This window comes from Seriola dumerili, unplaced genomic scaffold (assembly GCF_002260705.1).
Source record: "Seriola dumerili isolate Sdu_G_001 unplaced genomic scaffold, Sdu_1.0 BDQW01000478.1, whole genome shotgun sequence".
NCBI classification, from domain to species: Eukaryota; Metazoa; Chordata; class Actinopteri; order Carangiformes; family Carangidae; genus Seriola; species Seriola dumerili.
In genome coordinates, this window is record NW_019174733.1 from 3,097,834 (window position 1) to 3,242,012 (window position 144,179).

Genomic DNA, 144,179 nt, shown 5'->3' on the forward strand with positions numbered 1-144,179 from the left:
GAGTGCAGTGACATTGCTAAAAAGGAGTCAGAAGTCAGATGATCAGGTTTTAAACATTGTATTTGGAAAAGAAAACAATTGCAACAGGAAACTGTAAAATTATGACCCAAATGTTTCACTCTAAGACCTAAGACCACCTTTCTCTTAGAAATTGTGCACATATATCAATAATTTCTTTTGCCAGTTACGTTTTGATAGGAACGTATTAGCTGCGTGTACTGTGCACTGGCAACGTGTAGGATATGCTACAGTTTGGTGCCCCATGCAAGTCGAAGGGAGGTTGCTCAGAGTACTTTTCTTGTGCTTTATCTTTTTCAGTATTCAACAAAGTCTATGCAACCTCCCTAACCTTAACCAAATGCTGTGAGTGCCTAAACATAGCCATAAAAAAAAAAAACATTATCATGCTTAATTGCTAATAGTGAATATTATATTGCAAGAGATTGTGCTGTAGGAAAATCAAATGAAATACCTTGTCAGTAAACATTTCACTGATAAGCTCAAGACTTTGCAGACACGTTCATTTACATCATTTTCTCATTATGTTGATAGAAAATGTAATTCAGTTGGCATCACATTTCTTACAGAACCTATTTGCTGTCGCCTAATTCGTTGTATATAAATGTAAATTCCAGGGGACAGGATTGCAACGATGGATTATTACAGTCCAGGCGTGTACACTTTTTGTTTTACCTACAGAAAATGGTTTAGATAATGGAGGTAAATTGCTGGCTTACAGCCTGTCTGATCATCTGACTGCTTGTGTTTTGTTTTGTTTTTTGTTTTCTGTTTCTTGCCCCATCTTACTTTGTTGTAGGAATCTCTCCACGTTCTCAGATGAAAGCAGTCACTTTGGTAAGTACAGTGTTATCATAAGAGACAGATGTAATGGCCAAACTATGACAATATTATGTTAAGGAATATGGATGAACAAAATCTATAATTGACACAGCACATCTGAGAAAATTCTGCAAAGTGATACATTACTCTGTGTGTGTGTGTGTGTGTGTGTGTGTGTGTGTGTGTGTGTGTGTGAAAGATGAGCTACAGCTGTGGGAGATCAAGTAAATTGTACTGATATCTTGACAGGCTGGTCCCTGTGTTCATCATGTGCAGGCAAAGGCTTGAGAACAAAGACCTCAAAGAGCTAATAGTAATACAATGAGGAGAGTTGTATTTTCAGTGACAGGGCCAGTTTATTGCAGTGGCAAACTGTCCTAAACTGCTCCTCCCACTGTGATTTTAAAATGCTTTCCTTTCATCTAGACGATGAAGGAGGTACAAAATAAGTGTTTTGCCATTTGCAATAAAAGAAAGTTTCTCTTTTTAATGGCATGGGTATAGCCAAGTGGGGAGTGCACCTTGCTGTTCATCTCCTGCATGCGAGTGTGAGCTGTCTGGGTGATGGCCATTATGGTTCCTGCTACTGCCTGTGCGTCCGCTCCGCCGGGATCACTGAAGTGTTGGAACTAACAAGCTTGGGATGCAGACAGCGGATGCACAAATGGGATTTTGTCCTGAAAGCTTTAGAGTTTGCTCCCTGTCTTCAGTAGAAACAGGAGTGAGGATGGTGCCGTATATGTGGGGACGGTCTTGAGTTATGCGCCACCAGAATAAGATGATTACATCTGATAATCTTGCTAATGATCTACACTAGGGAGGAGAGCACATAAAATTGAATGAGCTACACCGATGTACACAGTTTTTAGTCTTGTCCTCTCCGCTCGTTTTCTCTTGTTCTATTTCACTGTGGCTCCGATTTATGCAGAATCTGAGATGTCCTCCACCCAGGAAGATATGCAATATTCCTTGTCATAGTTTAAGCACAGGCGGGATGTGGGGCATAGTCACAGACACATTAAAACTCTTCCCTCAGAAATTTCTTCACATAAAAGCACAATCGCTCTCTTTATAAACACATACATGCATGTGCACAAACACACAAACACATTGAAATCCACCCGGTGCTCTCTCGGCCCAAGGTTAGTGCAGATTAAAAGATGTGTCATTGATGGAAGAGGCTCCTCCTCCCTCCACGGCCTGTCACAGCGTGTTTGGGAACAACCCACTTCATTTTAGCAGCATAATGGGTAAACAGAGTGTGATCAGTCCAATTACCCCCTCATTGCAGAGGCGTTCTGGCGGGAATGGCCTGCAGAGAGAGTGAGCTGTCTGGCGTGAGGTGGAGTTTCAACAGTAGCACCTGCTGCCCGCAGCCCTCACTTGTATGAATCTCAATTTGTTTGTACAGCCGTGCCAAAAAACGGTGACCAAGAAGTGAGGCCTCTGAGGAGGATGGTTCTGCCGGCTAGCCTTCTGATTGCTGTTTTCACTGCGCTGTCTGAGGGTGCAATGGACTTGCGTCAGTGTAGGTCTTTTCAGTGGATTGTTTTGCGCTTTGGTTCCTGCTGTGCAGCATTCAAGGACGGTGAATATTCGTATTCCCCACACTACACTATGTTTTACAGCTCAAAAGATGCGCGCTTTTGCAGCAGAGAGTTCATCCCCAGTACAGTAACAAGCGGCAGTCCTCCATAGGAATTCTGAAAATGTGCGTGATGTGGCTTAACCTGTTTTCAGATACTGTGTACACAATCAAATGAAGAGGAAGATGAAGAGGAAGACAGGTCATTTTGCAGCACAGGAGTAGTGACCTTTCACTTTTCTCTTAACTAATAGTCAGGACTACTTGACATGTTCATGCAAGTGTAGAGGTTCGCACTCAGTATCTTCAGGTCCTGGATTGGTTTAACTTTGGCAGATAGGAGTAATTGCTCTCATTTTATCTCAAAATATATCTAACATCTTCCCTCACATTACAAGAACAGATCTGGTTCTTGTTCCTGTTCTTGTGATGTAAATATGTACTTGTCGTCCTTGAGGAAGATGGAAATCCTTCTCTTTATGACTCTCCCTTGGGATATCAAAAAAATCTAATGCCTGTTTTAGCTCCTTATCACAAGGCATCATAATAAGTTTTCCCAAATCAAAAAATAAGGCTTTTTTAAAACAAGATTGGCATGCAATTTCTGCAACAACTGACAGAGAGCTCTGTCAGCAGGAAATAGGAATTGCCATTCAGGATTCATTTGGCTCCACTAATTGAAACTAATACCTCTCAAATAGCATATTGATTTGGGGAAAGCTCAATTTTTCCAAACATGCACTGTAAAAATGAAGGAATAATATGAAATGTGAAAGTACCAAGATTAAAAAAAAACAGTTGTTGGGGGTTTGTTGCCTGTGTGACACCACAAGTCATGAAGATGACAGCAAACATATGATAGTGTGACTTCAAAGCTCCTCTTGTATCCTGGGCTGTTGTGCTGTAGAAGGCCTCAGGCGCACTGTATTAGTGGCCTTATTAAATAAAAAAGACTTACAGTGTCAAATACAGGTGGAAAATACTGCAACTCTGCAGCTCTGCACATCAAAACGAAATAAATAACACGTCTGGATCTGTATCAGGAAGTCCATCTGAATTTCCCCAAATTGTACTCCCACACATGTGCACGCACGTGCACACAGCTGACAGGTGTTGATTGATGCAAGCAAGTGATTTTTTTCCTTTTCTGTCGTTTTAAAGCAAAAAAAAAAAGAGAAAAGAAATGTTGCCACAGCGTGAACACTATTCAGCAAAACCCACATTACTTTCTCTGTCAACCGCGCTGCTCAATCAAGAGCTGTTTAGGATAACTTTTATAGGTTTACATAAAAAGCCTGAGACCTTACAGAATAAAAACTCTGACGTCCCAGGCAGTAATAAGACTGAGGAATATTTTCAATATGACTCTGGGTGACTCCAATATTTTAAAGCCGTTTTTTTTTTTTTTTTTTTTTTTTTTTTGAACAGCCTCGTGAACAATGAGCTCGATCTGTTCCTGCAGTCACTCTCCGTCGGCGCGTTCGCCTGATGCGCAGCGCCTCCCCAACTGTTCCCTCACTTTGACAAATTCCTGGACGTGAGCGGGTCTGCAGAATGGCTTCTTGCTTGTAAAGATGATGCCTTGAATATTTTAGAAGTTGAATAGCTCTGCCACATCTTTTCCCTCCCCTGATAGACTATCCGTTTGGAAGAACACGATGGGACTGTGGTCATTTTGGAGTTTTTCTCTTTTGGCTTTCGTGTTGCTCTGCCTCTTTCACTCTAAGTTTTTGGCTCAAGCGGAAATAAGTTCACCCAGAGCAAACGACAGATTTTATCGCGTGGAGGTTATGCAGCTGGAAGCACGTGTAACCCGAAAATCAGAGGAGGACAAAATCTCACCCAAAGACGACAATTGCACAAAAGTTTTTAACGCTTTTGCAACGGATGCTGTCGGTGCTTTGAAAAATGGCAAGCAAGTGGGAACTGAAACACAGAGCGGACCGACTGGCATCGAAACGGCACCAAACTATAACAGTCGTCTCAAAATACCTATTAAGAAGTATGATAACATTTCCGAGGACATCCAAATGCGACCTGCAGCGACTGTTTCTCCAAGAAGAAAGGCAAAAAGGAGTGTGGGTCCAACATACAGCGAAAATGTGGATAGGAGTATAAGTGGAGAAGCGCAGTCAGGAGAGAGGTTTGTGGAGAATGTGCAAGGTGTTTCCAACTCCAGAGCCGAGTACCGGCGCACCGGGGAAGAAGCCAGAGGGTCTAACCCGAGACAAAGTGAGCCTCACCTGGACACTTCTACCTTTGCTCTGTCGGGAGACTCGGCGCACAACCAGGCGATGGTGCACTGGTCTGGACACAACAGCAGCGTGAGTTTAAGTTTCGCAAAAAAAACGTACACTTCATCATATCATAGACGTTTTAGAGAACACGAAAATGCCCCAAACATTGGCGATAATGTTTATTATTTTTTATTTCTTACTGAATTGCAAATTATGAAAATGTTTTATTACATTTACATGAATCTGTCTCATTTTTACGCACAGCTGTTTCAGCGCGCACGAGAGCAATTCGTTCCTACACATGAATTATTTCAGTCTTTCACAGACTTGAATTGAACAGCGCGTTTGCTCTTTTCACATTCATGGTTATGTTTTCTGTTGTTGCCTCCACAGAGCTTATGACTGTATGCGCATTACGCGCCTGCCTGTCCTGATGGACATGGCTGTGCACTTGCAGGATTCCCTCTTGCCTTTTCAAACTAGAGTAGGCACATTTATTACAACAAACTGTTTCCCACCTGAACTTTAAATTAACAGTTAACCTCCTCCCAGGTAAATTAAGGTGACACTGAGTTATGGGAAGGTGCAGGCATTTTGGCAGCAATCACAACACATTAATTATTTATGAAATAATCAAGTAATGTCTCTCAGGAAGGTGCAGTAGCTACAATTAAAACGGATTGTGTTCAACCTGGCCCTTAATGTGACGCTGATGAGACACAGTCTGACCTTTTGGCAAATGAGCCATGCCTTTGTCATTGACATTTGACTCACATAGTTCATAGTTATCTAATTGCCTGGATGGACACAGCATTTCAACATGTTTGTTGTTGAGATGAGATGGTGATGGTGCCATGCTTTGCACTTCGAAACAGGCTGATGGGAATGTGCACAACTTAAATGGATGACAAGACATTGCAGCAACCACCAAGACCACCCTCTCCACCCTCACACACAGGCACACACACACACACACACACACACACACACATACACACACACACACACACACACACACACACACACACATCACATCACATTACAGCTGCACGCACACTCCGTGGTTGCACACCCATTTACCATCACAAAGACAAAGCCACGGAGATTTTATCTCTTATTTTACATATACAGCATGCCAAAGTGTTTGCAAGCACCAGCACTTATCAGGCACAAATATCTTAAAACTACAAACAGCCTTGTACAAAAGAAAAGAGCTACTCTGGCTTTTTACCTCAGGATATTCAGATCACCTTATATGCTAGGCAAAAGGGTGTGTGGTAGTAACATTTTAAGATTTGTGTGTCCCAGAAACTGAGAATATTCATACATTATGAAAAAAGGCAGATATATTCCACAGGATGGATTATATGAAATATATTTTCTTATCTGGTACATTTTCTGTTTGGCAATGTGTCATAACGTTAGAGGCAACACAGACTTTGGCCACGTTGATGTATCGTCGTAGACATTCTTTACACAAATACACCAGAAATGTACCTAATAAAGTCTGATTTGTTGGATGTATCGTGAAATATGTTGTTGGTTTGAGATGTCTTCACCATCGATGGCCTTTTGTTCTGCAGGACACTGTTCACTTGATCATCACTGATGGGCTTGTCACTGCAGCCAGTCAACAGTTTTGATTTATACAGTCTGACTCCCTGTCTGTGGTCCCAAAAGTACGACTGAAACTGCAGAGTTTAAATTGATGGCATTTTATGACTAGATGTTAGAGCTCAGGCTATATTAGATGTAAATGACTGATAATAAATCCAATCTAAAAGGGACATTTGAAGGAAAATTACTTCATTCCTGTGGTATAGGGTAGTTCTATCAAATATTCACCTCAAGACTTTGCCTGTGATCTGGCCAAGATGTAAAATCCCACAGGGACTGAAAGGAGAAAGATGTAAAAGGTGATGGTGAAAGTGCCAGTAGGGGATGTTCAGAGTTCAGATTTGATAAAAGAATTTCAAACCTCAAATCTGTCCACAAATCTGTCTCCAGACTAATATTCGATTTCTGTGATTGTCTGAGACCTCAAAGCCTGGAGTCATAGTTCTCTGAGAGATAACATTGATTGGACTCAACCATGGGAATAAAACATATACTGCATGAATACCCCTAAAAATTCATACTACTTAACTACATGTACTATTGATTGACTGTGCATGTTTCTCTTTAAAATCTGCCCTGAATGTGAATCGGGATGGAGATATAAAGATTTGTGATTCATAATGAATTGTAGCAAAAATATAGAAACAAATACAAATGAAACTTATTCGAAAAAAATACTAATAAATACACTTGGCTGGGGATATCCTGTATGGCAAATAAATTTTTCAGTCTTTTGCCTCACATGGGTGTTCAAGCTGTGATATGACTATGTTGGTAATCTTTTTAAACAGCCATTGCAGCACATTCTACACTCAAGGGATGTGGAGCCCCCTCCCACCCTCCCCGAAGGCAAAAGTCTTAGTGTGAGAGCCAGCTGGTGATCAGGGAGTTATTGGCAGCCAAATGATTTTGGGCTCCTGATTGACCATTTTTGCAAACTCCTCACAGACAGCTGACCAAACTAGGACACCACGTTGAAGCTGAGGACAGTTAATGAGCATCTTTATTGACATCGTATCCCCTGAGCTTCTGCTGCAGAAATGATACTGTATGTTGGTGTAAATGATGTCCATGTACCATGAGAATAAGGGTCTGGTCATTGGCCCGCTATTAGAAGCTTTGTTTAGGAGGGGCAGGACACTGATGAGGCCAGCTATTCTTCTTGGCCATGGAGGAAATCTCTCTGGCTTTTTGTTTGGTTTGTTCTAAGGTGGCGACAGTCAAACCAATCTGTCAGCTCTGTTACATCGTCTTTTCATGCGGCAACTGACTGGGAATCAGACAGGCCTCATGGGCCGCGTTGTCCACATGCTTAATCAGAATGAGGCAGTTATTGTTGCACATAATCTCATCGGCATAAATAGACAATAAAATAGAGGAAATGGCACGGCCCTGGGGGACACGTGTTTAAAACTGGTTCATTAGATAGACAGCCATTCCATTTAACATGCCGGAGCTGGTTGCATAGAAACTCCTTGATCCATAAAATCAAATGGAATTGGTTCCCAGTTCACAGAGGCATTTGACCAGAGTTTGTGGGTGTTACCAGATGATGAGAAGTGCATTAAAAAGCTACCACTGTTGAGGTGGTAATATACAACAAAGGGAAAAGTTTCACTGTGGTATTTGTTTATCTTATAATTTCCCACATTTCTCTTTTATATTCTACACAGCAACTGCTTTTTTTTAGTTTTGCGGTTATAATTTTGGTTAAGATCCCCTTTAAAGGTCCCATATTGTAGAAAGTGAGATTTGCATGTCCTTATTTATTATAGAGCAGGTCTTGGTGCTGTAGAAATACTGGGAAAGTATATATGCAGAGAAATACACACAGCCCATATTCAGAAACTCTGCCTTAAAACGAGCCGTCAGGACTTCCGTAATTTTGTGATGTCACAGCCCTCAGCCACACCTCCACTTTATTAACAACAAAACATGAAACAGTCATTCCATCACTGAGCTAGCACGCTACAAGACAAAAAAATGTTGAGGAAATGTTGCACCATCAGTGGATGTTAGGAAGCCAGTATATAATTGCAAAGCCTTCCCTAGGATCGTAATATTAAAGACCTGTGACTAAGGTTCATCCTACTACTATAATTGGAGAGTGGGCGGTCTGTGTATGTATCTGACTGTCCGTGTAAGTGCTCCTCTAGGAAAAATTTTGAAGGAACCTATTTCTTAATGAGGTGTTTGAAACGATACCAAGTTTTCCTGGTTCTTTTTTCCCTTGCACATTCACTGTGTGATATATGGTAATACTGTGAAGAGTAGAGTCCGTCTTATTTCTTATTGGTTAGACTCAGCAGATTTTTTTTTGTCCTTCTCCCTATTGTTACACCGCTTCACCATCCACATTTATGTGCCCCACCCAACCAAAAAAAAAGCCCAGCCCCCACCCCTCTCTCACTCTGCCTCCATTGCGCACGCTTCAAATGTCCAAGGACGCTGTGATGGCCTCTGTCTTCCATCTGTCTGCCTGTGATGAACATATTTCAAACAAGGAAATCTGTTGATGCTCCCATCAGGAAGTGTAAACATTAGATTTCAGTGTAGGCAGAGATAACTGGTTAGGTTTAGGATGGGGTTAAGTATTATAAGAATGGTTAGGGTGGCTAAGCTAAGGTTAGGTTAAGGTTAAGGTCATGGGAAACAGACCTAATTTCCCCCATAATCTTCTCCTGAGCATGGGACTCTTAACGCCAATCAGAAAGTAAAGGGCTCATCCCCCACCCCCACTCAACCAATACCTTAAGGTGGATGTATTGCAGGACTATTGTATTAGACTGCATTAGATGGGCTACTTTTTCTAAAATACTAGAGCATTTTAGTCTGAATGTGACCGTCTGTTCGGCTCATTTCAGCACCAACTGACAGTCGCCATTTGCACTTAGGCCACAGTCTGGTTGGACTGGCTGTGCATCACTCAGAAAACAGTCAACCAATCAGAAGAGAGGCTCAGAGATACAGAACACCCTGTTCTTGCTCCAGGGGGAAGCCTGAGAGAGGTGATGTAAAACTATATTAATGTGATTTTTGGTACTTAAAACCACAAATATATCTTCTTATGGATATCAAAACTTCAAATAAAACACAGTAAAAGTGTAAAATATGGGACCTTTAATAGAAAAGTCACATGAGTCACAGTCAAAAGAGGCTAATATGTGACCTTATAAAACCTTTTATTCATACACCTTTCCTGATCCTCTGGCCCCCTTGTTGCTGGGTAAGGAGATTTTGATCCATGATAGGCTACATATGATGAAAATCAAAAGTGGTGGAAGTTTTAACATTTCAGTATGTATTGTTTTCTTCCTGTGACACATGTTGTATTCGAATATTTAGCAGCACCTCATCACTTGGAAATGTTTAAAAAAAGTATTTTTCTAGATGTTTTGTGTATATTACTATTAATACACAATCTGATTTTAGCTGATTGTCAGTTAAGTTTCAGATTTTTTTTATTTCAAAGTTGTAGCCAGTGGAAACAAAACAAATATCAAGATAACTTTTTTTTCTACCAGGCATTTTCTTCTTCTACCTCCTTGTCCCTCGGGGTGTCAGCACCATAAGTCTGCTCATTAATCCAGCCCGTCTCAAGCCTTTAGGGGTGCCACTGTCCACTGATGTGATTGTAAGTTGCTGATAGGAACTGCAGCCATCCTGCATGCTATGTAAGAGTGTAGACTGCTGGTTACTACAGCAAAAACAATTGCTCGGGATGTGCAATTTTTAAACATTTGCTGAGAAAAAGGAAGCATTTCCTGTTGTTCCTTTTGCCTCGGTTTTGTTATATGGCACAGAGAATTCAAGTTTCATCGTCTCTGTAGTAATAATTCAGTAAAATCACGGTTTTTACTCCTCAAATGACATGCATGTGTACCCTTTTTTTTCATGAATCATTTGTGCTTGGGGACCATAATGCATCACATCAACATAGGCTCTCAGTGCTTCCTCGGCACTTAGACTGTAGTTTTGCCTCACAAAGTGCATTTTAAGCAGCAAATAAATTGCCTAGTATGTTCACGCAACCTGTCAAAACTTGATTTCTTTGTGCTTCTCTACAAGTCGCAGTCTCGCTTTCTCTTTCTCTCTCTCTCACACACACACACACACACACACACACACACACACACACACACACACACTTTTATGTTTCAATTTTAATCAAAGTGACAAAGCGGGTGCAGAATCATATTTGACAGGTTTGCATGTGATTAATTAGTTTAATAACTGTCGCAGTGTGGTAGACACATACTATAGCTGTGATTAGGTTATGAAAACAAATTTATGCATTTTCTGATTGGGAAAATCATAGAATTGGAATTCAAATTGGGAGATGTTTTGTTTTGTTCTTTAGTTTCATTACTTCCAATATCAAGCGAACAAAGTGACCCTGGTTTGGTAACATTATACTGCCTCAAAGCAGCACATCGCCTGAAGCAGCCCAGCAGTTACTATCATGTTTAAAGATGACTGGGATTGCTCAGGTGGCAGTTGGCTTAAATAATGGTTTGACTTGGCAGTTTACAGTGACAGGAATGTATTAGTTGAAGCGGGGCAAAATGGTTTTTCCTATCCAGTAAGGTACAAAAGATTCTAACCTGAATCACCACACACAAACACACACACACACACACACACACACACACACACACACACACACACACACACACACACACACACACTCACTGCGCAATCAATGGAGATGATGGAAAACTTCCAAACACAAAATTACATATTTAGAAAACTCACTCTATGGGTATCCTGGAACAAATCCTTTAAAGTGACTGGTTACTTTTGCTTTGAACTGAAAAGGAAGAAAAAAATTAACATGAGTTATAGTTGAAATCCGAGGCTACATAACTATGGATCTAAATTATGGCAGTTATTATTATTATTATTTTGGTGACAAAATATTCATCAAAATTTTTTAGAGCTATGACTTGACAGAGCCTACACATCATTTGCATGAGTTAATGATTGTATTGAAGTGGATGTGAACTGTCATCAATAAGTATGTCATGAGACTATAAATTATTTAAACAACTAAGCATTGAATTTGAAATAACGTCTAATTGCGTTCCAGCTTTACTACCGCTACCAGTTCCACACACCATCTAAAGCTGAAGCCAGTAGTCTTTAATTCTTGATTTCATGCTGTGCTTTGCGACTTGACACACTGACAGTTAAATTGTGCTTTTCACAAAGTTTAAATGACCATCTTTGATGATAATCCTGTTCATTTCTGTCTTTCTTTGCTGTGTATTTGCTATTTCATTCAATATTCCATGAAGACAGCTGGAATTTCATCTTATCTCATCAGATCTATATTATGTTTAGTTGTGCTGCATGTCTCTTTCTTATATGGAGATGTAATGGATAGTGTAGATGACTTACTGCCGTTGTGAGGATGGTACACAACACATATTAAACTGGGTGTGACAAATATGGATCAGGCAGTCTCTAAAATTAATATGCTTGAAAAGTTGTTTTCCGCTCTTTACGTCAAGATTAAACAGCATTAAATTTGAGTGTTTTCATGACAGAACAAGCAAGTAAACAAAGACAAAAGCAAACAAACAAAGAAATGGCTCAAAATGTCACATTATACACAATTCCGGTTAAAAGCGTCCATGTAGCATTAATTTTTCAATGAATATGTAATTAGATAAACCCAGCAGCCTAAATAATATTTTTTTATCAACAGAATGAGGAAATGTTAATTAACGTATCTAACAAGTTGCAAAAAGTTGATACTGAAGATATCTGCAAAATGTTTCCTGACAATGCATTTTATTTGTTGTCCTACAACTATACATTAAGATATCGGCTTTTAGAAACCAAAGCATGCTAAAACCTTTTTATTATTACGTTTAGGTACTCATGCCATTTGGTTAAGGCTTTGGAAATATGGTGGTCTTCAGTGACTTGAAGTATGAGATACAACGTGTATACTTATAAATACTGTTAACCAAACTACTTTTGCTGCTTAAACTAGAAATGTTCCGATACCATTTTTTCCCTACAGTTCCGGATATCTGAACTTATATAATGGCCGATACCGAGTACCAATCCAATACCATCGCATTAAAAGCTGTGTACTGCAAACCCTGTATGGATGTGATATGATTGCTATCATTGCTGTATGGCATGGCTCAAGTAAAACATGGACAGATACACGAATGCCATACAATCTTTCTTTCATTATCTAATTTGACTGTCAATCATCAAAAAAAAATACTCCAGGAATAAATAACAGTTCCTATACTGGGTGTCCTAACACTAGTGCCACCCCTTGAAATTGAAGCCTTGCATACTGTACATGTTGCTGTTGTGCTGGTGGGAACTTCCAATGTCAAATATTGCCAAATTTCTGACATTTTGCTAACTGTAGTAGTTGCCAGTGGCACACAACTTCCTGTGCAACTCTGTTAGAGCGGTGAAGAAGAATTGATTTCTGGGTAAACTGCTGTTTTATCTGGGTGTGACAGTATAAAGCTCATTAATAAATTACACAGTATCAGATCGGTGTACATGCACTCCCTTATACTCACCAATACCCAATGCACTATTTTAGGCAGTATTGGAAGCATTTCCAATACTAGTATCAGTACCAGACCTCTATCTTAAACCTAAACACATGTGGGACTTCAGGATACAAACCTCTCTGGTCCTAAAATCTTGCACTTTGAAGGCCCACTGATGTTGCCAGATTTGCCTGACAACATTAAGCATTTTTTCATGAAAAAAATAAGTATTGGACATAATTGGGTTTTCCCTGTGGTGGGAAGGATCTAATCACATCAGAAGTGTGTTATGTTCTGTGGCAAGGTGGAAAATGAAAGCATTCAGTTGGTGATCTGCCTGATTAGTAAACTTTATCCAAAACCAAAGTCATGAAAACATATCTCCACAAATCTTTTAGAGAACATTACACACCACAATGCATAATTGTACTGAACTGAAATGACATTCGGTTTTGTCAGTCATCAGTTTTTAGTTAGTGCATGTCAAGCCCATCGAACCCAGTGCACTGTCGGTCTAAATCATACTATTGGAAGAAAAGAAGGGGCTGATCCACTGGATGTTATGTACAACTTTAAACTTTTAACTAGAATTTAGTCCTGTACAAGAATGTAGTATTAAAAGATGCTCACACTGAACATAATCCTGGCAGCTTTCATGTTTCTGTCTAAACATAATTGGAATAACAAATGCATAGTATATAAATATAATTTCTAGAAGAAATACAGTTTAAAACTGAATGTAAACTAAACCTTAAAGAGTAGCCACTCGCTGCCTCTACACATTATGAAAAATGCAAGTAAGTGACAGGGAAAAAAAGACAAAACAGGCAAGTGTGGGACACATTTAGCTCACGAACCGAGTCTCACAGCACTTTTGGCAGAGAAGAGGGTCATTTTAGGTGGAGGGCTTCTCCCCTTCCAAAATCTCAATTTGGACCCCACTACTACCGCCTTTGGCTCCAGCTCAGACACCCCTCCTCCCATCCCCCGGGGCAGAAGCCAAGCCATTAGGAGCCAAAGCTGTGAAGGAACAGAAAAGATGGGAAGAAATCTCTGAATGGTGTTACATTGCTCAAAGTTGTCCGAAATACTAACTAGTGTTCAAACTCAATAAGAGACTGTTCATTTCTCCTAAGATTTCAAATGATTATTTTTTGCCCTCATAAATTTCCAATCTCGGTTGTAGTCCATGGCGTAAATGAATAACAGGATTACACACAAAAAGAATAAATGCAGTCATGCTAGTGTACCTTCAACCTCTGAACACTAAGTATGAGCAAACAAGAGTGGCACAGAATAAAAAACCTGTCATAGTAAAATGCTAATGTTGTATTTTTGGCTCTCCACACCACTTACAATGCATCAAATTAATTTTAAATTGCACAGAATGTGACTAAAACTTTGTCAAATGTGTCAAATCATTTAAATGACTTCTAAAATTGCCATCAAATTTGTCCTTGAATGCTGCGTTCTTTGTTTTTCACCTTTTTGTGCAAACGGCAGTGCAATGTGCTGCGAAGTCAACTTTAAAACATAGGAGGAGAAATATGAACTGTGAGTGTATTTCTATACGCAGTCCTTTAAAATATATTTCACTGGCTTTTTACCCCAAGCTTTCTTTAAAAAAAAAAAACCCAAAAAACAGGGAGAGCAATCACAATCTTTTTTTTCCCATTAATGGCAATTTTGTGCATTGTTGTTAGTATTAGAGAGACATAACATTCCCACAAAATCTCCTCACAATAGAGCTGTATTTGAAGTAAAACCCTTTTATATTCAGCCCATTTCATTAATTTCCCTGCCATAATGGACTGAATTGATTGCTGAAACCTCTCAAGCTCAAAGCATCAGGGCTATATGACCAAAGCTCGGGCAGTCGGAAAGATAAGCAAACATACACACAGCAGACTAATGCACAAGGGACCTTTCGCTGGGGTTTACTTGATGAAAGCAGCATTCCCCGGAGTATGTTTTCACCCACAAAAGTACAAACAATCAATTTGGTCCACAGATAAGATGAGGACAGAGTAAGGCCTTGCTTCGACCGCACTATTTCTCTTAAAAGACGTTTGTCTTTTTTGTTAAGTGCTCTGCTTTGGAGATGTCCTCACAGAGCCACAATCAAGATGTTGTGTTTTTTATTCCTCCACCCACTTGCAGTGCAACCTGATTTTGGCCTCGCTGCTGTCAAGCCTTAAAGAAATTTATGCAAATTTGCAACCAATACTGTATTTCTTTTCTCTGCAGGTGTTTGCATCAGATAATTTCTAATGGATGCATGAATATATTTATCTTACGAGAGAGAAAAGAAGTTACAGTTTATACAGTGTTGGATGTTTTATGACTCTTTAAGTTTTGATATACAGATTACTGTCTATGTCTATGCTGGTCGTCTTACCATGTTTTTCTAAAGGCCATTTGGCTCAGCAAAGGAAACAAAATCTTTTTTCTCTTGTGCTTGGCTGGTGAACTTTTCCTTCATAGCACAAAAAAATAAAATTAAAAGTGATAGTCTACAACAGACCTGCAATGTTCTCAGTGTGGGTAGGAGATCTAGGACATTAATTAGCAAGTTGACTTAAACAAAATAAAGTGTTTGTCAAATTACTCCAATGACTCTTTCTTGCCCTTGGCTTCTGTCTTCGTTCCCTTAATGAAGTTGAGAATGTAATGAGCTTAAGAACAAATGAAACGGGTTTTATTTTTGCATCCACAGGATTGCATCTGCGGGAACAGACCGGTGAATTGCAATGTATTGTTATATACCAGCTTTTGCTGTCTGATAATGGCCACCGTGCATTAGGGACCCCCCATGGATCTGCATTATTTGGAAGACTTGGCTCTTCCCACTGCGTCCATGTTTTCAGCTTTGAAACTATTTCCTCTGCTTCTTATTTGAAGCAGTGATAGCGGAGAATCATTTTTTGGGTAATTATGAATAATTATGTAGAAGCTGGGCATCATTTACCTGCAGTCGGTGATTGTTTTTTGGCCACTCGGGAGCAGCGGAAACAAGTTGTGAACACAACACTGACATATCATCACCTTTTTAGTTGACATGGTGAGCTTATTTACACATCCAACATTTACAGAGCAACATTATCATTCATTTGGAGTCATGTTTGTGTGTTCACCTTGATGATGAATATACATATATATATATTAACTCTCTTTTAGTTCTGCTTGGTCTGAACCAACTCCTGAGGGAAATATCTGGCTCTTTAGCTGCCAAATGCGCCACTATGTTCACCAGCTTGTCACTAACTGTTTCTGTCTCTTTTTGCTGCTGCTGAAAACCACGCCCTGACAGTGGTGACAGTGAACCAAAATGGTAAAATTGTGGTCCAGATAGAAAACCACTGAGCTGAAACTCACTACACAGGTCTGTAAAACTGACTGAGAGGAGCTTCTGTTGTATGTTCAGTGTTCTGCTGCTGCTACTGCTACTGCTTGTTGTGGCCACATCACTCCTGTAACAAAGATATTTATATATATTATTTTATATATATATTTATCTCAGAGAGGCACTTTTCTGGTTAACTCAGGGGCGGTTCTACCTAATTATGACACTATAGCACACTTTAAACAAGACACACACATTCTAAAGTTATTCTTAACGATTTCACACAACCCAGAAAAATGATATGTCTGTGAAATTACAGGTCTGTATTCATAGTATTATGAATGAATTGTGGTTTATTTGGTAGCTTTTCCTGGTGGGACTGATTTTACTAATTGCATTGGTACTGCACAGAGATAGAAGTGTGCTATTTGATAGATTCCCTCACTTCAGTGGGGAAACTTGTGGTCAAATTACCCCCTGGCCCCTCCCCATCTACCACCACCTCTGACAGTGAGAGAGGAGACCTTCTCAGCAAGCAAAAGCCAGCACAAACACAGTGAAATGATGTCATCGCAAGGGTGTAGGTTTGGTCCCAACATTGGTAGGGATGCAACAGCCCTGCCACCCCTTCCAAAACGAATAGATTGGCTTTTTCATGCTGTTAACCAAACGGTTTATTAACATATAAAATCTGAATTTACAAACAGGAATGCTGACAAGCAAATGTAATATATTTACATGTATTGAATTTCCATATATGAAATATATGACATATGTCAGTATATGTTCATATTATATATGTAAATATAAAAGATAGACATGCATGTTTAAAATTAATAATATAAAACCACATCATTAAATTCACTGACTACATGACAGTGGTGGGTCTTTGAAGCACACTACAAAGAGGAGGTGAAGCAACTGGTCATGTCATGCAGCTACAACAACTTCTTGAATGTGGAGAAGATGAAGAAGATGGTACTCGACCCCAGGGAAGGTTGCAGTGTGCCTGCTCCACTGATGCATTAACGGCACTGCTGCAGAAAAAGTCATCAGTACTAAGTTCTTGGTTGTTCATATCGCTGATGACCTGACCTGGTACATCAACACGACAGCCACAACTCACAAAGGCTGAAAAAAGCAAATTCCGCCTCATCCATCATGAACACTTTCTACAGAGGAAACATCTAAAACATCCTGACACACGGTATCACCATCTGGTACAGGAACTGCACAGCTGCTAAGCGGAAGTCCCTGCAAAGAATAATGAGAGCAGCAGAGAAGATCTCAGGTGTCAGTCTCCCCTCAGTTGTAAAAAAAGCCTTCTAACTGAGAGGCGGCAGTTTTAACCACTACGCTATCATTCTGCCCCATAGGTATATCATTGTGTACTAAGCCATAAAAAAGAAAGCGTCAAAAGAACGTTATAGCATAGGAAGGTATAAAACGCCAAAAAAAGGTCATGGTATAGTGAGGCATAAACATGTCAAAAAATGTCATAGTAAGGCATAAAAATGTGAAAGAAAATGAAATGTTATACTATAGTGAGGAATAAAAATATCACAAAACATCATAGTATAATAAGGCATGAAAATGTCAAGAAACGTCATAATAAGGCATAAAATGTAAGTAGTATAGTAAGGTATAAAACGTCAAAACATGTCATATTATAATAAGGCATAAAACGTCATAGAATAGTAAAGCATGAAGATGCCAAAAAACCTCATAGAATAGTCTGGCAAAAAGACACCAAAAAAGTCAAACTATGAAAAATCTTAAAACTGTCAAAAAATGTCAACAATACTAAGGTAAAAAAGGTCACAGTATAGTAAGGCATGAAAACGTCAAAAAACATAGTATAGTAAGGCATAAAATTTCATACTATAGTAAGGCATGAAAACGTCATGGTTTAGTAAGGCATGAAAATAAAAATTAAAACTTCATGATATACTGAAGCATAACACATCATACTATAGTAAGGCATGAAAGCGTCAAAAAATGTCTTTCTTCAAAGGCATAAAGACGTCAAAAAACGTCATAGTATAGTAAGGCATAAAAACAACAAAAAAGTCATAGTATAGTAAGGCATAAAACGTCAAAAAACGTCATAGTGTAGTAAGGCATAAAAACAAGCAACGTCATAGTATAGTTAGGCATAAAAACGTCATAGTGTAGTAAGGCATAAAACGTCTTTCTATAACAAGGCATAAAAACGACATAAAACGTCATAATATAGTAAGGTATAAAACGTCATAGTATAGTAAGGCATAAAAACGTCTTTCTAAAACAAGGCATAAAAATGTCAAAAAATGTCATGGTTTAGTAAGGCATAAAACGTCAAAAACGTCATACTATAGTAAGGCATAAAAACGTCAAAAAACATCAAAGTGTAGTAACGCATAAAAATGACAAAAAAACGTCAGTGTAGTAAGGCATAAAAGGTCATAGTGTAATATGGCATAAAAACGACAAAAAACGTCATAGTGTAGTAAGGCATAAAACGTCATGGTATAGTACGGCATAAAAACATTAAAAAAAAAATAGTATAGTATGGCATAAAAATTTCAAAAAATGTCATAGTATTCTATGGCATAAATGTAAAAAAAAACATCATAGTATATTGCAGCGTAAAAGGTCGTAAAAACATTATAGTATGGTAAGGAATAAAACAACATAGTATAGTAAGGCATAAAAACATCAAAAAAACATCATAGTATATTATGGCATAAAAGGCCATGAAAACACCATAGTATGGTAAGGAAGAAAACAATATAGTATAGCAAGGCATAAAAATGCCATAAAATGTCATTGTAAAATATGGCATGAATTTTTCAAAAAACGTTATAGTATAGTATGGCATAAAACGTCCAAAAACAAATTATAGTATATTACGGCATAAAAGGTCACAAAAACGTTATATTATGGTAAAGAATAAAACAACATAGTATAGTAGGGCATAAAAACGCCATAAAATGTCATAATAAAATATGGCATAAAAATTTAAAAAAACATCATAGTATGGTAAGGAATAAAACAACATAGTATAGTAAGGCATAAAAACATTTAAAAAAAACATCATAGTATAGTATGGCATAAAAATTTCAAAAAACTTCATAGTATAGTATGGCATAAATGTAAAATAAAACATCATAGTATATTGCGGCGTAAAAGGTCATAAAAACATTATAGTATGGTAAGGAATAAAACAACATAGTATAGTAAGGCATAAAAACGACAATAAATGTCTTTCTATAACGAGGCATAAAAACGTCATAGTATAGTATGGCATAAAAACATCAAAAAAACATCATAGTACATTAAGGCATAAAAGGTCATGAAAATGCCATAGTATGGTAAGGAATAAAACAACATAGTATAGTAAGGCATAAAAATGCCATAAAATGTCATAGTAAAATATGGCATAAAAATTTCAAAAAACGTCATAGTATAGTATGGCATAAATGTCAAAAAAACATCATAGTATATTGTGGCGTAAAATGTCATAAAAATATTATAGTATGGTAAGGAATAAAACAACATAGCATAGTAGGGCATAAAAACGGCAAAAAACGTCTTTCTATAACGAGGCATAAAAACGTCATAGTATAGTATGGCATAAATGTCAAAAAAACATCATAGTATATTGTGGCGTAAAAGGTCATAAAAATATTATAGTATGGTAAGGAATAAGACAACATAGCATAGTAGGGCATAAAAACGGCAAAAAACGTCTTTCTATAACGAGGCATAAAAACGTCATAGTATAGTATGGCATAAATGTCAAAAAAACATCATAGTATATTGTGGCGTAAAAGGTCATAAAAATATTATAGTATGGTAAGGAATAAAACAACATAGTATAGTAAGGCATAAAAACGACAAAAACATCTTTCTATAACGAGGCATAAAAACGTCATAGTATAGTATGGCATAAAAACATCAAAAAAACATCATAGTACATTAAGGCATAAAAGGTCATGAAAATGCCATAGTATGGTAAGGAATAAAACAACATAGTATAGTAAGGCATAAAAATGCCATAAAATGTCAAAGTAAAATATGGCATAAAAATTTCAAAAAACGTCATAGTATAGTATGGCATAAATGTCAAAAAAACATCATAGTATATTGTGGCGTAAAAGGTCATAAAAATATTATAGTATGGTAAGGAATAAAACAACATAGTATAGTAGGGCATAAAAACGACAAAAAACGTCTTTCTATAACGAGGCATAAAAACGTCAAAAAACGTCATAGTATAGTATGGCATAAAAACGTCAAAAAAACATCATAGTACATTAAGGCATAAAAGGTCATGAAAATGCCATAGTATGGTAAGGAATAAAACAACATAGTATAGTAAGGCATAAAAATGCCATAAAATGTCAAAGTAAAATATGGCATAAAAATTTCAAAAAACGTCATAGTATAGTATGGCATAAATGTCAAAAAAACATCATAGTATATTGTGGCGTAAAAGGTCATAAAAATATTATAGTATGGTAAGGAATAAAACAACATAGTATAGTAGGGCATAAAAACGACAAAAAACGTCTTTCTATAACGAGGCATAAAAACGTCAAAAAACGTCATAGTATAGTATGGCATAAAAACGTCAAAAAAACATCATAGTACATTAAGGCATAAAAGGTCATGAAAATGCCATAGTATGGTAAGGAATAAAACAACATAGTATAGTAAGGCATAAAAATGCCATAAAATGTCAAAGTAAAATATGGCATAAAAATTTCAAAAAACGTCATAGTATAGTATGGCATAAATGTCAAAAAAACATCATAGTATATTGTGGCGTAAAAGGTCATAAAAATATTATAGTATGGTAAGGAATAAAACAACATAGTATAGTAGGGCATAAAAACGACAAAAAACGTCTTTCTATAACGAGGCATAAAAACGTCAAAAAACGTCATAGTATAGTATGGCATAAAAACGTCAAAAAAACATCATAGTACATTAAGGCATAAAAGGTCATGAAAATGCCATAGTATGGTAAGGAATAAAACAACATAGTATAGTAAGGCATAAAAATGCCATAAAATGTCAAAGTAAAATATGGCATAAAAATTTCAAAAAACGTCATAGTATAGTATGGCATAAATGTCAAAAAAACATCATAGTATATTGTGGCGTAAAAGGTCATAAAAATATTATAGTATGGTAAGGAATAAAACAACATAGTATAGTAGGGCATAAAAACGACAAAAAACGTCTTTCTATAACGAGGCATAAAAACGTCAAAAAACGTCATAGTATAGTATGGCATAAAAACGTCAAAAAAACATCATAGTACATTAAGGCATAAAAGGTCATGAAAATGCCATAGTATGGTAAGGAATAAAACAACATAGTATAGTAAGGCATAAAAATGCCATAAAATGTCAAAGTAAAATATGGCATAAAAATTTCAAAAAACGTCATAGTATAGTATGGCATAAATGTCAAAAAAACATCATAGTATATTGTGGCGTAAAAGGTCATAAAAATATTATAGTATGGTAAGGAATAAAACAACATAGTATAGTAGGGCATAAAAACGACAAAAAACGTCTTTCTATAACGAGGCATAAAAACGTCAAAAAACGTCATAGTATAGTATGGCATAAAAACGTCAAAAAAACATCATAGTACATTAAGGCATAAAAGGTCATGAAAATGCCATAGTATGGTAAGGAATAAAACAACATAGTATAGTAAGGCATAAAAATGCCATAAAATGTCAAAGTAAAATATGGCATAAAAATTTCAAAAAACGTCATAGTATAGTATGGCATAAATGTCAAAAAAACATCATAGTATATTGTGGCGTAAAAGGTCATAAAAATATTATAGTATGGTAAGGAATAAAACAACATAGTATAGTAGGGCATAAAAACGACAAAAAACGTCTTTCTATAACGAGGCATAAAAACGTCAAAAAACGTCATAGTATAGTATGGCATAAAAACGTCAAAAAAACATCATAGTACATTAAGGCATAAAAGGTCATGAAAATGCCATAGTATGGTAAGGAATAAAACAACATAGTATAGTAAGGCATAAAAATGCCATAAAATGTCAAAGTAAAATATGGCATAAAAATTTCAAAAAACGTCATAGTATAGTATGGCATAAATGTCAAAAAAACATCATAGTATATTGTGGCGTAAAAGGTCATAAAAATATTATAGTATGGTAAGGAATAAAACAACATAGTATAGTAGGGCATAAAAACGACAAAAAACGTCTTTCTATAACGAGGCATAAAAACGTCAAAAAACGTCATAGTATAGTATGGCATAAAAACGTCAAAAAAACATCATAGTACATTAAGGCATAAAAGGTCATGAAAATGCCATAGTATGGTAAGGAATAAAACAACATAGTATAGTAAGGCATAAAAATGCCATAAAATGTCAAAGTAAAATATGGCATAAAAATTTCAAAAAACGTCATAGTATAGTATGGCATAAATGTCAAAAAAACATCATAGTATATTGTGGCGTAAAAGGTCATAAAAATATTATAGTATGGTAAGGAATAAAACAACATAGTATAGTAGGGCATAAAAACGACAAAAAACGTCTTTCTATAACGAGGCATAAAAACGTCAAAAAACGTCATAGTATAGTATGGCATAAAAACGTCAAAAAAACATCATAGTACATTAAGGCATAAAAGGTCATGAAAATGCCATAGTATGGTAAGGAATAAAACAACATAGTATAGTAAGGCATAAAAATGCCATAAAATGTCAAAGTAAAATATGGCATAAAAATTTCAAAAAACGTCATAGTATAGTATGGCATAAATGTCAAAAAAACATCATAGTATATTGTGGCGTAAAAGGTCATAAAAATATTATAGTATGGTAAGGAATAAAACAACATAGTATAGTAGGGCATAAAAACGACAAAAAACGTCTTTCTATAACGAGGCATAAAAACGTCAAAAAACGTCATAGTATAGTATGGCATAAAAACGTCAAAAAAACATCATAGTACATTAAGGCATAAAAGGTCATGAAAATGCCATAGTATGGTAAGGAATAAAACAACATAGTATAGTAAGGCATAAAAATGCCATAAAATGTCAAAGTAAAATATGGCATAAAAATTTCAAAAAACGTCATAGTATAGTATGGCATAAATGTCAAAAAAACATCATAGTATATTGTGGCGTAAAAGGTCATAAAAATATTATAGTATGGTAAGGAATAAAACAACATAGTATAGTAGGGCATAAAAACGACAAAAAACGTCTTTCTATAACGAGGCATAAAAACGTCAAAAAACGTCATAGTATAGTATGGCATAAAAACGTCAAAAAAACATCATAGTACATTAAGGCATAAAAGGTCATGAAAATGCCATAGTATGGTAAGGAATAAAACAACATAGTATAGTAAGGCATAAAAATGCCATAAAATGTCAAAGTAAAATATGGCATAAAAATTTCAAAAAACGTCATAGTATAGTATGGCATAAATGTCAAAAAAACATCATAGTATATTGTGGCGTAAAAGGTCATAAAAATATTATAGTATGGTAAGGAATAAAACAACATAGTATAGTAGGGCATAAAAACGACAAAAAACGTCTTTCTATAACGAGGCATAAAAACGTCAAAAAACGTCATAGTATAGTATGGCATAAAAACGTCAAAAAAACATCATAGTACATTAAGGCATAAAAGGTCATGAAAATGCCATAGTATGGTAAGGAATAAAACAACATAGTATAGTAAGGCATAAAAATGCCATAAAATGTCAAAGTAAAATATGGCATAAAAATTTCAAAAAACGTCATAGTATAGTATGGCATAAATGTCAAAAAAACATCATAGTATATTGTGGCGTAAAAGGTCATAAAAATATTATAGTATGGTAAGGAATAAAACAACATAGTATAGTAGGGCATAAAAACGACAAAAAACGTCTTTCTATAACGAGGCATAAAAACGTCAAAAAACGTCATAGTATAGTATGGCATAAAAACGTCAAAAAAACATCATAGTACATTAAGGCATAAAAGGTCATGAAAATGCCATAGTATGGTAAGGAATAAAACAACATAGTATAGTAAGGCATAAAAATGCCATAAAATGTCAAAGTAAAATATGGCATAAAAATTTCAAAAAACGTCATAGTATAGTATGGCATAAATGTCAAAAAAACATCATAGTATATTGTGGCGTAAAAGGTCATAAAAATATTATAGTATGGTAAGGAATAAAACAACATAGTATAGTAGGGCATAAAAACGACAAAAAACGTCTTTCTATAACGAGGCATAAAAACGTCAAAAAACGTCATAGTATAGTATGGCATAAAAACGTCAAAAAAACATCATAGTACATTAAGGCATAAAAGGTCATGAAAATGCCATAGTATGGTAAGGAATAAAACAACATAGTATAGTAAGGCATAAAAATGCCATAAAATGTCAAAGTAAAATATGGCATAAAAATTTCAAAAAACGTCATAGTATAGTATGGCATAAATGTCAAAAAAACATCATAGTATATTGTGGCGTAAAAGGTCATAAAAATATTATAGTATGGTAAGGAATAAAACAACATAGTATAGTAGGGCATAAAAACGACAAAAAACGTCTTTCTATAACGAGGCATAAAAACGTCAAAAAACGTCATAGTATAGTATGGCATAAAAACGTCAAAAAAACATCATAGTACATTAAGGCATAAAAGGTCATGAAAATGCCATAGTATGGTAAGGAATAAAACAACATAGTATAGTAAGGCATAAAAATGCCATAAAATGTCAAAGTAAAATATGGCATAAAAATTTCAAAAAACGTCATAGTATAGTATGGCATAAATGTCAAAAAAACATCATAGTATATTGTGGCGTAAAAGGTCATAAAAATATTATAGTATGGTAAGGAATAAAACAACATAGTATAGTAGGGCATAAAAACGACAAAAAACGTCTTTCTATAACGAGGCATAAAAACGTCAAAAAACGTCATAGTATAGTATGGCATAAAAACGTCAAAAAAACATCATAGTACATTAAGGCATAAAAGGTCATGAAAATGCCATAGTATGGTAAGGAATAAAACAACATAGTATAGTAAGGCATAAAAATGCCATAAAATGTCAAAGTAAAATATGGCATAAAAATTTCAAAAAACGTCATAGTATAGTATGGCATAAATGTCAAAAAAACATCATAGTATATTGTGGCGTAAAAGGTCATAAAAATATTATAGTATGGTAAGGAATAAAACAACATAGTATAGTAGGGCATAAAAACGACAAAAAACGTCTTTCTATAACGAGGCATAAAAACGTCAAAAAACGTCATAGTATAGTATGGCATAAAAACGTCAAAAAAACATCATAGTACATTAAGGCATAAAAGGTCATGAAAATGCCATAGTATGGTAAGGAATAAAACAACATAGTATAGTAAGGCATAAAAATGCCATAAAATGTCAAAGTAAAATATGGCATAAAAATTTCAAAAAACGTCATAGTATAGTATGGCATAAATGTCAAAAAAACATCATAGTATATTGTGGCGTAAAAGGTCATAAAAATATTATAGTATGGTAAGGAATAAAACAACATAGTATAGTAGGGCATAAAAACGACAAAAAACGTCTTTCTATAACGAGGCATAAAAACGTCAAAAAACGTCATAGTATAGTATGGCATAAAAACGTCAAAAAAACATCATAGTACATTAAGGCATAAAAGGTCATGAAAATGCCATAGTATGGTAAGGAATAAAACAACATAGTATAGTAAGGCATAAAAATGCCATAAAATGTCAAAGTAAAATATGGCATAAAAATTTCAAAAAACGTCATAGTATAGTATGGCATAAATGTCAAAAAAACATCATAGTATATTGTGGCGTAAAAGGTCATAAAAATATTATAGTATGGTAAGGAATAAAACAACATAGTATAGTAGGGCATAAAAACGACAAAAAACCTCTTTCTATAACGAGGCATAAAAACGTCAAAAAACGTCATAGTATAGTATGGCATAAAAACGTCAAAAAAACATCATAGTACATTAAGGCATAAAAGGTCATGAAAATGCCATAGTATGGTAAGGAATAAAACAACATAGTATAGTAAGGCATAAAAATGCCATAAAATGTCAAAGTAAAATATGGCATAAAAATTTCAAAAAACGTCATAGTATAGTATGGCATAAATGTCAAAAAAACATCATAGTATATTGCGGCGTAAAAGGTCATAAAAATGCCATAGTATGGTAAGGAATAAAACAACATAGTATAGTAGGGCATAAAAATGCCATAAAATGTCATATTAAAATATGGCATAAAAATTTCAAAAAATGTCATAATATAGCATGGCATAAAACGTCCAAAAACAAATTATTAAACATTCATAAACATCATAATATACAAAGGCATAAAACGTCACAGTATAGTATGGCATAAAAATGTCAAAAAACATCATAGTACATTAAGGCATAAAAGGTCATGAAAATGGAATAGTATGGTAAGGAATAAAACAACATAGTATAGTAAGGCATAAAAATGCCATAAAATGTCAAAGTAAAATATGGCATAAAAATTTCAAAAAACGTCATAGTATAGTATGGCATAAATGTCAAAAAAACATCATAGTATATTGTGGCGTAAAAGGTCATAAAAATATTATAGTATGGTAAGGAATAAAACAACATAGTATAGTAAGGCATAAAAACGACAAAAAACGTCTTTCTATAACAAGGCATAAAAACGTCATAGTATAGTATGGCATAAAAACGTCAAAAAAACATCATAGTACATTAAGGCATAAAAGGTCATGAAAATGCCATAGTATGGTAAGGAATAAAACAACATAGTATAGTAAGGAATGAAAATGCCATTAAATGTCATAGTAAAATATGGAATAAAAATTTCAAAAAACGTCATAGTATAGTATGGCATAAAACGTCCAAAAACAAATTATAGTTTTTCGTGGAGTAAAAGGTCATAAAAACATTATAGTATGGTAAGGAATAAAACAACATAGTATAGTATGGCATAAAATGTCATAAAAATGCCATAGTATGGAAAGGAATGAAATTACATTATATAATAAGGCATAAAAATGCCAAAAAACGTCATAGAATAGTTTGACGTAAAAATTGAAAGACATAACCTGGCATTGAACCCTCCACCTTCTCAGTGTGAAGCAACAGGCTTAACCATTGTACCACAATGCTCGTCTATCACAATCTTATGTTATTGCAAAGCATAAAACGTCATAGTGTAATTAATAATTTCAAAACACCATAGTATAGTAATGCATTAAAGTGCCAAAAACTTTATAGTATAGTATGGCATAAAAATTTTCAAAGACCTTATAGTATTGTATGATATAAAACGTCAAAAAACATCATAGTGCATTAAGGCGTAAAAGGTCATAAAACATCACAGTATGGTAAGGAATAAAACAACATAGTATAGTAATGCATAAAAATGCCATAAAGTGTCTTAGCATAGTATGGTGTAAAAATTGAAAACCTTAACTTGGTATTTAACCCTCAACCTTCTCAGTGTGAGGAAACAGGCATAACTATTGTACCACAATGTTGGTCCATCACAAGCTTATGGTATTGCAAGACATAAAAACGTCATAGTATAAATAATAATTTCAAAAAACGCCATAGTATAGTAAAGCATAAACATGCCAAAAACTTTATAAAACATCAAAAACACATCACAGTATTGTAAGGCGTAAAACGTCAGAAAAACATCATATTATGGTAAAGAATAAAACAAGGCATAAAAATGGCATAAAATGTCATAGTATAGTAATGCAGAAAAATGTCAAAAAATTATAGTATATTAAGGTGTAAAAGGTCATAAAAACATCATAGTATGGTAAGGAATAAAACAACATAGTATAGTAAGGCATAAAATGTGAAAAAACATCATAGTGTAGTAATGCATAAAAACGACAAAAATCGTTATAGTATAGTAAGGCATAAAACATCAAAAAACGTCATAGTGTAGTAGGACATAAAAACATCAAAAATGTCATAGTACAGTAAGGCATAAAAGCAGCAAAAAACGTCATAAAGTAAGACATAAAGTAAGAAAATCCTTCACAGAGACAGGGAGAACATGCAAACTTCACACAAATAGGCCTCAGGACCTGGATTTGAACCTTGAACCACCTAACTGAAAGACGGCATATAAACATTCATAAACATCATACTGTACAAAGGCATAAAACGTCATAGAATAATAAGGCATTAAAAAGACATAAAACGTCTTTCCATAACAAGGCATAAAAACGTCAAGAAACGTCATAGTATAGTAAGGAATAAAATGTCATACTATAGTATGGCATAAAAACGTCAAAAAACATCATAATATAGTAAGGCATAAAACGTCATAGTATAGTATGGCATAAAAATGTCAAAAAACATCATAGTACAGTAAGGCATAAAACGTCAAAAAATGTCATAGTGTAGTAAGGCATAAAAACATCAAAAACGTCATCGTAAGTAAGGCATAAAAACGGCAAAAAACATCATAGTATAGTAAGACATAAAAGAAGAAAATCCTACACAGAGACAGGGACAACTTGTAAAGTTCACACAAATAGGCCTCAGGACCTGGATTTGAACCTTCTGACTGAAAGATGGCATAAAACATCATAGTGTAGTAAGGCATGAAAACTTCAAGAAACATCATAATGTAGTAAGGCATGAAAACATCAAAAAACGTCCTAGTATAGTAAGGCATAAAACATCATAATATAGTAAGGCATAAACCGTCATAGTATAGTAAAGCATAAAACATCATAGTATAGTATGGCATAAAAACGTCAGAAAACATCAAAGTGTAGTAACGCATAAAAACGTCATAAAACGTCATAGTGAAGTAAGGCATAAAAACGACAAAAAACATTTTAGTATAGTAAGGCATAAAACGTCATAGTATAGTAAGGCATAAAAACGACAAAAAAACTTCTTTTTATAACAAGGCATAAAAACATCAAAAGACATCATAGTATAGTAAGGCATAAACACGCCAAAAAACATCATAGTATATTAAGGCATAAAACGTCATAGTATAGTAAGGCATGAAAACGACAAAAAACATCATAGTATAGTAAGGCATAAAAACGACAAAAAATGTCATAGTGTAGTAAGGCATAAAACATCATAGTATAGTAAGGCATGAAAACGTCAAAAAACGTCATAGTGTAGTAAGGCATAAAAACGTCAAAAACATCATACTATAGCAAGTCATAAAAACACCATAAAATGTCATATTGTAGTAAGTCATAAAAACACCAAAAAACATCATAGTATAGTAAGGCATAAAAACGACAAAAAATATCATAGTGTAGCAAGGCATAAAACTTCATAGTATATTTAGGCATAAAAACGACAAAAATGTCTTTCTATAACAAGATATAAAAACGTCATAGTATAGTAAGGCATAAAACGTCATAGTATACTAAGTCATAAAATCTTCATAAAACATCATAGTATTGTAAGGCATAATAACATCAAAAAACATCATAGTGTAGTTTGGCATAAAAACGACAAAATATGTCACAGTATAGTAAGGCATGAAACATCAAAATCCATCATAGTATAGTAAGGCATAAAACGTCACAGTGTAGTATAGCATAAAAACGTCAAAAAACGTCATATTGTAGTAAGGCATAAAAACAACAAAAAAGGTCATAGTATAGTAAGGCCTAAAAACGTCAAAAACTTCATGGTATAGTAAGGCATAAAACGTCACAGTGTAGTATAGCATAAAAACGTCAAAAAACGTCATATTGTAGTAAGGCATAAAAACAACAAAAAAGGTCATAGTATAGTAAGGCCTAAAAACGTCAAAAACTTCATGGTATAGTAAGGCATAAAACGTCATAGTATAGTATGGCATAAAATGTCATAAAAATGCCATAGTATGGAAAGGAATGAAATTACATTATATAATAAGGCATAAAAATGCCAAAAAACGTCATAGTATAGTAAGGCATGAAAAAGTCATAGTATAGCATGGCATAAAAACGTCAAAAAACAACATACTGTAGTAAGGCATAAAAACAACAAAAAACGTCATTGTATAGTAAGGCATGAAAAATTCACAGTATAGTATGACATAAAAACGCAAAAAAATGTCACAGTATAGTAAGGCATAAAACGTCAAAAATGTCATAGTGTAGTGAGGCATGAAAAAGTCATAATATAGCATGGCATAAAAACGTCAAAAAACAACATATTTTAGTAAGGCATAAAAACAACAAAAAACATCATAGTATAGTAAGCCATGAAAAAGTCATAGTATAATATGGCATAAAAATGCAAAAAAAGGTCACAGTATAGTAAGGCATAAAACGTCAAAAATGTCATAGTGTAGTAAGGCATGAAAAAGTCATAGTATAGTATGGCATAAAAACACAAAAAACGTCACAGTATAGTAAGGCATTAAAACGTCAAAAATGTCATCGTATAGTAGGCAATGAAGAAGCTATTTAGAGTTGCCTACTAACCTAACATGTAAGTTTTTGGACTCATGGGCAGTTGCTGGAGTACCTCCACATGGATAGGCCCTGGGAGCGGGATTTGAACCCAGAAGCTTCTAATTGAGAAGCGACAGTTCTAACCACTACAATATCATCGTTATAGTCATAGTATATTAAGGTATAAAAATGGCAAAAAACATAATAGTATAGCAAAGCATAAAATGTCATAGTGCAGTAAGTCTTAGTATCGAAAGGCATTAAACATCATAGTATAGTTAGTTAAAAAAATGTCATAAAACGTCATAGTATAGAAAGGCATAAAAACTTCATAGTATAGTAAGGTATAAAAATGTCAAAAAATATATAAATTTAAAGGTTATTACCTTTATAAATCATTACAGGATTTTGTATTACAGGACACTTTCTCTGTCGTTGCCAAATAGAAAAGCCCACAAAAATACACACACATATACTGTACAAGTGCATATGCACACAGCCCAGATAAACAGATGAACCACTGCACACATGGACTGTCGGCAATCACTCCATGGGTTCAAAATGAACCTTTTTCATCAACTCTGATAAGGTCACAGACACTGACCTCCAGACAGCTGAAAGAAAAAAGCTGGCATATCTGAGAAGACGCAGCTTATTATGAAAGCTTATATTTAAGAAAAAGATTTAATTAGCATCAACACATTTCAGTGAGTTGTCAGAGATTTTGATTTTGTGGTTCGACTCAGGGGAGGTAAATAGACAGGGGTTACTCCCAGGAGATGTCTATGTGTATGGATGTGTTTACCCTACAGTACCATATACAAAAGCTTATGTGTATTTATGAGAATGTAAATGTGTATCATTTTTGCAGTGAACTTTTCAGAGGATGCTAAAGGTAAAGAAAATAGAGATATGTGTCAATGCTTCTCTGAGCATGAGCCGTTAGCAGAGTTATTACAAAGAGCCTTACATCATTCACTGTTTTCAACTTTGTGGGTCCCTTGGAAATTAATTTAGATCCTTCAGTTGTCCCCTCGAGCAAGGTTCAAAAACAGTGGCAGATCTACATGAAAGTGGCTGTATTTCTCACTTTTCTAAAGATTGTTACTTCTTCCCATGATGTGTTACTCCTGAGCAGAAAAGAAACAACAATCTGGAGGTGTGATGTGTATAGTTGGGGTAGGTTTTTTCCCTTGACTAATTAGACAGAAATAATATTTGAGGGGTGCTGTCTTAATGATGCTTTACTGGGGGCTGAATATGCAACAGGTTTCATTTGAAGTATGGTGTGTTAGAAAGCACAATAAAACTGCACAGATGATTTCATTTTATTAATAGCCATGTTGTAGCACAGACAGAGATGATTCATACCTAAATTGTGAGCTGTGTAGAAAATTTTCTGCCCACCAACATGGTGTTGAGATGCCTCTCACGTCCCACTGAAGCACTCTAAAAATTTGAGCATTTCACTTAAAAAAAAAAAAAGAAAAAAAAATGAAGAAAAAAACTGATAGGGAATTTGTGAAGATTTGCTTTGGTCCAACAGTCTGTCTGTGAATGCTCCATACATTCATATGCTGAATGCTTGAACGCTTGTGCAAGTGGGTCGTGTAGGTCTGTGTGTGTGTGGATGAGACATTTGTGTGGATACGGTATATCACAATGACATTATAGCTGTGTTGCTATGGAGGCTGTCTCTTCAGCCATCTGAAAGAGTTAAAACTGTTGCATGGCCAAAAAGCACCTGACTATGATGTTCTATTTTTTTTAATCACTTCTCCATGTGTGCAGATTCCTCCTTTTAAATGGTGGATGCAAAAAAAAGCCACAGCAAAAGAAAGTACCTAGAGAGCCTGTTTTTAAAGGCAGAGAAGAAAATGAAAGAAAGACAGACGGATTGAAAGAATGAAAGAAAGAGAGGGACAAGAAAAAAAAGAGAGAAAGAAGGAGAAAAGGAAATCAAAGAAGGGAAAGAAAGCAACAAGAATAGAATGTTAGGATAAGAGGATGACTAAACCCAACTCCTCTGAGGGTGAGAGCCAATCTGAAAAATGATTGGTTGACTTTCCTGAGGCAAAGCTCTCTTTGCTCACATCAATAAAACATAAACATGAATAAATGCACTGCTTTTGGCCTTCCAGGGTCCTTACTTAATTTCATGTATGCAAGTGAGTGATGATATGCATGGAGAATTGTATTTACCTAGAAGGCTCAAAATAATTCTGGAAGCCATTTTGTGTTTGTTGGTTCCCTGTATTTACATAAATGCACTACTTCACCATAAACTCTTAGAATTTTTGCGTTTAATGCGACTTCATTTGTCGGGTCTTCTCAGTGCGAGTTGCGCATCTGCTGTCCAAATCATGTGCTCTCCCCACTGGTCCCAGCATTTGCATGTATAGTAGTTGCTCCCTATTGACTTGAGCCACAGATGCACAGCCTATCAATAATGTTGAAGACGTGGGAACACACAGTCTCCAGTGATGTACTCTTGATGTATCCACTTAGGGACAAATCATCCAAACAGTCATCTGCCTCACTAGTCTGTTGGTCCCTGAGGTAGATCTTCACTGACCCAATTCAGTGGGTCAGCTTTTGTTAATGAGCCAACCATACAAACACGTTGACAGCAGTTAAGACAAAGCTCCTAATGGCAAGTGCAGCTTTGGTGCTGGGAGGCTTTTTGTTATCAAGTTTTGCCGTTTGGGGCTATTTTTAAAGGTTATTTTACATCCTCATCTGAATTCGTGAGCGTTTGATTAAATTGGATCCACGTGCAAAATGGCGCAAGTGATTGAAACCCATAAAACTGTGAATGTCTATTTGTTGTTCACTCTGTTAATTTGCTGTGCTATTTGAGTCTCTTTGGTTAGGACTGAACTGCCTCTAGTTTGACACTGATAAAATCAATTCCAGATTCAATTTACCTTGTAGTATTTATAATGTCCCATGACACAGAGTCATTGTTGTTTGTAGAAAAGAACTGAAGAGACAAACGATCAACAGTGTGGCAGAGTTTTTCTCTCGTATCTATTTTTCAAAGCAGGCAATTAGGTCTAACATCACAGCCATTTAACTAAGTCTGTACTCCAAATTGATTCAGACTCCAGTGTTGGACCTTGCAGACATGGTGCATTTAGTTATGCAAATGCTTATCTCTCTGTGTGATTGGTTAATTAACCTGTAATGCAGATAGTCCCAGCCATGCACAGTGGCCGTTTGATGGCTAAATTGTGGGTCAATTGGGTTTTTAACATTTTCAAAGCAGACTTAGAGGCATGTCTTTGTTCCTCTGAGTCTTGTGTGGCTTTTCTCAGTTTAATGACTCGTTCCATGGGTCCCATAAGGTTAATGTGTTTAAACTCACTGTAATTGAGCTTTTGACCTATCTTTCAGGCATTTAAAAAAACTCGTCATATTATGCCATGTTTCTGCTTCTTGATTCCTCCCTCCACGCCCTGCCCCAAACTCTACCCCCCCGCCACCCCCCTTTCTAAGCTGAGTTATGAGCATCCCCATGGGAAGTCATTTATAATGCCATTGGAGTGACAATAATGTGTTTGCACACCATTTCACTCTGCCCTCTGTGCCTTGGCAGGCTTTTATGGGCCACATTTTTGCTTCCCCAGAAACACATTGTCCAACCATCCTCAGAGAACACGCAAAAGCATTTAGCCCAAACTGGAACTGGATGTCTTCCAATGAGTTAAATAACACAACATCTTCCATCAATATTTGAGATCAACATTTGTTGGTGCTTTTGCAGCTAAACTACTTCACTATTTTGAAGGTAAAAGCAAGACAAAAGTTAAAAGAGAAAAAGAGAAAGGGAAAGAAAGAGGGCGGTGCAGTGCAGCCACTTACTGCATTTCTTTTCATTGTTCACTGAACAGTTATGTTCACATTTTGCTGTCATGTAGGTATCATTCCACATGAGATACAGATGCAACTCTTGACAGCCCGCATTGGATTTTTTTCAGATCCTGCCACCAGCAGACTGACATCTCCTGACAACACGAGCATCACTTGTCATTGGGATAACATACTGTATGAGGCTGATATTTATTAGTAAAGAGATGAAGCAGACATGTTGTATTCATTCCACATCATTAGGTATAGACAGGTAATGTATGCTAGTGAGGCACTCATGCGAAGGCTTTTTAGACCAGACCTTGGCATGTAATTATATGTGTCTGTTGCTCTTATGTTGTAGGTGATCCTGATCTTGACTAAGCTGTATGACTTCAACCTGGGGGCTGTTACCGAGAGCTCGCTCTGGAGGTGAGTTTTCATTTTTAATTGCTGCTATTTTTCCTTTTCCGTCTAAATAGAAAAGTTATGGCATCATTGCAAGAATTTTATAAAAATGCAAAAGTCCCTAAAAACAATAAGAATAATATATTCATAGAGCTTTCAGTGCACAGTGAGTATGATTTATGGTGTTCCTCCTTGCTAGGATATGAACAATCAAGTCAAAGTGGAAGCCAATATGATAATGTTTTAATAAAGCAATCTGAAGCAGTTCAGAATGAAGCTTCCTTTTTGCTTCCCACAGTCCCATAAATAACACACCTAAGACTGAAGTGACCTTTTAGAAAAGGCCCAACCTATTTTCTGTCCATCACAAGAAGAGAAACTTTTTTGAAAGGCTATTTTTGAAAGATAAACTGGAAGACTTATCTGAGGGATTCTGGATCTCTTTTCCTCTGACCTAGAAATTTCCTCCCAGAGTTTTTGATTGATTGTCATCCATAACCTTCTGTTTCAGAAGCAATTGACATGCAATTGCTACTGTACAGCTCCTGTAATTCCATTCAGTATGTATTGAGAGGTGAGTTACAGTGTGCTGTCAGGTCATAAATAAGAATGGAATTCATTAAGGATTATACCATAGAGCACAATCCAGCCTTTGATATGCCTCTTTTCTCACCTCTCCCATAGCCTGCAGAGAACTCATTTCTTTCTGAAATACACGTGAAAAAGAGACCATAAGTCCGCCAAGCATAGAGATTCAAATTAATATGTTTCACCAGAGGCTCCAGCAAGATTTACACCCGACTTGACACGTTTTGAAATCCCATATTGTGTACAGGAGGTCTTCCATCATCAAGGTGTCTGCTTAACAATGGCACCATGAGTAAATTAGAGTGTACCTCAGGGGGTGCACAAAGGCTCTTAGTATGTGTATTAGAGTAGCCAAGATTTGAATGTTATGAAAAGAAATGGGAGTAAATGATTTCTGTGATAACATGATAAATGATTTATGACTATAGCTCCAGGCCGGTCTGGGTGGCAAAATGCAATGTGCAGATCAATGGGTTGACTTGCAGAAGCTATCTAAACACGCATCAAGTCCCTTTATGTTTAGAGATGATTGCCTACTGGTAAAGGAAACTTCACGATGTTATAACATAATTTAAGAGTCTTCCTCTTGCTGCCACAATCACAGACAGATATGCCAAGCGAAAGGAGTACTTAAGCGCAAATACAAATGTGTTTAGGGGTAAGTCTTTGAAAACAATGTCAACAACAAATGGGACGATTCAGATTAATGCACAGACAATGATAGCAGGCTCTGGGTATCTATCCAATTATGCAGTGAAATTACATTTGGAGGCGCTCAGGTAGAACTGAGAGCTTGGATTGGCTGTTTGTGGTGAGGAGAAATATGAAAACTGGGATGACACATCTACCCTTGTCATGGGATACATGGACTTGCCCGTATTCTTTACATGTTGTGACTAACCTAAATTTAAATACAGGCCATTAATTAATAAGGATCAAGAACTAGATCATTTGTTTATCTTCTTTTTATCTGCTTTTATAAATATTTAATCTTGAACCTGTATTCATCACTTTTGTGTTGCTGCTCTGTTGCACTATTGCAACAGAGTAGCACACTCAAGCTTTCCCTGCTGAATACGAAGAGGATGAAAACTGAGAGAACAAATGCTGGCCATTCTGCCATTAATTTAAGATAAAAAAAAAAACTATATCAAAGGTGACTTCATTGCTTCCCCCGGAAAGGATGTCTTTAAATTCCTTCCTCACTGTCTTCAGTGCACCAATATCCACAAGCATAAAGGCAGAATAATGGCTTACATCACTCACAGTGTTGCTATATTCAAGGACTACGCCTGTGCTGGATGTTTTAGCCCTTAAATAACAAATTGCATTTAGCGTACTTATGTTAGTGCTGACCATTTTCCAGCGCATATCTGAAGTTCATAAATTCATTTCCTACCTTGCAGGCTGCCGCTGGTTTCAGTGCACATCTGTGTAGCATGAAAATCAGCTTGCAAATACTTGAAACTTGCTTGACATACAGTATGTATGGTGAATTTTTACTTTGCATATTGTGTTTGTCAAAGCTGCATTATTGCAGTTGGAGTAGGACATGCCTAATGAATATGAATATGTCAATCTTTTTAATGCTTCTATTGATATTGGTATTTTCTTGCTGCTTGTCAAAGATCATTGGAGTCAGAGCCTCCTTTAATGCACAAGCAAGAGGGAGTTCTCAGATTAACCCCTGTGCGCTAATGCATTACCACACAAAGACAAGATACTTTTTTCCCAAATTTTTACAATAAGCTAAAGGTGCCCTGTGGAGTTTTCTGGTAAACACTGTTATTTTTAAATTCAGTGTCACACACAAAAATGCATTATATGCACCCTTGAGGCCTAAGAAACCTGTTGAATGCATTTCCTTCCTCATAAAACATTTGCAAGGCCAATTCTCTGGAATATTTCAAAACCTGCATTGTTGACATCTATGTTTACATCCATGCTAACATTAGTTAGCAGTCTCATACTTCCTTCCCTCTGTCTGAATTGCTGCTGTGTTTCTTAGTTGATCACTGTCACCAATTGTTGACCAGTGGAATAAACCAGGGGATGTCATAAACTGTACCCTCCCCCTTTTCATTTGATAGACAGGGCCAATCTTTGAGGCAAATGTGTTTATTTGCTTTGACTTCTGCCTCACCTTCACCTCCCTGGTCCTTCCCTGCACCTGACCATATTTCACCTGTTCATTTTGCGCTTCTCTGTATTTTACAGCTTGCATGCGCTATACATTTGAATTACTGTCTCCAGCAGTTGGCAGTGATATGTGTCCTGTCACCTGTGTGCTTGTGCATCCTCAAACTAACAGAGTGTGTGTAGCATGTACTCATAACGTGGCGACTTTCTTTTTGCATTTGGAGAACTTCTAATTTTTTTTTTCCTGCCTTAAAAATGCCTATAAATCTATCAACTTTTTGGAGAGGCCATAACTGCTCTAACTAAAATCATCACCAGACAGTGAAATGAATGAGCTGTAAATGTGCATTTAACAACCAATCCCTGATCCCCATTGTTTGCTCGGGGAACTCCCGCTGTTTTGTTTTTGTTCTACAGGATTTACTTGACTAATTAATTTTCATTTTTTTAAAAAAGTTATCTAAAGTAAGTTTACTCCAGTGTCTGGATCCTCTTGATTCATAATATTTAAGTCCTACAGTCTTCACATCCTACATATAAGGTTTTTGGAATTAGAGGTAGATTTAGATGCATATTGATGTCATGAGAGCAGCTAGAAAAAAATCACTATAGATAATGTTAAACCTGATTTTTCATCACCACCCTGTGCTGAAACATGTTGGTTGAATAAAGAGTACCTACAGTAGGTGACATATAACATCACATTTCTTTTTCAGTGTTGCACATTTGTTGCAGGATTGCAGCAAAGTGCTTTAAAAGAGCAACACAAACAACGCATTAGCATGAAGCTAGTCTGTGCACGTTGATTTTCCTCCTCTTAAAGCAAAAAGGCTGCTTGAAAATCAATCTAAACAGATATGGTATGCTTTGGAGATGCAGTCACGTAAAGAATAACTGATTTGTAGTTAATGGGCTAAAACATGCCAGACCACTGGAATGGTGCTTTAAAGTCTGTTTCAGGCAGGTCTCTAATGGATATTTTTTTTCTTCAAACACAGAACATGTTCTTCTTTTCTCTGTAATCAGATCCAGTGATTATGGAAGCACCTACAACAAACTCAATGACAAAGTGGGTTCAAGGACAGTTTTAAGTTACCTGTACGTCTGCCCTACCAACAAACAGAAGGTCAGCGTTTCCCTGTTGCTTTGTCTCTCTGTCTGATCTCTTACAAGCTCTTTCCTGACATAAAATTACAGTTTTTTTTTTTTTTAAATTGCTGTCAAATGACTGTATCTCTGTCTCTTTCCCTCTTCTGATGCCATATCCCTCGTCTGGCCTTCCCTACTTTAGATAATGATGCTTAGCGACCCAGAGGTAGAGAGCGCTGTCCTCATCAGTTCAGATGAAGGGGCAAGCTTTGAGAAGCATCCCATTAACTTCAACATCCTGAGCCTCCTCTTCCACCCGGCACAGGAGAACTGGATACTGGCTTACAGTCATGACAGCAAGGTAGCTTCTGAGTGAATCCACAATGAAGCTTTAAGTGGAGATGAGATAATATGTGATGCTGAATGCATTAGCATTTTAAAAAACTTTTGTTTTCATGTGATTCTGCTGTGGATGTGATCATAACTGTGATGCTGCTCATTAACAAAATCTTCCTCCTAAAAGTGTGACGAAGATCAGCCTAATTTTATCTTGCAGCTGTACAGCTCAATGGACTTTGGGAGGAAATGGCAGCTTGTTCACGACAACGTGATGCCAGGCCGATTCTACTGGTATGATTATCTGCATCCTATTTTTGAACTGTTTTGTACAGTGATTAATTGTAATTTGCATAATGATAGTGTTCATGACCCTAAGCTGTCAGGAGGATCCAGTGACCTCTTGTCAAAAACACATCTCACTCGTGGCAGTCAAGCACAACACTGATTATATCCATGTCACGTAGACATGAAGGAATATTGTGCTTCTTTTTCCATAGCACAAACATGACATGCTGTTTTTGTTGTCGCTGTCATTTAGTAATCTCAACTGCTCAGGCACAAGGCAGTGAATATTGATGTGAGCCTGTTTATCCCTCTTTGTCATGGCATGTGTCAAACCCAAGTGTTTTTTTTTTTTTTAGCTGGGAAAAGAAAGGACATTGGTTGGAGGACATCCTCTCCACATGGTTGAATAGTGAAACATTTGATAAATAAGAAGAGCGCAGCGGGTATACTGGCACCCGAAAGAATGCATTATTTGTGCTCTTGAAAACCATTTGTTCACGCATATTACGTCAAATCGTTATTTTTCAAAATGCTTTTGCAACCACCTACAATTTTTTATCAACACATATTTGCAATTGTAGATATTTATGGTAATAGCTGATGTTTTGCCCCCCCCCCCTTGTTGTTTCCTATGTTGATGCTTTAGTGAATTGAGATTAATTGCTGCTGGTGCCCGAGATCCTACACTGAGTGATTTACAGGAGCTAAAAAAAACATCTTGTTTTGGTTTGACAGAATAGAGATGTACATCTACGGTTGTGATACTCACATCTCTTCCCATTCTCGTTTTTGCCTTTTCTTCCCCCCACCACCTCTCTCTGCTCTTCTCCATCTTCTCCTCCTCCCGCTTCTTTCAAGGGCGGTAATGGGGCTGGACAAAGAATCAGATGTGGTCCACATCGAAACGCGCATCGCAAAAGGCCGTGAGTGCAGCACTCCAGTCTGCCACAGTAGCAAGACCCACAGGACCCCTTGCCTCTCATTTAGAGCGAGGTCACGGGGAAGATGAGACTCGTTCTGCTGGTCAGATTAGTCCCCGAAGGTCTAGTAAAGCAGAATAGGTGTCTCCTGACAAAAATGGAGAGTTTTAGTGGGTTGATTGATGTTGCTTCGCCTTAATCTATCCCCTGTGTCGCATAGACAAACCTCAACTCCCCTCTTCTAAACAGCATGGTATACTCTGTTAGGCCAATTATAGGGATTTAATGCATTGGAATAGATACTCATATTCCTCTTGTGGTGAGAAAATCTGTATCTGAATTAGCATACAAACTCTTTTTGCCTCACACAATAACATCCTGAACTTTTTTTTTGAAGTGTGACACGCTGCAAAAGCTTCTACTGTATTAGTCTTGAATCTCAGCTCATTTGGATCGCACTGCTGTCTTGTATTCACAGTCCAAGATTAAAGTTGTTTCAGAACAGTGAACTTAAAGTATATTTATTATATGCAGTGCCTCTGTATAGCAGCTCCAGTGCATATAAAGTACTGTCTGAAAGTAAATGGTTGTAATTTACTTCTGATTGATTTCCTTTTGCCTCTTTCCAGGCGCTCAGTACGTGAAGTGCAGAGCCCAACGCTGCACAGATGGCAACAGACAGTACCTCTTTCCTGGACATGTAGACACCAACTCACTGGTTGTGCAGGATGAATATGTTTTCACACAGGTTTGCGTAGTGATAGATTACTTTTCTGGATTAAGTTAAACCTTGTCTTCACCTTTTCACACAAAGGCTGTTGTGTCCATGAACTTTGATTTTCTCTTTTCTTTCTTTTTTTTTGTTGTTGTTGTTGTTTTTATTTTCTGTATCTTGTGCATCCACTTCATGCTTTTCCATCAAAACCCATATAATGGCTTTCTCCGACACACCTGTTCCCCACTGGCCCAATGTGTGTTTTGATTAGGTTTTGTCTCGTTCATGTCAAGGCACACTCAGTGTTTGAGTTTCCACACAGACACACTCCATGCCTGAAAAATGTGTTTGCTTGCTGAGAGCACAGGACAAAGGAACTGTGAATAGACAGGTTGGTGTCCTTATTACCATTCACTCTGACTTTGACTCCAATTAGACAGCGGCAGGCAGGGTCATTATCAGAAATTTAATTTTCAAATGCCCTCAACTGTCATTGATTTCCATTCACAGCGAAGTAATTTTCTCTTTCTTGGTCAGCCATGATGCATTTGTTCATCCTTGGCAGACTCCAGCTAAGTTTCAGCAAAATAAAAATAAAAGGAGCGTGGCTTTCTAGTGCTCTGTTGGTAGCGAACCTTTTCATTTTGAATAAACACCTCTAAATGTTTGCTGTTCATTTTTTAATTTATTTATCCACAGATTTAATCTTTTGATATGATATGATGTTACAGCAGCTATACTTTAGCGGTGACCCAGTTTCTCTTTCAGGATCACTTAATCCACAGACTTGATTGGAATGGCTGTGAAGTAAGAATGAAAATGTATGAAAAAATAATAAATATATATATATATATATATATATATATATATATATATATATCACAGTGTGATACAGAAATGGTGATTCAATAAAATGCCCAAATTGCATTTAGCTGAGATGAGATTGACCGTCAAGGCAGAGGCAGACATGAGGAAGATGCTGTTGAAAATAACAGGACACACAGGGAGAGTGTCTGCGCGGAGCTGTGGTGGCAGAGATGACTTTCTTGTGACTTTCATTGCTTGGGGCAGTTGGATTTAACTTGACAAAGAGTAATGAGGTTATCGATTGGGCTACAACGAAATAAGCAGTCTTCAACACCTCCAAAGTCTCATGGGAGAGAAGGAACAGCCAAGTGCAACATCCTCAAAAATGTGGTCTGGGAAAATGCAGCTCATTGATTTTCGATAGATTATTCCATTAGAGCCCTAATGTAGTGTGTTGGGAGACAAACACCATCCTTCTAGTTGATTAGAAAATAAGCAATCAAGTAGTGTTGGCCTGCCTGTAAGTGGATGGGAAAGTGGTAGTGCATTAAGATCTTCAAGCTGCACTGTAGATAAAGCCAACACAATCTTCACTGCCTCTTAGCTTTAGACTAATTGAGATAATGATAATAATTTCTGTTGTGCTTGTAATTTTAGTCTGCTTTCGACAGCGCGGAAAGCAGAGTCAAATTGCGAGGGTTTTATCGAGTCACTCATGCGTTGTGAATTAATACACCTCCTTCAGGAAACACTTTTGCATCATGTCCTCATTTCACAACAGATTCACATTTGGGATGTTGGCAAATTCACTCACGTATTGTACATCTTGTAAAAACCCTGCAATCGTGGTTTTTTTTTTTCTTCAGCCTACATAGTAGGATAAAAATCATACCCATGGCATCAAACTGGAAATGTACAAATAAAAGTCACTGACCTCATAAAGGGAAATTCAATGTGTTGGGTGAAGTGACACTAAAATATGTAAATGTGGTGTTTAAAGAATGATAAAGCTTCTTTGATTTCATTGCAAAGGTGACGAAGTCAGGACGAGCCAGCTACTTTGTCTCCTACATGAGAGAATCCTTCAAGCGGATGAAGTTACCTAAATATTGTCTACCAAAGGTAAGCTCCAAATACCTGCCAAATAATCATAAAGAAACATGATTGTTGGGTTTTTTTTTAAAAATCATTTTATTTCATTCCCACCCCTTGCCTCTTTCCATCTGCCTCTGGTTCCTCTCACAGGACATGCATATCATCAGCACAGATGAGAAGCAGGTCTTTGCTGCAGTTCAGGAGTGGAATCAGAACAATACTTACAGCCTGTATATCTCAGACTCCCCCGGGGTCTACTTTACCCTTTCATTAGAGAATCTGAGAACCAGCCGAGGACCCGCTGGTAACCTACTGGTGGACTTTTATAAGGTGTGTAGTCAGTCTTGTTCACGGGCCGCTGCTTCTGTCACAGAGCAGCTAATTCCCCGTCCAGTTATAACGCATACAAGTAAAAAAAAAAAACCTCTGTTAATTAACTAAGCTGTGATTATAATTAAAACAGCAATTATTTTCATCATTGAATAATTGATTTGTGGTTTTGTCTATAAAATAAAAGCAAACTGTGAAAAATATATTTTTTATCTGGCATTTTTAAATTGCTCACTTTGTCTGACCAACAGTGTAAAATCCAAAATATTCATTTTAAAAGGCAGCAAACCCTTTTTACCAACAGATGATTTTGGCTTCAAAAGTGACCTGAATACAGTGATAGAAAGTGATTAAGTACATGTAGTGTTCTGTACATCATTATAATTTCGAGGTGCTTTAATGTTTCCATTTTATGCTTCCTTATATTTCCACTCAACTACATTTAAGAGGAAAATATTGCACTTTTTACTCCACCACATATGTTCCACAGCTATAGTCGACCGCATTAAGAGTTTACATATATACAAAACATACAATCCGTTTATATTATTGTTTTCAAAATATGAATAATACGATTTATTGTTGTAGATTAAACTGCCCCTGTGTAGATAAAGTGGTTAAATTAGCTCCACAACAACCAGCTACAGTAATAGCTGCTTACATGTTAATGCATCAATAATAATCTACAAACACAAGAACAATAATAACACTGACAGAAGCCTTTCTGTGTAATGTATGCTTTTATTTTTCATAGTCGCATTTCTGTTTTCCTTCCTAGGTTGAGGGGATAAATGGCATGTATCTCGCCAACAAACTGGTGGATAATCACATCAAGACTTTTATCACCTACAACAAGGGACAAACATGGGCCCTTCTGCCAGGTCCTTCCACTGATGTGGCTGGGAATAACCTTCACTGCATTCTGGTGAGCTTGAGCCTTTGGGCAGGAATGAATGAATGCTCTTTTTCATGCGAAGTGAAGTTTATGACATATATCATTCATCAAATGTTCCGACCTCATCAGCTGTGCTTTGGATGTTCTTTGATTCAGAGCCACGTTTGCACAGGGCCAGGTGCCAGCGTCAGCATCAGCTCGCCTTTTTAGCCTCCTAAATGGACGAGGAGATGCTTGGCTGGAATATTCTTATTATAAGTGTAAGGCGCCGTGTCATCGCGTTTAGTTTCAGGGGTCCAGACTTTCCATTAACCTCTCTGATTTCAATTTACTACCTGTAGTCACACTGGACTAATGAATATTAGATTACACAGAATTACATTATGCGGCAGTGTTGTTATTCAGCAGGTATGATATTCACCTAATCAGTCAGTATGTTCTTTAGAGAAATAATGTACATTGTTCAGCTAATAGCAGGTTACAATCTTCCACTGTGTCATACAGGTGACCATTCTGCTCTTGTCTGCTGTCTGACCCCCCTTTAGCCTCAGCTGTTTGAAAAGCTGTATTGATGTTTTTCACTGTGCTTTAGTCTGAGAGATGAGTGAAATTATTTTAATCAATTTTGTCAGTTTTATCAGTGCATCTTGGGGAATTTTAATTACATGCCTTGTTTGCTTTAGAATGAAACAATTCAAATGCCCTTTGTGTCCTCTCAGCCATTTTCTTTCTTTCTTTTTTGGCAGAGGAAATGAAAGGAATCTTTGTTTTATAAATGTTAGCGCTTTTCTCTCAATGGGGAAGAATAGTTTTGAAGGCAGAGCTAATTATAATTGCTTCCGTGAAGATCTGTCTTGATACGTAGTGTCTCAACCTGTGCTGTACTGGAATCTGTTTTTTTTTTTTTTTTGTTGACAGCCATTTTGTTCGCTGCATCTTCATCTGGAGATGTTGGAGAATCCCTACACGTCTGGACCCATCACCAGCAAAAAGTCTGTTCCAGGAATCATCGTGGCTACAGGTAAGGTTACCTAAAGGTCATGCAAACTGATCACATGAGACCTGAGACAGAAATGGTGAGACAAATTTTCCAACAACAAAGGTATTCCTAGTTGCTCAGATAAATGCAAGAAAGACACTTAACACTAATCACACAGTGCCCTCTTACTGTCATTGAAATCAGGCGCTGAAACTCTGAGATGATTAGGTTGCAGTAAGTCATAAATGTGTCCTCTGGTGGAGAAATAGGACATACACAGATTCACAAAATAACTCCCGAACGATTTTATCAGGTGATTCTGTATACAGTATAAGTGTGTTGTGGAGTCTTTGCTATGTAAATACACAGGGAGTGAAATTATTCATGTTTTTGTACTCAGGGAATATTGGAACAGAGCTGTCCTCCACCAACCTTGGGATGTTTATAACATCTGATGCAGGAAATAGCTGGAGACAGGTGAGAGCCGTCTGGGTCTACAGACTGCACGTGTGTTTACCTTAAACAGGATGTATTCATATTGAAAGTGTGTTGTCATAAATGGAGCAAATGTGAGGTTTTTTTCCAATGCAGATTTTTGATGAAGAGCACAACATTTGGTTCCTTGATAATGGGGGGGCTTTGCTGGCAGTCTTACACGCAGCGACGCCGATTCGACACTTATGGTAGGTGAAGCGACTCTTCAACAATAACTGACGTCATAGTTACTGTAGGTAGGAACTGTAGGTGCGGGAGTTGTCGTGGTAAATTACTCCAGTATCATTTCATTTTTCCCGTGCAGGGATTTGATGCAGCATATGATTACATTTAATGTTTTTGAAATGCTGATGGGCCAAGTTTGCATGATTATTGTATCGGCTCTGCAGCTTCAAAACAGAGCCTGAATCATTTCCAACAGAAGAGAGTCTGTTATAGCTTTGTACTCTTGGTTGGATATGATGGTTTGAGTGCTTTTATGTAAATGAGAAGTAGAGCAGGGTGGAAATATGAGACTGAGGATGCCCTCATAACTCCCTCATATTGTGGGAGCTTTGTAACACTATCTACTTTGATGTCCCCGCACACCACAGCCCTGTCAGAAGTGATTAAGCTCTGAGAAAGGTGATTTGAAACCCCCCAAATCTATGTCTAATGTTACAACCAGAGTCATATCTCTCTTCTCTGTTGTTTTGTCACCTTCAAAAATTTACCTGGTCCGAGGAACATTTGTTCTGCTGTGCAGTCTGGTGTCATGATAATTTTTCACATTGAAGAGAATTGAAAGTGCTTCATTTTTCAACCGTGGCAAAAGCTAAATAACCTGAAATCTTTTGTCATATTTCTTTTTACCTTGTTTGTCTCTGCTTAACTTGTGTGCTCATGTTGTTTGTTGTTGAAAAAAATATATGTTTATCGACAACAGACAGATAAACATGCATAGACAGATGTTCATGTACTGACAGCTGTTGCTTTTCTCTTAATGCAGGATCAGTCTCGACGAAGGAAAGAAGTGGGACCGTCACAGTTTCTCCTTGGCACCTCTGTATGTGGATGGGGTTTTAATGGAGCCAGAATCTGACAATCACATTATCACGTAAGCAGAGACACAAAAGTCCCAGAGGAATGAGACAAATATCAGGCTCGGAGAATTAGCTTCTCTGGTGATGTAAACAAAGAAAGGTCCGCTTGATTCTCCCCAGTCACTTAAACCTTTTCGTCAAAGGGACTGTTATCTCAGCTGTCAGACTTCAGATTTGCAGGTGTTCTTGTTGCGCCATCAAATCCGACACCTGTATATCTGCATCTCACGGTAGTCTCATCTGAAATTTGCATTTTGGTGAATCATCTTCCAGTTTCTTTGGACACTTCAGCCATCGGTCAGAGTGGCAGCTGATCAAGATCGATTACAAGGGCCTCTTCAGCAGGAGATGCATGGATGGAGATTATCAGACATGGCACCTGCACAACAAGGTAACAGCAATGTTAAACATTATTGATTTAGCTCCAAGAGATGCATGTTTGTCCGTTGTCATTGTAAACAAAGTACACTCGCTTCATGCAGGAACATGAATTTTTCCTGTCTCTTTTTTTGACTTTCTTCCAGTCGTGTGAAAAACGACATCATCCTTTTCTTTGTTTGATAGGGAGAGCTGTGTGTGATGGGCGAGAGGCAGATCTTTATGAAGCGCAGGCCAGGCAACCGTTGCATGCTGGTCCAGGACTATTCCAGGATCTATTCCTCTGAGCCGTGCCTCTGCACAACCTATGATTTTGAATGGTAATGACTTTCTTGTCTCAGCTTTCCCAACTGGGACAAAACTGTAACTCAGACTTTTATCCTCAGTGATCCTTCATTTCTTTGATTACATGTTTACAAAACAGCCCCTCTCCTTTGAACATCTAATTCAATTGTACTTCATTAGCAGCCGCTTGTAGACATTTGTAATCAAAAACAGAAGTATCAGTTTGCTGAACTTCATATGCCTTAATATCCATCTTACATTGCATATTTACGGGATAACCAATATGACTGTGTTCATCGAATGTAATTATAGTTTGGAAATTGTACATGGAAGTTTGGAACTTTTCATCGTGCTACTGTAATTTGCATAATGTCAAGTGACTTCTTAGAATTCAATTAATAATGAATCACTAAATGAATTTTAAATATCCTTTATCCATCTGTCTGAAATTCTGTTTGATCCTGCTTGTCTGACAATCATGTCTCTAGTTATGGTCTTAAAATATTCCATGAATCTCCAACTGCGAAGCATTTGCCCCACTACAAAAGCTTGTAGAAGCTAGATTATTTGAGTAGCAGTGTTTATCATTTTATGAAGTGTCGTGTTTTTTGGCAGTGATTATGGATGGGAGCGCCAGGCGGATGGGAAGTGCTCCCCTGCTTTTTGGTTTAATCCAAATGGTGCAGCTAAAAGCTGTAGTTCCAGCCAAAGCTTCCTTAACAGCACAGGGTAAGTGGCCTCCAATGTTCAACCCATCACAAAACAATATTATTCCATTCCAGCTGGTTCGTTATGTTGTCTACAACACAAACACAAATAACAATTCAGGAAAGAAAAGGCTCTGAGTAGAGCTGAGAAATGTTGTATCCTAATTCCATAATACAAAATATAACTAAGCAGGTGTTGAGTATTCAGTGTGTTCACACTTGAAAAGTGACAAAATTAAGAATACTCAAAGAGGCAAGTATGCATACTAAATCTGTGTGCTGCTGATGCACGCTATTGTCCCACAAATAATTCCAGAGATGCAACTGAGGAGTCGCTCAAAAATGGAATAAATTAAGATGGATTCTAGATGGTGAAGAAATTGCTCCAAGTATTTGCTGTCTCTTTCTGAACTTTAATTGACGGTAGCTCTCCAAAGCTGCAGTTTGATTGACATTATTTTAATTGATGCAATTCTTGTATACTATGAAAACTGGTATATAGTATATGGATGATATAATAACTTTAATCTTTCTTTGATCTTTCAAAGGTACCGGAAGGTTTTGTCCAATAACTGTAAGGAGGCAGGGAGGAACGTGTACTCGCCCAGGAGGCAGGCTTGTCGTCCCAGACCACCCCGAGGCCTCCGGCTCTCGACCAATCAAGGAGAGCTCAGCGCCCCAGTTGGCAGTAACGTCACTTTCATGGTCTACCTCGAAGACGTGAGTCATATCACTTAACTTAAGTCATTGTGGTGTTATGCAGCCAATATTTGTCGAGATGTTTCACACAAAGCCAAAAGTGCCAACGTCATGGTAGCCCAAGAGGAAAAGTTGGGTCATTAGGATACATCGTCTGGGAACCATGAAGGTCTGTACAAGATTTCATGGCAATCAATCCAATAGTTGTTCAGATATTTCAGCTGCTGACTCCCCAGAGTCACATCATTAGCATGGCTGAAAACACATTCCCTCACTTACCTCTAGTGTAGTCATGCAGATAGTTTTGTTTTTATTTGCCCAGGGTTTGAGATATCACTGAGATTTCTGCCTCCAGCTCAGAGCTGTGGGGGTGAATGGAATTTTGTTTGTGGTGAATTGAAAAAAAAGAAAAATCAATGTCATTAACTCTGGATAATCCTCAGATCTCACTGTGGACTGTTTATATTGGAACTACTTCCTTCTGAAAAATAGACTAAATAAACCTGTTGTGTGGATTACCCAGAGTAAGGGGGACACTGATACTGATTCTGGAAAGACAGTTTGTTGTTGATTTGTTAAATGTAATTTTTCATGGCTGTGAGCACTGCAAATGAAGCCTCTTTAACCTGTTATATTAGTGCTGCAGCAGAAATCTCACAGAACGGATATCTCAAAACATGAGGAAATAAAATCAAAGCTATCAGCATGACTAGATGCCACTGGGGGTTAGTAAGAAAAAATAAAGTTTTCTCATTTGGGTGAAAACATTGGAATGATGGCAATAGGTTAGTTTGTTTTGGATGACTTTATCATCTGGCAAGTTGGCAGATTAAAAAAAAGATCTTTCTTATTTCTATGACCTCTTTTGCCTCTGTACCTCTCTTTACTTTCCCTCGTCTTTTCTCAGTTGGATTTCTGTCTCCCTCCATTCAAAATCACCTACAAAGTGTTTGTGACATAGCCCAAGCACTTGAGTAGTGGGCTGTGCTTACTTCACTTGTGTGTGGTCTAAAGTATCTCGTCCTAAGCCATGGTGACAGATGCCATGTCTTACCGTCCATCCACAGGGAGACTCGCTGAGGACCAGCATCCAGCTAGACTTTGGGGACGGCATCAAGATCACGTACTCTAACCTGAGCAGGACTGATGATGGCATCATGCACATCTACAGAACGACTGGGATTTACCGAGTGACAGCTTCAGCTGAGAACAGCCAGGGATCTGACAGCAGCACACTGTTTTTACACATCACCAGTATGTGAATAAGAAATGTCATTACTCCTTCCTGCGGCAGTGCATATAGCATGAATGCTTTCTCTTTCATGGATAGTCACATTCCCAGTCTGCAGAATTACATTTCAGTCATGGTTGCATTACTTTTATGCAAAAGCACACACCTGGAGCTAAATGCACATGAGCTGTGATCACAATAATATTCAGAGTTTGCTGAATTTGTGTGTGCTTTGTGTGTGCGTGCATTTACTTGTATGCGCATGTGTGTGCACCTATGTATGGATGGATGTGTGTGCTGCTGCCTCAGGTCCTGTGGAGCGTGTATATCTCTCCGTTCCTATTGTAGCCATCAGGGGGAAGGAGGCTAATCTGACTGCGGTGGTTTGGCCGAGTCACACCAGAACATTGACCTTCTTCTGGTGGTTTGACAACAGCTCCGAGGTGAGAAGCTTGTTTTCCTCCCACTATTGTTCCACACACACTTTTTGTGCTGTTTACTGCGGCCTTTTCCATTCTCCATCTCCTCCTCTCTGGGTGTCCTTGTGTTGTTGTAAATCTGCAGGGTTTTCACACAAATCATGTAGAATGTAACTGCACGTGGCCACACTGGGTTTTTCTGGAAGATCCAGCCAAGGTGGCTGGTCATATTTATTTATCACTCCCCCTCCTCCTCTTCCTCCTCATTATACAGTACGTCAAGGGCTGTATGTACATAGTATTCTATATGCAGCAGAGAGGATGTGGGGTTTTCTGTGCATTTCTCTGTGTTTTTTCTTTTGAAATCCAGCCCATTATAACCTTGGAGGGAAGCATCTCATACACGTTTCAGAGAGAGGGGAAAAACAAGGTCACGGTCCAGGTTGCTTCTGGGAGCACCGTAATGCAGGATTCAAAAGTTATAACTGTTAAAGGTGAGTGGGGGAGACAGTCTTCAACACACTTTAATTGGTGCAATGCACGTTACATGAATATGCAATGCGTTATCTCTGGAAAAGTATGATGCCTCTCTGTCCACGCTGCAAGTGGCGCCACGTTGATGTCAACGTGGACTTACCTAATGAATAAAATGTCACGGTAAACGAACATGAAATCTTGAGGAGCAATTAACTTCAAGGCATATGTTTGCCAAATGAAAAAAGACAAAACTGCACATCAGATTAATCAGAAACTAAACCAGAAGTAGCATTCATATTCTCACAGACATCACTAAACCTTTTTACCCAGAGTTCTTCAGGTCGCTGCTGTTGTCGTTCTCGCCAGCGCTTGATGAGCACAATCCTGACATCCCCGAGTGGAGGGAGGACATAGGCCGTGTGGTGCGGGCAGCTCTGTCACAGGTACATGAAGTCCCTATTGCACTGAGATCTTTCCTGGAGCCAACATCGTCTACCAGTGGCTTTCAGGGTCATTACTATTTTATACCTGTGTGCAGTATTGATACAGAAGTCATGATGTTTTATATGGTCCATGTGAGAAACTTGTTCTTTTTATAGTTTATGTGTTATGACAGTAACCTAGTGTGAATTTTAATTGAAGCTGATGTCAGAATGAAAGTCATGGGACGGTGTCGTTTTGACCAAACTTTAACCTCTGAGGTGACTGTTGTGTTGTCCTGTCGCTGCAGGTGTCTGGGTTTCCTAGAGATCAGCTGCTGGTCTCTCTGTACCCAGGACTTCCAACTACAGCAGAGCTCTTTATCCTGCCTGATGAGCATACAGCCAGTGAGCACAAGAGAGGGAGCGAGGAGGCTCTAGAGACGGTAAGAACCGTGAAATTTGCAAATATTGAGTTAGTTCTCATGTGAACTTTTATGAAGAAGCTGTCTCACTTCTACTGATGTGACACATTCAATAATATAATGTGATTAAGTATGAAAAAAGTATATGAAGGCTTTTACTAAAACATGTCCACCAGTTAATAATGAGATTAATTGATTTTGGCTCTGTTTTTTTTAATGTGTGATTTCATATCTGCTGTTATTTAAAGGAGCCAACAAACCAAGTGTTAGCTACAAATTGCCAGTTCATTATATGAAAAAGGCATGATATTTGATCTCAGAGAGATTTGTGTTTATTTATTGCAGCACATCTCATAATGTCCTTGTTTGATTTTTTTGTGTCTCTGTGTAACACCTTAAACAGATATCAGATATTTTTGTCACTGCCCTGAACCAAGGCCTGATCCAGTTTGAGTTGAAAGCTGATACTCGCATTATTGTGTACATGACTCAGCAAACTCTGGGTAAGTTTCATTGTAACTTCAGCTTATGATTTCTGCATACTGATTGCAACTGTTACATTTAAAAACCTTTTGCAGGTGCATAAAAACAGAGCATCCACAAATGCTTCAGGCTTAATTTGTGTCAGTTTAGCACAGTATGTCTTCACATCTACAGTGCATTTGTTCTGCTCACTGATGTGCAAAAGATAAGACGTGTATCTTTCTTTGGATAATTTGACATTGAGTTCTACTCAAACACTGAAACAGTAAAATAAGACAAAGCCAACAGTAATTCCTGAGTGAGATCCATATGATACTGTATATCATAGGATTTAAATATCCTTCACAGTGCATCAGTTTTGCACCTGAAGCTGCGAGACAGTAGTTCTCTTTGAAATCAGCCGATCAATGACATGATTGACAAAGAAGGCATTTGGTATGCACTGAGGAAATCGGCAGGGTCACCGGGTCATTAGCATATCGCAAAAACGTGTCGATCAAGGCTGCGTGGCTTTACCCTTTTCATCCACCAGCGGATCTGTCTTCATTTGTGTCTGCATACAAAGGTCTGGGTTGCCTTTAAAATGATCCAGAAAGGTCGTAGACTTCATAGGCTTCTCTCTGAAGGAGAGAAAGATGGGCGGTGAGGGGGAAATACTTTGAATATTGCATCTCAGCATTTAAAAATCCATGACTATGCATAAGTTACCTGCATGACAGTCCCCAGTGAGAGGCACCAGACCACCTAAAGGTTCTTTTTAATACCTCAAGGGGATAACACGCAGAGAGCAGCTCTTTGTCTGCAGTTGTTACATGGCATGGGGTAATGAAAGTAATCTCCTTGAAATAACACATGGCTTAGGAAAAAACAGAAAAACTGTGACACTTGTTTGACGTGCTTGTCTTTCAGCACCACTTGTGGATTCAAACTCCATCCACAGTGGGTCGGCCATGCTGATGCTGCTCACTGTGGTGTTTGTCGGTCTAGCCGCATTCTTCATCTACAAGTTCAAAAGGTGTGTTCCCTCAGATGAGAAAAGGAACTGTATTGAATCCAGCTGTAAATCTGAAAAAACGGCCTCTATCGTTGGTGAGAGCTGTTATCTCTTTGTGTTTAGGAAAATCCCCTGGATCCATGTCCAGACTGAGGACAGTCATGAGAAAGAACCGGAAGTGATCAGTACAGTCGGTCAGAACGACAACATGTCCAAGGTGAAGCTCACTGAGTTTCCCTCTCCAAAAGAACTCATGGCAAAGGACCTGGAGGCCAGGAGCAGAGGTACACCAGTTACACATTTACTAGGACTACTACTATTACTACTACTATTACTACTACTACTACTACTACTACTACAGAATTATAAGCAGTGGTGGAACAAATATGAAGATCTTCTACTTAAGTTAAAGAAGTGATACCAAAATTTAAAAATCATTACATTCATCAAAATCAAACATTTCCCTCTGAAATGTCCTGGTAGTACAAAAGTATAAAGTTGAAATACTGAAGTAAAGTTTAGTCCTGGTCAAAAGTATTTGACTCAAGATTTCAAGAACATAATTCAGAATATCTGCAGAAAGAAATGCAAATGAACCAATTTTGTATAACGAGAATTTTTTTAATAAAATGTCCAAGGTTACTGAGCAAAAAACCTGCTCTATAGTGAACACAAAAGTTACCCTGGAACCAATTACTGGAAACCTCTTAATGTATTTTATTAGCGCCTCAAACAAAATAAAATAAAAAAACAAGTCAGACTCACCTGTGCTTCATTTTCAGAGTTCACATGACCTGGATAAACCAATAAATGATGGTTTTACTGCATAAAAAGGAGCCGATTGTTTACAGTTTTTTCCACAATGGCAAAGACAAGAGAGCATCAGATATACTATTATCAAATAAGTGTTAAATGTTATCAAGACGTTTCACAGTCAAAACTGTTCAGACGCCTCCAGGATGTGGCACAAAGAAGAAACTCAATGAGATTTATTGGTCTGTCTGTCCATTAGGTATCAGTATATCTGTCCAAAGTCTGTGAAGTTTGGTGCTGATTGTGGAAAAAAACATCTAAAGTGCTTCAGGCTGACCCGGAGCAATCTGTAAAGGTAGTTCCAGCCCATACCCTACTCTGGAAAACTAAACCAAATGGGGCTCCACGGGCAGAGGCCAAGGAGGACACCACTATTGAATGAAAGGCACAAAAAGGCAAAACTAATGTTTTCAAAAACTTTTTATAGATAAGCCACAGCCTGAAACCAAAGTATAGCTCTTTGGTAATGCAGTGCATCAGTTTGTTTATTGGCGATGAAATGAAGGCCATAACGAAAAGAACACCGTGCCTACAGTAAAACCTCTAAGGGCTCTATCATGCTGTGGGGCTGCTTTGTTGCCTCTGGTACTGGAAACACTGAATGTATCAAAGGATTGATAAAATCAGAAGATTACCAAGGCATTCAGAGCTAAATGTGTTACCCAGTGTCAAAAAACTAGGTCTGAGGCAAAGGTCTTGGGTCTTTCAGTAGGACAACGCTCCAAAGCACACATCCAGCAGCACTAAAGAATGGTTGAAAAGGAAAAGATGGACTGTTTCAAACTGGTCAGCAATGAGTCCTGACCTAAGTTGCATTGAAGATTTGTAGAGAGAGCAGAAATCTGTCATTGACAAAAAACCTCCTGCAAACTTAAAATGTTACTTCCCACCACTGATTTTAAGTCAATGTAATTTAGGATGTAAAACAATCATTAAAAACTATTTGGCAGCTGTGATGCAGTTTTTTATGCCAAGACTAAATTAAATACAGAGCATTTATATCTGTGCACTACTCGGACACATTAATACGGGATTTAAGGGATGACTGTCACTCTAGGAGACTGATACTGATTAACATTTTATTGCCCTCAAAACACACCACTGAGCATCTGTTTTGAATATAATTTAACGGTATTTGGTGTAGAAGCAAAAACTCAACTTTATTTCAGTTTTATATAAATGGTTCTTCTCTGAGCGAGGATTCCATACATTGAAATCTGGCACAGATCTCAGCTCCCTGGAACGGCACCACCAATGCAGCATGTCACACACCGCACGCACAACTTCAGCATCCGCACAGTTACCAGATATCACAATGACAAGCTAACTTTTTGATTGCTATGGCTGACATCCACTGTGATGTCTTTTAGATGAGAACTATTCGGTCCTTGCAGACAGAGTGGATTATTTGACAAAAGTAGCAGTGCAGTGCTCCTGACACAGACATGTGGGCTGCAGGCCTTTTTTCTGGTCACTCAGCACTTTGGCTATTTCTCATTTCTCAGCTGTTTCTACCTTTCCAAGTCCTTGCTGATCTGAAACAAATTAACTCCGTTTTTGGTCGCTTTCAGAAGTGTTTATTTACAAAAGGGCAGCACAGCATGGGACCTTTGATGTGGGGCTCGCTAGATTAAATGAATTTACAACTTGCTGTTTAAAGATTTCATCAATACTCTGAAGCTTGGCTCGATTCTCACGCAGTCTGACTTTGGCTGGGATACAAATGCTCCCACAAAGCTTCAATCCATTTCACAAGTTTACAGGAAGATCTAAGGCTATCATCTGCTTTCAGATGAACTCAGTAGATCAGATCACTGTCCACCTACTACACAATTAATGATAATCATTCACCTATCATGGATATTGCAGTCACTGGTTCATCTGCAGTATTTCTCACTATTGCGAGAATATTGGGAGTACTCACTAGACGTGTAGATGTAACCGTATTAAAAATATACCTTGTCGAAATACAATATTCCTTTGAAATATATTTTATGAAGTATTGAATTTTCCATTGCCCGTTTTAAGGTAGGTTGTGCTCCAGCCAGTGGGAAATATGCCCCCTAACAGAGGAATACACATTAACCAGTTTTGATTTAATTAATGTCTGGGTTCGGTGATTTTTGTGTGCTCTTAATAAATGGCTTTACAAAGCTCTAATAAGAAGACCTGCTGGTCCTAGACAGTCACACTGCAGCTTCAAGCTATCAGTCAAAATTCATAAAAGTTAAAATGAAGATTTGAACATTTCAAGCAGGATTTGACTGATTACAATGAAAATTGTAGGTAATGTAAGTTTAGTTTAGGATTTTAATTTGATTTATGTTAATAGCAATCAGCTCTGAAGAACTAACATGACAGCTCACATGAGCTCATGTTTCATAATAAGTAGACATTTGCAGTTCAGTTGAAATCAGAATGAATTAAGCTGTGAAAGAGATTCAGGATTACTGTGTATGATGCCTTGCTGCGGGCAGGAGGTCGTCAGAACAGGTCTACTTCGAAATAAAGTCAATTTCCAGGTAGACGTGTTCTATTTCCTTAGTCTATTTTAAATATGAGACGCAAAATAAATACTATGAAAGAAACTATGGGGTTATTTCTCTAAAAACAGTTCTCTGATTAGCATGAATTATTCTCTGACCACGTTTACACTTACTGTGGGAGTAAAGAAATGTCTTTGACAGTGAGAAATAAAAGTTAGTCACTTCTACTTACAGTGTAAGAATAAAACATTTAAGAGTAGCTCTTAATTGATCACATGACATCCATTAAGAGACAAAGATTCATCCTACATCTGCTCCATTTTTTATCTAGTGATAGTTATTCTGCAAAATAACGTTCGTAATTAAGTTTTATTTGTGTAAAATCTTTGGAGCTGTTGTAATGATTTTTTTCATAATAACAATGTACTGAATGACAATGTGACTGTGAGAGGTGTTGCTTGTAGTGATGAACCTACAGAGAATCATCACCTGAATCTGCAGCTCCCCTCTGCCTTATTGAGTTGTCTAGTGAGTTTCAGCTGTTTTACTGTTTTGGCTCTCTCAGTGTTATTTTCAGCAGCAACAGGCATATTCAGTGAAAAAACTCAACAACAACCCACTGTACACTATACCTGCTCCACCCAAAACAGCAGACAGTCACAGTTAGGGATTCTCGGCTGAATATAGTGGATAATTTAGCAGCTAAAACGCCAGATATTTCCCTCAGGATCTGGTGGAAACCAAAAACAGAGCTTAAAAAAAAGTGTATATTGGATTTAAATTTGTCAGATGCCCAGAAATACAAATGCAAATAAATGAATGTTATTGAAATGAAAAAAATGTGGCTCCATAACTGCTGGGTTCAACATATCAACTTAAAGATGCCAGTGTCGTGTTCACAACCTATTTCCACTGCCTTCAGGTGGCCAAAAAAATCAGTTATTGCACTTGTTTGATCAATCCGGTGGGAATTAGCAAATGAACAACCATCTAATATACATGTAAATATATAGATTGGGATGAAATAGATCAGCTGAAATGGAAGCAAAAAGAAAACCGAACAGGAACAGTAGAGAAATTCTGCTGCTGGCAGACGAGGAACAGCAGAGAAATCATTTTGTACAGCCAGTGAAAGCATGTGTCAGAGTCTCTGTACTGCAGCCATCTAAGATCAACTTTTAGCCAACTTTTTGAAGATCATTTTTAAATAGTAAGAAATTTGATAAAGAGCATTTATTCTTCATTTTAAACTTCATCTCATCTTTTTCTTTTTTTAAATTGTGATTTTGATACAGACTACATAGATTTTACTCTTAAAATATGCTCCATATAAAAGCAATTTAAAAGTCATAAATCACATTTTCTTTAGCAAATCTGAACTGACAGCCAGAGCTTTACCTTGATGAATTTACTGCCAGGTTATAAGTTATATGGGCGAACATGAAATTAGCTTCATGCAGCTTTGTACAAATCACTGAGTTTAAACTACTGACACAGTTGAGAGATAAAAGTGCCACCTTTTGAAAAAGCCAGTGTCTGCACAATCTGAACGACCCTACTTGTCACAGCGATCCCATCTAATCAGCTCTTCATCACCAGCTCAGCCCTGCTCGTGTAGCCCATGTTCCTTTTGTTGAGACAACAGGGGGCTTTTCGACTAAAATGCCCGGGTGATGAATTTATAATGAGGTGTAAAAGCATGTGCAAACCATCTGATGTTCATGTAAAAAAAGATTAGAGCAATCTGGATTGAACTTTGAATTTTCTGGCTGATGTTTAAAAACCGTTTTTACTTCACACCAACATCAGTGTCACGTTGTGATGTGCATGTGAAGTTAAAGCAGCTGACTGTCCCTGTATTTAGTCTGTTTTATCATTTGTTTGCATGTTTACAGGAGGGATTGGAAGAAATATGGAGAGAATTGTTACAAGGGAATTTCCAAACTGTACTAATGTCTAAGACATGCGCTCTGTTACCCAGTAAGTACAGATTGTTGTGTTACAGTTGTGCTGAAATTGTTTGCATTGTTTTTATTTGTTTATTTCCTTTACGCTTATAGCTGCTATCGTTCAAAGTCATGTTTTTAACTCACATGGATAGAGTAAGTATCTAGTTTACAATACTTGATGAAGATCAGTACACCAAGCCAGACTCTGGGGCCTCTAGTTTGAGGGCGGTGAATTGCTACAGTACCCGACACAAAACGTCCAATTAGTATCAGGAATCCTTTGCTCTTTACCACCGCCATGGCTGTGACATTACTAATTTGGGTATGTTATGGCCAATTTTTTACTCCCTGTGACATCAACATGCTTCTTCATTAGGATAATATACAGATAGGAGGCACAGACTGAGTCACTAAAGTAAAATACCTCAAAAGCTTCGACACTACCGTAAGAACCAGTCTGCGAAAAATATTGATGTAATGTAAATGAGAAAAGGTTAGCACAAGAGAGAGAATGTGTAGGCTTTACTGTACAGGTTTGATAAAGTCACCTTAAATTCAGCATCAGATTTCATGAGTCACTTTACAGACATTTAGGCCCTCAAGCCATTACAATATTATCCAGGACTTGAAAGGATCAACTAATTTATCGTAATAAAAAAAATGTTTCTGAAACCTCACGGTACTTGTTAATGTTTCCCTCTGTCACACAAAATGAACCGAGAGGCTATAAGATTAGCCAAGTGTAACCATTTTATGTTGTTTTGCTAATAATTTTGCCTTTTTCTTTTACATCCTGAATGAATAATAAAACCCCAAACGACAAAGAGTTGTCAGTGAAGGCAGAACAAAATGTTGCTCTGCCTCCATGCGACAGAAATACAATTAACAGGTCATTTTAGGTTTAGCCATCATCTTGATATGACACTTTATGCTCTGGATAAACATTAACATTTACCGCCCTATAACTAGAGGTCTTTGATTTGTAAATATAATGAATATATATAGAAAAATGTTGAAATCTGACTGTTGTGAAAGCTTCTAAGAAAGAACTGTGTTGTTGGTTTTGCTCTGTAAGATAACATGGTGCTTTCAATGACTTATCTTTCACATGATGGTACAAAACAAAACTTTGATATATGAGAATGGAGGTCTGGCCTTAGAAGTGGAAAATACAGAAACTTGTACATATAATAAGATGGAATGTAAATCTATACAGTAGCTTCATCCTACATTATTGTAAACAGGAAGTAGTCTGTTTCCATGACCTTCAGTCTCACGACAAGCTGTATGTCCTTTTTTTTTTTTATTTATTAGATTTTTTTTTTTACAGTAGCATGCCCTAATTATCTGTGATAAGAGACTTAAGACTATATTAGGGTGAGCAAGTACTGTACATATATATAAATATATATATATATATATATCTCATGGTGATTTTGAAGTTTACTTAACACATTAAATAAATTATTAAACACACTGTCTAATAGTCTAGTTGTGCAATTGCCCAGAAGTTGTGCATGATCTGATCTACTGTTGCTTTTTGTGGATGATATAAAAATCGTCTTGTTTTGAATCATATTTCTTACTGTGAACAAATTGCCATTTTGAAATTGTTCAAAATAAATGTATTTTTTTATGGAATTATGTTTTTCTATTACGCATGCACCTACAGTTTGTGTTGTAACGGATTATGTGAGATATTAATACGATTTACACTTTTTTTTCCTATAGCAAAAGGAGGGCAAGACAGACTTTTTGGCTGTCAGTGAATGAGAAATGACCATGTTGTCATGATCATGAACCTGGAAACAAATGGGCTCACAAAGCTCTGTTTTTACAACATTGCCAGTCTTATCTGAAGCGCAGGTTCCTTGTAGCAGACGGTGTATCATTCTCAGCCTACCACTTATAATGATCCCAAAGAAGTTCTGAGGGTCGACTTTAATGGGCAGAAGTGTGATAACACCCATGTGAAGATTCCCATCTGACACTTAGACTGAGCTTCATTTTACCTCCATCACTCCATCACTCAAGTTGCCATTTACAGACAGTTTTCTATTTAATGTGGACAATTACTGAGGCTGAAGTCGAGTGATGAGAAACAGGTGATTTTGTAAAGAACTGCTTGCGTCACCATTGCTCTCTTTCCATTCTTTTTGAAAAAAAATGAACACTAAAATGGCTTATAGACACTGAGGTTAGAGGACAGCACTGTGCGGCTGATTGGCTGAAATAACTCTTCACACTCAAAACCGTAGCAACAAGGCCCTTGTTCCTCTGTTTTGCATTTTGTTTGCCACTTCAACAGCTTCATATCACGCACCAATCTTCATCACTCCAACAGCCATCAGTGCCCCGAGAGTCTTATTCTCGCTCCTGCTCTCAGTCTGAATTAACACCAAGGCCTTTCTCTAACTGCCCTGGGATGTTCAGCGGCGCACAATCAAATTGAACGGTGACAATCACTAATGGATGATTCGCGGCAGCCAGACGCTGTAATGTAGCACTCAATGAAAGGAAACATGCTCATCAATTTCACACTGTGGCTAACACAATATTGCTGTGGGTTATTGTTGTGGGACATTTTTCATTCAAGGTGCTACCCAGTCTGGGTAAATCTTCCTTGACTTTGTGTGTGTGTGTGTGTGTGTGTGTATGTGTCGATTTCCTGGAGAGGAGATAATTAATTTGTAGCACAGTGGGAGAGCCAAAGAACTAGCCCATTAGAATCACTCCAGGCTATTTGGTGCTTTTCATTGTGCTCCCGCTCGGCCCCACTGTATCATGCAAATGGCTGCACTGAAACTTTGCACATGCTAAGCAACACTTTAGAGACAGAGAAAATTCAACAGTGAGAGTCCCCATTGATCAAAACTTCCAATTTGTGATTGAGTCACAGTCAGATAAGGTGGAGTCATAGTTTTTCCCTTCATGAGGTCTGTTGATTGAGTTGCGCCGCAGACGCCTCCATGGATTTTAACAGATCGAAGACAGAGAAAATAAGCTGTTTATGCTCTTAGAAATGACTTTTACAACCAGCCACACTGAATTAATGTTTGTGTTTCTGCTTTATTCTGCAACCATGGTTACTTCTGCAAGGTCAAATGAAGAACACAGTAACAACCCACTGAATAATCACGTCACTTGTAATGAATGAGTCGTCTAGCCTCTTGAGAAATGGAAAATACCGCAGTTCACATTTCTAACATTTCATTTTTCTCTTAATTAAGACATATTTTAAGTATCTTGAAAGATCGAAAAAAAAAAACATCATGCAAATATGTTCACAATCGTATTCACAGGTTGATTAGTGGGACTACAAAAAAAATTCCGTTAAATAAATATCAAGCACAAAATAAAACTCTTCTGATGATCGGCGTGGAGAGGCAGAGTTCGTCTGATGAAGAGTACGAGTTTATTTATGCTTCAGGCTCAATCGGAGGATTGGAGGGAAGAAGTATGGAGAAGCCTCTAGTCAATTTGTCTTACTGACATATGATGCTGACAACATTTAAAAAGAAAAGTTTGATGAAGAAGAACTTCAGTACTTATCCCAAAGAGACAGCAGCTGACCAAAGCTCTGTGCGTAGGCTGAGCCATGTTGACAGGAGATACGTCTTCTCTATCTCTGCGTCCCTCGCAGCAAAGGAGATGAACAAATCTTCAGCCTTTCGTCCACCGAGTCCTTGGGGGCAAACCTAGCACACAGACTGCAGGCTCCTCTGCTTCACTGTAAACTGAGGAAATGTCAGGTGGAGATGCTGGTATCAATGTGGCTAATATGAACAGTCAAGAATAAATAAAAGGTATTTCAACACAACCCCCCCCAAAAAAAGAGCATGTTTCCATTCAAACCTGGTGCAGTTTCAATGTTGTACTTTACCTTTAAGAGGGCACCACAACCTTCACAGTGAGATCAGTTCAAAGAAAAACAACAAAAGCTTCAGAAATATCTTGTAACTGTGTCAAGGCATCTTTTTTAAAATGTCTGGTTGTAAATCTAGTAGCGAATAAACCTTGAACTAATAACTAATTAAAACTAATGTGAGACTGTGGCACTTTTTTTTTTTTTTTTTACTGCATTACAGCAAGTGTCTCTTTGTTAACACAGTAATTATTCAGAAGATTCACATTTTGTTTTCCCATCTAGAAACCAGAATGTACAAGAAATGCTCCTGGCATCAAATAAATATGGAGCACAAGTTTAAAAGTCATTGCATTGTTTAACAGTCAAATTGACTGTAAATCAATCAAATACAAGAATGCTGCTGCAATAATATTCCATATGCATGATTCAGATTCAAGGATTTTTTTTGTGTAATCTGTTTTAAAGTAGGTTTAACATTTATGATGCTAGCATTCATTCCAGTGTCACTAAAATAACTTATTTAAGTCTCCTAAACAAGAGGGATTGCTCAGTTTCTCATCGACTGTATACACCTATCTAGTACACCCACTTTAATCTGCTGTTCTTATTTTTGTTATGACACATATAATATTTTGAGCGGGAAAGAGACAGACTTGATGGAATACACAGATCTGGGACTAGAAGCCCTCCTCCATCTCCTGGATATTGCAAGCTTTCATTTGATGAGACTCTGGTGATAAGATTTACTGATTGTACAGAGCTTAATGAATCTGCGTCCCTCACTGTCTCACTCAGATAAGCTATTTCCACATAGTTAAACAAAGTAAACTTCACAAACACAAGCCCGAAGAACAGAAATCAAAGCATATTTTGAGACATTATTACACATCACTTCTGTTCCGCTGTTTGACATTTTCATATTTGAGCAGACGCAGCTGTAACTAGCTGAGACAAATAACTTTTACTTCTTCCATTATGGATGTACATTATTTACATAAAAAGATCATTGTCCTTGCAAAAATACAAGTATTTTCAGTCAAAAAGTGTCCCTTTTCAAGACGCAAGTATAAATCTGTACAGTCTCCTCAGAGGGATTAGGCAGCACAGTGTGAACTGGTCCATCCATGCATGGGTAGCAAAACACTCGAGACCATTCATTGTGACCGTGGTTTCATAGCTTGCTGGAAGTAACTGCCAAAGAAGATGTATTGCTTTTGAGTCGGTCATAGACTCTCAACATTAAAACACATGGGGCGCTTCATCAGAGAGCTTGATGTCTGTGTGAGATGGCAGGTAGCCTGGCGAGGGAGAAGAAAGGAAAAAGACAGAGGAGGAATTTTATGTAGCTATTTGCATGCGGGTGTATTTTTGCAGGCAAACACATTTATCTTGGGCGGGTCGATTGTTTAGCTACGGGTAGAGGTAAATCAGCTGGAACCTCATAGATATTTCTTGATGAAAATGCTTTCACCACTCCGCTACTTTCCTGATGCACTAATTATTTTATTGGGTCAAATAATTCACCTCGACATTTCATCACTTTAGCCCGCACTTGATTGTGTTTCACTTACCTGTGAATACTAATACCGCGCTATGTCAAACTCAGCTTGGCAAACACATAAATATTCAAGATGTAATAATAACTGTATCTTGGCAACTCAAATGATAACACCAGGGGAGGAAGAGTCGCATCAGCACTTATTAATAAGCGAATACCAGGTATTTCTTCCTCGTCGATGAGCTTCAACTTATGACCGCTGTTTGCCAGAACTTTCTTTGCTGTACTAAAGGATCAGATCAAACATTTTCTCAGTGATGAAGGAAGTGGTGTTTATGGTGTGCTCAGCATTTAGCAATTAGATTAAAAAAGCAATTAAAAAAAGCATTTTGCAATTAGATTAAAAAAATTCAACAGCAACATGTTTTTCCAGTAACAATGTCCTGGTTAAGGTATGGTCACATTTGCCTTCTGTCCAATCAAACTGCTCCACACTCAAATCCCCAAAAAGGATATGAATGTCACCAGTGTGCTGTGGTGATGAACAGATATGAGCAGAGTGATCACCTGCTGTAAGTGGTTTATAATAGTGACGCTGCAGTTTGTAGCCTGGTAGTGTAGCATTGCGCTAAACCAGATAACAGCACATTGCTACTTTGTTTTTATTTCTTTGTGGAGCGTAATATAATATAGTGCGTGTGCATGTTAGCCTGAATTAGCTTTAGCTAGGTGTGCCTAAAAAACGTTGTCTGTTTATGTGCAAAATTTCAAGCAAATTGTAGCTACAGCAACAGCAAGAGAAGGTTCTCCTGATAATGGATCGCATTATGCATTTGAATGTGAACAGCCAACTCAGTTTACAAGTCAGCTAGAATGATGACTACGTTGCACACACACAAACACACACACTGCTCCACACTGTTTCTGCAAATTCACAAGAAAAAGTTGAACAAAGTAAATTTGCCGGAGGTGACCAGGAGGTTGCTACTAAACAAGAAGAAACATCCATGAATTTTTCAGGCAAAGTGGCTTCAAATTAAGTAAAAGGAAGATAGAGTGAAAATTCACCAGCTCATACTTTCACAATTTTTCTCTTCACTTTGAATAGTTTTTATACAAACTACTTTCTACTTAAGAAATAGTTCCAGTAAAAAAAAAAAAAAACTGTTCTGTGGATTATCCAGAGTAATAGGGAAACAGTTCTAGGAAAGACATGTTGATATTGAATTCTTCTAAATGTGATTTTTTTTTTTTTTTTCCTTTTTCCAATTCTGTCACTACAAATAATGAAATTCCAGCCACCTCCACAGTGTTGGTGTGGCAGCGGGAATCACAGAGATTGATATCTCAATACAAATAAAACCACTAGATACCACTAGATATAATACACAAAATGTTTTTTATCATACGAGTGAATTGACCCTTTAAGTGATTCCAACATTACCAACATTTTGGTGGCTTTGGAAGGTGATACATTCAATGCAGGTGGTGATTACCTGACCTCCTTACAGGTCTAAAACTACAGACTGAGTGACTGAATACAACAGCATGTAAACAACAGACCTTCAAAATCCAACACAAGAGTCTGAAAATACCAATGTGAGTAAACCCTGTGGGTTCTTGAGGTCTGACTGTAGCTCTAAGGAAGAAAACTAGACACACACCTCTGCTTTTTGAGTCCAACTGTACATCCACATGATCCAGTGAGGTCAGCTTTTCCCCCTCAGGGTTTGGGACTGCTATGGAGGTCACTGTTGGGATGACCTCTTGTTCTTTGTCAGGCTGCTCCGCTGTGTATGTGTTGATGCCTGGGATCTTCCTGTAGGTTATGCAGAGGAGAAAAGAAAAAAAAAAAAAAAAGATTTAAAAAAAAAAAAAAACAAGTTAATGGAAACCTGCCATCAGGTCTGTTTCACTAATGCTTTCACTAAGCATAATGTGTCACACACTATTTTTAACTGTTAAGAATGGGAGAGGATTGCTTGAAAGCTGGAAACTAGGGCATTTTGCATTCCACTGGGCATTGCTCTCTCACTTTCATATTGTTCACCTCAGTTTTCAATCAATTTTTCATCCCCTCAGATGCACCCCCAATTCTGCTTAAAACTAACATCTTGCATTTCTAATTTCAGATTCTTCCCCTTGTGACTTTGTGCCGCAGCTGGTGCTGTGACATTTGAGGCAGCCTTTGAAACTCAAAGTTGATTTCTTAATGTCGTAATTATAATCCAGAAAGTTAGAGTTAAGTAATGTTTTACTTTATAATGAGTAAAAATTCTACAAACTCCTGAGGAAGTAAACCATCCCCCTGTGATTGGCATGGGATTACCTGCAGCAGAGGATGCTATTTACTGTATGTCCCTCACTGTATAATATATGTTGTCTCAGGACTTATCTCCTCAACCTTTCCTGCCATTCTGCAGAGTATGCCTCACCTTGAATGGCTGTGTTTAGCATTTCTGAAAGGTCAACCCTCACATTGTCAGATAGATGAATATTGATAACTGCAGGACTCTGACACCCATTCAGCACTGTGGGAGAATTGATTAGACTGTCATTCCCTGTAATATTCTGCAGATTGAGACAGAGGGGAATTGTCTTCTTCCTCAAGCTATTATTGTGCTGCGAGTGTCCATAACTCAGAGATATATGGTGTCTGAATACTTCTGGAAAGTTTTAGCAGTTCAGCAGTGAGGTGCTTGCTTGTAGATAATGGGACCAACTCTAAATAGAGCCATTATGCAAACACACACACACACACACACACACACACACACACACACACACACAAATAAAACAACAATATCACATCTATCTTATGGTCGATATTTGCAATGATGTGAGGCTGAAAATCTGAGGATTCATTTTCAACCGTTTTCCCTTTGACTGTGCTCTATATGTGGTTGCAATATCCAATATCCATTATATACTGTACCTTTTAAATTTATATATTACAAAGACGGCCAAGCCCATCAGTACGACTGAGACGAGCATGATGACTGCAGTGCCGCTGTGGCCACTATCACTGCTGTCCACAAGAGGAGCTTTGAAGGAGAAACAATAGAAAGAGAAACTCAGAGCACATTCAGGCCAAAGGAGGAGAAATTAATATTTTCATCTTATATGAGCATAACTTACATAATAATCCTATTATGTAACAAGCGGGAATCACCACTGTCTTATTATGCTGACAATATTTGAGAATCATGACCAAGAGAGCTAATGTCCAATCAACACTTTTATCTTTTCTTTATGGTTTAGTTTACTTTATTTCACCAGGATAATCCACTCACTATCAACGCAGCTCCCCAGGGTATTAACATGTATTACAACATGTATTAAGCTTAGTATGTTTGCTTGTAGACCTACAATTCATCTTCATCTCCAAACAGGAAGAGCTGCACAAAGTCTGGCCTCAAATTTAGAGACAACCAGCAGAAATGCAACTTTTTCCTAAAAATGGATTGGACTGTTCAGGCAGGTGTGCGGCAGATGCAAGCGGACTCACCCGGAGACAGCCGCGTGGCATACACGTTCACCTGCACCCCCGGTTTGAGTGTGAACTGGATGAGGTCTTGGTTCAGAGCACTTAGCAGAACCTGAGAAAGCTATGAGGAGTGACCGAGCAGAGAAGACTCTGTTAGCAGCGGCTGCACAGCAATATTCAACAGTCATCAATATTTCAGCTGCAGTCATTTCATCCAACAGCCCTGAATTATGAATCAGAATTTTTGCTTCCTTCTAAAGAGGAGCAAATGTTGATCTGACACGCGGAAAACCAAACCTGCTGCGGCGAAACCAAGCAGCCTTTTATAAGCGATGGAAACCCTATCAGGTAAAAGGGCAGTCTGCCTATAGTGTGGCAGTGACATTTGAGAAAAAAAATGATCTTTTGCTATTTCTGTCACATGGGGGACTTTTTTTAGTACACCTATTTCCAAAACAACATGATTAACCAATGTAAAAGTTCAGTGAGGCAAAGCTATTGAAAATCAAAGGATGTCCTATTATCGTAAAATTGCCGTTTTAAATTTTCCCCCTGAAGTGCCTCAAGTTCTTCTGCTTTTCACACCTAGATGAAGCAGTCATTTAACAAGAGACCAAAATGCCTTCCTGGAGCCCATTTGAGTCCTTAGCCATGCCTCACTAATTCCATCTCGCTCTTTCTAAAATCTTTCCACTGGTTAAAATTAGACTGCTCTACACAGTATGAATAATTACTTTTTGTTCTAGTGGCATATCAGGGTCAGTAAATCTATTACACATTTTAATAAGCCGCTCCACGCATACACTCACCACATGCACGTGTGTATGTGTGGGCACACACTCATTTAGTGCATCCACATTGCAAGTCATTCACTGGAGATGAGAACAGTGAACTGAAGATTTATTACCCCATTGTCTGTGAGGTTCTGCCAGGTAATCAGACAGGCTTTAGATAAATACATCTCTTTAATTCCCAATCCAGGCCGCCTGCCCCAGTTTGTCTCCTTTCTCGATGGTGCCAATTATATGATGCATCAATGTAATTAAATACCTATTAACTTAGTTCAAGACTGACTGTGAGCCAGCAAAATTATGTTTTCTTGTGATACACTGAGGCTGTATCCGTTATGATGAATAAATGAGCATATCTAAGCAGTGCTTATCAGCTCCGTTTAATTGTTTTGTTTATATAGCGAACAGCTTTCTATAACATATGAAATCAGTTTTGAAGATCCAGGAATCTTATTTTACTATAAGTAAATAATAACAACTATGATGCATGAGGGGTTGAAATTATTACGGTTTTATTATTATTATTATCTAAAGGTTTATCCAAGTGTCTAAACTTCTAAACGGTGGCGCCATGTACTGAGATGCTCTGTGGGTATTACTCCAGGCCTCTGACGGATGCTGTTTCTGTGCTTTTACATGGGCAGACATTGCCCTCTAGTGTTGACTTTATGCATCACTCTCTAAGAGGGAAATACAAAGTGAGGGAACATTAAATCATTTAGCATGTAGGCAATAAAGACACAAAATCTAATTTCTGAACGGTGGAGCTTCTCTGAAACAAAGAGTGCAATCAGGGGGGAAAACATGTTTTTTTTGTTTGTTGGCAAACAAAAACAATCCTGAATTAACAACTGCATGATTAAACCATAAGAAAATCATGAATATGGTAGAATTGAGGAGCAGTTCTTTGATTGAACGACTCCACGGGTAATGGAAGGGGTTTACTCTAGAAACTAATTGAAAGGGAAGTCTTATGGAGCTATAGGAGATAAGATCCTATATGCCTGCATGATAATAACAGTCGAGCTATAACATATTCCTCTTGTTCTCTGTATCTTCACTTAATGGACTGCACCAGAGTTTTTGCATCTTTTACCCCAATTACTACAACAACGTAGAGTCTTCATTACTGCTGACCTTTTCCGAGAAATAACATAGCGTTTTCCCTACCTACCATGCAGCCAGTGGTGTCTATTCATTTCGCTGTGCTATGAAAATACTTTTGCAGAGACTTTAAACTTGGCTGACTTTGATAATCCATCACAGTGGGCATTATGTCTGCATTTATTTTTGTCAAAGTTAACCTTATTGCTGTGTGGCGATGGAGTGCAGAGTTTCCAAATCAAGCCGCACTTAAAACTGTGTTACACCGCGACGATAATGTAACTTTGACAAATATAAATGTGGACATGATGCTCATTGTGATGTATTGCCTCACCCAAACAAGCTTTAAGACGCTACAAGTTGATTTTCATACCGGACTGAAATGAATGGAAACCAGTAGCTGCCTGGAAGGGGAGGAAAAAGGATTCAAATGTATGTGAAATGCAAAACATTTCATAAAAGAACTGGAAAGTAATCAGTGAGGATGCAAATTAGGTTTGATATTCAGCCTCTTGTATAAAAGATTTTGAATCTCACAAGGGAAAGAAAATGGGCCAGGCAACAGAGTCATAAAGGGGAAATAAAAAAAAAAAAAACAAGCAAAAAAAAAACTGTGATATCCAACTTTCCAGGTAGTCAGAGATAAGAGAGGAGGCATCTGCGCAAGTCCGAGTACCTGTTCACTTTTTTAATTACAGTGTGCACACACTTTGTCAGTACTGTGCACAAACAAAGAGGAAGGGCAGTTAAGATGTAAACTTTTCTTTGAAACGCCTCTCGAATATGTGAAACCTTGAAAAAAAAAGTATCTCCAGGCCAGGGACGACTTTAGTAAAGAAACTAAACAAGCCGAGGATAGAGGACCTAGTTTGGCATATTCAGTCAAGCACATACGAAAGATTAAAGACAACAAATATCTAATATCAGGATTACAATTGAACACAAAACTGACTCAAAAACTATTCAACTGCCCTTGTCAATCGGAAATAAGATATAAGAGATACTGGAGCATGATTGCAGAAATATATGGGAAAGCCAGATGGCAACTCCCGGATAAACTCACAGGATGAATTATCTTTTAGGGCTAGCAAGAAAGCTGTCATGGAAATGGCTGCAGCCAAAACCTCCCAACAAAGGATGCAACTGTCAGTGAAATAAACTGTTGGGAGTAACTGACCTTTATCTTGACAATATGAATAATATGTGAAATAATGGAAAATATACTGATATACTACATGGGTCTATATGTGCCTATTATATGTAACTTCTTACATACGTATGTCATTGAAGAACTGCATTTTAAAAGTATTGTGTTGTTCCCGTCAATCCACTCATTGACAAGGTTACATCTTGTGGTGAGAGAAATGACCGAACATCATAAAATATGTTCCCTTTTTAATAAAACAATAGAGCTTAATAGTGTTGTACTGTTTTGAAACTCAAAAGTAAAGAGCATGTTCTCCAGGGACATTCTCTCTGGAGACAGTCTCTTTGACTTCCTCAGCTCGCTTGTGTGTGTGTGGTTTTAATTATCGCAGAAAACCACATTGTAGTGAGCATCTGCCAGGGCCGCTGAAATGATTTGAAGAGAGAGTACCTGATCCAGGTGGGCCCACTTTTCATCCGTGGCTCCATCTCTTGACCTCTTCTCAGGCACAATGAAAACCTCGGCCGTGGTTGGTAAGCCCGGTAGCACGGTGACCAGGAGCTGATCCTCACTGATTCCTGTGACCTTTAATAGTAACAACAAAACCTCATTAAAAACAGGTTTTTAACTGACACTGACACTGTGTGGTGAGATTCTACGCTTTGGCCCTGAAATACGATTCTTAGGGGTTGCCCGTATTAATGAGTAAATACTGTTGGCTTTCTGCTTCATATATCATTTGCCTAAGTACAAGTCACTGTCAAGATATAATGCGTGGATCAACTAAAACATGCAAGTGCAATTTGACAGTCTTTGGTAAAGGCCAGGGCTTTTAGTGCATTTATGCCGTAACCAGAGGTCTGCTGTCAGTTTCCTGGTGTAAACCATGGTAATATCTGACAAGACAGAAGGTCAAAGTGAATGTTTCATACTGAGGGCTACTGTAGGATATATATAGAGCTCAGTATCCAGGTCTTTTACATAACCTGCTGCTTTTTTGACATCCCCGCAGTGTCTGAGATGGAAAACCAGGCGCACTTAACCACAGTTAGGCTCACTTTACTTGAGGTTTTGGTGTTCTCTCAAGGCAATTGCATTCATCTCTCTAAAGAGCAAATGGCAACTGTCATGGCAGAGCTTTTATTGCCCTTTAGTGTTTTGACAAGTTCGGTTGAAAGCTTGTACTGGTAGTAATGATTTGAGGTGATGTGCTACAGAGGGCTGACAAATTAATGGAAAAACCAACATCAAGTGTCTTTGTAAGTTGTTGTTCCAGTTTGACCAAAACAGCTTCATTGATTCTTTGTCATAGATTCTCCAAGTCTCTGAATTCTACCGGAGGGATGAACCTCATTTGACCAAAAGAGATTCGCTAATTTTTTGTTTTGATGATGGCGGTGGAGAGCGCTGTCTAACGTGTTATTCCAAGATCCCCCATAGTTGTTCAATTGGATTTTGATCTGGAGACTGTGAAGGCCATTAGTGATGGGCTGATGAAGCCTCGTTGAAAGTGAAAGTGTTTTAACTTGGGACAGGTAGAAATACAACTTTTCAGAGGCCGCATCCTTCGGAGGCTGCATTTGAAGACAAACTGCGTCACAGCAGCACGACTAGGCTGTTTCATTTGGAAGGCTCCTTTAAATGTCCCCGACTTTTCCTGTGTAACAAAGGCTCCAACAGGTGGATCCTTGGGGCCAGAAGCTATCCCAAGATTGATTGCATTCCGGTAATGAACATAATATAGCAGCAAACAATGCCAACAGAGAGCCTGGGGATTACACTTTTAAATTTAAGAATTGGGTTTCAGCTCGGTTGAACAGCTAACAACTGTTATAAAACCGAGGGCCTTAAAACCTCAAGTTTTTGTTAAAAAAAAAAGTTACATGGAAGTGGCGCTTTGTGACGCAATGGAAAGGGCGAGCGCAGCTGATAATGCAAAGCAGAAATCCTCCGTAGGCCAGGCCGTCTCATTTTGGTTTGGCCTTCACGGTCTACGACGGCAACGAAGGCCACGCATTCGTTGGACGTCGTCCTCCCAAGGATGCGGCCCCTGAATTGAGATGTTACTGACTCCTCAAGCTCCTCTATAACTTCACATCACTAATTTTAATTCTCATTAAACCACTCAGTGAGGCCTTGTTAACTGTATGGAGGCATGTGTATTTGTTATGACTGCATTCATTTATTCAGGTTTTTCCTTTAGTTTATCATATCTGTATGGAGGCGTGTAGAGGTGAACAGCTAATTGCACAGCAAGCGAGGTGACAGACACTACCAGACCATTTATCAAGCGGTGGAGTGCAACGCTTGACACAAAACCACATGCATACATTACAAATGCAGCATAACTGAGAATGGAAATATTAGTGGCTGGTGCAAAGCTGCTAATTGCCAGAGTCAGAATGAGGTCTACTGGAGTAAGCAGCTGAAAAACTGACCTGAACCATGGAGCTCTTCACCACTCTGCAGATGTCCTCTCTCCACTCAGACACCCCAGGGTTCATCTCGTCCAAATTAGAAGAAAAGGCCAAAACATGTGACCGGAAATAATCTGAAATGGTCAGAAATTAAATTTTGTTAATGTACTTCCCCATTATGTGGGATCCCTCTTCACAAAAATCCACTTCAGTTTTCAAATAACGCCCCTAAGTTTTTGTTGTGGTGGTCGCCTGGACAGAGTCAATTCTGTACCTTAATTGTGAGAGGAAAATCATTTTAACAATTAAAAAGAAAGAGAGAAAATGTTTACATACATTCAGGAAAGATAGTTTAATGCATAAATGTAGAAGTTCAGTTATTAGTTGTCTGTGACTTTACAAGTTCTCGTCAAAACATGGACAAATGAAAAGAAAATCTTTTGGGGAAAAAAAGGCTTCAAAGTCGAGCTAAAAGGTTAATTCTTAACCAATTCTTATTACATGGTCCACTCACTCGAGCTCTCAGCCACATCTCACGGCCTTCATAGGCAATTGGAGTTCGGTCCTTGAGTGGAAACTGGGGTTACTGTCTCACCCACATATATAACCACCTGTTATCACATCCTGTCCTGGAAAAACCAAGTGAGTGGTCCTGTCATCCAGTTTTTGTTTCAGTCAAAAAGCTCTGACTCCACAGTTTTCCCTGTATTGCTGTAAGAGGCTGTTTAAGTGCAATGAGTAAAATAAAATGAGAATATATGGTTCACCATAAACTGCCACAGTCATTTGGTCCTGATGGACAGTGTTGCCAACTGAAGCCTGAACAGTGACACTGTGGCTTCCCTCCTTGGAGAAAGTGAAGGACATCGCTCCTTCCAGGGTGACAATAGGCTGAAGGCAAAGACAAAGACAGAGAGATGTACTGTGACTTGTGAATCTGTCATTGCGTGGTAGCGTGGTAGCGTGGTAGTGAATGCGAAATTAAGGCTTACCTCTGTTTTGTTATCAAACCACCAGTAATAGATGACTGTCCCCACGTTGCTGGGCTGTAACACTGTGGTGAGATTTACTGCTTTGTTCTTGACGACCACTGAAGGAGCCGAGAGCTGGACCTGTTCAAGTTGACCTTTAGAGAGAAAACACAAAAATTCACACCTTCACACCTGCTAAAATATGTTAAATGTATATTTCTACAAATATAAATAATCTGCTTCCATGATGCTCCAACTTCCAACAGTGGCCATGTATTTAGCCATGTTTTGGCACAACAGTGTCTGGGACACAGTGAGCATATGGACAGACCCTGAAGAAGTTGTTGCTTGACAAGTGTATGAGGACAGTTTGATGCTTTTTGCTGCCATTAAAATGTCACCATGGGAATCCATTATAATGAGCTGAATTTAAGCTGACTCCTGTTCTTCTCTGTCAACGAGGAAACAACTAACGGGTGTCTTTTATGCCTACACAGGGTGAGTGACACTCAAAACTTTGGACGGAGTTTTCCGAGCCTCTCTTTAATGAGCCAATTTGAAGTTAATGAGGAGTCATGAGTGCATTTGCCCAGGTTTTTCGTATTATTATTTATATTTCTAAAGGCCGACAAGTTGAAGTATTTTGAACTATTAAGGCCGTTGGATCTCACAGTCCATGATTATCTGTGATAAAGGAGGAGCAACACTGACGAGTCCGCTCGTCCTCTTCTTTCTGAGGAAGCTCATGTCTTTCAATGTATGCAGCAAGATGCTGGAGATTGTCTATCAGTCTGTGGTAATGAGTGACATCTACTGTGCTGTGGTCTGCTGGGCGAGCAGCATCTGTGCTAGAAAAGCCAGCAGGAGCAATTAACTCATTCGCTAGGCTGAGACCATTATTGGTCAGAGCTGAGCCAGTGAGGAGCAAGAGGTCACTGAACAAACTGCTCTCCATCATGGACAATCCATCCCATCCCCTGCACGACACACTGCAGAGACAGCAGAGCTCGTTTTCTATCTATCTATCTATCTATCTATCTATCTATCTATCTATCTATCTATCTATCTATCTATCACACCAGTTAATCACCACATATGCAGGTGATGAGCAACCCTTTTATAGTAAATTCACACTTGGGGTTAAAATAATGTTGACAATAACTTATATAAACATAAATATGTAAAAATTTAAATACATTTTGGAGGGGAAAAAGGCTCATCTTTGTATTTACAACAAAAAAAAAATCTTTGATCGCACAACTTTTTATGTTTTGACAGCAACGAAATGACTGTTTTTGACTCACAGGAGATGTGAAGGTACAGTATCACCCTGTCAAAGCCAAGAGTGTTGCTTGCTGTTGCAGAAACTTGGTAGATGCCAACTTTACTGTAGATATGCTTGACCCCGTCATCGATGGAGCTTATGTTAACATATGATATTGCGGTCCCGTCGCCGAAGTCCACTGTTATACTCGTTGTGGAGCCAAGACCCTTCAAAAAGAAAACAAAATACTGTCACTCAACACTGCAGCCTCAGTTGTTTGTCAGTGGCCTCACTGACACATAACACTGTGCATTTTCTATAATATCTTCAAGAACAAGGTCAAGTGGTAAATCATGTCACTGCATATTTATTTGACATGCTGGCACTTCAGCCTACAGATACAGATAACAGACACAAAAGAAAAACCATGCAGCCTGTTCCCTGTTGCACACACTGTTGTTGCTTTGTTTAAGTGAAGTCAGCACCTCTTCCAGAAAGACCAAGAAGGTGACATTCCTCCCCAGCGTCGCTACCAGGGTTCCCTCGCTGGTGAAGAGCTGGAGGCCCCTGGGGACCTGACTGGGACACTTCTGTCGCCTGGGGCTGTATTTCAGCAGAGTTCCTTCGGTGCAGTTGTTAGACAAAGCCTTGCGATATCTGGATTCAGGAACACGGCACGAGTAAATAAACAAGCATCCTATCATATATACACAATACATATATATACATATATACAATAAAGTGTCTTGAGAAAACCCTTGTTGTGATTTGGCGCTGTATAAATAATTGAATAGATACACACACAGGAAAAAAATATGCATGAATGTCTGTCAATATTCAATTGTTTTCAAGTTTATCAGCCATTCATGTGTTGCAAACAACCATTTTCACACAGAATAGCAGGTTTTCAAGGGGAGTAGAGCTTCGATGTAATCAAGGGCATTTGCGCCTCCACTACTGCCTTTGCTCGTGTCGGTACAAGCGAATCAGGCGTACCCTGTGGTGTTGAGGAAGCTGTCCCCCGTGATGCAGTCTCTAGACGCTGCTGAAGGAACGAACCAGAAAGCCGGAGTGCAGCTCCCATCAATCTGCCTCTCAAACCCGTAGTCACTGTTTCAGTTGGAATAAGAAGTACAAAAAAAAAAATGATACACTAAAGTGTTATCAAGATTAGTTATCATTTATTTAAAATATCAAATATAATCTCTGAGCTTAAACAGAATCATAGACAATAAGTGTATGTCTACTGTGAACAGAGGTGTGGGTGAGAGAAAAACATTCACAGCAGCCCGGAGTATTTGTGATTTGATGTTTTTTGTATCAAACTTCTGAAGCAAGAAAAAAGCATTGTTCATGTTTACACAAACTATAATTATACCGTGGCAAAGTCAGAGGGCTCTGTCACATTTCTTTCATCATGATCAGGGAAACAGTCTCAGGAGCCAGAGTTGCAAAGTTTAATGAGTCTTTTAGTAATAAAGTGGTGTTAAGCTTGTAATATACTAGTCAGTGCTGATCAATTAGGGCTGGAACAGAAAGATAAAAGAAAGTATGAGACAGAGTGAAGTGTTGAACAAAAAGTTCTGACTTGAAGCGATACTTGTGAGACATCAAGAAGAAGCTTATAATAGAGTTTAGGGTGAACCATTAGTGTTCTTCATTATCCAGATCTATTCCCGTCCACTTGATATAAGAAGAAAGATACAGCAGTGTACCCCTATCACATATTTGACTGTGACTGGTCCTGAAGTGCTGCCTATACACACACACACACACACACACACACACACCCACACACACACACACACACACACACACCCACACACACACACACACACACACACACCCACACACACACACACACACACACACACCCACACACACACACACACACACACACACCCACACACACACACACACACACACACACCCACACACACACACACACACACACACACACACGAGAGCTTCAGGACAGATACCAAACAATCTGGCCAAACCATATCATCTCAAAACAAAAAGAAAATTAAATCAAATATTGGACCGTTACAGGCAGAACGGGCTTCCCAGGGAGGCCAGGCTGCGTTCACTTTGTCATAAAAAATAGATTGTGACAGAATCTCACTTCCTACTATACCATTAGAAGTATAAGGATGTTAGAGAGGTTTTGTTTGCAGAAAAGAAACAATACATCAATATATCCTGAGTCTATCCATGTCCCTGATCCTCAGAAACTGGCCTGTCTATTTGGGGAGAAAAGTCTGCGTGCAGGATTAGCTGCAAAGTACGTTGACTGTTGTGAAGAGAAACAGACTCTGTAGTGAATGTTTCAGTCATGTTATGGTCATGAGCTGAATTGAATGTGATTGTTATTGCTTTTTATTGTATTGTATTTGATATGATGCGGATATTTGCTTAGTATTGTGTATTTATTGCTAATCATCTATCTGTGTTAGTCATTTTCTGTTCTGCTTGGGCAATATAGGTTTCTGAACTGTCATGCCAAAAAACCACATCCGAATTTGAATTTGACTGCTGAGCAATTATTCAATATTATTGGTCATCTTTAAATAGTGTTTATATGATCATACAGTCTTACTGTTCTATCAAATTCTATTGTCCAAAATATTTGTTTTCCCAGCAAACTGTAGTTAAAAATAAACAAAATTATTATTCAAAGTTTTTTTTAATGAATTTTAAGAGTCTGGTGTAATGTAATGTGTGACCACAGTTCATTGCTCTAAACAGCGGTTTGCTTATTTATATGTATTTTTGCACATGTAAGCTATATTGTGGTAGATACATATGTATATACTGAGATCAGATATTATATTAGTAAGAAATTATTCATACCCGAGAGTTCAAACCACTGACAGCGTCTTTTGTAAATTGTAGTGATAAAAATACAACAGAAATAAGAATAACAAGTAGTGAATTATAAGATAAGTCTTCAAACTCTCCTCTTGTTGTGCCTTAGGTTTGCTTCACAGACTCTGCCTCTGGAGATTGATAAAGTGTTGTGCATTCATTGGATTTAATGAAGTGAAAAGAGTAGCTGCAGAGCAGGGAACTCACCACTCAAAATCTGCCTCTGTGCATGGGCAAGAGTCTGACATCTGGGAAATATACTGATCTCTGGCCTTGACACATCGAACGTTTGCTTTCAGTTTTTGGAAGATTCTCTTCATTCCCATGATGCACACTTCCCCCTGTGATGAATAATGCATTAAAAACATTTCAGAGGGTCTTTTTCCCCCTTCTTTTGTCTTTCTACTATCTTTATTGTGTGACTGAATCAAAAAGATTCACTCGAGTTTAATCAATGACTTAAGGTTCATCTTATCAGAATTCAAGTAGCAGCAAGATCCTCTTACCTCACTGTGTAACTGCCATGTCAGATAATCTTCAGATGTGCACCATTGTTGGAAAATGGACCGGAAGTCAATTTTGACAAGTTGCCACTCGGATCGATGACTGAAATGACCAAATATTCTGCACAAACAAAGGTCAAAAACATTTGGTACATAGGGCAGATTCAAGAAATAAAACATGTTACGTGTTGTATCTTGTAATTGTAACTTAATTTTGGGTGATTTTGATGCATTGATTTTATTCCATGTTCCTCTGTGGGTTGAGGAACTCCCCTACATCTTGGGCTTGTAAAACCCTTTCAAACCCAACCACATTAAATAAATGCAAGCATATTCATGTACACTTCTAAGTCTTCATCGGGGCAATATATAATTAACAAGTGCAGTAATTAACAAACTAGAAACACATCAGTTCTTAATGGTTCCTACATATCTTACGTCATGATGAGGGTGTCCTCTCCAGGCTCCCCCAGCACCCCATCAACATAGAGCGGAGAGGAGGTGAAGCTATATTTGTCCCAGTTTCTGCCCTCATCAAAACTCAGCCTGAGGGACAGAACAATGGTTGGATCACAGACAGACTAGCCACAAATAGAGTTGAATTCAGTATGAAAAGCCTCAGCAGGAAAGCAGTCTTACTTCTTGTTTTAAAGATTGAGTATAGTCTTTAAAAAGATGCAGCACATCCTTGGAGAGCCTTACCAAATATGTCTAATTGGCAGAGGTGTGTGTCGGATGGCCACAAGAGATCCTCCTTGATTCAGGAAAAACACACTGTACTCCTCCTGAAAAACCTGCAGACAAGACAGACCAGCTTCACTTTATCTCACCAGAGAAAAATCGACACAAAGCATGCAACTCATGGCACATGCCTACTTACACCTCCACATTAAAGTTGAAACCACAGCTGTTCTTTGCACAAGAGTCTCAGTTGTGTGAATAAACAAAAGCGTCAAGCAAGTATTGCTCTCTTTGTTGAATTTTGGAGCGTTAAGCCGACGGCAAAAATCTGCATGCTCCTTTTGATTTATTTGTTTAACAGATCAGAGATCCACATGTCTCGCACAAGGCTGGGTGTCAAACCTCAATTCTTTATTTCTTTGTAACTGCGACTGCAGCACCATGAACTGAAAGCTGGCATTAAATGCTCAGTCAGATTCCTTGTTTTGTTCTCCTATTCTTTATTCAGATAATGTCTGACTGCAGACATATTCTTTCATTTTGCTCTGCATTATATTGTGAGAAAGTTAAAACGAAGGACGGCATTTGGCACAGAAGCTTAGAAGAAGTTCTCTCTATTTTGTTGAATGGACAAAAAAGTTTTTTTTTCCTGAAAAGGTGATCATGCTCTGCAAATTAATCTATTCAAAAAGTATTAATGCATAAACGGGGTGTATTGTGCAGGTACCAGCATCAAAAAATTTGCAAAAAAATCTGTTGTTGTACTGCACCTCTCTCCAGGTATTTCCAGCATCAGATGTGATGAAAATACTGACATTAGTACTGGTCAGCTCAGGTCCAACCACACCTGAATACAAAAGGTAGAAAAGCAGTATTTTTAATTATCGTTATTTCAAGAAGTCACTTAAACACAGGCAAATCAGTATGGTTGTTTTTTTTTTCCACATTCTTTGTTCATGCCGGTACAAACTCTTTCCAATGAACATGGAACAGATGCGCAGGAAAAGATGGGTTTCGTTTCATTCTGTAAACTGTTGCCAGCTGAGAAAGACGGTGCTGGGAACAGAACTGAGGCACAGATCTGACTGGGAGAACTGAGGGATATGATCAAGGAGCAGCATTAAGGCTGGGAGCAAACAACAGCATGGATGTGCAAATCAAACAATGTCCTCACCCGATGCTATTATAATTCCTGGAGCTGAGTCTTTGCTGACAATGTTTCCCGAGGTGTAAGGATTCTCCGACACATGAAGGTGCAGATGTAACGAACAGAACGGCTGAGGAACGCAAAGGAGATTAGTTTGCTGCAGTCAGAATGTGAAAATGATACACATACAAAAAAAAAAAAAAAGAAGCCATCATAGAAACTGCCCTGAATTAATTGTGAACCTGTAAGATTATCTTGTATGACATAAGGGTCTGCTGAAGGGTTATTAAAATGGAAATTAACTTAATTAAAAACCTTAAAGGAAATGTGAAACTGGTGGTGAGATCTGTAACAGGAATCTGAAAAATGGAAAATGGCTGAACATTTGTGGTAAAAAAAAAAACTGTTACATAGATATTTTCATACACCATAAAGTCTCCATAGAATGAAACCGATGAACTGGTGATTTATGCTTCTATATGGAAGTGTCATTGACTCCTGATTCACACTGACTCAAATACCAAACATATCAAAATGTGTGTTTTCTCTTATTATGTTTGGTATTGTTACAGCTCCCAGAATCATTTAAGTCAGTCAAAAATAGCTAAAAGGTTCCAATCTAAAATGACCTGGGTAGATGCAATGGTGGAAACAGCATCTTATGAGTTTATGCAGAGCAGATTGAGGGGCAGTTTGGGAGATGGGATCTGTTTGTGAGACCTTTTTGAGACTCTTTCATTTCAGAATCTCCTGTGAATACGATTGTTTTCCATTTATTTTCTTTGTTTTCCCAGACTAGGTCTACCAGTTTTTCCTTCAATCTATTTTGCTTTATTATCATTATTTTTTTTCTACTTTCTGCACCACGTCTTTCAGTAATATCTCCTCTTGTGACTATGAGATCATTTAAAGCTTTACTTGCTGCCAAGTGCAAAACCTTTCCTTTAAAATGAATCAAAAAAACAGATGCAAAAACAATTTTAACTGAACAGATTATCAGTCTTGAAATAATGAATGGTAACATAATGGTCTTTCCTAACTAATTTATTAAATCATCAATCAAAGCAATGAATCATCCCAGTAGTTATTATACAATATATTGTACAATTTTGCATAACATAATGTATTATGATAAAACCACTACTACTACTGCTAATGATACAAGTAATATATCAATATAAATTTAATACATTCATATTTCTGTATTAATCATTCATTAAGGGGAGTTATGTTGAGATAACCAAAGTATTAGTTTGATATAGATGGGTGGGTTTTACCAAAATGAACAAAATTGTGACATAAATTTTGCACAGTCGAGGTATATTACATTATTTAAAAGGTTTCTTCAGTTACTGACATATTGCGAGCTGTCTTGATTTGATAAAGATTCATTTACAGTCTGTGACCATGGCATGGTGTGAGTCAGTGGAGTATTATTTGAGCAGATAATGGAAATCCAAATAATAAGATCCATCTCTTGTCAGTGGCCCACTTACTTGTTCACAATAGACCTTGTTTCCCTGGAGATCGGTTGTTGGAGCCTGAAGAAGATGCCAGTCTCTCCCCTTGTTGTATGTGATATAAGTTTTCACTTGGTTCTCAACAACTTTATTTGACAGGAACACCCCTTTAATCCCTGCAACCTGCAAACATGAGAGACGGAGAGCGGTAGGAGGAAAAATAACCAAAGAACAGAGGGGGGAAAAAAAAAAGTAGCCGTAAATTATTCAAACTTAAGTAAAGCTGAAGGCCTAGTTCGGAGACGAAGAGAAGTCTGAAAGTGATAGTTTTTCTGACAGGGAGCACTATTTTGGACCATCTGTAGGACTCTGCAGAATCAAAACAACATATGGCGCAGCCCTGAGATATTTCTTCTTCTTTGTATTTATGTGCACAGAGATGGAGACTCTCACATGCGGCAATCACTCGAGCTCCCATTTCTCTTCCATTTGGAGAGAGCAAATCTTTGTCAAAGGAAGAATGACCATTTCATATCTTCTACTAGTCAGTCATCGCAGCTAAATAGATCTGGGCGTACGATGTGTGTGGAGGTCAGTGAGCAGTGAGAGTAACCACCGCTGATGGCTATTTTAGGTGTATAACAGTGTGAGGCTTTTACTGCTGGCTGCAAGATGAGGATAATCTAGAGTGATGCATACATGGGCAGTGACTGCAACCTCATAGTACATCTGTCAACACAGATATAATGTGTTCAGGGCACAAGTTAAAGCTGCTATTTCGCCTGCATTGTGACTATGGGCTGTAAGTGACACCGGAGTTTACTAAACTTGTGAGGCACTCTCAGATACTGCAGAATAAAATGCAGTGTACCAACATCTGTTCCATTATGGTGAGGGCATCCATGACCTCTGAGCACAAATGGTACATTTAAGGAAAACACAGTAGAAAAATCAAGAATAGCTCTAAGGAAAGTTTTAGGCTGTCTGTTGGTACTTTACTTGCCAGAGCCAGAGTCTGTTTTACCGTCCAAGAAAGCTCTAAAAGCAGGAATTTAAATTTATATGATGCTCACACACAGTGAATGGGGCCTTTGTTTTTGCATGATCTCCCCATGTTACCTTCAGTTAGCTCTCTCTCTCTCATAGTGAAAAGACAAACTGAAGACTCCCAGATTAGCAGTCTGTCCATGACCAGTGCATGATGGGATAGGCTCAAGCCACTCTGAACACTGATTGATCATTTAGTACAAACAAGGTCGTAAAATAGTGAAAAATATCTATTACATCTTAAGTCACCTCTTCAAATGTCTCCTTTTGTCTAACCAATAGTAAATAGCTTCAGGTTAGACACTAAGATGATCAGTTTGTAATGATTCAACAGCAAATACTCACATTTGAGGAGCAGGGACCAGCAAATGTTTTGCATTTTTGCCAGATAAATTATTTCAATGTTTACTAAATTATTCAAATAGCTGCAAAATTGATTTTCAGTCAATTGATTAACTACTAATTTACTCTCTCATTTCAGCACTAATTAAATGTAAAATAAATTGAAGCTACTCCAAATTTGGGCAGCAGACAGAATATGTAGGCATGAGTGTAGAATTGCACCACCACAGTATCATTTTACATAACAGACAATAATTGTGCATGGATGTATAATTGCACTAATTTATTGCATAAATTAGTTACTTGAACATGACACATTGTCCCATAAACTGCAGCAGTCACAAAACCAGGTCAGTGAGATGAGTTGGTCGAGCCCGACCTGGAATAACCTGAAGACATGCGAACAGATGACAGCAGCACCCCGACAGCAGTGTCACTGCTTACCTCATACAGGTCTATCATGATGTTGCCCTCAGGTCCTCCACTGCTCACAACATTCTCCAGCATCAGGGTGAACAGCAGTCCTCTGGACTCAGACATGTACAGGTTGTAGGAGTCATTCTGGTGCCAGTCCTGAATTGCTGCAACCACCTGGTTATCGTCTGTGCTGATTATCTGCAAGTCCTAAAGATAAAAAATTCATGAGTAGACGTCTGTGTGTGGATTAGGCAACTTACCAGCCAACAAGGTTTTAAGAATTGATTCAAAGGAGTTCCCTCAGCAAAAGAATGGTGGATCTGCATAGCAGTGTGCACAATAGTCGCCACAGAGCTTGAGCAGCAAGCTAGCGATTCGTCACTTCTTGACATCATTCAGTCAGGATCAGCAGCGATCAGACCTCAGGCGCTTCACGCCATGCACTAAAAATGAGGACAGGCTCCATTTAATTTTTACTGAATCCCTTTCCCAGAGTGAGGCGAGATATAAGGGATGTGTGTCCTTCAAGGAAATTCTGACAGTATACATGGTTGGATGGATGGATGGAGAGATTGATCGAAACAACACTGTGGGCACTAAATCTCTCCTGTTGTTATGACACAGTCTCTCAAACCACTAAGACACCCTGCTGTGCCTTTGGTAAATGGAAATTAGTGCAGAACACAGTTTTGTGATAATGCAAATGGGGCTTTCGACTTCAAAAAGTTCCTTTGGAGTTCTGGGGAACACTGACTGTGCAACTCCAGATTCACTTTTTAAGTAAATATCTGTGGATACAGACGGGAGGGCAACTGATTAAAAACTAGGCATGGGTCTTAAATAAACATAAGATCTAAAGATATAATTATGCATAACAGAATCAATTTTCAGAAGGATAATAATGTGGGAAAAACAATTTAATGGATTTGTCAGCAAACATTATGACTAACTGAGAACAAATCTACTTAAAATCATTTGAAAAATCAACCCACAGTAAGTCATCATGGCACCACAGAATAGCCTGAAGGAATAAATAGAGGGTTTCACAGCCGCTGCACTTGTTCTGCTGCTTGTTGCTCTGCATGTGCTCAACTCACCCAACACTGCAGCCCGTCCAGCAGCCTTACCTTTGGCAGAGTGTACTTAGGAAGCTTCATCGGGTAGAAAGCATTTCTTTTATAGGACACATAATGGACAGACTGGCCACCTATTGGCACCTAGAAAAGCAATATAGTGCAATTTACAGTTCATCACATTTCAGGTGAATATTCATAAGCTTAGCTGTGTACACCGATTGCTAGCGGCATGTCTCACACAGTTTAAACCGCCATCAAAACTCTGGGTTTGTGGTAATTAGGTTGTTGTGCATTATGACAGAGTGCAGCTCTCTCAGTATAATACACAACACTGTGATTTCAGTTACATGCCATCCTTTCCCAGGATAATGGCCCCCTTTGGTTAATGAAAAACATGACTGTACATTAAGATGCGATTGAATGCAGTGGTTTTACAGCTTTTAATTGTCTTTTAATGAAGCCAGACCTTGCGATAAAAACCCACCTGGATGAAAACGTATTCATCCTGAACCACCAGGGAATTAGGGATGATAAATCCAGGGAAAGGCTTGCCCTTGTTTCCGTCAGAGCAGTTCTGAAGTTTACAAGTTATGTACTGTGACCCTGCGGGTAAGCAAGAAATCAGAGCTAAAAATATGACAAAGAGGAAAACAAACAACCTTCTGTGGACCACAATCAAGGTTTAGCTGCTTATGCTGATGGTATTACGCGAGCCACTGAGGCAAAATTTTATACTTCTTATTCTTACTAATAGATAAAGTAGAGAGAGCTGCCCCAGTGTGTTAGCATCAGCCAAATGAGGCGATCTCCCCAGGGACAGGGCATTAACACACGAGGCCTTATGGAAGTGCCCCCCATCTCTGTGCTGTGGCCAAGAAAATAGCCAAGTCATAGCCTGGCCTTTGAAAAATGAATTAGCTCAATTGCATGAAGAGTCCCCGCACAGCCAGTTCAGAGGAGGAAGGCAGTTTTAGAACAGACAGCAAAAAAAAGAAAGATGTAATCTCTCTACTGGTTTTTTGAAATTGAGATTTAGGAATTACAAACAAATGTCAGCAAACATTGTGACTAACAGGAGACATTATGTCTCATTTCAATAAGCAATACAAACACAGTAGAAAGATGTGACTTAACTTGTGATATGTAATAATATATATTATTACTCACGTCCATCAGAGACACTGATCTCCAGATGAATCATTCCTTGCTCTTTATCTAAACCCAGCCTGGACCTGTAACATCATGACAAACATCTATTAAACATAAGCATAGACTTCTACTTACAGACACGTGTCTATTAATAGTGACATCATGTACATTATTAACGACATCCTTTACCTACAGGGCTTGCAACTCTTTAAAATGATGCAACGTCTTGTTTGTTTCTACTCATCACAGCTTATGGCCTGAACAAAACATGAGCTGTACTTGTAAGCATGAGTTGTTCAGCCAAAGACTGATTTCTTTCTCATATTTTGCCTTCTCAGACTATTTTATTACAATATGAATTGATGTATTTTATATTTAAGAAGGACTCCAAAAACCTTTTTCCACTTCAAAGAAATTGTGACACCAACTCCTCACAGGTTCAGACTTTGCCTAATTATAACCCAAGTGTTTACGAAGTGAAAGATTCACACATCACTAAATGCACCACACAAACTGGTTTTTATTCCATCTGTAACTACATCTGACACCCAGTAACTGCTATGTGTAACTGATGTGTAGCTAACTGAACTAAGTGACAAAACTAGTGATAGCCTGCTAATACTGTATATTAACCCTGTAGAAGTGTAAAAGAATTCTTGACACATCTGACACTGGAGCACAAAGATGTTTAAAAATGATGAATACTGGGAAGATTTTAAATTAAACTGCACATTATACAAAATGGTATACTAAAGCTAAACTAAGTGACTATCTTAATAGTATCCGATTCATATAAAACCACTCATCCTGCATAAACTGTATAGATACTACTAGAGTAGCAGTTTAACATGGATAAAAATGTTCATATTTGGCAGTTATGTTACTTTTGGATAAGACATTCCTTATGTGTTAATGGTTCAACCTGATTTTAATCATTTAAACTAGTAGTAATAAAATAATAATAACTTGAAAAAAGTCAAACTTAGAGAAAGATAGAGAAATTATTTGTAATTTTTCTTTCTTATTCCTTTAATTATCTCTGACCTTTCATATTTATCAAGGTTCCCGTGGTTCTGACCCCCAGAATTGAAACCATCGATTATACAGGATGCAGTATAAGATGCTGTATAGACTTGGTTATAGAGAATTTGTTTTGTAATTTTAACTTTTCTTGTTATTCATTTCAGAATAAGTTGGCTTAATGAGGCATTAAGGCAAAAAGTTTTATCAACTATATGCTGCTGCCCCATGGTTTATTTTGATAAAGTGATGCTGTGTAAATATTTATAACCAAAACAAAGAAAATTGAGAAAATTGTTCACAGCTGACAGAAATAATTAATTTTTCTGTTTATTTAAATATTTGTGGTTTACATAATAGTATGATTTTCATTTTGAATTTGCGAGGGGACATGGGACATAAGAGATGCAGCCTGGATCTTTACTGTTCTCTCTTTATTGCAATAACACAACAACCTTATCTATAAACACTGGCCTGATGGACATTTGACCTGCACCGCTCTTTATTGATAAGGTGTACTTTGCCATTTCATTCAGTTTTAATAGAGATTCTTCATAATATTTGTTATGAGCAGAGCGACAGGAGTGACCACTTGTTATATTAATAGCAGCTGTTGTGACACAAGATGGGTTTCTTCTCATTTTCCATACCGTGTCTGAACTATAATATAAAAAGCCCCCGTCCTGCTTCCCTCAGCACTCTGTAATTGCCTCAAAGCTCCATCTCTTTTAATGGACTTTCTGTCAAACACTTCATCCAATTCTATCAGTGAGCAGCAGCGCTTGCTCTTAAATAAACCCCTGCAATGTTACACTGTGTTCCCCCCATAACTAACACATACCACTACGTCAGCCTAGCGAGGGTGCCTGTTAACATGTTTTTGTAAATCTTGTTTGTCAGATTTTTTTTTCTTTTCAGACACAATGAGCAGTGCAGGAAGGGATGAAAGTAATTCTTTCATGGTGAATCTCTGATCGTGTGGGGATGTTCTGGTTGATTTATTTCCTGGAGGGACAAAAGGAAGTGTATTACATACTTGAACATCAAAAATATGGCTTTTGACTGATCATCTTCTAACACTCTCAATTTCCGGATGCTGCTAAAGAAATCTCACACACTACTGTCCTTACTTAGCATATTGACTCAAACTGTAAATATGATTGGACATATATGGTATACTGTATGTTGATATTAAAGATACTGTAAATGTACTATACTTCGCTTGTGGACAGCAGCTCACTAGAAAGATCTTTAACTGGGAAATTTTGCATGAACATCCCTGAGTTGGTGAGGTGAAATCTTAATTTTTTAATTTAATATTATCATTATTTATTTTATATTTTCTGCAGTGTAATCATGGTGCTCTGTGCAAATTGTTCCTGATAAGAAATTCTTGGCACAAAACTACATTATGACCTGAATTGCAGCCACCGTGTAGAGCCTTATGTGACGCAGAGTCAAAGATCTTTATGTGCACAGTTGAGCCCAGGTACATTACCATTAGCTACAGAGACCGGAGAGAAAGGGCTTTGTTATGTGGTTTGGGTGAGATTGAGAATGAGGTACATTTTGTGCTTTATTGCTCATTATACAATGATTTAAGGGCTACAATTCTGTGCATTTCTGATGAGCTCTGCTGGGTGGATGATTATGAAAACCTTGAGTTTTTTGTGCCATATTTTATTATCAGTGCTTCAGTGGCAGTTCTTTATTTGAAATATGTAATATTGTATCTAAGAATCTATGCCCTTATCTAACAAATGTTTCACCACTGCGTCTGTATGTTTGGTGTCTTATGGATCCATGTGGGCAGAAACTTGCATGTGCATGAATACACACTAAACAATATACCTAACTAACTAAGCACACACCAATAGAAACTCACTAATAGTCGTTACTATGGATTTATTTCATGCAGACTTTTTTTTTTTTTTTTTAATGCAGATGCTGCAATCTTGAACTGTACAGTTAACTCAATGTGTACCACAGATGTTTGTCTGAATAAATCAGGAAAGATTAATTAGCACCGCCGGAGCATGATTACTCTTCAACCTCCACAAGAAATGAGTGTCATACATCCACGTTCCTTTGAGGATAAAAATATCTGCCTCATTAAACAAGAGATAGTCTATGTGCTTTGTTTTGTCTAATATCTACTTAGTCATCACCTCTTCCCTCCAGTGATTTTTATTCACACTCATATTACTAACATTTTGGCGCGTTGTATTTCCCAGACCAAGGCAAAACACTTATAACTCTCCACCGTAGGTCACTCCAACCTCCTTCATTAATCCATGGTTCTGTTTTTTTAATTCTGTGGATATGAGTGTGAAAAGGATTTCGTAGCCAACAACTATAAAAACCATTATAAATTAAGGATTTATCCTGGGCCATAATCCCTGTACCAGCACCTAACCACTAATAACACTAAAACGCTCAAGGAGACAGCCCAAAGAAATGAAAATGGGTAATGTTTGGATATGATTCGATTTGTGACACACTATCCCAACAACATTTCATAAGCAGACTGCATTCCACACATCTAATATTACTCTGTATGTGTAAACTAGAGGCTTAGTGCATTACTTAGAAAAACCAACAAAAGGAATCATAAATTATTTATCAATTCGATCTCTGCCTGGTTTGAAATTCATTTAAAAGCAATTGGGATTAAAATGTGTAATGATACTTCCTTAATACCGTTTTTACCTTTGCTGTGATCAGTGGTGGAAAGTAACTCAGGACATTTACTCATATAAATACAATACAAAACACCATACAAAAAAGCAATGTCTACATGGGACCCCTTGTCACACATTTCAGATGTAGCCAGCATTTCCTCTCCATGCTGCTTATGCATTGATGCATTAATATTAACAATTTAATAATAACGTAGTATATGATCAGTCATAAGTCAAAAGGGCCAAGTAATTTTAATTTGGATACTTCTAAGTTCTGATAGTGTTAAAATGAACTTTTGAAAGAGCTATTTTCCAGTTTTGCTATTGCTACATATCCAACATTAGCATTACCATGCTGATTTATTTTGCAGTCTTACCAAAGAGCTTCAGCTATCATTGCATTTACATGACAAAAGGTTATAATACATCCGCTGAGCAGGGCTCTTGCTTCAGGGCAGCCTCAAACCTACTCAATGCCTCAATGCTACAGTGACTGTATTGGAAAGTGATGAGAAAGGCTGACCAGACCAGGGCAAGCTGGTTAGCATGCTAACTTTAGTACAGGAAAAGAAGTGACAGAAATAGAGGCACCAATTAAAAAATGCCGCACACTGTCTGATTTGCAATAAACAATTTGTTAGATCTTCATCATTAAGGTCTAGCGCTGAAATGTTACAAAGAAATTGTTTATTGCAAGTCAGACAGTGTGCAGCATTTTTTAATTGCTACTTCGGATCCATTCATCCTGCTACTACGCACATGCCTCACTAAGTAGATGTGTGAAGAAATGAAGCTTGACACTGAACTCGCAACATTTGTTTTGGACTAATAAGCTGCTAATGCTAACGTTGACAATGTGGCAATAGCAAAACTAACAAATAGCTCCTTTAAATGCAACTTTTACTTATAATGGAGTTTTTTTTTAACATTTCTGTATTGGTACTTTTATTTAAGTAAAGAATCTGAGTATTTCTTATAATAGCAACCATTTTTTTGATTTCATTTTTTCTCAGCACTCTTGAGACTGCATGCCGGACTTCTTAACAGGTTTAAATGTGACTCAATAATTCATGTTGTTGCTGGAAATGAGATGCTATTATTAATATCAATATTAATATTAATGCAGTATGAGTCAGTACCCTGGTCACTCTTTACTCATGTTTCAATTACATCGGTACACAGAATCTGGGAACCCCCCCCCCCTCCATACTATTCCTGTGCATACAAAGTACATACAAGTTAATATATCAATGTATAATTGTATTTTGTCTACTGTCAATTATTCGTATTGCAGCATTTCACCCCCAGAAAGACAAACACTGCAAATGATTGATTGATGACCTCACCAGTAGAATCTGTTGGGGACGACGCCGTCATGCACAAGCTGCCACCTCCTCCCAAACTCAACAGAGACATAGAGCTGAAAATGAGAGGAATGCATTAACCAAATGAGTTACAGTATATAGAATAATTTTCCAAGTCAGAATATCCAAGATAATTATTTCCAGATTTATGTACAACTGTGTTATCAAGTAGCTGTCATCAAAGTTGTAGATTTTGTGGTTTCAATATGTTGATATTCTTTTGAATATTCCACAACTGAGCACATACTTTATGTGAAGATGCATCAGTGATTAGAAAACCCATCAGTTCCTCTAAAATCACAGTGATGCTAAGCCATGATTTTAAAATAAAACAGAAAAGATTATTTGCTTTGATGCGTAGTAAAGAGAAGGGAGGTCATACAAGTAGGCATCTGTGTTAAAATCAAAGTGTCTCTTTACAGTGATTGAACAATTTCAGCCTGACTGCCTTTATAAAATCACCCATCCCATTTCACTGCCATTGTATGAAACAAGCATTCACAAGGCCTGTCATACGTTGCTATAATGATCAAGCAGCAAGCGTCTTAAGCTCAGAGCTTTACAATGCTAAGCAACATTATTTTGACTTATCTAAGAGCTTACAACTTTTAAGACATGACAGACAATCAATAAATGTAAAATGAAACCAGGCTGATATTAATTTTATTCTAGCAGTGATAAAAGGAAAGAAAAACCTAATGGAATTTAGCTGTTAGATTGGTGAATTTAGCAAAGAAATACAGAATGACCTGAAGGCAAACTTCTGTGGAGCGTCTTTATTTTGACCTGTCGATGGCTCTCAGCTAAGCTTTCATCTTACTGCCTGCACCATTTATTTCACTTCTCAGACCTTGACTTTTCTTCTCTCTGAAAATCAAGTCTTCCAATAGCAGGCTGTGGAGGCCGAGTTTGATATCTGAGGTGTTGAGTGAAGCAGACAGCAGGGTTCTCACAAAGAGTAATGAAGGATGTGTGGGTTTATGCTCGCCATTATGTGTGTGTGTGCGTGCGTGCGTGCGTGCGAGCGAGCAAGTTTGGGAATTGTTTGGGCGTGTCTCCCTTGTTAACCTTCCCCTGTGCTGTCTAGGACACATCCATTCAAAGTTAGGCTATGCAGCCAGACCTTATGACTTGTTTAGAGGAGCAGGTGATCAGTTGCCTCTGTTTTGGCAACTGCAGCCTTGACTTAAGTGGTAGATGTCTCCGCTCATGAAGACCATGTTCTTAACAGCTAGGCACTATTATCAAAATAAATGCTTTTGTCCATGACAGCAACCTATGGTTTGTATCATTTTATAGAGATATTACTTATGTTGCGACCCACTAGCCTTGTGATATATAATCCAACAGAATAAGGTGGCAGAGCCTCTACACCAAGCTAACAAAAGCATGAAAGGGAGCAAGTAAAGCAGACACAACAACCCTTATTTCCATCCAGAGATTTTGTTTTTCCTGTCACATATTCAGTTTTTTATTCCAACTTTTTCATGCCACCCGACAGCTACACGCTACCTTTTGGTCGTGGCTGTAAGCCAAAATCCAGTCCTCCTGCTCCGGGTGAAAAAGCAGGCTGAGGATATCAAAGGCTAAGCTGTGTTTCTGATAGGACGCCCCCTCGTCAAGACTAATGAGCAGGCTGCTCTCCACCTCCGGGTCGGTCAGTAACATGATCTGAGACGAGACGAGAAAGGAGACAGGGGGAATCAGCAGCCCACCTCAACAGCATCCATTCCGCAGGGCTTAAGTGTGCTTGTGCAATGTGCTGCTTGTAACACACACATGGTGCAGACTCCTGCGGGGCTGCTATGTAGTGAAAATGATAATAACTCTGCGACACAGTGATAACAATTGACAGATTTAATTAACACAGGCAGGACTTTTCATAACATGCACGTGGGAACCTACCTTCCTTTTGTTGTTCGGACTTACGTACAAGTAGCTCAGTATGGTTTTTGGCCCAACTTTCTCATTAAGTTTCTCATATGTGGTCCCATAATCAGTTGACCTAAAATTCAATTATAGGATAAAGGAAATAGGTTGTGGTGGAAAGTAAAGGAGAACTGAACAACACCTAGTAGTTATGATGCTGATGGTATCATTAAGCATATCAGGCAAGCAGAAAATTGCAACAGCAGTAGTCATGAGGCAATTTGCTAGATGGATGGAGATTTTTTTAATTATCAAAATAAACAAGAATATCCTGTGTGGTATGCATGGCGAGAGGATGAGCTATTATAGTTATTATTATTATTATCATTGTTATCATTATCATTGTTGATGCTTTGGGGTAAAAATGTAATTCAAAGGTTTGTGATTTCCCTGTTTTTTTAACTCAAATGGAGGATTGGAGGATTTATTTGCCTGTTGGCTGAAAAAAAAAAAAAAAAACAACGGCAGGGTGTCTCGAAAATTTCTCAAGACCAGAGATATACTTGAAAATATTGACTGTCCTGCAGAAAATGGCTTTTCTTTGCTGAGTTCATTTTGGAGGTCATTCACTGTCACCAAAATAGATATTGGTCCCAGTTGCTTTCTGACATTTCAGAAAGGACCATGAAATGTTATATACTGCAATATAAAATGTCCTGTATTTTTCAATTTTTATGGGCATATTTATTGGGAAATATGTTGTCATTATTCTTTATTTAACCCTTGTATATTGATGATATTGGATTTACTTCCTCATTGTTTGGAGCCTCACAGAACCCGCTACTGTATGTGTAAAAAAAAACATTAATAATTGCAAAATCAACCACTTTTTCCTCTTCAAATATTTTTTCTTTTATTATGGCCTTATAAAAATCAATACATAGAAGAATATTGAAGTTGTAACTCCTCCTTTTGCCACAAACTGGGCTTGCAAAATGATGAAGGTGACAACATTAAAGCGGTGTTATTGTTATTGCACCAAATAGGGACATATTTCACGTTTAAGATGTTATACACTCAGTTGTAAGTTTATTAGGAACACCTATATATGTAACACCGCATAAATCTTCCTTCATGAAGGTTATAATGTTAAAAGTTTTTGTTGAAACTGTGTTAAAGACGTGTTAAATCAACTGTATGCTAATTTTGGAGCCTGCAAATTATGCTGCTGTGGAACTGTATTGAATTATATAAAGACAAAGTGTGTCTGTTGTTAAGCCTACTCTCACTGATCTGAATGGGGCGGACAAAATAATAGGAACACTTGTCACCATAACGTAGTGTAGTTCAGCAGCAACACAGACTACATCCTCCAAAATGATCATACCGGTGAATCGACACCTCCTAAACAGCCCCCCCCCCCCAAAAAAATAACAAAATATACAGTATATATATATATATATATATATATATATACTGTATATACAGTATGTTGCTTCTGTTTACCAAATAGTCAAAGACAAAGAAATGTGCAGTATGTTATCCATTTGTGACTGAATTTATGCTCCAACAACAAACGTCCAACTAAGCTCTGAGAATTTCACACACAGATAAAACTATTCACAGTTCACATAATTAATAAATGTCATCAAGCTGACAGCACAATATTAACTCTGTTTTGAGCTATTAAAGAGGATTCTTCAAAAGCAAAAAAACTTTGGGGTTAAGTCATTACTAAACAAATGTAACATCTATTTGTTTTGTTGCAGCTCCTGTAGATGTAAGATGTAACAGACAGGAGATCTTACCTCCATAAAGAACTCTCTGTTACTCTGCCAGAGTTGAAGTCGTAGTATTTTGTCAACATGAGGATCACCTACAAAAAGAGATCAAACAGATTACTAGCTTCGCAGGATTGTATCATCAGGTAAAAAAAAAAAAAAAAAAAAAAAAAAAAAAAAAAAAAAAAAAAACAGACAAAAAACCAGCAGCATTAAAGTGTCGCATACCTACACCACAACAAAAGAGCCGAGCCGTCCACGCATGTCTTTTAGAGTCCCTGACAGGCTTTATTAAAATCCCAAACAAATCCCTGATGTATGTCAGCCCACTGCCCCGCTTGTTGGAAAGCTAAACTTTGTGCATATTCTCATCGCATATGTATGCTATAATGATTTTTAACACTCGGCAGACCACCGGCAAATGCCACCACAGGTTAGCTATGAGTGACTGAATAAATCAGTCAACACTCTAATTCATTCTAGGCACAGAGATATAGACCTCATAAAAATCATGGACATCCCTTCTTGAGGAGGATCGTAAAAAGTGTCATGGTCGTATGTAGTTTACAATACACAGGCCTTTACTTAATACACATGAAAAGCTTCAGATTTCAAGATGTCTTGTAAATTACTCCAGATATTAACAAATGGCTCACTGTAGTCATTTCTATTTGCCTGTTTAATTTGAAGAGGAACTCTTTTCCTCAGCAAATATCACAACCTAAATCAAAGCCAGTGTGTTTGTATATGCATGCGATTACTGCTGCATAGTCATGTTTATACACATATACTGTTTCTTCAGTAATACATTAAGTATTATAACAACTTCAGTCCAAAAGCATGTATTTTTCTAAGGGTTGTATCTTTTAAAAAAAAAAACTGTTTCAACAGTCCTGGACACAAAAACAGTTGTTCTTACTGTGCCCTTCACCCTTTACACAAATGAATCCCTCAAGCAATGGCCTCCCTGCATTCTGCAAACATAAAACCTGCACATCATACAGCTCTCTTGGGAAGCTTCTCTGGGCATCCTCTTCAGCTTTTCATAGCTATCTTCTAATTATCAAGGGTTGTGAGTGTTTGGGGTGACATTCACTATGAAAAGTAAACAAGAAATTTTTACTTCTTTGTTAAAAACCCTGCTCGCACAGTTTGTAGAAATTCCACCCAGCAGTCGTTTTCTAGGCATTCGCTCAAATCAAACAAGGCCATCCTCCTCATGTCTGCTAGATAAAAGCCTGCCTGCCCCCTCTCAAACCTAATTGCTTCAGTGAAACTGAACTGTGACAGTAACATACAGTATGCATGCTGCATTCACATTTCCAGGTCACTTACATACAATCAACTCCATCATTTAGCTGAAAAAAACTATTTCGAAAACCTCACATTTTTCCAAGCTCACTGTCAGCTGATACACTTCACTGGTGCAACGCCACAAAAAACACAATCACATTCTGATTCATGAAAACAAAACACCAGTCTTCAAGTGCTCCATCCCAAACATAACCCTTACCCCCAACTCCCTATCTGATTCTATTCTGTGATGTGATTAATTCCTGCATCAGTGAACAGAATCACCAAAGCCAATGAAGCTAAAGATAAAGAATGAATGCTGAAAAATGAGAGGCTCGAAGCAGGTAATGTTTTCCTTTTTTTTCTTGCTTAAAAATGATCAAATGATTATTAGAACAGCTGCTGATTAATTCTCTGTGGATCTACTGATCAATTAATCAACAAATCGTGTTTTCTATTATACTGCATATGTCTTTACCTGCATGATATATCCATTTATGTATTATAGGCATTAAATCATATACCACACAGTAAAGGTCTCTAAAGGAACTATTGCTGTTAATAATGCAATTTAAACTTTACAGTTTTGGTTTCTTTCCTAATTATCTGCCCTCTGTTGAATAAGCTGACTAAGAAAACTCTGACTCTTCCATTACTTTGTGCTGAATGTATGAAACCTTTAATATGGGGGCTAGTTCAGAGATAATCCACAAAGCTTGTTATAGCTATGGTACCAACTGTCCAGACTGGGTTGCAGAGATTTATGGTCTTCCAATAAAATGGCCTTTATACCTTCCAAAAGTCATACCCTCATGGACACTGTCATACACAATAAAACAACCCGCAGCAGTCTGAAAATTAGGGCAAATTATACCCCCCCCCTCCCTCTCTGTATGGCAATTAACTTTATGCATTTACTTGGGAAGGATCCAAGATTACAGTCTGATGTAATTTGCATCCACCTTCTTGCTGGCTGGAAACATTTCCCGTGTTGTGAGGGATGTTGAAGGTGAAGCTCCATGGCTGCAGTTAACACATCAGTTCAGTGATACAATATTCACTTTGTAGATGTTTCTGTGTGAAACAGGTGTTTGAAGTTCAGCATGTCAAAAAAGCCATTAAACTGCTATTTGAAATCACCGGACAAAGGCTCTTCTTTAAACCATACACTGGATAATGACATGCCTTAAATAATAATGCCCTATGTATTAGCATATTTTTCCTCTTTGAATCTCAACAACGGCGTTGTCAGCTACCATGTAGCACATGGCCCAATAGACTGCAGTAGCACCAACATGTCTCCAAACTGGATTACTTGACATCCAAGAGCAAGCAAATTGATTTTTCAACCTGTAATCCTTTGTAAACCTTACACCTTGGAGGTAAATGGACTGGGATGAATTTGATCATTATGTAAGAATGAATGGAGGCTTAATGGTGACTTAAAGGGCTTAAGGTGAAGAGATTACTGGTTTGAAATGAATGGGTTGTATGAAGATGAGAAGGGGTGGGATAGAGGTATCAAAAAAGCAGAAGGGAGGGATTCTGTTATTGAAGGATGAACAAATGAAAGGAGCGACAGAGTATGCATTACAATTCATTCCCGCTCTCACCGACCCGTTGATCCAGCCTTATCGGCTGTTGGAATTAAGTTGCCTCATCAATAAAACTGTCATCACATTTGGCCACAGCAATTAAACAGATGGATGACTCCATAAACGCAATTGTTACAGGAGTTACTGACTAGAATGTTAATATTAAAGACAAATATGACATATCAAAAAATGGCCACGTATGTCAGATGTCCAGTGCTTGTTGGGTAAATGGTTGTTTTTTTGTTACACAGGTGACTCACCCTTTTGACAATTTGAAATCATAAGCCTGTGGACTAACAGACTGGCAGACTAGCTTTATTCACCCCTTGTTTTCCTTCAAATCTACATTAGCTGATTTTTTGGCCATTTGGAGGCAACCGCAACAAGCTGTAAACAACACTGATATATTGTCACCTTATATGATATGGCAAACGTGCTCACAAATCACTGCTAATTTACACATCCAGCAGACATGGAGCAACATTATCATTCACTTGGGGTCATGTTCGTGCCCACCTGATGACTCTAAGGCTGTAGAGCTGAGGGAATCTGCAGATTTGGCTCAGAATTCTCTGCGTTCATTGGTATAAATGTCACCTTTTGCAAAAAAGTAGTCACACGATCCACTGTTAATATGAAAAAAAATGATTATAGCAGCTTTAATTATGAAGAATCGAGTTTCACATTTTGTAGGACATCAACAGTTTGTGCGATGGTGATATTCGAATTAGTGATAACTTGTGACAATGTCACAGCTAAGACAAACGAGTTGGGAGGAGAGGGGTGAGAACACCTGTCTGCAAGATATTAACACCACCAAAGTGTTAACAATGTGGCAGCGAATGCCTTTCAAGAAATAAAAAAAACAAAACACGCACAGCTTAGAAAGCAAATTCAAAGACCCCAGGGGCTGGTGTGGCATAAAGTATGAAACTTCACTCGATAAAAAGCACCACACATTAAACAGCATCATTTAACACTTGTAATAAAGAAAGAATTGTCTATTTCCATTACATTGTTTACAGCAACAAAAGCCTGCAGGAAAGCACATCCTCTTATACTTCAATACCACCTCGATGCGACACGTAATGTACAGAGGCTTTTGTCTGCCACATCAATTTATATCACTTCATTAACAAAGGCAACATTTCCTCGTGGACCAGATGTTGTGCTGGAGCTAGGTTGTTTGAAGTCAGAGTTGTTGGCTCTCCCATGGATAGCAGGTCACTGCAATAATAAATTATAAAGCAACTTCACAATATCACTTTGCACAAAATAAACTATTGGTGTCCTGATAAAACCTGATGTACAGTACAGATAAGAGAAGGAGTGAAATCTCAGCTCTGAAGATTGGGGAACGTGAACAAAACATATTCTGTCTTTGTTTTAAACACTATTAAAACTCTACGTTATGTAAACATGCAATTCCTGAAGTAATAAAGTTCAGCTATATTGTGACTGATGGGAACATTATGGTACATTTGCAGATGGTAATAACATTGATCAGTGAACATCACACCGGCATCTTAAACCGGACAGTGAGCAGATGCTCCATGTGACAGCTACGGCTTCCAAGCAGAACAGCAAGTGACTGACTTTATTGGACTCCTCATGTTGAGACAACGACCTTGTGTGAAAGTAGCAGCTCGGTTGATAAGTCAACTGAAACAGCTTCCTTTTTCTTTGGGCTTACACTCCCGCATCATTTGCTTCTTCACCATAAATGAAAGCCCAGGCAAGTTCAGCAGCTATACTAGGCTACAGATGGCCTGCTGAGCTTGGAAGCTTCAGCGTGCATGAGCAGGGGGTCTGATCAATGCAGGCAAGATTAGACAGCAAGTGGGTAGGTTTTTCAACCCAACCAAAAAGTTGTGCCCACTGTGCAAGGATGTTTTTTGTTTTGTTTTTTTTTATTTCAAAACTTCTTTTAACTCTTCAGCACTCTGAAATTTGTGCTGAGTGAGATGGTAAAATATTGGTTGCATGTTGACAAACTAAAAGCTCCCTGGACTTTTTTAATAAACTACACTTCCTCTGACATCAATAAAGTAAAACAGCTGATAATGACAAATATGCTGGGAAGGATTTCTCTCATCCATATGTCTTATTAGACTTACCCACAGTCTTTGAAACCCCCACTTTTGCCAAAATGCATAGCTATAAATCCAAAAAGGAAACTTCAGTGAGTGAATGAAAGTTATGGTTTTGAATGAGAGGTTTTTCGTGCAGCGGCCAGATGGTGTAATTCATATGAATGAGTAATGCAGGTGGTTACTGTAAAGTGAAAAAAATAAAAAAAGTTTCTGATTCATAGATGAAGCACTCGTGCACTGACTATATTGTATTAACACACCCAGCAGCTGAGGACTTAAAAATTCATTTCAAAGATCAGGGTAATCTTTAATGTTGGTTATCAAGACATTATCTCATAAAAAAATGCCTAAAAGGGATTCTTTGTTTACCAACTGCTGCTATAATTTTTCTGAAGCTTTTGCAGCTGTTCATGAAAGGCACAGTGACAACAAGGAGAGCACACATAACAATAATATGAACCTGCACAACGCAAGTTTTATTAAAGCCAACACAAAGAAAAGCAAACAAAAAGACGTGTCTGGGATGGGGAAAAAAAAAAAAAAGACCTCATTATGCATTGTACCAGCCAAATTAACTTTATCCTGGTCTAGTATAAAATCTTTGCCTGATTTGTAGGGAATTTCTGCTCTATTAGACAGCACTCGGTGGAGAAGAAAGGAAACCCAGGAGGGTAACGCAGCTTGTCGATAAAAAAACACACTGCAGGATTTCAAGGCATTAGAGAACCTCGCCACAGGAAGACTTGGTGGCTTGGCAGAGCTGAACTCAGCCTGCCAGTAGTTTCTGTGCAGAGCTGCATGCTGAGCTCTAAAAATCAGCCCCTCTGTTTATCCATGCAATGTAAGCAATGCCACATTCACCAATGTGTCAGGAGAAATAAATTCTTTGTCTTTAGTTGTCTGAGGCTGAATCGTGTTGATAGAATTCTTATCGTTATGTATTTCATGAATTTATTTATGTTTCTTTAGCCGGATGTGTGATGTTCACGCCCTGAAACAACGCCACAGCAATACCACACCACACACACATACACATACACACATACACACACACCTCCACAGCCTGTCCATCACAGCCAGCGAGGAGAGAGGGGAGCTGATGGAGGTCCATGCTGACAGCATCGGCCACAGGGTTGCCTGAGCATGTCAACATAGTTATATGCAGGCAACTACATGCATCAGTGTCCAAAACAGGGCTGTTTGTCATGGTATGCTGAGGATGCAGTATCAAGGTGGGTGAGGCAGGCAAGATAAAATGGGGACATGGCATTAAGAACTATTCTGAATTTAACCATTGATCATAATTAGTCTCTTGCCCCCCCCAAGATACAACATGGAGAGCCAGAGCTAAACAGGTTTAATAAGTGCCAAGATGGCTTTAATAGTCAACTAAATTAGATATTGCTGTAGTAGGACAAGCTGCAATTTCTGCTGTCATTGTCCCAAACTGTTTTCTGCTAGGATGGGGCCATAATATTTTTGACAAATTGATACATTGGGACAAATATTGGTAGAAATCTGATTTTTATTATGATTATATCTGCATTGAAAACAGTATACTTTGTATTCGGTATTTCAAAATCCTCCTCATTTTAAAAATTATAAAATTCTGCTACGCTGCTAAAAGGTGTGTAATTTGAGCAATCATGGTTATATTCTGCTACTCACTCAAAGACAAACCAAAGGGAGCAATCAAAAAGACAAATTAAATTTTTTATAAATATGTTGTCAAACCTGGCTCTGGTATATTTGGCTACAATATATGAATATGATGAATAAACAATGTTATTATTGATGATTATTGATAAACTGATAACTGAGCCTTGGCCTACTTTTTGCATTCCTTTGGTTAAGCCTTATGACCACTTACTGTCTTCTGACCTGTGCACATTTCTTTACATTTTATTCATTGAAGTCACTGTTTAAATGGGCTTCCGATCTTTTGAAAGGAAAGGTTCAATATTTTTGGGAAATATGGTTTATTTGCTCTTTTTAAAGACTTAGATGAAAAGATCGATAATACTCTCATGTCTCACTTTTATCTTTGGTTTGTTTTGTTTTCCCCCATTCCTAGTCTAATCACTAGTCTGCAAGTATCCCCAAGATTTGCACAGTATACTGTATTTTTATTTCAATGTATCTTATCCGGAATTTAATGATATCTTGTATTGGATATTTTTGGCTGGACTGCAACAGTGGGGCCAGCCTTATAAGCGCAAATGTCGCTGACTGACTGAGTAACTGAGTGGTGAACTTACATCATTGGTCCGCCAAATGTTGCGTGACTGAGTGAAAAGGTTAAACCATTGGTTGGTCAGTTAAGTGTTGGAGTTTCTTGCAGTGTTAGCAACTTAACGCCTTTGTCGCTTGATTAACCAACTTTTCAACTTAACCCTTTTCCAAAAAAGCACATGGCAACAACTCTAGTGACTTTTTGGACAAACCTTAGCTACTTTCCGTAGAAGACAGTCATCAGTTTTGCCCCACAAGCACAAGGTCGAGCTTTACCACCTCAGGCACACTTCTCTATGCTGACCGCATGGCAGCTGACGAGAATGAGCGATCTGAGTGATCATTTTACATGTAAATAGCCAAAATCACAGCACAGCCATTGTCTTTAACTTATGTGTTTGGTGATTTTGTCTGACGAAGTTGCAATTATGGTAAATGGTAAATGGATTTGCGCTTATATAGCACGTTTTTTAGTCTTACTGACTACTCAAAGCACTTTACAATACTTGCCACATTCACCCATTCACTCACCACACTCATACACTGATGGAACAGCCATCAGGGACAAAGTGTCTTGCCCAAGGACACTACGACACGTGGACTGGAGGATCCGGGAATTGAAACCACCGACCCTCTGATTAGTGGACAACCCGCTCCACCTCCTGAGCCACAGCCGCCCAAACAAATAAAATCAGGATATTAGCAGTGCAGAGCAGCAGCTTGAAAATTACTTGAAAATGACTGCTGGTTAACATTGGCCGCATTCAGTCACTATTTCATAATTGTTCCATTGTCTGACAACAGAAACAGAGAAAATATAAATGAGAACAGGTTCATTTGGGAATTCAGCTGTATTAAAATAATACTGTATATATCTGAGCACAGAGAGTAGGAGAGAAACAAACAGATAAAGGGATAAAACTGGCTGACATTAGGCAGAATGCAAATAACCTACGATGCAGTCCATCCATATTCTAGGTTTTGACCTAGTCTTGTTCATATATTTTTAAATAAGATGTATTATACATTAACATTGTTCTTTCAGTAAGGCCAGCGTTCTACTCAAAATAACATGGGTGTTTTTCTACACTGCTGTTGAATAGTACTTTTGGCAGATGTACTATGCTCACTGTGACTCAAGAACTTTTTGTTCAGTGGTATCTCTCGCAAAAAAAAACTTGCACGTCACAAAGGGAGGAGACACGACTTTCAACTTCTTCAAGACACTGCAGATTCATTTTTGCAGTATATTTCAAGCCTTACCTTTATTACAACTATTTTGCATACTCTAATAAAGTTGTCATACCTGTATTTTCCATAGGCTACTTTTAATTCCTATAGATATAGACATTGCAAACTATGTTTGCACATAATTCACACTTAGGTTATTTTTATTGATCTTTCCTCAAAGTAACAATTCACCCAGCTCACCTTGACTGAATCATTCTAAAACTTGGTTTAAAGTTAACTTTACATTGATTGTTTTGACTTAACAGTTTCTGACATCCATTAAATCCGCTGCACAATGACTGAATGCAGAATGTACGTATGTACAGTAATTTCAATTATCTTTCCAGCGCTTTGATGGCATTGAGGCGCTGACAGAGTCAAAATAAATTCTTGTAACTGACATCCTGAAATGAGCTACATTTATCTTTTCCTCCATCCTGTAACAACCCCCATTGTGTACTGTTTAACTGATCATTTACCCCTGTTTGCCTCAGACAAATGACACTGACTCTGAAAAACTTAAATGTCTCTGGAAGTGTCATCTCTCATGTACTTTTTCTACAGCATGTGTAGTCATGGTATGGCAGCCTCTCACTTTCCACAGAACAATGGAGATGAATAATTGGATAAAACTGGATTATTTCAGTATAATAGGATAGATTTTTGCAATGAATATGGTGGAGAACATTGAGTAAAATATTAAAGCAGAATCGGAGAATGCCATTGAATACAATATTTTATGCACTGTTCAGTCAGTGAGTCATAAAAGCAACTACGATTCAGATGAAAAGACAGCATACCTGGCACGTCTCCAGTTTCCTGAGACAGATGAGCAAATCTACCAAGAGATCAATGAAGCCAATGAGGAGAAGCTACATGCCAGGCTATCAAGCACAAGGCCTGTGAAGAAGAGGAGGTCCCTTTACTAGAAAATGGAGCTGCTGAAAATACTAAAAAACATGGACTTGAGTACCCATGAGCAGGGAATAAATATTCAATGGTTGTAGGATAGAGAAGACATTTCAAGAATTGAGCCGCTGCTCCTTAAGGCAGAGAAAAATATATTTTCCCAAGAGTAGAGAGCTCTTTATCAAAAATGGAGAAAGTCAACAAAGGCTCCAGATACCGAAGGTTTTAAGAACCCAGGAGCTGATCACTCAGCCAGCAAGTCCTCCAACCTGAACGACCTTTTGGTTGTTTGTCCCTACCCTCCTAGACAAGAAGGTTATGGAACGGTCATGATTCAACCCTTTAAATAGGAAAGAAACAGCAGTCTCCAAAGTGTTTTGCTGACTCATCCATCCAAACCTACTAAAGTGGACTCCGTCACTACTATATCACATGACTTTCTCCTTTCTACATCCACTGGAGATCACCTAACAATAGAACTTGTAATTTGCAGTAGTAAGGTACTTGCACAGATGACCATTGGTCTTTTTTTTTTTTTTTTTTTTTAAACAGGACAATCCATTCTTATTAGAGAAAGACTGTGAGCCACCTTTTGCCAAGAGATACAACCCGAAAGAAAAGCCACTAAAACTAAATGTTAAACAGTTTTTATGGGACAAAAACTCCAAAAAATGTCCTGAAAGCTGCAGGGATCTTCATCATCCTGGCCCCAACATGGAGGAAGAAGAAGAAAAGGAGAAGAAAACTCTTCAAACTCTGATAACTTCATGCTTCTGAACACAACTAAGACATGAGTACCTTTTTCTTCAGTAAAATATCCCTCACCTGTGATATCTCTTAAATAACAGTGTGCTGTCTGTATACTGTTTCTTCTGTGGAGAATTTTAAGCGATTAACATCATACGTATGGCATTTAAAACAGCTGGATCGAGTGGAAACAAGATAAGACAGATGTGTTCAAGGTCATGGAGGGGGGGGCCGCAGCCTATCCCAGCATGCAATGGACAGGACAGTTTGACAGCCTCACAGGGCTAACGCAGAATGACAAACACATTCACACCTACGGGCAATTCAGATTTTCTGATTCACCTTACTTGCATGTCTTTGGACTGTGAGAGGAATCTAGAGTACCTGAATAAAAGGGAAATCATGCCAAACAGCGCTATCACCTTCTCAAAAGATAAAGTTCAAACTAATTAAAACACGTCATTCATTCAAATTAATTTAAATGCTACCAATTGAGCCTGATCCTAAATTATGGAACAGCGTTAACACTGTTCTGTTCATTTGCGGTGCCTCTTCGGTCTCACTGGAGTGACAAACTAACCTTACTGTAAAGTCAAGCAGACACTATACAGATTAAGCCTGGTTTTAACCCCCAAATGACCCCACCTCCCTTATCCACCCAAACAACTAATTAGAACTGGGTTTAATTTCTGAACAACCAACAATCTGGCTGTTGGACAACTGGGTGAATAACTGGCATGTTAGAAACTTTGGTCAGCTGTCTTGCAGCTTGAGCAGTTCCACAGTCTGATTTCCCACATGGCTGCTGTCAGAAGACTCATTACAAACTGCAGTGAGCTTGTTTTAATATCACTGAAATAGTATTTTACATGTTGTGGCTATTGTAGTCTTGACTGAGAGGAGAACAGACCATCTGTGGCTCATTGTAGAAAAGGACAAAATAGCGCTCCTTTTCTCTTTTTGACTACATTGTTGAGGATGCTCGTCTTGTGTTCTTCACTGGACATTCTGTGCTTACATTCAGAGCGAGCACCCATTTCATGACTGATCCGTACAGTATGAATAAAGAAGTCATATGTTTTGGCTGTGAAGAGAGCCTGATTTCAGTGTGTAGCCTGAGGTCACATGACTTCATGACAAGATTAATAAAAATGCAAATTACTAAAAACGTAAGCAGCATCACCTTTAGCCACAATTTCTCGTTCTAGTCCAAATTGCTTCTTCTTCTAATGCTTCCATTTTGCATTAGTGATGAGAACAATAGCCTAGTGTACTGACAGGGCAACCAGCAGCAGGCAGTGCATTTTATGAACTCCCATCACTGAAGTACAAGGCACAGCCTGTTGTGGTTATACACCGAGAATTTAGTATCTGACCAGATTAATATAGATCGAATATTCAATTTTTTTCCTGGCTTGATTAAACCCTACTTCGAATTTCAAATACAAAAATTACAAACTTAATGCAAACCCAACAAAATTAAGAATGTATCACTGCATATTTATAACCTATAGGCCCCCTGCGTTTCCAGCTGCAAAACATGTTTTCCTTTTGGCTACCTGCTCCTTAAGGCCTAGTGGATATTTGATTAACATCCTCAGCCACATGAGTGGAATGAAATTATTTATTTACAGGCTTCTGTAGATGACCCATTCAAGGCTATGACAGATTGAATGCACTACATTTTCTCAGGACTACTGAAGGCTTACTTGCTCAAATATTCATTTGTCACAAGTTCTTTCATTATTATCCACTCCTTGATGCATGCCAATTAATTGCTGCAGTTAAATTTCTCACATCTAGTGCAAGGGCACTTGTTATTGAAATGTTTCATACCATAGACAGTAACCACATGAATGAGTGTGCTAGCAGCACATGGTCTGAGCCCTCGTTTGCATTTCCCTTGGTTTTCATGTTGATCGAAACGCTGAAATGACATTGCAGCTTAGTTTTCAAACCACAGTAATTGGACAAATGATAAAAGAACTGTAAGAACGAGACTTCAGCTCGAATTAATGACTGAATGAAATCTGGAATTGGACAAGAAAACTAAGCATCAATGCAAATCAATAACAAACTCAGACAAAGTGGTTTACAGGCTGTATGTGCAAATTGGCTGCTGCACTGTAGGCAACAATATAAACCAATTATCAGGTGTCAGAATGTGCAACAAATACATCATAGGCCACACTTCTCGATACTAGCCTGAAAACTTGATTTCATGAAGTGTCAAAACAGAGCAGCACTTTCCCCAACACGAGTCACATGAGCAAGCCAGAGGATATATTATATGTAATAACGTTGAGAGCACTCACCAGCCCCTTAACCCTTTCTTTACACTTGTTGTCCAATGTATCTACTGCATTAAACCTTTTTCCGACATTCTCATACTTAAGGAAGCAGATTACAGTCATTATTACTGGACTGTCTGAACAAAGATGTTTAACTTGGAGAAGGGAAATTGGCTAACTTTGAAACAGATTACTACTTTAAATAGATCTCCAAGAAAGTACACCAGCTGGAAAATCTGCGAGCTTCCTTGGTGACCACCTGGCCTGCACCTACGCAGTGAGAAAGGGTGTGGCATGTAGCAGAAGTGTGAACGCACACACGCGCGCGCACACACATGCGCGCACACGCACACACACACACACAGTGAGTGGGCGGGATGAGACTCAGTGCCATCAGGGGGTAAATTTCTCAAAGCAGGACTAGAAAGTTTGTCATGTAAGTGTGAAAAAGATTATGACAAATCTTGGTGATTATGACTTGAATCAAAGAATCAGTTTAGAAATATAAATTAATCATGTATGCTGATTATAACTAATTACAAAGAAAAACTTTCCCAAATATGTGATAACACTTTAGCTTTAAACACTTTTTGTTCATGTTGAATGGCTCACTGATCCTAATATACTACCCCCAGGATACTAGCACCCTCACTCTATACTGCAATCTATGTAAAGGTCAAGCATAATGAATGAAAACAGGTAAGCCAAGACATCGTCCCACCATTCAACTTCCCATTAAAACCACAACCACTTCTTTTTGTGCACAGATTAAACACAAGATATAATGTGTTCACCAGTAAAATTCAGAGGTTCCTGTAGGCAGATTTTGTTGCCTTTGGACAGAGCCAAGCTAGTTGTTTCCCCCTAATACCAGTCTTAATGCTAAGCTAAGCTAATCACCTGCTGCCTGTAGCTTCATATTTACTCTACAGACATGAGAGTGGTGTCTACTCACTGAACTGTCAGCTAGAAAGTAAATAAGTGTATTTCCCAAAATGTCTATTCTTTTAAGGAAGGCGATAGTTTTAATAAAAAAACATAACCTGACCTAAGCTCTTTGTTGGGGTTTATGTGGTTTATAGTTTCTTTTTTGCCCTTTACTTTTATTTTTGCATCTCAACTTTTCTGGCATTTTGAGTAGAAGGAAGTTGTGCTGGTCCCATGCTCTTCTCAGTTCACACCCGTCTTTCCCCTCCACTGTTGCCAAGTGCTTGCTCATTGTGAGAGCTGTTGGGTTTCTCTCTATAATATTGTAAGGTCTTGACCTCCGTGTTAAGTGCCTTGAGATAATGTATGTTATGATTTGGCGCCATACAAAAAAAAACTGAATTGAAATTGTTTATGCTGTCTATGCTAATAACACACAATTACACATGCCTGAAGAACCAAATGACACAAATGCCTTACAGCATTAATAAATAGAGGAGTAATAACTTTCTAAAAGTTAAATGATCATTTTAGTCATCTTTAAGATAAAATGACTGATATTTTATGTTTCTAGCTTCTCAAATATGATGCTTTTCTTTTTGCTATTTATGCTTTTCTTTGTCACACAATAGTAAACCAAATACTTTTTGGTTTTCGACTGCTAGTCAGACAAAACCTTCACCTTGGTCTATGGCAGACAAAAAGTTGAATCATTTAACCACAAAAAAAAAAAGAAATAAAAAAAGGCTTATAATCAATAATGAAAAAAGTCGTTTGTTGCTGCCCTATAATACTAAATACTATTGCTTAGCCCCAAAGCCAAAAGAGATGCGCTATGCAAAAATCCTGGATCTCTGGCTCCACAGATCAAGCCTCAGCACTATATGATCAGCATTCTTTCACTACAGAAATATTGCCATGGTGCAATTTTAGCCAACAAGATGCCAAAAAGCTAATTCAAGCTTCCATCTGAAGTAGAACACATTTCACTGGTCATACTAAAATGTCTATTTAGAGCAACCAATAATAATAATAATAAATAAATGATAAATTCTGCTGCTCCACTCCTGACCCAAAACAAGAAAAAGATGGAGCATATTCGTGTGGTTTTAGCTGAACTTGACACGGCTCCAAGAATCTTTTAGAATTGATTTTAAAGTCTATTTGCCCGTAGCCTATATTAAGCTCTAAATGGATGAGCTTACATTGCAAACTCCCTGTTGTTTTAAGTGCCTTCACGTTCACTCACATCCACCACTCTGGGTTGTTTGAAGTTCAGAAACACGGACATGAGACATTTTTATGCTCCCAAACTGTGGAATGCCAGTCCCCTGGATATTAGGGAGAAAACCTCAGTGAGCATTTTTAAGCAACAGCTTACAACACATCTATTTCTGTTGGTTTTCCACTAGTCATTGAACTTAGAATGTTTCTCTCTCTCTGCACATATATTCAGTATTTTATTGTATTACTATGGTGCCATTTTGTGTTTCAGATTGCTCCTCATTTCTTCATATGGAGAGTGCTATAATGATAATAGAATTTCCACCTATCTGCTGTACCACTTTTACCCTTCAGCACAGCTGCCTGTTATCAGACATTCTGTAGCTTTAACCTATATGTTTGGGAACACAGTGTTTCAGTCGGTGAGCTGTACGCTTAACCTTTTGAAGCATCACCCATTTCTCTACTTTTGAGCAAAGCAGATCTAAAGCTCCAGCAAGAAGATAGGCAGGTTTATTGATCTCATTTGTGCAAAACGTATGCCTATAGCCACCTGCCAAAATCTAGTGATTTGACAAATAGACAACACAATGCTCCTTTGTGTGAGTGCGTACGAATAAGTGAATAAATGGGAGAGAGAATGAGAAAGGAAAGAGAAGATATAATTCCCTTTAAACTCTGCAGAACATTAAACTTATATTATTTTGATGTTTTCCTTTTTTTACCTGCCAGGTCAGCTAATCAATACACAATAGCATTGATAGTGTGTGTGTGTGTGTGTGTGTGTGTGTGTGTGTGTGTGTGTGTTTGTGTGTGTGGCAAAGGCACAGAGGTGGGGTTGGGGGTACACAGTACTGACTCCCTCAAACTCAGCAGTCTCAAATTTAATCACTGCTCTGCTCGGTCATTCACAGTCACAAGTGAAGCTTCAAATTACCACACAAGATGTATGAGTGAACACTGACCACACTGCGTCAAAACCGCTCCGTGCGTAAATGTGGAGCACATTAACTACTTACGCTGCTGTTCTGTCCGGACCAGTGCACCATCGCCTGGTTATGAGCCGTGTCCCCGCTCAGTGCAAATGTCGAACTTGTGAGCTGAAACTCCTCCTGGTCCGAAAACGAAGCCTCATCCCCGCCCTCGGCTCTGAATCCGGACCAAGTCTCTGCGCTCCTCCGTGTTCGTCTCCAACTGGCCACATCCTTGTCCTCGTTCACCGTCACATCAGCCTGCGCCCCATTTTCTCCATAAAAGCTGTTGTTTTTTGCATCACCGCTGCTGTTATCGGTCACGTTTTTAGGGAAAGGGGCAAACGCGCGAGGAAACACTTTGGAGTGGGAAAGTTTTTGTTGGCCGTTTAACACGTCCTTCTGGAGGCAACTTGTTTTATTTCCCCGCAACCGTGACTGTACTTTGGACGAACTTTCTTCGCTCGCGGTTAATTCCGCAACGTTGTGCTTTTCGTCCCCGCTGGCGCTGGGTTTGGCGCCCGGTGACCCCTCGTTAAATCCAACAAATTCTTCTGCTGGTGCCTCGCCAAAATGATCCAAATCCTGCGCCGAGAGTTCCCGGGGAAACGCTGTGACTAGCGGCAGCTGGCACGAGGGAATGCACCTCACCTCCGCTTTTGTTCCGCCCAGGATGGAAGTTAGGGTGAAGAGCCAAATCCACTCAGAGAAAATGATAAAAAGGCAGTAACCGAGGCGCGTCTCCATTCTACGTTAATTCCGACTTCAGGCGTGTTACAAACACATCATCTTCACTCTTGAGCGTCTGTCTGTCATCACCTGGTAAAGTGGAGTCCGTGAATGCACTGTGGGGAGGTGCAGCAGCAGCGCGCGGACAAGTGCTCCAAAGTCTACTGATGCAAACGATGCATCAGAGGAGGAGCTGGAGGCTGAATCCTGCACGAGAGGGGAGAGGGGCCCATACCCCCGCATCCTCATCTCAACCTGGATGGGAGAAAGAAAAAAAACAGCAACTGGGTGTAGCCTACTCTTAATTAAGTTATATGTCTGGAGAGGCGCGTGCTCCCCTTGGGGTTCTTAATTCTGTTTTTGATCAGCTCCGTGCCAGATAGGCTACAGTGTCTCTATGAAACATTTGACCACACCATCATCCTTTAGGTGCTTATGCACTGGATTAAAACAGTCTTAAAGGTCTTCAGATGTTGGGGTCCCCCGGGGGGAAGACATTATTGGGTCTGCTTCCAGGCGTCTTTGTGTGGAAATGTTCCTGACAGGGGCTTTATGGAAGATACAATGAGGCTTTGCATTTTCCATTAGTGCGGGCCTAGGTAATCAATTAACAGGATTGCCTGTGTTCACTGTCAATTATGCCATGCAGGTAATGACTCTGTTGTGTCCCGCCTGCTAAATGCCTCGGAAATGGTTTCACTTAGGCTGCACTCCTGCATCAGATGAATGGAGAAGATGCATATTCCTCTGATTTTAGCTTTCCTCAGATTAATGGAGGGATGTCTTCAAGGCTGCTGCCAGGGATTTTGGACCCCATGAAAAGATGTCACATTGGACCCCACTACCACAGGCCTCGCCAACCTTGAAAATATAAGACAGTGCAGACATGCATGCATCTTTGATACAAGACTAATACCAAGAAATGTGCTAAAGGCCATCTTTTACAGTTTAAATCATGTTTCATATCATTGAAACGGCTTTAATAATTTTGACTTCATTAATTTCATAATAATGAGGCTTCCTGGATGTTTAATTTTTGCCAAAAACAAGAAAAAGAAACCGTTTCTTTTATAAGTACATTGTAAACAAAATACTACACTAATGATGATAAGTTAATAACTTAATATTGGAAAACAAATTACCTAATGTTCCTAATGTGCTCCTGGTTGGCTGACAGAAAGTAATGAGAAGGATAGAGGTGAGCGATTTATAATTTTCTCTATCACCCTCTTCTGGTTGCTGTTGTATAGGCACAGAGGAGTATGCAGGTGCCATGGAAATAATTGAGAAGCCATTATTACCAGACACCCTGGAATGGCCTATGTTGCTATATTTCTCTATACTTTGGGCTTTGTTCCAGTCAGCTAATGGTAAACCATTAGGAGAACTAGAGCCCGTCCAAACCCTGTGATTAGATTCTATTCCTGGGCAACATTTTGTCAATAGGATGAGGATGCTGTTGACTGGTGACTGATGCTGAAGAGACTGCCTATATTGAGCTGTGTTCGCTCCGAGCTGCGACGTGATCCTGTTCCACATACGGGTCAACTGCACAGAGACGTCTTTCATCGGCAGCCATTAGTGATGCAGTGAGCAAGAGCTGTCTCAATCTGTTTCAGTTAGCCCCCACCAGACAAGGGGAAACCAGTCTATAATGCAGATTGATGGCTGACTGAGAATTTCAATCATGGAGAACATTGGCTAAAAAGCTCAAGACTTGACTGTAATGCAAACCCTAAAGCAGAGTGCAACTATTACAATGCAGAAAGCCTCTTCAAGAAAGTAGCCTAATGCCCACATGTGGCACCTATTCAGCTTTTTACATGTATTTTTTACTTGCTGTGACTTTGTCAAGGATACATCTGCACTGACATTGTGGAGTGATTATAATGGATTTTTGTCTGACCTGTCTGTTTAGTTTAGACATGGATGGTTGTGCACATGTGGATATGGAGTTGTGTATGGCTGGTGTGCTTTGACTTTGTTTTTCTTGTAACTAATCTGTGATAAAAGTCATTTCCTGAAGATGGACGCACCTAACGATTATTTTCATCATCGATAAATCTATTTATTATTTTCTCAGTTGACCAATTAATTGCTTAAATGTCAGGACATAGTGAAAAAAGCAGATCAAAGAATCACAGTTTCACAGGGACAAAGGTGACATTCTCAAATGTACTTGCCTCATCTGAAAGAAATCCCAAAACTTAAAGATATTCAATTTACAATAATATAGATTAGAGAACAGCCGAAAAATGTCACATTGGAAAAGCTCGAACCCAAACAATGTTTATAATTTTTGCTTGAAAAATGACTCCAACAACTAATCGACTATCAGAACAGTTGCAGATAAATTTTCTTTCAACTGTCTAAAGAAGTCGATGAATTATTTACACTCTGGATGAAATGTAGATTTCTCTTTGAAGCAGCAGTGGGAGGATGAAGTTGTGTAATTGTCATCATGTGTAAAATCAACAAATGAAGCTTTTAGCATAAGTTCGAGCGGGAAGACTCGAGCCAGCCTTATCTCGTCTCCTCACTGAGACTCCACCTCTTCACAACTGTCCAATGATTTCACCGGGGCTGTGTGCAGGCTTATATCATCCAGTGATCGTCTTTTCTAAAGAATATTTAAACCACCTATGTTGTCTGCTGCTTGCAACTTCGCCCTTCCACCACTGCACCACCACCAGTGTTCCAGTGTTAAGGCCCCATCTAAGGCTCCCTCGGGGGTTCTCAGAATGGCTGCTATTCATAGGGCTCTATCGCCATACATCTCCTTAATCGACAGCGTCAATGCCAAAGTCTTTATTAAATAAACTTTCACCATTAATGTTAATTTGTGTCTTTCCTGATTGAATTGATTTTAAGAAAATAATAAAAATCACATGTTAAAATTAAAACAGTATGCGTACAAGTGTGAGAGCACAAGCAGACTTTGGGAGGTGTAAAGTGTGCATTAAAAATCAAATATCCTGGGAGGATCTTCACAGACTTTAAATTTCACTTTGAGAGGTGACAAATTTCAGGACCAATATCGCATAGCACATTTGTGTGCACAACATGGCAGCTGAGTGGAATTATTGTCTTTCGACAGACAAGATTGCTGCTTTGCCGCCTGTCACACAGACTGAATACAAACTGTGTTATGCTCCCTGAGCTCATACTTCAATGATGGGACCTTGTGAGCAGACAGTGTAAAAAGCACACAAAGGAACGAGACAACAGTGATCCATGTTGGTGGATTATTCTTTGTATGTTTAATTAAAAAGAATTCAGTGGAAGACGAAAAGAGCACTGTATAGCTCCTCTTTGAAACTAGACCTATTCCACATTGATGTCTAGTTCTTTTTCACAACTATCCTTATTACCCTGGTCCATATAACATTTTAAAAAAGGACCAAAGACTCTATGGACACTAAAAAGCAAACATCTGCTTTCAGTGCAGCTTAGCTTAGAGTACAAGCAGCAGCATGTGTACATGACAAAAGGCACACACAGCTGCCATTGAAAAGAGATCTCTTTTTCTAGCACCTAATCCTTTTCTCAATAGAAAGTGTGGCACTTCTGCCCAGGTTTTGCAATTTGGCTTCCTGTAGATTTGATACAGAACCACTTGTGCTGAGTTAGAAGGTGTTGAGGTAGTCACAGCATATAGCTCACTTTAATGATGGACACCTGAGACGCCCACTTCAATTAGTTCTGAACACACCTCTGGGGCACCGGGAGAGAAAATCGCCTTTTCAAATAATGATTTCAATTACATTATTGAGAGATATGGCAAAATGCAATACATGCTGCAGGTTAAGTGCTCTGACCCCAGTGAAATGCTATAGGGTGTATCCATTTGATACCACAAATCCTTCAGTAACTCTTCAAAGATGTGATATAAGGTTTGTAGTCCGCTGTGTTATCAGTGAAGTGGAGAGATATGACTCACTGAGAGGAATGAAATGCTATAAAACAGATTCATATTCATATCTAATTACCAGAAATATATTATGTATACTTTCTAGTGCTGTCATTGTCATTCTCTACCTTGATTTATTATGTGCTTATTTTATTATAATGTAGATGCTAGTTTTTAATTCATTGACCTTCAGCTCCAGCATTTGATGTTTGATTCATTATTTACAGATTTACTAATCCGTACAGTACTGTTACAGTACCTCTTTGCCATTATGTTAATCTTCATTCTTCCTAATTCTTTTTTTTTTTTTTTTTTTGCTTAACCTTCAGTTCAGATCAGGACGACAACAGCAGCAACAGAGTTACATTAATCCACATTTTAAAGAGCACATTATTCACACAATTTGAGGAAATGTTAAGAAATTAATGGTTTGGGCTACAGGGCATAAATTTTTCCTCATTTCACTCCTGCCAAGAAGCCAAAATGCTCTGATGTTGCATGACCTTAACTCAACTAGAAATGCAAGATAGGTCTGAGCACATTAGTGGCCTGAGCTGCTTGTAACATTTGAAGAAATCAAACTACTGCATAGTTAAACAGGTAGGCTGTAAGAACTTTTGAGTTGTTTGATTTGAAATGAATTATCCATATAAGGGTATCTTTATATAGCTTCATGCTACAAGTACAAAGAAGTCAAGTAAAGCAACTTACAATAAGCACTCTCAACTGATCATATTTAAGTGATGATCATGTTACAGATGATACATTCCCTATCTTGTTTACCATTGCACTGGTGCTCATACATATTTATAACACATTAAAGTTTTCACATTACATATAAAACAGGCACTAGTTTGTATAATGTTGGAATAACCAGCAAATATTAGCGGTAATGCAGGCCCTAATGAGCACTTAGCACTAAAAAATAAATACAGCAGATTGTTACTGAAAGTATTCATTATTCACAGCATCAGCGCACACTCACTGAGTTGTACAGTATTCTATTTGTTGTGGCGGTTGTTGTCTTTGTGTATGACTGCCAAGATGGCATCAGATAAACAAGGTTCAGTGGGAAATACAGCCATCATCTTGTCTCACTGTGGTCTCTAACAAAACATAATATAATGGATTATTCTATCATGTACCTAAAGGAAAAGTTAGTTTTTGCAAGACCAACTATGTGGAGAGCATAATTAAAAGCTTGTTAAGTAAAATGAACTACAATAAAGTGCTCTAGAGTAAATTACAATATATCTAGTCCCCACTAAATGAAAAAAGTACATCTTTAATTTAATTTTGTTTGCCATAATATGAACTTATTTAACAACTAAATTCCATTACTTTTGCATTCTGGAAAACAATGTGTTTAACGCAGTTAATACCTCCTCCTGTGGCCACCAGGCTTCAATAAAAAAAATAAATAAAACCATAACAGATGTTTGAGCCAAAACCTTACTTCCATTAAAATAAAACAGCCTATTTGTTTAATTAATATCCCACTGGTCTGCACACATGTCCCAGCCTAATATCCTGTTTAATATGAAATGCATCAATGTTTTCAGTAATAAGAAAATGTTCTTTAAATTATGTTTTTTGTGGAACTGTACAAAACAGTTAGATGAGACATTAGTGCTGTTTAACAAAAGACAAAGAAAACTGTATTTGGTGCCCCAGATAAAAGCAAATACGATGCTTCCTAGACACGAGGTAAAGTTCATTTTAGGGCACCAAAGCCACACAAGTTCGCAGATAATGGTCCCATGTCTTATTGTTCTTTATAAAAAATGGACACTTTGGGAAAAGATGGTGAGGTGATTCATCCCTATATTAGATTAACAAATAGGATTCCTGAGGGATGTCATCCGGTGATCAGAGGAAGCCCTGAGAGCGGAGGAAGAAATATAAACCTGATCCAGTGGTTGAAGGGCTGGCTGTAAACATTAATATCTGAGAGAAATATTGAAATGTTGACACAGTGGGCCTGAAGTTTTCCTGAAGTAGCTTGGAATTAAAACTTTCAGAAGTCCTTCAGGCCCACTTAAAGGTTGTGTGGTAGTGTGGTAGTCTGGGCATCCCGCAGAAGATTTTCTCATTAGAGTGTTGTCTTTTTTCTTTTTCACTCGCTCACTTTAGAGATTATTACAGCGCTTTGCAAATGGAGAGAGACATCTTTGAAATCTAATGGCCTCACATAAAAATATCATAAGTGGGTGAACATTTGGAAACTGTTTAAGAGATAGACAGGACAGACCCAAATATCCTTCAGCTGGATAAGTCAAACTGTTTTCCACACAGCAGGAGTTATAAGAACACCTCAGGAGCCTCAAGCCGCAGAACCACAACCATGATGCACAGGCTTGTAATTATCAATTATGGATGTTTCCATTCCAACTCTTTCCTCAATTTGCAAACGACAAGAGTCATAAAATACAGTGCTCTGTGGTACTATTTATCTATCTAAAACAACACATTGTCTTGATTATTTGCTTTCTTGCAGAGAGTTACATGAGAGTATCAATAACACTCATGTCCTGAACAGTAGCCACAATATGAAGCCACAGTAAGGTGAGCAGATTCTTTAAATGAAAACTGGGAACATTTCCAGCTCAGCGGTCAATATAGCATTAAAATACCCAATGTTTTTATCCATGAAATAAAAAAGGGGGACAATCCCAGTTTCATGTATTTTGACCATGGTAACTGTTATACTGTAATATACTATGGTAAAGGCCGACTGATAAAATTAGAAGGGTTACCAACCATAAGGGCCGCAGGATGATGTTTTAAGTTAGGGGTGCTGTAGTTGGAGGAGCATTTTACCCCAACCGCTACAATACAACCCATACAAATACAACATAGGCCTACAATAATACTACTGAAACACAGACCCAAAAAACAGCAGCAGTAACAACAACAACAGCCAGGTTTATAAAAAAGGACTCAATAATGCTATTGCACAATAATTGCTCACAATAATGCCACAACATTGCAATACACATGTCCAAAAGCCCATTGCGCACAACAAAGAAGAACATATTCAAATATGCAAATTTCTTCAACAAAGGTATATCAGTGTGATGTTAAAAGTAATTGACAACTGAATATTAAACTGTTCGGCAGGCTGCTTACAATATTACACCATCAAATGTATGCCTCTGTTGCAACTAACAGGTCCAAAAGCCCATTTCGCACAGCACACAAGAACATATCCTAATACACACATATTTTCAACAAAGTTATATCAGTGTGATGTTAAAAGTAATTATATTAAACTGCGCGGTGGCAGTTTACACCAAATAACTTACCTTGAGCTGCAGACAATGTGCTCCAGTAGTTATAATTATCCAAACGTGGCCATCAGGGCGGCGTGGGTTCAGCTCCTCTGGGGGTCAAGGGGCACCAAATTAACATGTTTCCGTCCGCTGCCTCTTCACGAAAGAAAAACACACAACCTGAGTACAGTGCGCCATGTAATGAAGCCACTTCCATTTAGCAAACCAAGTTGGTGTAAATGCACGGCTGAAAGTTTCTTTCCCATACGTTTTGCCGGAAAATTAAAGTTGGGTGGCTGGAGAGGCTCCTCAAATGCTGTCAAGCCACTCCTAGCCTGATAGCAGCAAAAGATCTGCAATATGCTTTTCCTTCATTGTGATTTAATCCTTCGATTAGCTGTCGATGCTACAGCAGCCGGATGTAAACTTACGAACCCTACCATAGAGTTGACATGACCCGCCCTACACTGCCTCTGATTGGTTAATGACCGTTGCCTTCGCTGGTTGGGTTGGTTAGGTTTAGGCATTAGGAGTGAGAATGGTTAGGGTCAAGGTAAGAAGTCATTCTGAGGCACAGTAGAACAGAGTAGAAATGGCCATGTAAATATTATAGGAACATTATACTCTCGCCCACTAGTTGCCGCGGCCATGCCAACTATCTCTCAAAATACGGAACCGTCCCGTGATTGGAAACTAAAAAGACATAATTATATTGAATTGACACAAATCTCCTGTTCTCCATCAGCCTGACTGTTAAATTATGTTCGACTACCGAGGCAGAGACTGCACTTCTCCTGACTCACGAACAATGTATCTCGGCGGATAATTTTGTAGTTTTTACTATTTTTCTACATGTAGCTTAAACATAGGGAGTAAAAACAAATACAACTGAGGGGGCTGAGTCTTCTTAAAACCCACCTGGTCATTGCTGGCCACTTTAAAGCTTGTGCAAAGCATCATAGCAACACAAATAAAGATATAAATGTTTAAACTCTCTGGTCACCCTAAGCCATAACTAAAAGCTGCTTTGCTTAGCTTATCTTAGTTTAGCATAAAGACTGGAAACAGCTAGTAGCCTGGCTCTCTCCAAATGTGTCATTTTAACACTTATGTTTTTGCATGAATTATAGAGATAAGATAATAAGATAGTATAGGCCTTTATTATTTCCACATTGGGAAAATTTGCAGTGTTAGAGCAGCAAAGTATAAGAACTGCAAACAATGACAATATCAAATACTAAAAATAAAAAAAAGATAAATAATAGATAATAATAAAATAGTATGTACACATAAATATTAAAATGTATCAAAAATAGCAGCAGATAAGGAATACATAAACATAATTAATAAATAAATAAATGTTATATCATGAGCTTTAAGGGTAGCGCTAGGCAGAGCTGAGTTAGCTATTTATCTGTTCCCCCTATTTCCAGTCTGTATGCTAAACTAAGCTAAGAGAGTCGTATTATCCATCATCTCATTTAACTCTAAGCAAGAAAGCAGATAAGCGTGTTTCCCAAAATGTCACATTATTCCTCTAAACTGAGTTTACACACCCTTTGGTGTTAGCATCTATTTTTTGGCAGCAACATGCTTTTCCTATGTTTCTCCTTGCAAAGCAGTTGTCTTCTAGTCCCCTTTTCCCTAGCTTAATTAGTTATGGAGAGACACATATGAGAAAAAGATAAGGTCATTTTTATTGTTTAGCATACAGATAAAAACTTCAGGACCCAGATCACTAGCTTCATGTGCTAGCCAGTAACCACTAATGAGGTCAGTACAGCCTTTCCTTACTAGTCTAAAGGCCATGGCAAACTTAAAAACCCTTAACTTTGCACAATAACAAGGGAGCAAGGATGGGGGTGGGAACTCCCACACACTGCATCAGTAATTCACAAAGTGAAATATTTCATCCTGCAGAAGACCCCTCTTATTTTCAGGAATGTCATTTTTGAGTCATATGAAGGAGCTGGAGAGAGACATCCTTCTAGACATCAATTATTAACCAAAGCTTATATCACAACCTCATAGATCAAAACAGTAAGCTTGTAAGATACTAGAGGGCATCTCATATATTTAGCGCTGCCAGAGAAACACAAACCTAAGACAGAAAGGTTAGGCGTTTGAAATCTGACGCGAGCTCACGAGTCTTTGTAATTTCCCTGACAGGTACACGATATGGCAGAGGAACACTGTAGGGTATGTGAGTCTATCTTTGTACTTCTCCATCAGAGGCAGAGAATTTTGCACCACCACAGAATAGGGTTCCTGTGAAAATGAATATTTTATGATATTGCTACCAGGCTATGATTGGTAGCATAAGAGTAGATTTGCATTCCAAACTGCCTGTTGTGCAAAAAATTCATCATTACCAACCTCAGATAAGTCTTAATGTACCCAGCAGTCCAAAAACATGTGGTATGGTGTTTTCTGTTGTCTCCCCTGAGGTTAGAAACCACAAGGCAGGTAAAAATATTTACCCTAGGTTAAAAGCCCACCATTCCCTGATTCATTAGAGCCATATTTAGCACTGGGAAGACTAGATTTCAGTGTTTGCTCTGATTCATTCTGCTGCTACCAGTGATGATAAAAATATTTTTTTCTCCTTTTGGGTGCTTCTAATAATGATGATGTTCCCATAGCACAAATTCTTTGGATATTTCCAGCTGACAAGAAAGAAATAAATAAATCTATTTTTAGATTTGTTTTCTTTAATGAACTGAATGAACTTTAATCTCGTTTTTGGCAGCTTCTCGTTGGTAGTTAGGCATTTCAGAGTTAAGGTAGTGGTCTTGTCCTGTTCTGCACTGTTGCAAAACAAAGACATTAGAGGTGAAATGAATAATGTAGAGTCATTTCTGAGTAAGAAGTCTGGACACTTGCCTCAAGGGGGGCTGCGTCACTCTCTGGGCCCCTGTAACCTATATTTGTTTGAGTCTGTTTTAACAGCCCATCGGGGAGCGGAGCTTTCCGATGCAATGAGCTTGCAACGTTAAAGCAGATGATTCATCTTTGTCCTTGTGCTGCGATGCGTAAATGTGATACAGTATCCACACACCAACATACCTCTGAAGTTATTGGAAAAGTATTTTTAAATGTTTTTGGTTACAGTCACAGATACAGAAAATGCTTTGTAAGAGAATCCAAGAGGTGCAATGCCTATGAATTTGTATCTTTTAGAAAGTCTAAAGCAAAAATAGCTTCGCTGCCTCTGCATTCCTAAGCCTACTCCATCCTGATCCAAAGAACCTGTCACTCTCCACCTTGTGACACAAACAAACTGGAACCACCTCAGGTACTCGATGCTGATTTGCATTTTGTATCAGGTTTCTTGGTCCGGCGCCAGCACAAGCATAAAAAGCTCTGCTCCCCAGATATGGAGGCCCTGATTGAAACTGTAGGCAGAGAGGAGGCTCTCTCTATGTGCTCACTATATAGAGAGCTCATTAGTTGGAGAGACCTGTGTGCATTGTTCCAAGTCTGCAGAGTCAGCGAGGGAGCCACTCATCATCCTGCACAATCCAGACTCTTGCACATCTGGTCTGGCAGCTTCAGGGTGACCTGCACGCACACACAAAGACATGCACAGGCACATGCAAATGTTGGCATAGAAGCAAATATAAACATCCACCAGTGCACAGAGTACCCTGCTACCTGAATGTACATAATCTCCTGGCTGATCATGCATGCATTGTGCAGTCAGAGCTCTGAGGATGAGCAACATTGAAATGTAAAAGATTGCACACATACTCTGCCCCCCCCACACACACACACACACACACACACACACACACAAACACACACACACACACACACACACACACACACACACACACACACACACACCTCCACATAAGTACTGTCTTGTCTTGTATTGCCTGTGATTTACTGACCATTTTACACCCAGCTGAGGTGGCCACCTCCAGCACTGACCCTGGACTGCAGCTCAGGGACACAGGTACAGTATTTGCCAACTCTTCCTCAAGAATTCCAAAGCACAGAAGGCAAGTGTGCTGTCAATCTCCACTTATGAAGGTTTTAATTTAGAGGCTTGAAGGTCTAAAATGCTCCATTCATATAGGTCAGTCCCCTCACTGCTATTCCCAGTTCTCAATGATACGTCAAGCTGGTCTGCATTGCAGCATGCTGTACCAAAATCAAGCTGCAACTGTGCTCATATTAACAATGCTTTGGCATCAAGAATCTGCAGGAGATAGTCAGCAGCATAGAGCTGACTGTCACGAATGGCATTTGAATAAAAAGAAAATGAAATAAATCTATTCCACAGCAAGGGAGATGGCTTGCCTCTATTGAGAACATGTCAGTGTTCACTGTATTGACAGGCTTTTATCTGGCTACGTCATTTCCAAGACACACTGAGCTATGAGTGGAGGAAAAAGTTGACTGAGAAAACTGAGGACAATAGTGTAGAAGGCCACATATTGACTCTCTGTATCAGTATAAAAGAAATATACTTTCTGGACCCACAGCTGCCATTTCAAGAGACAAATTAATCAATGAAGTTCATTGGAGCAGCTTTCACATAATGGCACTCACAGAGAGCTGTCATTTAAGATTAAAGCGTACCATTAGAAATCAATGCATTTGAGTCTTTTCACTTCCGATCTCACTGGCAAGATATGACAGTGGCTGCCTCACAGTGTAGCCCAGGAGGTGCGATGAGGTCACCTTCAAGATTCAGACATGATGTGAGTGGAAGAAATAGTATTCCGCTGGCAAACACTAATATTACCCACTTTACTCCTAGCCCCATGATACCTTGTGTGTGAGTTATGGGTGCAAATTCAAGTTATGTAGCATGCCACTAATTCTCGCAGATTTTATTATATATTTGGATTGATTTTGTATGGATTAAAAATTGCTCATATTTACTGTACAAACATGAGAGTATCATCAATATTCTCATCTCTCGACAGGAAAGCCTAATTCCCAAAATGTCAAACTTGCACTCAATTAAAGCGTTCCTTCATCATTTATTTCCCAAAATCTCTTAAGACAAGTCAAGACACCTGAAGTATACTACTAACTCTTGCAGATCCTAGCTCAGTGAAAGCATGTGCAACTTGAGCAGTGAAACCTCAAGCTGCACCTATAATAAGCGTAAGGTAACATGGATCTAGGAATAAGATCGATGGAGGTGCCATTATTGAAATAAAAACAAAAATCACAAGTATATTCTTTGTGAAGACACTTCATCAGAGAGGTTTGTTAGATCTGTGAAATTACTTAATTGCATTTTTCATCCACACATTTCTCATCGTCTCTTGCCAGATAATAATAAATTGAGCCACAGCACTTCTAGGAATCAACAGCACCAATCTTCCATTTCTTTTCTTCGTCTCCCCATTGTAAACTTTCTTCCTGCTTTTGGCTAAGCTGTGCAGGTCTCCCACCAGCTTACAATAGGCAGGTGTAATTTGCGATTGGTCTACATTATCTGGCAGCAGACAGCAATTTCAGGATGGGTGTTTAAGCTGCTTGGACAGATGCGCCGTAAAGATTAGACCACCTTTGATCCAAACGTATCCAATCAATCATCACAGTACTTCACTTTATATAGTTTTCTGGATTATTATCAAGCTTAATATTATGTCTCTTAGACACAGACAGCAACTTCAGATGAGCTTTAACAACTGTAAATTGTATTCCCTGGCTGTCACAACACCTCTTCAGAAAACTGCTAATTGGGAAGACTCAGCCTATTCTCAGTAGCCAAGGAAGGAAAAAAAGAAAGATAAAAAAGAAAAGTGTGAGACTTCGATGTCCCAGGCTTGACTGTCATAGCACAAGTACCGCTGCTCCTCTGAGATTTGCCTCTGTGAACAGCTCACACAAAGGCTTGCAGACTCCTTAGTTGAGTTTTATCGGAGGTGTGAGAGAAGAGAGAGTTGTCAAGGCCATCAGAAATGTATTCACATACCTTATGTAGGTTTAAATTAATCTGTGTGAAGAGTCAAACTATGACGTCAATAGACTCTATTTATGGAAGCATCAGTATTCGGTGTTGGGGTGATGACTACTTCATTTAACTCCTCATCATGACCTCATCATTATCCAGCTTCACTCCTTATACTTTGTTGTGAAAGACTGAAATAAGAAACATGCCACAAATGAGGTACAAGCATCTCACATGGGACACTATCAGAGTTCAGTGGCTGCTCAGAACATTTTTGATGTGACAGCATTGGAAATATTGCTGGCATCAAAGCTACAAATTTTGGGGCAAACTCTTCCTAATGATGAATTTCAGCATTATTATATTTCCACAAATCTCATGGTACATGCATATGTGAACACTATGGAGACCCATATAACATAAAAGTAGATCTTTAACTCTAAAAAATAATGTCACAAAGATACATTGATTTCCATTTGCCATTGCTTACCATTTGCTTCTTAAATCAAAGAACTTCTGAAATAAAGACAGGAATCTTCAGAGACCTGTTAGCTGCAAGTTTTTGTGGAAGAAGGTTGCACTAACTGGAGTAGAGTCCGACTTTGAAGTAGCCATTTGCTCCTGCATTGAAAACACTAGTATTTATTCTGTTTGTGGTATATAATAACTTATCTTACATGTGATACAATAACAGACAAATCTGAAAGAAAAGCCAGTCAGATAACATTATTGGAGACTTGCCAAAGTTTCTCACATGTTTTATGAATGGAAATGGAAGGGTCTAAAAGGGATACCCTCAGAATGCACCAAGAATTATTCCCATTTTTGGATATGGAGTGGATGTTTTCAAACTTTTAATGTGAAATGAAATGATTAAAGACAACATGTCTCAACTCTCCATTCTGAAAGGAGCTGAAACTTTTATGAGCACCATCCAGTTTTTTGAAGCCTGATGTAGGAGGCTGAGCCTTCTCTGTGGCACACTTTTCAGACTTTATGAATAAATTATGACGTTCACATGGGTGTGCTTAAGCAACAAAAAGAAACGCTGTCTGGGTTGTTCTACAATGATTTCAAATAAATCTTTTGTGATGAAAAAAAAGACACACAACGTCATTGTCACTTTGAAAGTATGTACATCGGTGAGTATATTACCCCGATTTAAAGAACTCAAACAGAACTGAGGTTTCTTAATGTTCTGATCTCATTATTTTCTAAATTAGAGCCCTAATGATGGTTTAATTGCATTGTGATGCAGTCAAAATTGATTCATTTGTTTGTTAGGTTCCAGGTCCATAGTGATTTTGATAAAGTCTTTTAAAAATGGCTAAGCCATTAATTTTGCTCAGAAAGCTATTAGTCACAGCAGCTGTCACACTGTAAGTCATGACGGACAATAACAAGGCTATCATGATGCTAATTCACAGCTGCTAAAACCAAATTACAAAGTCAAGGTGAGTTTCCATTTGTGCGTGGGTAGCAATAAGACAGTATCATCTTCAATTGTCTACATTATATTAATATGTAGTGATAAGTCTGTTTAATATCTATTTATTAAAAAAAAAAGGGCTTTATCAACAGGATGATACAGGAAAAGAAACATGCAAAAAATGTTTTGGTCAGGCTAAAAATGTGCTAAAAATCTGCATGTTAGCATTGTCTTTGTGAGCATGTTCGTATGCTGACATTACCGTACAGAAGAGTACAGCCCCACAGAGCTGTTAATATATAGACACATATATTTCACTGCCAGTATACTCCATCAGAGCTGCTTGTCATACAGTTGGAAAGCTTCATAAACTCCCTGCCTGACATCAGATGTGTCCAACCGTTTCTGTAACTTTCCCAAACCAACAATCCAACCTTGACACCCACTTCACACCACATTTGGCCAGCTGTACGGAGGTGAGAAAGGAAACAGAGTTTGGATTTCAATATCTGTCTCTCTTTTTTCCCTCTTGACACAACTACTTCTGTCACTTTCCATGTTAACAACTGACTGCAACACTATCTATGCCTTCCAGGAGAGAGTGTCTGAAAATGTGTGCAGTTATTTCCATATTGAAACGATATTTCATCTTATGGCTGTCCATCATGACCGTTGGAACAGTTTTGATTTCTGAGGTGGTTGAACAGCACATTACACTTGCAAGGCCCTATCTCTGGTGTCAAAGTGCTCCGCTTTGTTCACCCATACCTCCTGACCACCAACATTTGACTTCTGTATTTCCTATTCACATAATCCAATTGGCTATTTCTTACAAAACATTTATGTACTATATGCTGACTGAGCATATAGCAAAACTCCACATAAGATAATTATCTCCTTGAGGAAACGATCATTATATGTGTGATACCAAAGTACATGTAAAAAGTACAGTTTTTCTTTTATCATATTTGAAGAGATTTTCTCCACCTTTAACCTACAGCGCTCTGCAGTGTTTGAGCACCACTGAGGATACTACAGCAGTGTGTCATTTTTTGATTGCCTCTGAGGAGCAAGGACGAGACCCACCTCATTAAAAACAAATGTATCAGAGGAAAAAAAAAATCAATGGTTACAACAATGGAATATATTTAGTGTAGACCCTGCAGTGACATCAGGGACATCTCAGTCAGCAGCAATATGATGAACTCATTAAAATGATTGAGGTTTGTCTTCAAAGCGCTACAGTTCAAATCCCAGGACAGCAGGCTAACATGAATCAGAGCGAAGATACTGTAGTCATGACCTTAATTCTTTCATTTATCCGTGTTCTTCTTTAATAATGACAATGACAACGAAGAGCACCAGGTATGGCACCAAACCCTGGGCTATATTTCATGAACCAAAAGGGCTTTCATTTCCATCTATTACATTCATTATAGTGAGTTATGGATAAAGATCCCCTCAGGTTTATGAAGAATCTTTTTATACATTTTTCCAAATAGTACAAAACAAAGGAGAGTGCAGTAGCACACCATGTATAAAAGGTGAGATTAATGTAAGGTTTAATTCATTTCCACAGCACCTTTCTAGAGCAACCATTATGAGTCAGTGAAAGATGCACTATGCACAGAGCAGCACACAACGTCAATGAAAGCCCAGTCTGTGAAAGTAGGTTTTCAGATGTCAAATAAAAACAATTCACACTGCTGAACAACTCAATATAAAGAAAAGATCACCAAAGGTCTTGAACTTTCTGTTCAACTTCATCAATAATTTTCTGAAGGAGGTTTGCTTTGCAACCAGGCAGTAGACATATTAGATGACATAAATGTACCTATGACAACGCAAAATACAATACCTTTACTCACATCAGCATGGTAGCATGGTGATATACATATAATGTTTGCCATTTTCACTGTGTTAGTTTTGCATGTTAGCATACTAACATTTGATAATTATCACAAAACACAAAGCTGAGGCTTATGGGAATGTCATTAGTGGTGCAGGTATTTGGTCACAAAGAGAAATGCCAAATTCCACAGCAATCCATGCAATAGTTGCCAAGCTATTTCACTAAAAAAGTGTCAACCTCAATGGGGCACTAGAGGAAAAGTCAGAAGATCACCACAGTCAGTGGGAATAGTGTCTGGTCCCCATGGATATCTGTACTAAATTGTGTGCCAATCTATCCAGTAGATGCTGAGATATTTTACAGGACAGGTGAAAAACTTTGACCTGTTGGTGTTGCAAGAGGAAAATTAGAGTCATTAGAACTAATCCTCTATGGACCTTCAATATCTGTAGCAAATTTCAGAGAAATCGATGAATTAGTTGTCAAGACATTTCACTCTGAATCACAAACTTCAACCCCATGGTGGCACTAGTGTTACAGTCATGGGATCATCCCCTGGGAACCGTGAATAGCTGTACAAAATCTTACAGCAATCCGTCCAATAGCTATTCAGTTCAGTTTGAAACAAATTGGTGGACTAAACAACATCCAATGCAGTAACAATGCAGAGCAAGATATATAAATGAACAGCCCCAAATTTAATTTAGTGACAGGCAGTAGCAAGCACAAAAGTTTTAAGCCTTGATTTCAAAGAACTGAGACTTGGAGCAGACATTGGTTTTTCTGGGGGTTTGTTTCAGAAATGTGGTTCATAGAAACAGAACACTGCCATGTTTAGTTTTGACTCTGGGGACAGGAAGCAAACTTGGTTCATAACATAGCAGCAAGTTAGAAATATATTTTAGCTGTAAACCATTCAGTGCTTTAAAATAAAACAATAGTGTCTTAAAATCAATTCTTTGACACACAGGAAGCCAGTGCAAAGAGCTCAGAACCGGAGAGATTTGCTGCACTGTCTTGTGAGCAGTCTCGCATTTTGAATTGGCTGCCTATGTCTGATGGACTTTTTAGAGGGACCTGTGGCCCTTGTGCAAGGACACAGTGTGCACTTTTGCTAACTGTCCAGGGTACAGTTTGTAGTTTTCGTTGTCTGCACAAATGGTGTGCATTCAGGAATTAAATGTGGAATGAACAGCCATACATATTTGTTGAGATTGTCTGAACTGTCACAATACAGATAACAAATATCCATGGCAGTCATGCACACACAGCCTGACGGTGCCAGCAGAGCATACAGCTGTGACAGGATTTCATTATATGTTGAAATGCTGAAAAATGATAGCATATAAAAAACTTATTTTGCTGTTGAAATACAATATCTGAAATGCTGATGTATGTAAATGCACTGTTAATGTCCCAAAGGGCAGATGTTTGAGCAGTGACTGATAACGCATCCGACGAATCTATTCATAATATGTTTTAACTCACCCTTTTTGTTTGGTGAAAAATACCTCAGAATACATTTTGCCACAGTAATAATGTCCAGTTCTTTATCCTCATGATAAAGCAATTCTTTTACATCATGGACAATTCAGCTGCATCAACAATTTCTTTGTGAATAATGAAAACCTCCAGAATACTGATATTGAATGGTTTCACACTTGGTTTAACAATCCTCTCGACGTAAGAAAAAAATCATTAGGCCTATTCTTTCATTTCCTCTTGAGTGTGTGCAACACTGTGTTACCAGAGATGAATTGTGTCTGGGAATCTAAACTGTCAGCGGTGGCCAAAGTTAAGTGAAGTTTGAACTCAGGAGACTGTGTTTGCTGCATTCTGCATTGATGGTCTTATTCTCTATCCTAACAAGTACGTGACTCCCTCTCTGCTTTCATCTTTAAAGTTGCATAGGCAACTTTAAAACAGTTCACAAGTCAGACTGAATTTGATTACAGAGACCTGCTAGCACCTCCTCTACTCCTGCGGAGCTCTTGTTGGTCAGATCATAGGCACTCGGCAGGAGGGCCAACAGCAGCTTGTTTCAAAATGAACTCTAGTAAAAAAAAAAAGAAAAAAGATGAAAAAACACTATGATTCTCTCGAAATGACTCACCTATTCTTGTAGTTTAGCAACGTGCTATCAGATCAGAGTCCAGTCTGAGTCCACAACAAAAGACTCAAGTAATCATGGTTTTTAGCTAAAGGCATATTTTTAACGATGGCAATATCAGTCTGATGGTCCACCACTTTGGTCCAGACTGAAATATCTCAACATCTACTGGATGGATTGTCTGAACCATTTGGTTCAGATATATATGGCCTATAGACCATGAATTCTAATGACTTTGGTGATCCCCTGAAATTTGTTCTGAAGCTGCTGGCAGGTCATAAATGTCACTTTTCCAGTAAAATATCTCAACATCTACAACATGGATAGGCACAAAATGTATTTATGGTCCTTGGAGGATTAACTCCTAATAGCTTTGGTGATCTCCTGAATTTTTGGCATATATCACCACCACCACCATTTTTGGTTTTTAGGCACATATGTCATTTTGGATGAGATTGCTGTGAAATCTGGTACACACACTCCCCTGATTAATGAATTCTTATTTTCACGCTACTTGCTAAGTAGCAAATGTTAGCATGCTAACACACTAAACTAAGACAATGAACATGGCAAGCTAAACGATGCTTAACATCAACATGTTAGCATTGTCATTTTTGAGCATGCTATTATACAGTTGTTAGCATTTAGCACTGAATTAAGGTTATATAAGCCATTTACAGTATAAATGTGCCCCTCTCACTAAATTCAGCCCAGAGCTGAATGGTTCTGCTGCAGTAACATAATTTCTTGTTGCACAATGAAAAGCCTCATGCATTCAAAGATATAATCACATCAAAGGCCACCCAGGGATCAGGTTCAGGTGCGAGTTGGACATGTGCTGCCGACGCACACGTGTAGCTGAATAGTCTGAACACGCTCCTCAAGGAACTCGGAGAGAAAATAACCAGACGACAAATGCACTGAAGTTTCTTTAGTGATTGTCTCTTCAGGAACACCTAATCTAAGAGGGAGACGTGCTTATTTAAATCTTGGCAATTGAGAGGACAAATATATTCTTAAATATATTTTCTATCAAGTGAAACCTCGTTGAAAACAGTTTTTGATCTTTCCGATATGAATCCAAATGACCAGATGTGTTATGTGTATAACGCAGTGTGATATTTCAGATCGCAAATACAAAGCTCAGGAAGATCAAACAAATAATCAAGAGCTCTAGGGACAATAAAAAAGGTAAACCTGCTTTATGCATCCTAAAAAGAAATTCCTTCTCAACATTGTTTCATATTACAAAGTTCTTGTACTACTCTTATAGCTATTTTATATGGTGTATCAAAGTATTACAGCTCGCACAGGAGCGATCATCCATATCATCTCAGTCATTAAAAGTCAGTGAGAGTAACTTTTAATGGCGTGTTCCCTTGTTATTCTACTAGAAATAACTAGAAAATAATTAGGTTTTAAAAGCCAATGTTAGAAACCATCCACTGACCTAGAAAATACAGAAAGTTTCTCAGTGCGTGTTAAATATTTATCTCAAATCAGCTCTCTTAATACCTACACTAACGAGGTTATGTCTTTGCCTCTTAGTTATTATGTTCCACTAGATTTCTCAAAATGTACAAATGGATTTACATGATAATAGCTGGACAGGTAGGCCTTGAGCCAAAGAACAATTGATTACATTTTGGTAGTGCTCCAGATCTAGGATTTCCACCATTAGACAGTTACTGTTTTTAATCCATAACAATCCATAATGAAGAATTTAAGGCAGATAGAGGCTTGATTCCAAATCCAAAGGGTATGTTTGCAGGGTCAAGGATTCAATTTAACTATAAATGACGTGATAAGAATGATGTCTTTGGGTGTAATTGTTGGCGAGCAGGTTTTGGCGGAGCTTTGCAGTCTTAAAAGTCCCTCTCCAGATACCACAAAGTCTGACGCCTGTATGAGTCTGGGCTTTGGCCAGGTTTGCAGAACTGGAGGACAAGAAAATTATGATCACAGTGGGGGTGGAGGGGGTGGGGGTACACTTTTAATGCTCTTCATTTTAATGAAGTTTGCTTTCCTTTCTTTACCCCAGCCTCCTGATTCTTTGCACAAGTAGTAATTGCCTTACAGGGATTCTTAGGCAGCGCAGCACTCAGTGAGACGCTGTCTTAGATATCCATCTATGCCTCTGTTCCTGGGGTAATTAAGGTTTGGAGTCACCTCGGGAGATATTGTGGCTCCTCAAACTAGCTGGCTTTGGCAATCTGCAGCGCAGTGTGGGGGGTAATATATGTATGAAACTGTTTGCGGGTCTCTGTGTGTGTGCACGCATTGTGAAGGTAAGGCTTCCTATTAAATGAGGGGAATGTGAGGGCGGCTCCTGATGTGAAGTGGGTGATGAAACGACGAGCTTTTTACAGAGTTCAACGACAGGCTAAGCCACAGTGCTACAGTTGGGAGAAGTGCCTCATGTCCTCCTGAGTGAACCTGTCTTAGTCCATTGGTATTGTTTGGGATGACACAGGCATAACTGTTTAAAGAAAGGGGCTATTTTTGTCTTTATTATGGTGCTGCAGATAGAAATTACACTATATATGCAATAGCCATTAGGCTACTTGGGGTCATTTTTTAAGCGAGTCCTCTACCACTCAAATATTAATGCTATAGTGCTGTCTGTTGTTAAGCAAATTACCTGGAACAAGCAGGTAATGAATACCATTATAGAGGTGAACAGCTTTTTCTCCAAATATTGAGAGGCTAAACATAAAACACACAACAAAAAATTAAAGGAGACGAAGGCTGAGAATTATGCTATCAGTTAGGATAATATCAATAAAAAAACTAAATATGTCTATAATTAAGGAAGCAGCACATCCCAGTTTGCTCCATCACAGCCACAACAACAGTTAATTGCTTTGTGCCTGAGGCAGCCTCTTCAAGTACTTGGGAATATGGTCTGACAGCACCCTGTCCTTCTTCCAGCATAAAGTGAAACCCCAGTTGGGGCTTTTGCCTTTTACATCAGAGCCATTTTTCTTTCCCTCCGTGGTGAGCAGGGCAGGCACTGAGCTCTGGTTAGGATGTAGAGGGAGGCCAGGGGGGTGGGGGGGTGGGGGTGGTCCAGCTAGTCAATGAGGGGAGTCTGATTAACATTTTCATCCTATCTGTGTGTTTCCGTGGAAGGAGCGGGCGGTGTAAATGACCAAAGCAAAAGGCTTGGCGAGTGCTTGAATGACAAGAGCACAACACAAGAACAAGGCACACTGCAAAGACTCTTGAATACAAAGAGCGTTGCCCTGTAGCCCCGAGGGAGAAGCTTTGATTTATTTACAAACTGTTGGGCTCTGTGATTAGTAACAGCAGCAGCAGAGTCAAACACTGGTGCTGCATGCTCGTGTTGTTGCCAAAATGAAAGCAGCTCAAGAAAGTACCAGAACTCTCATCTCCAAGCGTCTCTTCTTGACAAGAGGCAGCTCATTCGTCCCAGACTATCTCTGCCACTGCCATCAGATGAACATCCTTCCACTGCTAGATTAAGGTGATGTCGTACACACATCAGCCTTTCAAAGGTGTGTGTGATTGTTTGCATGTTTTGAAGTGATGCTCAGGTTTGATGCCAGTGCTTCTGACAAGTCACAGTCACTAGGTACAAATGCGTTCCTCTGTAAAATGTCTGCTGCAAAAATCTCTCGACATGTGTCGCTCCTTTGACTCCTCTTTGGTTTCATAGCCTCTTACAGCCTATTACATTACATTTGGTCGTCAGTGATGATACCTCATTGAAACACTAATATTCCCATTTCTTCTCAAGGGGGCAAAATCTCTCTCTTTTTTTTTTCTTTTTTTTTTTTGCTCATTCTTTTCTGAGATTCAGAGCTAAGCATTAGACCTACATCTTAAACAGAAAATGAATCTGATCCAATCTTAATTGCTCCTTGAAAAGTTTGGCTCATAAATGCTCATTTAATTTCATTCAAGCATTTCGAGATCATTCATGCAGCTTATATAACGGTCTGTGTCAGATGAAACTCAGTTATTTTGTTGTTGTTTTTGTCATATCTGTTACATCAAGATACCTGTCGTGTTTGTTCATATGATGAGTGACAACTTGTTGTAGCCAATTTCTATGATCATGTCTCCACTTTTCTCTGTGACCGGAAGAAGATCCTTCGTATATTGAAGCCATGTTTATGCTTAAATACTCATGAATCTGATTTAATTAAAGGTCACTATGGGGGGAAAATGCTATATGCTAGGAAAAAGATGAAATATAGTCAAAGAGTTTGACGTTTATGGCCTCTAATGTGTATGATTTATTGTATATATTTGAACAACTTCATATGCTAATCTAATAGACTCATGTCACATTTGCATATACGCTATTGCTAGTGATGGTGTGCTATTTTTGTCATTTCCAGTCTTGCTTTTTCTCATTAAACCAATTAAAAGTCTTACTCATATAAAATCTAGTTATCAAAATAACTTCAAATTAACACATTTGCAATTATAGCTCTCTCATCAACGCAAAGTATCTGACTGTCTGACACTCCTCACCAAAACAAGCTGAAGTGTTTTGCTCAAATCTGAAGCAGGGACCCTCACAGCCCTAAGCTACCAGCCACAGAGTGACGTTCCCTGCCTCCACTGCCCCCAGCGTCTTATTCTCTTGATTTTCCAGATAGCTGGTTCAGCCTGTCCAAAAACGAAATGAGAGAGATAGAGAGGGAGAGTGAGAGAGAGAGAGCAAGAGAGCATCTGTGATGAAGGGGGGGGGGGGGGGGGGAACATCTTTTACTGTCATTATGTTTGCCGACTCCTCACTAGATGGCAGTGTAGCGTAGGAATATTGTTTGACAAGTTTCACCACACATGCCATGATTTCAGAAACTTTCTCTGTCTCTCTCTTTGTGTGTGTGTGTGTGTGTGTGTGTGTGTGTGTGTGTGTGGGTGTGGGTGTGGGTGTAATAAAAATGCAACAACCATTCAGAATTATGTTGGTATGGAGAATGTTTTTTTCCGACCCCCACCATTTTTGGAAGTTTATTTTAATAACTTGCCGTCATCGGACCGTGACCTTTGACCTCGTTGAGGGCACTCTTTGACTGAGGCCGTCCTGTGGGTGTGGTTCAGTGATTGCAGAAAGCTCAGGAAATTAATGTTTTATCAGCCTGCGCAAAGACAACAACAACAACAGCGTAGTGGGTGGGAAAAGAGAGAAATGTCTAAATTTAACTCATCAGCTGCTGCCAACGAAAATAAAATCACCCGAGGACAGCTTCCTGTTGGTTTCCCTTTCAAAACATCTGGAGTTTCTCTAGATTGTGAAAATCTGTTAAGTGAGAGCATAAATATTATAGATATCATATTATAGATATCACAGCAGAGCCTTGTTGACACAGAATTAGCAGGAATCTGCGCAAGAAGTTAACATATTTCAAACTCTTGCTGCTTCTTGATGGTTTATAAGACAAGCTACACCGAGACCAAGAAGACCCCGTCATCGTTGTGCATTCGTTGCTACACTCAGTCAAACTGTTAACCCACTGCCTACAGCAAGCCATTTCCTTTTATTCCTTCCTTCTGCACAGCAATAGCGTGCTCTCTTTGGATCCCCTGATGTATTCAGGTGGCGCAGTAAAGGGGGAGAGCAGCACATCCTACTCATTCACTGTAAGAGAGTATGTGGGAGGAGGTGATAGCAGGCAAGCATTCACTGTGTGGAATGTCCTCCTCAACAGCAAAATTTAGAACATGCTCAATATGCAGAGGAAAAATTATGCCTGCTGCAATCTTTTCCTCCATTTATGGTTAGACACTGATTTGCTGGTAATTCCAGTTTAATAAAACATTAAGTATTTCCTTTATGACATTTAGTTTTGAGGTGCTTTAAATCATGTGTACTATATATTTAGTATATATGTGAGGGGTGGAAGCTTATCCCTCCCATTTTTTCAGTCCAGTGCGGTCCCATCTGGAAGCTTGGTCTCCAGAACCTCCACTGACAAGTTTCCTTGCTTTCCTGTGAGAAAAGGCAGCCGCTGACACAGAGGAGCCGAGGGAGTTCAGGAGATCAGAGGCAAAGCAGCACTTGGCTCTCTTCTGGGAAACCAGATGACCCTCTTCAAAGTGATAATGTAAACAGCTCTCTAGCAACTGGTGGAACCGTGGGGGTTTGAAGTAAAACGGGAGGAATTCTCCTGCAGGATAAGTGTAAAAACGACCAACACTGTAAGTTGTATTCTTTTTACCTCTTTAGCCATTGAAGCAGGCATTTGCTGGAGCTAAGATCAAAGCAAATAAGTTATATGGCATGGTGCAATTTTCTGATCTGCGGGCTTTGAAGCTTTTGGGGAGTTTGAGGTTATTTTCCAATACACTAAGAGAAGATAAAGGATGTGGTCCATGAGAAAGTAATGTCTTAGCCACAAGTTGCGATAGACTTGTATAGATATACTGTAAGAAATTTCTGAGTGCATTAATGTTTTTAACAGAAAGACTCGATTGCCTTTTTTTTTTTTTTTTTTTTTAAGCATTTTCTAGATTAAACATTGCAGTAGATCTTAGTTGCCAAACTGGCCTCTCTGCAGCTGCACTGTCAAATCCAGCTGCAGAGGCTTCAAACAGCTGCTTTCAATTAATGTCACCCTCTAGAAGCATTACCCTGAACAAGCATTTGTTGACTTTAGATGTGGGGCTGGGGCAGCGCAGGATTTCATAATATGTGTGCCTGGTGATGTGAGTTATAGACAGCCATAAAAGCAAAAAGGCAGGTCGTGACCCAAACCCTTTCACCCGTGCAATGGATTGTTCCTGTTCCAGTTTGCTCTTTTACACAGTTTTCCTTTTATGAATTTTACGTTAGATTGAGTTTTACGATGTCATCACCTCCTCAGTGAATGAGTTTAATAATAAATGGTATTCTTTTACTGCACTAAATGTGAATATTTCCTAGCTTGCAGTAAATGTCAGGTTTTAGCATAAATGTGTGTGGTTTACAGGAAATTTGCAGCGTTACTAAACTGAAAATCACCACCTCATTTTCCCACAGTCTTGGTTTGAATGTGACAACATACAAGGGATTTGTTAGCCAGACCGCAACCTCAGACTCAGTTAGAGAGAACCACACGCTAACCACTAGATCTGCAACATGGAGGCCATCCAAAGACAACCACAGTAGGGACTACAGCCAGCTTCTCCACTTAGGTAAATAAAGTCTGTCTGTTTCCACACTATACTGCAACGTTTGTGCGTGTGTGTATGTGTGTGCCGATGCGATTCTACACCCAAATGCTGTGAAGGCACCGATCCAACTGTAACAATGTAAATTGTTTCAGGTTCAAAGTGTGCTGTGTTGTTGCCACCCACCCTGCTGTGGGAGTGTAGCAGGACCATTTTTAGCACGTTGTGGAGTGATATATTCTGTGTGAACTCATAAAAACACTGGCATTGTTTTGTAGCAGAAATAAAAACTGTGGTATAAGTTCTCTCTCCAGCCTTCCTCGCTAAGTTGATGCAAAGGCTTTGTGTGCAAGTTTTTCTTAATGCAAATGTGTATTTTAACGTACAGTATTCCTAGAAAACTACAGTAGGGAATTTCTTATTTCCAGTCTGCATGCAGTTTCATTCCTCTGTGTAATGGACCATTCCCAGGAGTTTGACAGTGTGGAGGTTTACATAATGTACTGATCAATCATTTAAATTGTCCAAGTGTCCATCAAGTGAGACAGTAAGACAGCTGTCTAAATAGAATTGCTGTAACTTATTCATACTGTCTGCATTGCAGAATGACTGGAGAATAGCACAGATAACTGCATGTCCCAATGATAATTGGGTGAACACTCACATTCTGTGAATGTTCAGGGTTTAAAATGTGAAATGTGGTCTAAAACTTTCTGTGATCCACGATCACATTCAGGTTTTTGAGGGCAGACAGTGCGCAGTTGTGTGGGGATGATTACTGGGGAAATTATTTTAAAATATTCAAATATTTGGATCTGGAAATAAAAATTAAGCTTCCCAGATTACGGTGCTGTCATATGGCTCTAAACAGTCGCAATCATTTATCCTGCACTCAGGGGTAAGGGTCATTGAGTTAATAAATAAGGTGCCCCCAGTGGCCAAAGAATAATTATCAGAAATGGATATCTGGGTGGGGGCTGGCAAAACTCTGACATATTTCAAAGATGTCTGTAGTTGGAAGGGAAACAGTTGCAATTTCAATCTTCTAGGGAATCAACACAGAACAGCTCTGGTTTATGAGGAAATACAATGACCCTGTACCTTGCGCTGTAATTACAAGAAAGAACAATCAGTCAAGGAGGCAGAACAACCAGTGTTATATTTGCTAATGAGGTAATAAGTTCTCCTCATTGTATTTCCATTTCTGCTGGAGTTCTAATTTTACTTTTTCATGCCATGTACAGATAGCACCCTCTTGTCTGTAATAGTGGACGCTATCTGGCACCCATTCACTCTTCTCCTTCTAATTTTGCCTTACACAAGAGACAGCATAAGCATTGGTTACCATGGCAACCAAGCTGGTACAGATCTCGAAGATAAAGTTGTCATTTTTTCTTTGCCCGTCCAAATTAATCATCATTAAAATGTAGATCTTTAGCTCTGAATGTTAAAATGAATGTGAATGCCGTTGACGATTTTAGCATGAGGAACAATTCACTGAAAGCTCTATAGTCTGCATAATTTTTGTCTTGCAGTGTTTTTTGGTGACATTTGTGGTCCCTGAGAATTCAGGCTGGATTTAGACCACGTTCTTCCTCCTGACATTTTGAACAGCAGACGGGAGATTCAGAGAAGGAGACAAACTGTTTCTTTTCATTCCACAGAATTTTACAGCTGTAAGAGAGGAATCCATCTGATTTAACAAGGAGACACAAGTACAATTATATCCACTCACACAGAACAGTCTGGTTTGATGTAGTCTGGCATTAATACAAATCATCTTTTAGATTGTGCTGAGATTACTAGTAACAATCTAAGAAGAACTGTCATACAAAATAATGAAATACTGGTTGATGTTTGCATGAAGTTTTCCAAAAACAGCACTTGTGTGCGGTTATTGGTTATACAGTGATATGGTGTGATGTTCTGCACTATCCAAAAAAATTAGAACTGACAGATTAAAAAAATAATGGAAAAAGTAAATAGAATCTCATATATTAAAAGGAAACTTCATCAATTTCACACATGAATTTGGGTTACTCATCATGGAGACTGTTCTCAGCCCGTGGCTCTGTGGGAGCTTTCGCTCAGTTTGAGAAAATGACCATTATGTCCTTGTGATGTCATCAGGGTTATCTCAGCAATGTCTGCATTTCAAACTGGGGGTTTGAGTTGAGTACAAAATGTATATTTAATCACATAAATATAATTCTTATTAAATAATTCATGAAATGTCATTATAAAGGGTAACTCATCAAATGTACTTCATGATCTTCCACTGATGCATAATTTCAATATTTATAAATTACTGATTTTTTTAAAGAGGGGGTGGACATTATTTGCATTTCCCATCTACACATGGCATTCTGCCTTTGGCAAAAGGCCAAAGGACAGAAAGTGTCACCTATGTTGATTGGATGAGAATGAAATGCATTTTTTTTCTACTGTACTGAACTTCAAATTAAGCTTTTCCTGAAAATGCCTTCTGGGCATCCCTGTTTGATATGACAGATGAAGGTAGATGACGGGACACACAAGACCTTTGCAAAAGCTTTATTTTTGTTAAATGCATAGAAGCCATGTATGAGTGTCGTTTTTTTAATTTGTCAAATTCATATCTCAGATAATGTGTGTGACGCATGTGTTGGCTTGCTTTCTTTCTGTTTTCTCCTGCCTCTCAAAGTAATGGAAGTAGTGCCTTCTACGCCCATGTAGCAGCATCTTCGGGTGAATGACACTTGAATAAAAAATATCTTTTTTTTTCTACTTAATTTCAATTTACAGTGAATATGAGCTCAATCACTATGATTATATTACTTACTGTCAGTTTGTAATTTTAATAATAAGACTGCAGCACAAAAAATGACCATTCTCCCTACACGCTGACTGTTCAGTCTGCAGCTACGTCAGGCACCTGACAAAGCTTTTCCCTGTTCCGAGAAACCAGATAAAGCACGAGCCTCACTGATGTTATAAACCTCTTCAAACCCATCAGCAGCGGAGACAAGACCGGTCAAAGAGTGGCTTCAGGCATTCCCACTTTTTCATTACAACATGCTCTGGCTGCCATCATGTCAGACTTCTTTCTCTAGTACTCAACCAAAGTTCAGCCACAACATGGTACTGCTCATCATTCTTTCTGCTAATGTCTTTCTCTGCGGCTTTTACACTGCTTCACACAATGTCTCCTCATTTAGCACTACACATTTACAGCTTTCACACTACTCTCTAAACCTTTCTAATGGAAAGTCACATGTGAATTTGTCTCAGCGAAGTTTGCAATTTTTCTTGTGTTTTGCTTTCTGAGTCGTCTTTTGTTTTTCATTCTTTTCTCAGCCTTCACTGTTTATATAAAATGAGAATCTACTTTGTGCAGATGCACCAGTATGGCTGTAGAAAACAGGAACCCACCACAGGGAGGATTTGAGGAGAACTGATAAAATAAACAAAAGTTAAACGAGATATGCAGATAAATAAACGAGATAAATAAACTACTATAGAAACTATTTAAAAAAGCTAATTATAATGTCATCATTTCTTAGGCTTCCTTCAACCAAGCTAGCACAAGAGAAAGTTTTTCAGCTCCTTCAACATTAAGATTCTTTTTTTAATGTTGGTATCTCTCTGTTTATCTAGGGAGCATTTGCGTGTCTGCATTTGGAGATTATTTCCAGTGGAGTAGCTAGTTTGTGACAAGACAAAGGTGTGCTTTTATCTGTGGACATCAATATCCTTAGCAGTAATCTGTATGAATGAAACATCGACTAATAACATCTGACATTTGCTCAATGCTTCCAAGGTAGACTGCCCTCACTGAAAAGTTCAAATAGTCAGCAAGAATGTGGAGGCTGGCGGGTGGGAGGACGTTTTGCGTCTGTGTGTGTGAGAGAGAGATTGTGTGTGCGCAGACATTTAAGCTTGTTTCGGTGGGAACTCAGCCAAAAACAGGGAGGCAGGGTTTCAGGGTTTGAGGGGGTCACACTGCTCCGGAGTGAGAAAGTTCTGCTTTTCATTACATCAACCCATATGTCCACATATCTGCTCTGCCTCCCAGACTCCACTCTGTTTCCTGGAATTGTTATGTCAGTCGGTGATCCAACCCTTCGCTTTCTTACTCCTAAAATCTCGATATTTGTGTGTGATTAAAGGGGGTAATAACTCTGTGGGCTGGCAGGGGCAGGGCGCTGAGAAAATGAGAGATTCCAGAGTTGCATTCACTTAATATGGAGTGCATTTGAATATTGCTACAATACTCTCTAGAGAGACTGACCAGCAAGGCAGAAAAGAGTTGAGAGGTGGGTAGAAGAGAGGAGGGATCCCTGCTCCCTTTAGCAGGATAAATCTGCACAGCTTCGTATTCACTTTAATCTCGATCTTATTTCCCTTTTACAGTAAGAGAACCAATTTAATTCACTTGAAGAAGAGCAGCATGCAAGTGTGTTTGAAAAACCCCAGCGTGAGGCTCCATTAGTTGGTGTTATTACTACCACTATATTATCATTACATGAACGTATGTGCTAAATGATTTCCAAGAGAGCAGAGCCAGCACATTCAGCAATGGTCATTTCACCTTTAAAGGTGAGCAAACCCAAAGTGACAGAATTTAAAATCATATATATTGATGTTTATGTTTGGCACATGAGAGTGATCACACTATGTTGTGTTTGTGGATGTAGGATTTAGTGTGATGTGACTAAAAGAATCAGAAATAGTATAGTCTCTCCTCCCTGACAGAACATCTGTGTTTCATTGCTTTCTGTGTGCAAACATCCTATATTTTGGAAAACTTTTTTTTCTAGTGGAGGCACTCACTTTTTTTGAAGGAAGCACTTGCTCTTGGCTTTGAAGTGCTCTGTTTTGGTATGGCTGGGCCGTATAGCTTTGATAAAACCCTCCACTGAACTGCTGTGAGAACACAGGAGCCTCAGTTATTCATGAAATGAAGTGGCAGGAGTTAATGAATCACACACACAGAGAGACAGAGCGAGGGAGAGGAAGAGAAGAAGATTAATCAAAAAATCACAAACTCTGCTTCAAATTCCCACCGAGAAGTGTAGAAATCCTATAACAAGTTCCTTCAGGGATATTAGGGGTGCCACCAGAGATGAAACCATGCCACAGAAATAAGGTCGCTACAAACCCGTGCAGCTAAGCTACAGTGTGGTTGTAGAGAGGAGCCTGAAAATGCTTCACCGGTCCTGAGTGGCCGTTCCTTTGTCCCGCTGAATACATAAGGCCTAGTGGGTGGATAAGTGAAGTCACATGGTCACTTTTCCTTTTTCCCACACAAACACACCCACATCCTCCTCCATGCAGGCTCTCTCCACTCTTCTACTCACTACTTACCCGCAGCGGGCAGTGTGCTGCGTCTGGATACTGTAGCAGCACCAAGTTGCCCCCTGCAAGCTTTTATTTGTTTTGTTTTTACCTCCACAATGTATCCGAATCGGGAATAATACCGGTCTGTTTTACGTGCAGCCACATTTCTGTCGGAGAAATTCGACATCACATCGTCCGAAGGCAGTTGATTCACGAGCTGGGCACTTTGTTTCAGGTAATTTCCAACTTACAGTAACAGTTTTCCTCGTGGCTTCATTTGTTCGCTTTGTTTTTACGAAGCTTGTACAAGTCTCAAAGTCGCTATATCCTCCTCTCGCGGTACTTTTCGTAGTATAAATGGTTTAAAGTTGTAATTGGATACCATGCCTCGAGTACTCTGGATAAAAGGCTGCTGCTAAACCAGCAATGAAAGAGTTATATTGGTTTGGTGTGTTGAAACTATTTCACATTCAGGCCTAATGTAATGTGGTCCTGGCTGTATCTCATGTATCTCTCCACCCCCACATCCAGGTAACACTGCAGCACCTAAGGTGCTAACTGCTATTCAAACTGACCGATTTACATGAGGCCTAACTTTGTTTACTGTTGACAATGTTTTACAGCCTCTGGCTGAGTTGTAGAAGAGGGGGAATTGTTGCTGCTTTCACCTCTCACTTAATAAGCTGGCCTCCATCTGTGTAGTGGAGAAGAGACAGAGACCTTTTGAGCTAAAACACAATAAGTGAGAGAAAGTCAATGTAAGAGTGTTTGTGGAGAGGTAAGATGTTCACAGTCATTGTTGTGTTGTTAAACTGTACTTACTTCTGTAAATATATTGATTTTATTATATTTACAGCAGCTGTGACTAAATCATTATTTTTGCATATTAACAGCCTTGTACTAAGCAGCATCAATCACATAACAATGTTCTCCTCTCTTTGTCTCCATCCCTGTAATTACATGAGTCACCACTGCATCCATACAGTAGCTTTTCCGTTTAAACAACACCCGTTGCCTTGACAGCCTGGATGTGAAGTAAGTTGTGGCGTTTTGTGCTCTCTGGCAGGTTCCAGAGGAAGAGTAGGAGGCCGTGTAGTGAGGACATGAATCTGGTGGAGGTGAGGCAGACGGCAGGGTCTCTGACCCTGTCCCTGTCCAGTAACAACTCCAAGGAGCGATATTTTGACCGAGTGGACGAGAACGACCCCGAGTACCTCCGCAGCAGGAACATGTCACCGGACTTGAGGCAGGACTTCAACATGATGGAGCAGAAGAAGAGGGTCACCCAGATCCTACAGAGTCCAGTATGTAGCCTGCCGCTCCATATAAGTGCCCTCCTACACACAAGCTTTCACTGTGTATGAGTAAGAGAGCCGGAGAGACATGCTGTACCTTTACTCTGGACTGACTGAAATGCATTGTTTTTTCCTGTTTATGTGAAGGTCATTCTATATGCTCCGTCATAGAGGTATGGGTTCAGCTGTGAGTTTACTGTGTAAAATATTGCCACTATTGCTATTGTCTCAGGCTATAAACATACTCTTGGAGTGAAGTATTAAACTGCAGCTACAATGAAATGTGCTACTGTCATAGATAAACTTCCAATGTCTGTTATTACAGATGAGGAGTATTAACCACTCATTTTTTAAATAGAGCATCTGAGCTATTTCATAATCACACTTAATAGACTGTACACCATATGTGTATTGTAGCTTGAGCTTAAACAATTCAAGTTGATTAATCAAATAGTCCATTGACAGAAAATTAACTGGCAACAGTTTTGATAATCTATTAATCTTCGGTTGTTTTTCAAGCAAAACATTTGCTGGTTTTCTTCTTGCGTTATACAGAGAGGTGTTAAACTTATTTAGCCTACCCTCAAAAGACATAACTGGGCTGGACAAAATGATGCAGTTGCATCAACACCCTTCTAAAAGTTTCAACAAAATCTGAGCATCATGACCTTCACGAAGGTAGGATGTGCTGCAGAACTCTTGTGTCAGATTTCATCAGCTTTAGCAAAGTGTACCTAATAAACTCACAACTGTGTGTATATAATAGATGATATTATCTCAGTATGATATAAACCATAAGGATGATAAACAGAGCAGTGCAGTCTGTTTAGATGAAGTACAAGGCGGTGCTATAAGCACATGCCACTGAAGTGCACGGAAATAAGACGAGCCCACACTCATCTGCGATTGCATAACAGGCCCAACAAGTAGACCTCATCTCATCACCATGGGAACTGTGGTGGGATGAGGCAGAATGCTGGAGCTTAGCTGCAGCACACAGGAAAATAGTCCTGTTTCAAGATTCACAGGCTACTCTTGATGGCAAAAATTGATAGTCAGGTTTAAAACGATCCCCCCCGCTTCTAGTGAAAACCCTTTTCACAGACTTACAAAGAAGTCTTTAGTGGTCTGTCGTGATTTGTGTACAGTTGTAATAAGGAGCATCTGAAAGCATGCTGTGCTCCCTGACACATCCTGAGGAGGTGTTGGAATGAGGTCAAGGTTAGGTTGTGTATATATGAGTTGCTAGGTTAATGGAGCTTCACAGTGGTGTTTGTGTTTCCTCTCCTTTCCTCTCCCTGCCCTCATCTTACCTCACCTCACCTCATGTTACCCTGCC

General features: G+C 38.4%; 3 protein-coding genes across 4 annotated transcripts in view; 2 read left to right on the forward strand and 1 right to left on the reverse strand.

Moving 5' to 3' along the window:
• Positions 1-4,215: 4,215 nt before the first annotated feature.
• On the forward strand, positions 4,216-58,434 carry LOC111235167 (VPS10 domain-containing receptor SorCS3-like). Its single transcript, XM_022763503.1, has 27 exons — positions 4,216-4,749; positions 34,849-34,916; positions 38,646-38,745; positions 38,911-39,069; positions 39,265-39,338; positions 40,191-40,255; positions 40,882-41,000; positions 42,807-42,896; positions 43,020-43,199; positions 43,978-44,124; positions 45,013-45,115; positions 45,474-45,550; positions 45,665-45,756; positions 46,557-46,664; positions 46,924-47,041; positions 47,215-47,348; positions 47,929-48,042; positions 48,569-48,740; positions 49,787-49,973; positions 50,260-50,393; positions 50,740-50,863; positions 51,177-51,289; positions 51,577-51,711; positions 52,094-52,193; positions 53,083-53,188; positions 53,291-53,451; positions 58,362-58,434. Exons 1-27 carry the CDS (start codon positions 4,216-4,218, stop codon positions 58,424-58,426), a joined length of 3,579 nt encoding a protein of 1,192 aa, XP_022619224.1. The 3' UTR covers positions 58,427-58,434.
• Positions 58,435-63,469: 5,035 nt separating this feature from the next.
• On the reverse strand, positions 63,470-110,626 carry LOC111235187 (VPS10 domain-containing receptor SorCS1-like). The gene is made up of 28 exons (XM_022763528.1): positions 110,226-110,626; positions 109,928-110,186; positions 94,395-94,462; positions 92,623-92,722; positions 92,230-92,388; positions 90,700-90,773; positions 85,671-85,735; positions 84,988-85,106; positions 84,555-84,644; positions 83,455-83,634; positions 81,658-81,804; positions 80,189-80,291; positions 79,785-79,861; positions 79,036-79,127; positions 78,772-78,879; positions 78,337-78,454; positions 78,038-78,171; positions 75,959-76,072; positions 75,448-75,619; positions 75,003-75,189; positions 73,720-73,853; positions 73,495-73,618; positions 72,749-72,861; positions 70,761-70,895; positions 67,290-67,389; positions 66,717-66,825; positions 65,446-65,600; positions 63,470-63,581 (listed from the first exon to the last, which is right to left on the reverse strand). The coding sequence occupies exons 1-28, from the start codon at positions 110,624-110,626 to the stop codon at positions 63,523-63,525; spliced, it is 3,696 nt and encodes a 1,231-aa protein (XP_022619249.1). The 3' UTR covers positions 63,470-63,522.
• Positions 110,627-135,091: 24,465 nt separating this feature from the next.
• LOC111235206 (gamma-adducin-like) overlaps positions 135,092-144,179 on the forward strand; it is a 22,277-nt gene continuing 13,189 nt past the window's right edge. The window contains exons 1-2 of one of the 2 annotated variants that reach the window (XM_022763569.1): positions 135,092-135,275; positions 142,612-142,849. In XM_022763569.1, the coding sequence (XP_022619290.1) occupies positions 142,649-142,849 (201 nt within the window). In that variant the 5' untranslated portion in view covers positions 135,092-135,275; positions 142,612-142,648. Of the gene's footprint in view, positions 135,276-141,573; positions 141,781-142,611; positions 142,850-144,179 lie in introns of those variants that run through there. The other variant, XM_022763568.1, reaches the window with a different exon arrangement.

What these genes read in the sequence shown, in the direction of transcription:
- LOC111235187 (XM_022763528.1), bottom strand. Translation starts at nt 110,626, where the DNA reads ATGGAGACGCGCCTCGGTTACTGCCTTTTTATCATTTTCTCTGAGTGG. An exon ending in GGTCCGGACAGAACAGCAGC is followed by an intron (nt 94,463 to 109,927) that starts GTAAGTAGTTAA and finishes CTCTTTTTGTAG; the next exon opens with GTGATCCTCATGTTGACAAA. An exon ending in CTGGAAATACCTGGAGAGAG is followed by an intron (nt 79,128 to 79,784) that starts GTGCAGTACAAC and finishes TCTTGTCTGCAG; the next exon opens with GTTTTTCAGGAGGAGTACAG.
- LOC111235167 (XM_022763503.1), top strand. Translation starts at nt 4,216, where the DNA reads ATGCAGCTGGAAGCACGTGTAACCCGAAAATCAGAGGAGGACAAAATC. An exon ending in TCATGGTCTACCTCGAAGAC is followed by an intron (nt 48,741 to 49,786) that starts GTGAGTCATATC and finishes GTCCATCCACAG; the next exon opens with GGAGACTCGCTGAGGACCAG. An exon ending in TTCATCTACAAGTTCAAAAG is followed by an intron (nt 53,189 to 53,290) that starts GTGTGTTCCCTC and finishes CTTTGTGTTTAG; the next exon opens with GAAAATCCCCTGGATCCATG.